This window comes from Sorex fumeus, unplaced genomic scaffold (genome assembly GCF_029834395.1).
Source record: "Sorex fumeus unplaced genomic scaffold, SorFum_2.1 ptg000044l, whole genome shotgun sequence".
Lineage (NCBI taxonomy): Eukaryota > Metazoa > Chordata > Mammalia > Eulipotyphla > Soricidae > Sorex > Sorex fumeus.
In genome coordinates, this window is record NW_026606101.1 from 5,513,880 (window position 1) to 5,658,058 (window position 144,179).

At 41.9% G+C, this 144,179-nt stretch overlaps 1 protein-coding gene and 2 non-coding genes across 3 annotated transcripts; all 3 read right to left on the reverse strand.

The window, feature by feature from the left end:
- Positions 1-666: 666 nt before the first annotated feature.
- TOP1 (DNA topoisomerase I) lies at positions 667-103,977 on the reverse strand. Its single transcript, XM_056121434.1, has 21 exons — positions 103,701-103,977; positions 103,170-103,194; positions 66,615-66,717; positions 55,731-55,854; positions 53,662-53,717; positions 47,922-48,017; positions 46,169-46,244; positions 40,500-40,618; positions 31,751-31,866; positions 27,945-28,066; positions 26,712-26,834; positions 24,229-24,416; positions 23,781-23,925; positions 14,643-14,786; positions 13,262-13,447; positions 12,423-12,491; positions 11,812-11,926; positions 10,344-10,471; positions 4,554-4,648; positions 4,013-4,162; positions 667-1,951 (listed from the first exon to the last, which is right to left on the reverse strand). Exons 1-21 carry the CDS (start codon positions 103,731-103,733, stop codon positions 1,849-1,851), a joined length of 2,316 nt encoding a protein of 771 aa, XP_055977409.1. The 5' UTR covers positions 103,734-103,977; the 3' UTR covers positions 667-1,848.
- On the reverse strand, positions 82,351-82,457 carry LOC130030947 (U6 spliceosomal RNA). Its single transcript, XR_008793592.1, has one exon. It is a non-coding gene; the product is annotated as a U6 spliceosomal RNA (small nuclear RNA).
- A 35,316-nt stretch (positions 103,978-139,293) lies between the features above and the next one.
- LOC130030820 (U6 spliceosomal RNA) lies at positions 139,294-139,400 on the reverse strand. Its single transcript, XR_008793501.1, has one exon. It is a non-coding gene; the product is annotated as a U6 spliceosomal RNA (small nuclear RNA).
- Positions 139,401-144,179: the final 4,779 nt, after the last annotated feature.

Sequence of the window (144,179 nt, forward strand, 5' to 3'; positions counted from 1 at the left end):
AGCCCGTGCCCTCCTTCAAACATAGGGAGACGTCTGTATTCCAGTTAAGATAAGACTCGTGGGAATTAGTGTTCTGATAGCTCAATGTTCATCATACTTGCCATCCTGACTGTAAACTCAGTCACATAAGCAAATACTAATAAGCTGCTTTCTGCTTTTAGCCAGTATCAGATCAAGCACTTGAAAAGATCTGTCCCCCAAACACCTGGCTTCACCTTGCTCAGAAAAATATTACCCATGTTAGCTTCTAATACAGTTCGTGAATCAAGATGTTTTGTAGATTTTTTGTACCCTCCCTAATTTCTTGGGCATGCCTCTATCTAAGAATGTAGACTTTGCTCTCTGGCACACACCTACAAAAGCTGAACAGATAAAGTCTCACCCAGTCCCAGCTCCTTTTTTTTCTTCTTTTTTTGGGGGGGTTGGGGGGAGTCACACCCAGCAATGCTCAGGGGTTACTCCTGGCAGTTCTTGGGGGACCATATGGGATCCTGGGAATTGAACGCCCTATACGCTGTGCTATCGCTCTGGCCTCAAGTCCCAGCTCCTTGAGAGGGAACCGCGCTTATTTCACCTGAACAGTCAGACCACATCCATGAAGTGCCAATCCCAAATCCCCACTCTGACCTGCGGCTCTGTAACAAAAAGGCAGAGACTAAATTTCCGTTAAGTTGTAGGAATTTATTTTAAATAACCTACAGTTGATTAAAAGGGAATTCATGATAAAAATAGAAGATACTTGAGGAAAGATGTGGGAAATGGACTCTGCACACACACTAAACTAACAATGCCTCTAAACTAATGATTATAGCAAAAAATGTTTTCACATTAAAATTCTGCTTTTTTATGTTTTTTTCCCCCATTTTTTACACAATTACAAAAGAAAAAAATAAAAGCCCTAAAATCTTGATTATTTTTTTTCCTTTTTGGGACCAAATACTCATTTTCCTCTAGATTTATTGACCTGTGGAACTTTTTATACATCTTTCAAGTGAAAGACTGGGGTTTGAAACAAAAAGATGAATATCTGAAAGGGTACATAGAATGCTCAGAACAAAGAATGATGGGAAAATGGTTTCAGTCACTGATTATTTCATTATCCTTATACTCACTCACCCGTCATCCCTCCCCAACCCCAATCTACACGATCTTTAAGATCAAGAAAAAGGTTTAAATATTTTAAAATAATTAAAAAGAAATAAAAATTCACATTTAAAAAGGAACACTCAAGTCAGGAAATATTTTCCCATCATGCTTTTCTGTGAATAGGTGTCTGAACCAAAACACTGCCGATGTCACAACTGCTTCAAGTTTAATGAAAATTGATTCCCATGACAATAGATAGTGACCACTCTAACAGGTGCGCTGGGTTTTTGTTCTACTTAATTTTAAATTCCTGAAATGGGGAAGGAAGGGGAGTTTAGGAATTCATTTCTATTAAAATATAGAAGTTATTGCAAAACCCTAACTGTAAAAACGCACCAATATAATCGGACTTTGTATACAGTAGCTAAGAGAATTCCAATGCTTCAGTGAAACAATGAATTTGCCTGGCAGAACACTTGACAAATTCCCATCCACTTGCCCTCCTGAAAAACAAAAAAAAATTCAAAACAAATCATACAGCTAGAATTTTGATATTTGAAATATTTTTAAATAAGTTGTCCATAGGACAACTGGCTCAGCTCTCCCTTATAATATCTCCAGGTTTATCTTTTCGTAAAGATGTTGGTTTGTTAAGACTTGCTGCCTCTCTCCCTCAGGTCTGAGGGCAAGTGAGGCTCACAGTTTATCCATCTCCCCAAACCACACTGTTCCTTTCCACAGAACCCTGCCCCTCAAGACTGGCTAGAACTCGTAGTCCTCATCGGCCATGTCAATAGCCCAGGCAAACTTCTCCCGCTGGGTTTTGTTGTAAATTTTCTCAATTGGAATTCCCCACTTCTTGCACCTATGAACAAGAGAAATAAAGGAAAATTAATACGATTTAGGGAACAAAGGTTAAGTTTGGAACTTAGGTGGAACTAAGGGTGCACAGATGGGCTGCCTTCTTCAAATGGATCTGTTCCAGACATTGTTTTAACATTGTTAAACTAATTAACATTGTTTCAGACCATGTCCTCAGAGTTTGTGTTCAACCCATTTAAAGTATGTTTTTTATTAGAGATGTACAGATTAAAAAGTGAAGGCAGAGGTCAGCAAAATGATACAAGAGAAGCTCTTACCTTATATATAACCAAAGCCCAGTAAGGTCCTCGGTACCATTAGGGATCACTCCTAAGAGCTAGGAGTATCTCCTGAGCTCACTCTCCCACCCAAAACCCCAAAGGCAGAGATTTCACTAGCAAGTAAGCGTAAGCATGAAAGCAGAACCCTAATAGTCTGGCTCCATACTTTAAACCTCTTCACAATACTGCTGCTCAAGCTAACAAAACCTCTTCAAGACCAAAAGGAACCCCTGGTGTACAGATGCCACAGGAGTGGATTCCAAAGCCCACATCATAATAATAAACATCTTTTCCCAAGAGTCACTTGCTCTGGATTTTGCCTCTGACTCTGTGAGTTAGAGTGCAGGAAGGGAAGAGAGAGAAAACTGCAGAACCTATACGCCTCTACATGTGAACTGTTTAGCTCCAGTTCTCATTTTTTCTTTCTTTCTTTTTTTTTTGCCTTTTGGGTCATACCCGGTGATGCACAGGGGTTACTCCTGGCTCATACACTCAGGAATTGCTCCTGGTGGTGCTTAGGGGACCATATGGGATGCTGGGAATTGAACCTAGGTCGGCTGCGTGCAAGACAGCCCTACGTTTTTTATTTCTTTAACAAAATTTCCTTATAAAATTCTTTTAAAGAGTTAGATAGTAGGAAAACATGTCAGAACTCTCCATGATACTGAATCTACAGGAATTTCAGACAAAAATTAAAAAATGGGACTATATCAAATTAAGAAGATACCCCACAGGGGCTGGAGTGATAGCACAGCGGGCAGGGCATTTGCCTTGCACTAGTCAACCCAGGTTCGATTCCCAGCATCCCATAAGGTCCCCCGAGCACCGCCAGGAGTAATTTCTGAGTGTAGAGCCAGGAGTAACTCCTGTGCATCACCAGGTGTGACCCAAAAAGCAAAAAATTTAAAAAAAAATCTAAAAAAAAATCTGTTTAAGAAGACACCCCACAGACTGGGAGAAAATATCTGCCCACCATTCACCTAACAACAGGTTAACAGTCAAGATATATAAAGCACTTATAAATCTTTTTTTTCTCTTTTTGGGTCACACCCGGCGATGCACAGGTGTTACTCCTGGCTCTGCACTCAGGAATTACGCCTGGCAATGTTCAGGGGACCATATGGGATGCTGGGAATCGAACCCTGGCTGCGTGCATGGGAAATGCCCTACCGGCTATCGCTCCAGCCCCAAGCACTTATAAATCTTAAAAAAAAATAAAACTCATCCAAAAAACGAAGAAAAGAGATGAACTGACACTTCCTTAAAGAAGACCTAGATGGCCAAAAGACATGTGAAAAAATATGCTCCATCACTTATCAAGGAAATGCAAATTGAAATAACACCTCATACCAGTGAGATTTGTCGACACACATGAGAAAGAACAGAAACCATCGTTGTTGGCATGGATGTGGAAGGAAAAGAACCATTATCCACTGCTGGTGGGAATGTCAAATGTGAAGAACAATACACATATTTATTGAAAAAGTGCTTGCTAAGTTCTTTTACATATTCCCCTCAGCAAGCACTAAAAGTATATATTCTTAGCCTAGAGTTCCACAAATAAGATAGAGCCATTACACTGAACTTTACCTTTTAAAAGTAAGGCACACACGCTCAAGACAGATTTAACAAGACTGGAATATAGGAATACCCCAATAGTTCACTGCACGTGCACTGTGCACAGTGTGCTATGGTTAGGAACATGAAGGTTGATGTGATATAATCTCAAGTCTCCCATCAAGTTTCTCACACCAGCAGCCAAAGTCTGGGAGCTCTATCCTTACCAAGCCACTGAGATCCTAGGGTCCAGATAATTGAGTTTGGAGGTCCCCAAGGCAATCTGTTTATTTTCTTCTCGGTCTGTGGCCTGAACTTCAAGCTTCATTAACTGTTCCTCCAATCTCTGCACAGCTTTCTTCTTTGATTCTACCACCCTGGAAGAATGACAGTCATCAGAACTAGGCTAGCTCTCGGCAAATGAGTGCTTGCAACCCCACCTACCACTTTGGGCAGAAGTGGCATAAAAAGCCCCAAGTACAGGAGCCAGAGCAATAGTACAGTAGGTGGGGCAGCTTGCCTTGCACATACTGAGCCCAGGTTTAATCCCTGGCACCCAATATGGTCCCCCAAGTCTGCCAGAGTGATCCCTCAGCTCAAAGCCAGGAGTAACCCCTGAGCACTGCCATGTGTGGCCGAAAACAAAAGCAACAAGTAAAAAAATTTTCCAAAGAAACTCTAGAATAGCAAAGCCCCTCTGGCTAGTTAACAGACCCATTTTATTCTCATCACCACCTCCCAGAGCATTATTTAGCGTCAGACACATACTTCTTAGTCTTTGCATCCTTCATGACCTTGGCATCAGCCTTAGCACTCTTCAGATCTCTCCGGGCATCTGCGAGCTGTTCCTTTTTAGCATCAATCTGAATGAGAAGAACAAAAGAAACAATGGGCTGGGGATATTTGCTCTCTCGTGTTCCGAAGCCCTAGGTTTTATCCCTGTCCTCCTCCTGCTCCCCAAAAGGACAGAAACCAAGTAAGTACAGAAACCAAAAAAAAAAAAAAGTGGGTGACTAATAGATCACTTGCATGAGACTCTGGGTTCGATTCCCAGCACCCCCCAAAGGGGGGGGTGCCTTGAGGTTTAAAATATATGTAGGGGGTTGAAGAGATAGCACAGTGAGTAGGCGTTTGCCTTACATGCAGCCAACCCACGTTCGATTCCCAGCATTCTATATGGTCCCTGGAGCACCGCCAGGAGTAATTCTTGAGTGCACGAGCCAGGAGTAACCCCTGTGCATCACTGGGCATGACCCAAAAAGGAAAAAAAAAAAAAAGACTCCAAAAGAATATGCCAAGGGTGGTGAGGTATTGGTTGGTGGTTGTCAATGACAGAGTGAACAAGACAGAGACAAGTGAAAGGCTCCATCAGAGAAATGAACCTTGAAATGTCTCTACCAAACTAATTTAGCTCTCTAGTTTGCCATTAAAATACCTAGGGAAAGCTAGGGAGATAGTTCAAATGACTGGAGCATAAGCTTTACATGCAGAAGGCTTAAGTTTGAGCCCCAGTATCCCAAGCACCAACTGGAAGCAGCACGTAAGCAATGATGAATATAGTCCCAAACAAGAAAAAAAACCAACCCCCGAGTGGTGGCTTCATAAAATGTTCAGGAACTACTTTTGCACAACTGAATAAAACTATTTGTCCATTCATGCCCCTCAGCAACTCTTCAAGGAATAAAAGTTACTGCAAGGGCAGTAATTAAAAATAAGAGTTACTTCCAGTGTCCTCATTAATTAGGAAACTCTAGAAAAAAGGACTTGGAATCAGAGTACTAGATTGAGTACTCTGGCTTTAGACACCTGACGGTTTTAGACGATAAAAACTGTTTACAATTCCAAGAACAGGACAAGAAATGATCTCTATGAAACCGACAAAGTTACTAAGCAAGACTAGCTAATTCTTCAGACTTGATCAGCACTTCAGGAAGGAGCTGCCAACTTCTCAAGAAAAACAGAATGGTGCTGGGGATATGGCTCAGCAGGAGAGCACTTGCCTTCCAAGAGTAAAGCCTTGAGTTTGATTTCTGTCACACACTCCCCCACCCACTGGGGAAAAAAAAAGCCTTGAAGAGAATATTTAAGCAACTAAATAATAGCCAGGAAGTCAATTGATCTACTCCAGACCAATTCTTAGCATGGCCTGGTTTTGGCATTCTGAGACAGGAAGGAAATTACAGTAGTTTTCACTCAAAAACAAAAGATTGCTAATATTTTTAGCCACGAAGCATTTTTTCCAAATGAAATCTTAGGGAGTCCCAGCCTACAAAAAGAAAGGACAAGGGTAAGCTGGCTTTATTATTTTTCCCACCCTCTGCTCGACAGAACCATGGAAGGGCTCTGGAAGACTTAATAATTAGTTCCTGTTAATAGCATGGGCAACAACATGAAATCACTGCCCAAGTCTGCTACTCACATGGCAAAGGACGGACAGTGGAAGCCCAGACCTGCTGACCCGTGAGGACAAGGAAACCTCCATAGAGCAAATATATGCCTGACTCACCCACTTTGCGCTGTTGCTTTGTGACTAGCATTGTCTTGTTGGACAAATACAAAGCTCAGGATTGGAAACAGAGGCCATCATTGTGAAAAAATCATAAAATGCGGCTTGCTATGAATGGCTTATTTCCAATACCTATATTCTAAGTCAAAACGTAAGAAACATTCTACACACAAAAGCATCAAGATTTCACTAGCCAGTTTCTTCTTAAACTACAAATACAACGCCACAGTCCTTTAACCATTTCTGTAAATGCTAAATTGGTAGGCTATGTAAGTTCTCAAGGCATCAAAGACTCCATTGATTCACTCAGCAAACAGGGGCGTGTGTTTACTTTGTGGAAACACAGAAAAAGGTTCCCGGGTTTGGAGGGCTCGACTGGCAGGCAGCCTAAGCTGCCCAAACAGTGGTTCCAGAGTGAGATAGACCAAAAAAAAAAAAAAAAAAAATTTCTACTCATGCTTCAGGGAGGAGTCTCTTGGAATAGATAAACAAGCTAAATATCTATGCTTTTATGGGTTGGAATCAGACAAGAACAAATGATACCAAATGATTTACCGCATGTTTTAACAGAATGGTTAAGATTGTCGCTCCTAGTGGGTATTCTTTAGGGTTCTTTGCCTGCCAAGTGTACAGTCAGCATACAGCATCACTATATTTGATAGGTTCATGGACATATTTACTATGGACACATCCCTTCAAGAAAAACTAAATGGCACATGAAGTATGAATTATTGGTTGTGTGTCTTATGACCCAGATGTACTACCCCTGTGTATTCTTGGGAAATTTTAACAGAAGGAAAATACTCTGGACCTTAGAACAGTTGTCTCATGGGACTAAAACTATAGTACAAATGTGTAGGGTGCCTATCTCATATTCAGTGATCACATATAAACCATTCCTGAGTAGAGAGTAAGGAGTAAGCCCTAAGCACTGTTGGCAATGGCCCAAAAATCAAAATCAAACCCAAAAACCCCAGTTGTCTTACTTGACAGTGACAGTTTTTGTTTATTCATTTATTTTTGCTTTTTGGGTCACACCCAGCAATGCACAGGGGTTACTCCTGACTCTGTACTCAGGAGTTACTCCTGGCGGTGCTCAGGGGACCATATGGGATGCTGGGGATCGAACCTGGGTTGGCCGTGTACAAGGCAAATGCCCTACCCACTGTGCTATCAGTCCAGCCCCAACAGTGATAGTTTTTGAACTCTAGTTGCCCAGCTATAGAAATGCGGACAGGGGAGACACTGGACACGGACAGAGGGGACAGCGACACCCACACACAAGCATACCTGCTGTGCTCATCAGGGCTTACTCCTGTGGCTGGGGGGAGGGGGGGCGCGGGGAGGGGGAAAAAGAGTGGGACAGATGGGATGGTGGGGATCAAACCCAGACCAGGTGAGTGCCAGGCAAACAACCTAACCACTGTACTATCTCTTTGGCCAAGCTATATAATTCTGAGAACTTGTGATTTATGTCATTTCACTAACCTAGCTGAAATTCATCATTAACTGTTCAATAATCAATATAGGCAACAAAACTTATCAATATTATTTATGAATTTACTGATTAAACAGTATTACAGGACATGTCCTGGGTATGGGCTGGAACGATAGCACAGCGGGTAAGGCGTGTGCCTTGCAAGCAGCCAACATGGCCAACTCAAGTTCGATTCCACCCAAGTTCGATTCCACCGCCCCTCTCGGAGAGCCCGGCAAGCTACTGAGAGTCTCTCGCCCACACGGCAAAGCCTGGCAAGCTCCCCGTGACGTATTCGATATGCCAAACACAGTAACAATTGTCACAATGGAGACGTTACTGGGCCCGCTCGAGCAAATCGATCAACAACGGGAGAACAGTGACAGTGACAGTCCTGGATATGGCACAAAGGGCTGCAATAAATGCTTTGAAGATGAGAGGCCTGGTAAATGGCTCCCAAGCACAGTGCAAGAAACTGCCGAGCACCACCTGGTATGCTTTTCCAATAATAATATGTATTACAACATACTGTAGCCTAGGCCACATTAATACTATGTTAGCATGAGGTTTCATTTCCTTACATAGGAAGGGTCTGGACTGTTGTCAATAGGAAGAAGTTATAGAAGACAAACCTTCACCTATGTACCCCTTAAAGATTTAAGGAGGTGAAATCTCTTAGGGTAGAGGGGGTAGGAGGTAGCTTTTACAGGTAGAGATGTGGTACTGCCATGTGTGGGCTGTTAATGAGCTTTTGTGAACCAAGACATCAAACCAGAGAAGGGTGGACCCTCTCGAAGGAAAAATTATAAGAAAATCTAAAGGTCATGATAATTTGAAAGAAATCATCGAGTCCAAGGGTTCCCTGTGACAAAGCCCAGATTAACTTTTATGTATGCAGAAAACGCCAGGCCAAGACAATTTGGAGAAACTATAACCTCCAGTAGCTACTCTAGGCTCTTTCCTCTGTCAAGCCCAAGTTTTTTTTCTTTCTCTCTCTACCCCCCCATATTTCTCTGAACTTCTTTCAATATAAAACTATTTTGCTTAACTAATATTAGTATTTTCGTATCACCAGTTGCAGAAATCTTTCAGTATCATTTAGTCATTACTACTGTGAAATTCATAATAGTCAATGTACCTACCTTAAGATCTTAATAAATTAATAAAGAAGCACATTACTGTGTCACAGACTTTAATATACATTTTTAGATATATTTTAGTATAATTGATTTCCATTATAACCCTATGTGCTAGAGAAAGGAATATCTGAATTTTATCATGAATAAATGCATTCAAGGGTGGAGCGATATAGCACAGCAGGTAAGACATTTGCCTTGCACGGGGCCGACCTGGGTTCGATTGCTTTGTCCCTCTCGAAGAGCCTGGAAGCTACCCAAGGCATATTTGATATGCCAAAAACAGTAACAACAGTCTCACAATGGAGACGTTACTGGTATCCGCTCAAGCAAATCGATGAACAACGGGAGGACAGTGCTACAGTGCTACAAACACATTCAAATGTGCTGATTATATAGCCAGTGCTAACACAGAAATGTCCATCTTATCAAATCCCAAATGTATTGCAGCTTAAAATCTATTGTCAAGCAGAAAGAGGGCTATGGAAGAGAATCATCTACTTCTTTCCAAGTCTTCCTCTAGACTTTGGCATACAGTCAAGAGTCAACAGATGTTTAACAATGAGTTATATAAAAAATGATTCATGTGGAACATGTTAGAATAAAAACAACTGTGTTGGGATTGAGGGAAATTAAATAATGTTTCATCATCTCAATTTGAAACCATCTAATTTGGAAATAGTTGTATTTGAGAGCTGTGGTATGAAAATTCTATGAAAACTGTCTTTGTAGTCATTATCCTTAGATAGAACAGTAATTTGGGAGCTGAAGCAATAGTACAGTGGGGAAGGCATATGCCTTGCATACGATGGACCTGTGTTTGATCCCTAGCGTCCCATTTGGTCCCCTGAGCACTGCCAGGAATAATTCCTGAGTGCAGAGCCAGGAGTGACCCCTGAGCATCGTTGGGTGTGACCCAAAAAGAAAACAAACAAACAAAAAACCACAACCAAGATCGAACAGTGATCAATACTATTTTAAAGAGGGTGTGTCAAAGTTTGCTTTGCAAAACCATTTAGGTGGCTAATGTAAAACTTAAAAGGGTTTCTTGAACAATGAGTTCCGTATAGTTAATATTTTGATCAGAGGTAATTATCATATTCCTATTTGTTTACATTTAGGATGGACTTTTTTTCCAGAACAGACCCAAACCTAGGCCCCCAAATTGAAATCCTTAAGACTAGATTATTGTTGTCTTTTGTTTCTGATTAGCTACCCACAGCAGACATGGTTCCCTTCACTTTGCTACCTCACCGTGTAGATCCCAAACTTATTTGGCCTACCACCAAATAGGGGAACAATATTTGCTCTCTGCACCCCTGCATATCTACCTTCTACAAGTGAAGAACAAAAAGCACCCTCCCCTGCTGTGCCTCCCAACCTCCTCAGGGTGTGCAAAGAGCTCCACTTTGGAAACAATCATCGAAGAGTCAAGATACCTTAGATTGTAAATTCATCATGGACTTCTCAAAAGTTTTAGGTGGTGCCCTCTGATGGTTACAGAGAATTGCAACAGCTCGATTGGCTCGGTTGTAAGAAAGAATCTTTGCTGGGATGTTCTCATCCGCTGTAAAGAAAGTGAAGTTAGTTTAAAACCAACAGAATTTATGCAACATGCCTTTCTCATTCTTCATAATCCTAGTTTTATAGATCTGTATCTAATTCAGACTGAAGGCCCCCTCAGTCAGAATCTGAGAGTCAACAATTATTGCCTCGGTATCTACCCCTCCACCCAATACAGCCAGAAACTGGAATTGGAACAAAATAGTCTGAAAAGAGGGTAAAGTAAAAGGAAATTTTAAAATTTAAAATCATAAGACATGGGCCAGAGTGATATTACAGGGTAAGTCACTTGCCTTGCATGTGGCAATCCAGGATTCAATTCCCGGCACAACATATGGTACCGAGCACCACCAGGAATGATACCTGAGCACAGAGACAGGACTAAGTCCTGAGCATAACCCCCGCCCCATGGGGGGTGGGGGGTGAGGGGTGGGGGGCGGGGGTGGGCTGAAAATAACACAAATGTAAATATGAAACAAAACCATAAAGTATGCTTTCTTTAAAATTTTTCATCTTAATCATCTTTTTTTCAATTTAGGATCAATGCTTTTCAACTACAAATCTATGGCTGGCTGTTTCATGAGTTACTGTATCTCATACGTAATTTATATAATACCACGTGGTAAACAGACACTGGTAACTCTCTGCAGACTGGCATGAGTCAGTGGATCTGAAAATAATTAACCTAAGAAAAGTTTTCCTGGTACCATGTAATTCTTAATCCCTCTCTAAAATACTGACCCCTCAAACATACTCAGGATAGAGGAAATTTACAGTGATGGAGCTCTGGAAAGAAAAAAAAAATTATGCCTCTTGTAGATATACCGTCTTTTACTCTATTGAGAATACCACCTATCTTGCTGCTTTGTCTTAAGGACAGATCCAGCTTGGTATGTGGGGTATCACGCCAGGATCAAACCTGGAGGTTCCTGAATGCAAAATGTGCCTATCTTCCAGCCCTCTGGCCCATTCTTAAGGGAAATTAGAAATGGTGTCAACATCAAGGAAAGGATTTGCTCCTATTTTGTACCAACAAGCATGATCAAACTTTCCAGTTTAACAGAACAGCACAGCAGTTGTCTTTACCCTTTGAAATTATATACAAAACACAAAATATGGGCATTTTCAGAGCAAACTCCCTTCAATACTCAACAGAATTTTTCTAGAAGTTAAGGTGGAAATAAAACTGACCTGATCTTTATACAACTACGCTATAGCTCTCTTTGAGAGGCTATGTTTTAATGTGAATCACAGCATTAATGAGGGAAGTGGAAGTTACAACACAGGTCATACATAATAAGGTATCATCAGTGAGTGTGGGCGCTATCTGACAGTAGTACTTACGAGCTGTAAGTTCTTTAAGCTGCTGCTGTAGCGTGATGGAGGCATTGTATGTACGGAACACCTTGGCTGTTAAGCCTTCCATGAGATCTTGAAGATGCTTATTTAAAATACCAGTCTAAAGGAGACAAAGGAAGAGAGGATTTAGGTGAAAGGCATACCAGCAAGAGAGAATGTTGGAATTTAGGTAGAAGCCATACACCCTGCTGTTCCTTGCGAATTCTGTAACATGGGAGTGCAATCAAAAGCCATTGCAAGCTTATTGTTGCCCTGCCAGAAGGTACTTGAGAAAATCCCCAAATACAAAACTGTACAGTAATTTTAAGCAAGTCGGTAAAACAAATTTGTCTTTCCCCATTAAAATCTTCCCTAGTAACCACCACAGTTCTCCAGCAGCAGAGTGGCTTGGCATCTAGACAAAGGAAAGCTCTGGAAGAGCTAATGGAGGATAAGCTTTGGCCATGGATTCAGTTTGTGATCCCAGGGAGAAAGCGTGTACAGGATGCCACAGGACAAGCTAAAGGGAGAACCCAAGTCACCCCAGGCAAACGTTCTCTTTAGGAATTTGCAAGGCTCTGGACCCTTTTTGAACCCATTGCACTATGTCCACTCACATTGAGTCTATCAAAAAGATCATCCTCAGGCTGTTTGTTCTCCATAAATAGTTGTAAGTTTTTAAAAACCTGTAAGAAAGGAGAATCTAAATGTTAAAAAAAAATTGCAAATGCAAATAAACAATAGCACGAGAAATACTCATCACCTTTACCTAGACTGAGATAAAATTTTATCTCAGTCACCACTTATACACTGTGTACTCTGCTCACTCATTCTATGTAGATATGTAGATTTTAGGGGTACTTATTTTGTGCCCTTTTATCCTTAAATATTTCAGTGTATTTCCTGAGGCTAAATCTTCTTTTAAGAGAATAAGTTTGATAAATTTACATCATTTTATTTTGCTGCCCATACTCCAAATTTGTCAGTTAACTGAATATACTTTTCTTGCCCAGCATGCTCTACTAAAGTCAATTACATTTAATTGTCAAGTTGTTTCAGTCATAGATACAGCTAGCTTACTTTTTCACTCCAAAAGACATTGCAGAAGTTGAACAAAACTTCCAAAGTGACAATGTGTAACATGATCTGGGGCTACTGAAATTTGGTTAAATCATTAAACAACTGAGTGGTTTAGATCTTATGGTGAGTTGATCTGTTCTGAAGGCCAACTCTCTAGAGCATGCTTCACAGGAGATGGCTCCTCATTCCCGCAAAGGAAGAATGGGATAGGGGACTAAGGTGCATGGACTAAAAGAAGTATCTGTAGGACACCAAATACCTTCCTCTTCTTTCTCTTTAAAGTCATTTTTCCAGGTGAAGACCATGAAGGAAGGTAGGAGACAAGAGAAGAAGGAAAAATCCAGGCAAGTGAGAAGCACAAGCAATATCAACTTACTCTTTTCTCAACAGGGACCTTGTTATAGTATCTGATTGAGTCCTTCCCAAGGAAGTCAAATTCTACCACATATTCCTGACCATCCAACTCTGGGTGCAGATTGATGTGTTCTACACGAAGTGAGCAGCAACCCACAGTGTCCGCTGTTTCTCCTTCCTCCTTCTCATTACCTGCTCTCAGAGCCAGCTATCCAGAGATGGGAACAAAGGAAGGAATTAAAAAAAAAATGAATAAAGAAATTTGAATCTCAAAGGATCTCTGGGAAATGAAACCAGAAGCCCCCTTATTTTCCTTGGGGCAATAGCACTGGCCTACAAGACCTGGCAATGGTGGCGTCTAGAGTATAAAGAGTCATAAAACATTTATCTTCCTTAGAAATCTACTTTTTAAACTTTTCCCTCTCAAATGAGGGTAAAGGAAAGGGACATTTTTTTAAAAGCAAAAGGACATATCCTCCCCTCTTTTAGCCCTGGGTTCAATGCATGGCACCATATGCACATATTAAGGGGAAAAAATACAACCCCAAACTTGGCAGTGCTCAGTGTTTACTCCTGGTTGGTTCAGGGAACCATATGGGGTACCAGAAATTGAACCTGGCTTGGCATGTGTAAAGCAAGCACGCTACTCTTGTACTATTGCTCGAGCCCCTGCACACACAAATTTAAGAAATAAAATACATATCCCAATGTAGCACTGTCCTCCCGTTGTTCATCGATTTGCTCAAGAGGTCACCAGTAACGTCTCCGTTGTGAGACTTGTTGTTACTGTTTTTGGCATATTGAATACGTCACGGGGAGCTTGCCAGGCTCTGCTGTACGGGCGGGATGCTCTTGGTAGCTTGTCGGGCTCTCTGAGAGAAAAAGAGGAATCGAACCCAGGTCGGCCACGTGCAAGGCAAATGCCCTACCTGCTGTGCTACTTTTGGGCCACACACATCCCAATGCATGCAAAAAAGAAGCATTTGATGAAATGAAACATTTGTTCATAATGAAAAGTGAATGAATTTGAAGACAAATTCAGCAAGTTAAAAGGTAGCTATCAACAAAGCATGTTCCTATTCTGGGCATTTAAAAAAAAAACATTATGTGTGTGTTGTGTTTTATATATTTGTGAAACAAGAGGGGACTGCTTAATGAATTTTCAGGCTTATACCCATTCAACTCAAAAATACCCTCCAAAAGATCCCAATTCACTACCCATAGAAACCTTTGAAGAGTATGTGGTTCCTGAAAATAATATGCACACACGTGCACACTCTCGCTCTCATCTTCATACAAGTCTCTCTCTCTCTCTCTCTCTCTCTCTCTCTCTCTCTCTCTCTCTCTCTCTCACACACACACACACACACACACACACACACACACACACACACCCTTCTCACCTTGTCAATAAAGTATAAGGCTACAGCTCTCTGCCGGACTTTCATCTCTTTGGACTTCCAGTCTTCTCGATACTGGTTCCGGATTTTGTCCACACACTTCTTCAGCCGACGAGCAGTCTCATATTTCTGCCAATCTTTCTCACCCTGCAAAGACCCAAGAATCCCAAATGCAGAATACTCAGGGATTGACAGCATAGGAATTCTGAAATTCTAAGTTCAGAAGTCTGAATAAACAAAAAGGGTATTTAACCTGATGCAAGTTCTTACTTCCCCATTTCACTGTCAGACACAAATGGATCCTGTCTAACTGCTCCGAAAGTCTCGGCAAAATATTTATGCTCATGGATAAAGTCCACATGGCATATCCCTGAAATTCATTTCTGTCAACACCAAGGTATACACATGCCCACTGCATACAAGGATTGCAGCTTTACTGTTGAGTCTGTAATCCAACAGCAAATGCAGCTAGGACTGAACTTCATTAAATTCAAGAAAATCATTCAAGGAAACAGAACCAAAGATTACAAGATGTAATCACTCAGAAACACTAAGGAACTTCCAGGAACAGCTACAATTATTCACCATTTTCTAACTTTTGCATTTAAAAGTATTCTGATTAGACTGAGGTAAACAATGTTAATGGGAATAAAGCTTTTGATCAAAGGTTTAAAAATCGATTCTAAAAGAAATGAAAGGTTTTTAAAAGGTTATGAAAAAGACAATCAACGGCTATAAGAAAAACTTTGCTGTAACCATTTACAAAAGAAACAGATTTTTAAACAAGCACCAAAATCAAAAGAAATGAAATTAAAAAGTACCCTAACGAACACAAAAGAGTAGAGAGTATTACATGGGTTAAAACAGACTATAATGGGAGCCTAGATAGTACTAAGAGTGGGGTGCTTGCCTTGCATGCAGCTGACCAGAGTCTGATCCTCTGCATCCTGTATGGGAGTAAACCCTGAGCATAGGTGTGTGTGGCTCAACCCGCGACCCCAGTCCCCATCCCAAAAGACTGTAGTGATATAAACACAAAAATAGAAGAATCTTTGCTCTTAATTTGTACCCACCTATGCCTGGTTCTCACCAATCACATAGCCACGGGTCCTATAGTAAAGGAAAATGGCAAGAACGTGTGTGTGTGTGTGTGTGTGTGTGGGGGGGGGGGGGGGTGGAGATCCACAGAGCAAGAAATAGGTAGAAAGTGACTTCTAGCTCCTGACAAATAATCAAAAAATAAAATCTTACCCAAATATGCCAAGGTCCCTTTCTCACAACCATGTGTGGACTAGTACTATCTACTTATTTGGCTATTAACAAGGGATTTAGTATTACTTGATATGAGGGCATCCTCTCCCAAAGAGGAATCGAAAGAGCTATGCTTGGAGTTCCAACCTCCATCGGCAATCAAGAATCAGGGACACTGTCTCGTTTGCCAAGGTGTCGAAAATTAGATGGGCTGGACATGTAATGTGATTTGGAGACACCTGCTGGACTAGAGCCGTTACTGACTAGATTCCATGGAACATCAAAAGATCGCGTGGCCGCCCACCTATGAGATAGTCAGACCTCTTCGTCAAGACCCTCAACGATCGGTTTGACGCTCCTCATGTTCCTGGAGCAAGGAGACACCACTGGGTTACTCTAGCACACGACAGGGACGAATGGAGACGTTACTGGCGCCCACTCGAGCAACTCGATGAGTAAAAGAATGTCAAGTGATCAAGTGATATGAGGGATGATTTCATGATTAGTCATACAAAGAAATAGATCTAAATTCTATTTCTTAGCCTTGGAAAGTTTAAGTTTTGTAAGTATTTTCTGACATTTAGGAAAGCAAGTAACAAAAGGTTATAATCACATAAATAATAACATGGCTTGGGTTTTTCTTAAGCCATACTCGGCAATACTTGGGGGAGGATGGTGCTTATGGCTACTGCTGGCTTGGATGTGTAGTGTGAAGGTTCCTAGTGGTACAGGAGTGGGGTAAGCTGCATGCAAGGAAAGCACCTTCACCCCTGTATTTTAACATTTTGGCTCTTTTTAAACCTTTTCCTGAAGAGCTTCAGAGGAATATTTCTAAGTATGAAAAGAAAAAGATGTAATAGTCACTTAAAAAGGAAAATAAAGTGTAAAACAAAACATGACTAGAATACATTAAAAATTTGAAATAAATTTTATATGGCATAAACTTCAGATAGATATAATCAAAAAGAGGAATTGTGAACTGAAAGTGTGTCCCACTTACAAGATGACTTTTTAGGCAGAAAAAGACAACTCTAGTGGTGTGGAGAGAATACACTATAAGTGATGGGAAAGAGAGAGATAATCACATCAGAAATGCTAGCTAGTGGTTTTTGCTCCTTGTTCACAGGTACAAAAGTGTGGCGTAGCAGCTGAAGTCAGGAGGAGCCTCACATCTCACTCCACCAACTCCACCCGGCGCCACTGGGTGTGGTCTCTATTAAAAATGTAAAAGACTGAAAGCTACTGTCTTCATGGAGGACTTCTATCTATACAAAAACCACAAATGAACACAAAACATAGTTAAGCAACCACATGTAAGCCGGGAAGATGGTTCAAGGGTTGGAGTACAAGGAACCCACGGCTCAGTCCCCAAGGACCGCTACAGTGGAGTGTTCCCGGAACACTGCCAGGTACAGTACCCAAATTTTTTTTATTTTTTAAAAAGATAGCAAGAAAACATATGGATGGAGAAGCTCCAGTATTCCTTTAAAATGCTCTAAAGGAAATTTCATGTAAAGGGGAATATGTCATCTAAAGATCCTCAAAGTATTGGGTATACTTGCAGAAAAACCCTGAGGGTAGGTGGCAAGCATAGAAATTAATCAAGTATCTGATTGTGATAACTATTAACTGAGTCTAGATTCTGTGGCTGGAATTTTTTTTGATAAGTAAAACTGGGTCTGGGAAAATGGTTCAAAGAGCTGGAGTGCAGGCTTTATGTGTGGGTATCCTGGGCTCAGTACTGTATGGTCCTCTCAAATCAATTAGAGAAGTGACCCTTGCATCCTAGATCATCTCATGGTGTGACCCCAAAAAAAATAAAAAACTAAAGACATAGAAATATAAACTATAAGAAATGAAAGTAAAGAATTAAAAGTAATCTAAAGGTAATTATCTGGTTAAAAAAAAAAAAACAACCCTGCATAATTATTTTGGGATCACACCCAGCGATGCTCAGGTCTTAGTCCTGGTTCTGCACTCAGGAATAACTCCTGGTAGTGCTTGGGGCCCAGCAAAATACCAAGAGTATCCCGCCCACAAGGCAAAGCCTGGCAAGCTACCCGTGACATATTCAATATGCCAAAAACAGTAACAAGTCTCACAATGAAGACGTAACTGGTGACCGCTTGAGCAAATCGATGAATAACAGGAGGAGAGTACTACAGTGCAGTGCTACAGTGCTTGGGGGATGATACAGGATACTGGAGATTGAAACCAGGTCAGCTGCAGGAAAGGCAAGTGCCCTTCCTGTTGTGCTATCTCTCCAGCCCTACACTTTACTTTTGGAATGTGTTCAAGTAAGGCTGCTCAATAGAAAAATCAATACTATTATCACTTCAGTAATAACCAACAGAAACGTAGCAAGAAAACAATCTCATTCACAACATTAAAATCAATAGGAACTCTTAGGAAAAAAAAATCAGAAAGCCAAGAAGAGTCAAGAAAATTTTGAAGCCACCCCAGGGGGGAAAGGGTGCTGTCCCTCCGCCTGCCCCCCCCCCCCCCAGGACTTGGTGGCTGCCATCCACCAGAGGCCACTGGACAGTCAGGATTGGGCCTGCAGTGACAAAACACGTGGGGCCTCACGGGATGGGGGCAGAGCCCACCTTTTCCTCCCCATCCCAATGAGACCCCGAGTTGCCGCCCATGAATGGCCTCTCTGGCTCCTAATCAAGCTGCTTAATGGCCATGATCCCAGAGACTCAGAAACAAATCTTGGAACCCAGCAGGTTTTGGCAGAAATCCCTCCAGATTTAATTGTTAAAATTTCGGAAATATGTTATTCATAACCAGCAATAGAAAACAAATTGTCTGCTGTTGCCTTTTCGGATCTGAGCATTGGGGTAAAATCCCAGATAATAATGGTGGGTCTGGTGTCAAAATATTGAATGTAATCAAAGTAGAGAGAGAGTAATGTGAAAATCATCTGCCCCACAGGTAGGGAGAGGGTGTGGCATGGGGTATGTTGGGGTTTTTGGTGGTAGAGAATGGGCACTGGTGAAGGGATGGGTATTTCATTGTATGACTGACCAAGACTTAAACCTGAAAGCTTTGTAACTGCTCTCATGGTGATTAAATAAATAGATTTTTTTAAAAAAGGTGGAGTTTATGCCCAATTCAATCAGCCTAATCTGTGGCTGAATAAATAGCAGTACTCCTACATAAAAAAGAAAAAAAAAGAAAAAATTTTGAAAATGAGATAAAGGAAATTTGTCTTTTTAAATTATAAAATTTCTGCATAACATTAAGCTAGCTACAAGTAGTAGACCAACTATGCAGTCAATATAAAAAATAGAATGACAAATAAACTATACGCAAGAATATTTTTCAGGGTCCAGGGACATAGTTCAAAGGGCTGGAGCATACGCCCTGCTGTGTAATGCCCAGATTATTTTTTAATTTTTTTAAAGAGTTTATTTTAATGAATCACCATTGAGATGCAGTTACAGACTTACAAACTTACATGATTACGTTTTGGTCATACAATGTTGAGTATTCACCCCTCCACCCATGCCCATTCTCCACCACCAATGTTTCCAGTATCCCTTCTGCCATTGCGCCCTCCCCCCCCCCGCCGTCTCTGTGGCAGGCACATTCCCTCTTTCTCTCTCTCTCTCCTTCAATGCCCAGATTTTAATCCCTGTGACCTCAAGGCCTACAAGGTATAGCCCCAACCTACGCATGGGCAGCACTGTTTCACATCACGGCACTGTACCATTCTGCATATTTGGCAAGTACCACTGGGAGTGACCCTGGGGCTCCCTAGACATTGTTCACACTACCCACCACAAACAAAACAAAACAAGACATTCTAGTGAATCGAAGATGGAAATACATAAGGCGAAACCTAGGAAATCTTCCCAAGAAAATGAGAAATAGAAAAAATGCACACATGGCTGGGATGGGCAGGTGGTATTGGTGTAAACTGGTTCAAATAATTTAAAACCAATTTGAAAATACCAGGGGACTAGAAAGATAGTACAGGCGTACAGTACAGGACCCCCCCCCCCCCCCCGAACTGGATATGGCACTTCAAACCCAAGCACCACAGGGTGGTCCAGGTAACAGATGACAATGCAGAGGCCAAGAAGCAATGGATTCTCTAGTGCTCACATTGAACCACCAGCCAGACTAGTAAAAGGGGAAAAAAAAAAAAATCACAGAAGGACTTCTCAATAACCCATCACCCCAAAACAAACAAAACAAATTGGAAATGTTTTTAAATAATAAGTGATATTTCTAAGTCCAGAGGAATAGCATAGTGACTTAAAGCACAGGCCCTGCAAGCAAATGGTCTGTCATAAGGCCAAATCACCAGTGTCACTACAAGTCCCATGTATAATTCTGGCAGCTCTGCTGTCTACAATCCCTGATGACAGAAGTGATTTCCAGCCATACCAGTCAGAAGTGTGTTAGTACCACAACTGAAAGGAGAACACACTTTGAGGAGTAGAACCAGATGTGTGTGTAAATCCTGGTTATCTAGTAACATCAACAATGGGAAGGGGAGGGGAGAAGGAATATAAAGTTAGAATTATGGGAGAAAAAAAAAGGGCAAACCTTTCAGAGGTTAGCTCTATTCATCTATTTGTGTCTAAGTGTTAACATCTCTTTAAAAAAATAGAAAGAAAGATAAAAGATCTCTCCCATATGTGGGATAAAAAGAAACAACATAAGGGAAAAAGAATGCCAAAGTCATGAGAACTATAGAATTGAGTTTATATCTGAATGTGTAGGATGTTCCCAGGGATACTGGTGTAGTGGGTTCTCTGATGATGGCATAATCTTAAAATGACATATGCATAAAAAGTATAATAGTATTCTAAATACCAGTACTTCATTAAAAATGGCTTTACAAAAAAAAAAGATGAGAAAAAAGTAATTCATTCCATGTAACATTAATTTATCCCAGTATTGGTTATAAGAATAAGAGACTGAAACAACCTAAATATCAGTAATTAGCACATGACAGAATACTATGTATCAAATATAAAGAATTAAAGGTGTAACATCAAAAAAAAATTCTCAAAACCAAAGCTGAGTGAAGTTTCAGAATTTCAGTAATACACCTAATTCATAATAACACCTTTAAAACAACACTATTTTATATACATGCAAATATATATACTGTAAGTAAAAACACGAACATAGAAGGATCAAACCCATTAATTACTAATCTCTAGGGAGAGATGAATGGCACACCAGTGCTTTAGTGTGTTTCTCATAACACTCGTCATGAAATGAAGTAACCGAATAATACTAAAGACTGATACAAGCCAGATTGTGGGTTTGAGATTGCTCACTACATTATCTATTCTTTTTCTCTTTTTAATAAGGTGTACTCCCTGCAGTTGCTCAAGGGATGATATGTACCAGAAACTGATCTTGGGCCACACTTGAGCCATCTTCCACGCAGCCTTCCCTTTGTCCTACCAGGGGAATGTATACACTTGACTGGTGCAGAGAAATCACACAGTTACTGGCACTGGGGATCCTAGGAGGCAGCTGCCACAGCCAGACAGGTGCTATACCACTGAGGGCACCACAACGCTCCGTATCAATTCTTTAAGATAAGTGATTAAATATTTTTTATAAAGAATAAAACTTTATTTATTAATTTATTAATTTATTTATTTGCTTTTTGGGTCAAACCCGGCGATGCTCAGGGGTTACTCCTGCTCTGCAATCAGGAATTACTCCTGGCAGTGCTCAGGGGACCATATGGGATGCTGGGACTCGAACCCGGGTGAGCCACGTGCAAGGCAAACGCCCTACCTGCTATGCTATCACTCCAGCCCCAAGATAACTCATTAAATATTTTTAAAGTATCATTACAAATCTCAGGGCTGGGGAGGGAACTTGTCAGGGGTGTTGCCTTGGATGCAGAGACCCTGTGCTGGATCCCCAGTACTCCACAGGCCCCGACTCTGCTGCTTTCCAGCAACACTGCATGGCTGGGCACTAGTATTAAACCATCTGGCCCTGTTGGCCGAGCATCACCTGAAGTGGCCACAGTTTGTACACTGTTGGGGAACTTAAAAAAAATAATTATAATAAAAGCTCCAAAGCTACATCTAACTTAAGCTAAAAAGAATGCCTGTCCAAGTGCTGTCAAAGCCTGGCCTTTGAGCATTATCTCACTATTCTAAGTAGAAAAAAGGAAGAAAAAAAAACAGTGAAAAATGGCAGAAAACTGTAGAAATCAACTTTAATCCGCTATCCCCCCATCCCCCGCCCTGTACCAGTTGCCAAGCTTTAACCATCAGCATGGTCCTTAGCATCTCTAAACCCATAACTATAGTCTAGTACTCTGTGCTGGTTTCATTAGTACTTTTCATACCTGTCTTAGGATACTTTCCTTCATAAAGTTGTTCCTGATCTTTCCTAGAAATAACTGCTTTGTTTACCTAAAGCATTTAACATTTACATTCAGATAACAACTGAATTCTTACCCAGTCTTCTCCAGACAAATTTGTGAGAACTGAAACCACTGCTTACACACTATTGCAGATCTACAACTCAGCACTATCAGATGAAGAATGCAAAATGCTTCTTTAAACTGCTTGACTTTTGCCAACCAAGAGGATGACTTTTATACCTAATGATTTTTTACTTAGTTTCTGATTCTATATTTACTCTAGTTGAGAAAGCTTTTTTCCAAATTAACTGAAGGAAACACACAGGTGATATTTTTCTTTAGAACGCAGGATGATAAAAGCTAAAAAAGGTAGTTTGCTTTAGACACGACAGAGCCTTTTAAACTACGGTTTTTTATATCTTTATAGTTGTTTTAAAACCTACATCAAGATTAAGTTTATTTTGTTTTGCTTTAATTTTGGCAGTGCTCAGGGCTTATTCCTGACTCTGTGATCAGGGTTCAGTCCTGTTGGAGCTTGGGGAAACATCTGCGGTATGGGGACTCAAAGCTGAGTTTGACCACATGCAAGGCAAGTAGTTCGGCCCACTGTAATAACTCTCTGTCTCAAGACTAAAATCTTTGGTTCTAGTCCCTTGCATGGCAATAGTTACAGTCTAAACAGAACTAGCTCTTCTCACTATTTTGTGGGATCATTTCTCTTTTGGGTAAGGTCACATTTCTAGAGTATGTCTGAGGAAATTCCTAAGACTCTCCCAAGCAGGATATGCCTATCAAGAAAACTCAAACTTTCTCTCTTTTCAATTAGCATTACCAAGTAACCAAAATAGGCATAAAATAGTTTATGGTGCTACAGCATACATTAACCCAACGGTCCTGGTAGAAATCTATCAAGAGGAAACCTTAGGAAGCTGGAAGTTATGTTAAGACACTAGATACCAAAATTTCTTTCAGGAAACTGAATGTATACATTTATCACATTCTGGTCACAGATAGCTATCAATGTGAAGATAGGGAATACACCTACCTTGTTACAAAGACTAATTCTTAGAACCATGAAAACACAGTACCAGGCACATGTTGGAATTTTAGGAAATACCTGAATTAATAAACAAGGATTCATTCTTATACAGAAAACACATGCAGTCTTAGAGGTGTCAGCAGAAAATGCAAACCACTAAACATATCCGTCTTTTCTTCTTCTTCTTCTTCTTTTTTTGCTTTTTGCTTCTGGGGTCACACCTGGTGATGCTCAGGGGTTACTCCTGGCTTTGCACTCAGGAATCACTCCTGGCAGTACTCAGGGGACCATATGGAATGCTGGGAATCGAACCTGGGTTGGCCGCGCACAAGGCAAACGCCCTACCCGCTGTGCTATCATTCCAGCCCCATCTTTTCTTTTTGAGGGGAGGGTTTTAACTTGTCAAAGTGATTCTAGAGACCAAAAACCATCATATTTCAACAAAATGACAAGAGATTTTTTCACACTGACACAGCTCTCTGCAGTCTCTTACCTTGATTCGAGAGCTGGGGTTCAGCATGATGTATTTAATGGAACCTTGGATATTCTCTGTCCAGGAGACCAGCCAAGTAACCTTGTTATCATGTCGAACCTCTTTCCATTTATGTCCTGGAGGAGGAGAAGGAACCTTGGCATCTCTGTGGAAATAACAAGCAGGAGGTATGAAATAAAGAGAACAATATGACTATTAATGACCTGAAGTGGGTAAGTCTCCTAAGCCTACATTTCCAAGATTCCTAACCAGTGATGAGTATCTAAAAAACCACGTGGGTGGGGGAGGGGGGGTGGAGGAGTGGGGGGGGTGTTATACATTGAAATAATGATGGTCTGCAAACAATTTTCTGTAATGTGGGTAAACATTCCCACATTAATGCTATTCCCATCAGTAACAAAGAAAACCCTCCATTTTATCTTTGGCCCAAAGGATGAATTGTGCTTACTTGCTACAGTTGATGATTATATCTTCAGGCATAATTCGTCTCTTCAGCATGCCCATCTTCGGATGGTTGCCACGACCACGGAAAAGCCCAGGAGGTTCTATCTTGAAGTTGGCAATCCTCTCTCTGTGATTATCCATAATACAGAAGCCATATTCTTTCAGTAATTTTTCATTCTCCTCTTTGATTTTCTGTAAGACAGCAACGTTCTCAAAATAGATTCAAAGTGCTCTTTTCTATTCATATGTTCTTATCGTTTAGGAGAACTGGTCAAGATAGGGGAGAAAAAATATCTAAAAACAACCCAAAAAACCACTTACTTCAAACAAGAGGTCTTTTTATTTATTTGCTTTTCCCTTTCTTTCTGGCTTTTTGGATAACACAGGAGATGCTCAGAGGTTACTCCTGACTCTGCACTCAGGGGATTACTCAGTGCTCGGGGGACCATATGGGATACAGGGGATTGAACCCAGGTCAGTTACTTGCAAGACAAACATCCTACCCCTATAACTGCAAAATAAAAATTGTGTTAAATGATACATGTGTTTAAGAATGTTACTAAAATAGTTCTAAATATAATTCTATTTCATTTATTCTGGTAGGGGAGAGTGACAGTCCAAGGGTATTAGGCCACACCCAGCAATGCTCAGGCGTCACTCACAGCAGTGCTCAGGAACCATGAAAGGTAAGCATCTTACCCACTGTTCCATTGTACTATTTCTCCAATCTTTAAATGCAATTTCAAAAGTATGATTTTGTAGGCCTGGAGGTATAGTACAGCTAGTAGAGCATTACCCTTACACAAAGAAACGAGTTCAAACTCCATCATCCCATAGGGTCCTTCAATCCACCTAAGCATCACCAGGAATAACTCCTGAGCATCACCCCGCGTGGCTCAGAAACAAAACAAAAAAATACTGCTTTGTCTATTACAGTAAAATTAAGAGTTAAAATGCAAGATAAAAAGAGTCTCTGATTAGGTCTCAGGAAGAACTTTTCATGAAGAACATCTCGATGTGTTCTAATAGATTCTAGAGCCCTTTGGTATAGGGCACTGCACATGGGTTTGCAGGCTTCAACAAATCTGTCATGAATGCTTAGTACATGAGTACCGTGGTACATGAGTACATGTTGTCCACGTTGCACAAAAAGGGTATGATTTTAACACTTCATTAACATCATCTACTTAGGGACAAATTACAATTTAAGTCCTGTTGCTTTGTAGAGTCAAAACTTGTTAAGTCACAAGTGTCCTTGGCAAGTGTTGTGAAAAGGTAGTATTTAACTTTGTATCACTAATTCAAAAAGTACCAAAGGATTCTTAAATTAAACAAATTTCTAAAACAAATGAAGAGACAGCTCAAGTATCAGGTCCACACTACAAGCACTGCTGGCAGTAGCCCCAATACATATTTAAAAACAACAAATAGCATTTAAGAGGATTTGTTCAGTTCAAATCTGTGTTCTTCCATGGTCAACTGTCTTCTTGGCTTTAAGTATGTTACAACTACTCTACTTAGCTAGTGTTATAAGACAGCAGCCACAGATAGTGTGTTTAAATATGTGTTAAGTCTCTCTTTTGGGACCACACCCAGTGGTGCACAGGGCTTACTTCTAGCTCTGTGCTCAGGCAACACTCCTGGCTCTCTGTGCTCAGGAATCACTCCTGGTGGGGCTTGGAGAACCATATGGAGTGCCAAGAATTGAACTGAAACTAGCTACGTCCAAAGCAAGCATTCTACCCATTCTACTATCTTTCAGCCTTTGGGTTAAAAGTTTTGAACAAAACAGACCGTCTATGGCTGGAGATAGTACAATGGGTACGGTGCTTGCCTTACATGTGGCTGACCAGGCTTCGATAACCAGCATCCCCTAGAGTCCCCTGCGCTCACCAGGAATAATTCTAATTCCTGAGCACAGAGCGAGGTGTAACCCCAGTGCTGGGTGTAGCCCAAAAATAAATAAATAAATAAAACAGAAAAACAGGCAGTCTAGGTTGCCTATAGAAAATATCCCAAGTGGAAACTAACAGGATTATTTAGACGTGAAAATGCCCAAGGATACTTCTATCCTTCTATCCAGAAACAGATGAAGATGGTTTGATTCTAGAATAAAGCAAAGAACAAGTAAGTAGATGGTCAGGATTATTTTATCTGCATTAAATTTCTAATTCTCAAAGGCGCACTGTGGGAGCAGGCCTGCCCATCCTTAGAATTAATAGAATTATATTACTGCAGTTACTGACTGGGTTCAAGTGGGTGGAATTAATCCCAAGGTTTGTAAAATGAGCTACTAACAAAGTAGTTATTCGCAATTTTCAGTCTATATAAAATCCGTAGAAAAACTTTACTAGGCTGAGAACCCTAAATCTTAATATAGTGTCATATGAAATCACTGAAGTTGTATTGAAAGAGTCAGGAAGAAGAAAATAAGTGAACTAGTCACTATTCCAACACTCTACAAAGGTTAAGGAAATTCTGTAATACCTGTTTTTCTTCCTTGCTCATCTGCTTCCGAGCCTCAGACTGAGCTTTGAAATATTGGCTCATCTGGTTAAAATCACATTTGCTTAAGTTGGTGATAATATTCTTCTCTTCATTAGTCATTTCCTAGTTAAAAGGGGAGATAGAAGAAAGTAATTACAGTTATAAACTCCTGAATTTTCCTGAGATTATGCAAAGCACTGTATTTTTCAAAGGTGTCTGAAGAGAAGACCAATCTAAAATTTGTCTTTGGAAAAAAAAACTGTTCTATTACTCATTCTATATAAAATATGCAATAGGAAAATGTTAAAATGACTACTTTAAACACAACTCTAATAATGTGGTTTCTTGAGTTCCTTGGCACACTGCCATAATCTCCTAGGCCCAGGAGTCTCACAGGTAGAGAAACATGTTTACATCACATTTAATAATGAAAATATATTTCCATACTTGTTTTCTCAGAAATATTATCCTCTTCTATTCATCTATTCCTATTTCCAGAGCTATTCAGGAGGCAAACTGCAAACCAGGCTGTCCATATCATTCAAACTGAGAATAATAAAAGACTGTTTATCACCTAGGTAGGGCCAGGGATAAAGCTCTGCAGTAAAGCACTGCATGTGTGAAGCCCTGGCACCGAAGGGTTTTTTTTTTAAAAAAATGGTACAGGCAATACTGGCTCTGTGGTTTCAAGAACAGTGAGTATCTAAAGCAAATAAGCAAGAGTCAGAGAGAATGAGACATTATAACATCTCTCTTGCTAACAGCAGACAGAAAAAGTCCTTCAGGGGTAAAACTTCTTTTTACTTCACTGGGAGTTAAGGTTTTCTGTTTGATCTATCTGAGAAACTCTCTTCTGCAGCCAAGAGAGCTGGCAAAAGAAAGTAAGTATTCTTGTTGGATAAAAACCAAGTAAACAAAAGTCCCATAATTTTCAACACAATAAAACACAAACTTTTTATCAGGGAATATTTTTTTTTGTTTCTTTCTTTTTTTTTTACAGTTGTAGATTTACAATTTTTTGTGCTTGGGTTTCGATTATACAATGATCAGATACCCATCCCTCCACCAGTGTCCATTTTCCACCACCATGGATAATATCCCCCCACCCCCATCCCCCCCCATCCCCCCCGCCTCTGTGGCAGGGCAATCCTATCAGGGAATATTTTTATAAAATTACTTAATTACTTAGTAGCTGATTAATATTTGCAAGGTGCAATACATGAACTACAATACCTTTCTCCAGTCTTTAAAGAAATTTTTTCTAAATATTTCCTTAGTAGTATATTCATGGTCGAGCATTTTTGCAAAGAACGTAGCTACTTCTTCTGCTTTGGGGCTCAGCTTCATGACTTTACCTAGAGGGAAAAGTGGTACCAAAGAGTGAGGCGTAGTATTGATGTTCTCAGTATAAACACTGAGCTTTGGATACCTCTTCCATAATAATGTTTTCGCTTCTTCCCAAGGTCTGGTAATATATGATAATACAACAAAAACAACATAGTGCTTTTTAGTCTATTTGTCCAAATTCTTGTTCTCATTACCTTGATCTCTCTCTCTGGAGTCTATGACAGTAAATTTTTCCCAAGTGTCTGCTCAAGATCAGTGGGGGAGTGTGAATATGTGTGTGTGGGGGGGGAGGGTGAGGGGGACAGGGGGTGGTAGGAATGCTCAGCAGTCACGTTCTTTTTTCCTTCAACACAGTTTTATTAATAACTCCAATAGTTTTTGGAAAGCAAATTCTCAGAGCCTACTATTGCTGTAACAGCCTCTTTTCTTTTTTCTTTTTAGATTTTGATTAATGAAACACCATGAGGTACAGTTGTAGATATACAAATTTTTGTGCTTGAGTTTCAGATACACAATGATCAAATACCCATCCCTCCACCAGTACCCATTCTCCACAACCCTGATCCCAGTATCCCTCCCACCCCCCCACCCCCCGTGCTCCCCATCCCACCCTGCCTCTGTGGTAGGGGGCAGGGCATTCCCCTTTGTATAACAGCCTCTTTTTCAAGAGGAGGAATAGGGCCAGAAGTAGAAGAAAGAAATTGCGGGTTAAAGAAATAGGCATCATTCTTTTTTAATGCCAGGTGGGTGGAATATCAATATCAAATATACTTATATCAGACAAATTCCAGATATTGCAAACGAAAGTTTAAATGAGGCTTTTCTCTAGAACCATGTGACTCAAAGTGTGGTCCACAGATAGTGATTAACAGCACCACAAACACGTTTCTCAGAAAAGGATAACCTCAGGACCCACTCCAAACCCACCAAATCAGTAACTGTATTCTTTAGGAGCCAGGTGGCTTGTCTGTACACGACCATTTAAGATATACTGCTCTGAAACACTGGCACTAAGAGGAGGCCTCTTTCAGGAAAAAAGATGCATCCAAGAGCACTGAGGTTCCTGACATTCTTTGCTGTGTTTAATAAAGCCTACTTAGTCTAAAGAAATCCTGAGCTTACATAATGCTAACTGGTAAAGAAAATCTAAATGGGTTTTGTGTACCTTAATTAGTTAATAAAGCATAAATGAAAAGTAGTTAGAAATGTAATCTACTTTTCAAATAGAGTCGTTTTAATAATGCTCTTATGGCTAATTTCCAGTTTTTCTTGAAAATGATGGCGTTTCCAACACCATCTGGAACTTAATCATAGCACAGTAACAGCTTTTAGCTTATATGAAGTGAGGTTAAATACTATTCCACTGCCTTACTATTACACAGGTATTAGTAATTCACCTAGGGTTTTCAAAGGCATAGAAACGCGAAACATGTGGAGTTCATGCCCAATTCAATCAGCCTAATCAATGGCTGAATAAATAGCAATATTTCTACATTAAAATAAAAAAAATTTAAGAAATAATAGAAAAGCGAAACATGCATTTCAAAATTCAAAATATCTTACAATAGTTGGGAAGTTAACTGTTCTCACTACAGAGACATAAGGAATTATAGTTGCACAAAACTCAAATTGTCAAGACTGATAAAACAAATGGCTTGGAACTCATAATAACAACAGGTGGCGCTACTTCACTCTATTAACCCAGCAAACTACTTCCAGTCTGAAAGTCACTGAACAGGCTTCCCAGGGTTTCATAATTCTCCCACAAAGGCATGACCCAGAGTTACCAGTAAAGTTATAACATGCTTTGAATACAGAAGAAAAATACTGTGTTGCTAAGAATAAAATGCAAGAATGTAAATATCAAGAGAATTTGAAGGAGAAAAAAAAAAGACAAAAGACTGAGTAACCTGACTGAGAGCTGTCCCAAAAGACTATATTTTGATGATTATTTTAAATGCGCTGTCATAAGACAAAATGACAATTCCCAGCAGCCGTGCTGTGGGAGGATGACTTGAAGGTTCCTGGCAATGGTAGTAGCACTTTGTGGAAAATGACAGAGCACCAGAAGAGGAAGCTAAGCCAGATCTGAAAACTGAAGCAAGGAAGCAATTCACCGATTTAGTCAGCCTGTGCCTTCTCCCCTGACCAGCAGGTAGTCTGCAGGGCAACTTAATGTATTTACTTAGAATAAGAAGTCAAATATGCCATTTATATTGTACAGCAGGAGTTTACATAAAGGGAAGAAATCCCAGAGGAAAGAACAACAGGAAAAGTGCTAGAGGTTCTGGGGTTGTAATTCCTGTAATACAGGACTATGAAAGAAAAGGAAGAGACCCTGGCAACTGGTCATGAACAGCTTGGGCCCCAACTTCCCATCTTGTGAAGAAAAATTCAAAGGCTGGGTTGTCTTGCATTTCTACGAATCACTTTGAACCTGGAATTAAGGTTTTACCAGAGAAGTTCCTGTTAAACTCAGACTGGGGCTAAGACTTCACTTTTACAACTGTCTTCCTTCTTCCAAGGTTCTAGGCTCTTTCTCTACATTAAAGTTTTGACTTCTGAATCCTACTGGTAATCTCCAGGAATGACTCACTGAAATGATAAATGCTATAACCCTGTTCTGAAGTGACAGGCAACATAGATCAGAATGCTTTTCTGATACTAGTACTTGTCATTCAGACTATGGGGTCCTCCTAGTCTGAATACAGGCATACTGAAAAGTTTTAATAAACAAAATTTAACTTGCCTAGTTTGACATGTTCCTCATTGTGTGTGTATACGTATGTGTATATATATACACACATACATATACACACACACATATATACACACACACACACAGGACCTATCTTTTCCATATAAACTACTATCTTTATATACAATCATGGTTCTGAAACCTCTGTTCACTACTAACACTTTTCAGTTTTCCTACTCTTTCTCAAAGTTGTTCAACCACTTGGTTCAAAAGTATCCAATACCACTCTGTAACTATTAAGTGAGTCCAAGACTTACTCTTGTGAACCTTAAGCACAAAAGAGTCTGAGGAACAAAACTGTAATCATTTCTGGATAGCCTCTTGGACTGTGGGAGATCAGCTGAGCATTAACAGTCTGCTACATTGCCAGTAGGAGGAATGTTAACGACATTCAAACCCTTCAATCCAAGGATAGAAGTACCAATGACAGTAATTTTGAGGATTCTAAGAAAATTAGCCAGAACCTTTCTTAAAAGTAGTTCTTAGAAGCTGGTGGCAAACTCTTCAATACTCAGATACTAGTACTATTTCGAGTGATGGGCAGCTTATCAACTTTCAGTCTATCATTAAAATAAAATACTATAATTTTAAGTAAACTTTGCTATTAACTCCCAGAGAGTAATTCCCAGAAATGCAATTCAGGTAAGAATGTTTAGCTGTGTTACATGTGTAAACAATATATTTACACATATGTTCTAAGTCATGTAAAATATGACTTCTTTGGAGACTATGCAGATACAAGACATTAAAAGCACGTTTCACACAGTGCTTTTTCACCTTTCAAGCAGGGCCTTTAAGAGCTGAATAAATACCTAATGACCTTTTCCCAAAACCATACAATGGCAATGAAATAAAGTGGATTATATAGCACCAGAATCTTCTACATTTTCTATTCCTAAGTTGCCATAAACTGGACAACTCTGGAACAACTCACCATCATAGTAAAACTTGACACTCTCTGGAAGAGGCTCATATGGTGGAGCAAAAACAGGACCTTTATGCTCTAGGAATTTCCACTTGATGCCTTCAGGATAGCGCTCCTCCTCCCACCTTCAAAAGACAAGGTTCAACCTCATTTAGTGACACTTCATTCACCTAATGTAGCGAATACCACCTATTAAATGCCAAAATAATTGTGCACTCTACTGGTTAGTGCTCTAGAATGACACTAGCCTCAGAACTGAGGCCTGATGAAAATAATTAGCATCCTTTCTTTTAAAAAAAAAGTCAAGAGACTTTTTGACTTTTGTATTAGTGAATTACTAAATATATCAGATTGATAATTATAATATTATACAGTTATATGTAATGTAATAATTTTATCTTACTAGGTGTAATGCTCATAAGAGGAAAATGTATTTCAACAGTTTAGAGAATGAGTGATCAACAGATGAGGTTTATGGAAACAGAAACATGTTCTGCCAAAATGGGATAGTAGCAAACCACAACGGTGTACACGAAAAGAGGTATTATTTGTATTATTAGTACATATGATTAGGTCTCCTGGAAGTAAAAACATAAAGTAAAGGTACAGAAGGAAATAACCTTATGAAAAGAGTGAACAAAAAATAGTCAATAGTTCACTGGGGGATCTATTAAGTTTATGGTATTTATAATGTTTCTAGAGCAGGCCACCTTTAAAACTATTTTTTACTCACAACCTTGAGGGGGAAATAAAATCTGGGTTTTTTTCTTTTGCCTAAAACATGTTTACATAATACCAGGCATACAGACATATAAATTAAATATACTAATCAAAATTTACTGATAATGAATCATTAAGAAATTTCTTCTTAAATATTTTCAGATTTTAAGACTCTATTCAATAATGAGACCCCATATGATGCTGCAATCCATAACTAGGCTTCAATCTAAAAACTCAGCAGCAGCAATTTTATTGTTAAAGCCACACACACTCATGATGAAACCTCATACACACAAGACAATGTGTGCTCTACTATAGTCCCCACTCTCAGCAGAAATAGCTTTTTAGATGTATTTTAGATGTATTAGCCAAAAATATTTGGCTTATAAACAAGACATACAGAAAAACAAAACACAATGAAAAACCATATGTCCATCACTTAAGATGCATCCACTAATGTCATTTTTATGCCGAGTCAGTTCAAAGTAAACTGCATATTTATGACATTTCACCATTAAATATTTCCACAACTATTTCTATAAAATAAATTTTAATCTCATATAGTTATCACAGAGGTAGGGCGTTCGCCTTACAAGCAGCCAACATGGCCGACCCGAGTTCGATTCCTCCGCCCCTCTCGGAGAGCCCGGCAAGCTACCGAAAGTATTAGATATGCCAAAACACAGTAACAACAAAATCTCCAATGGAGACGTTACTAGGCCCGCTCGAGCAAAGACGATCAACGGGAGGGCCTTTACCTTTACCTTTACAATTATCAATCTAATATATTTAGTAATTCACTAATACAAAGACACAAATCTCCCTGATTACATACAAAATATACTTCAGGATAAGATTCACTGAGTTCAACACAATGCAACTGGTAGTGTCTTCTACTTAATACAAGGAGGGTTCTGGAATTACAAAAGTGACCTCTCCATCCTCTTCATACAGATAGAATATTCAATACTTCATGTATTTTAACTTTCACCACTCCCACCTTAAAATCTAAGGCCCATCATGCAATATTCTATTTTCTATCATTTCGCAAATCCAGTATTTTACATCAAGTTCAAAACAGTTAAGTATTACATAAAACACACAGTGCTCACTATAAAACCAAAACCACATATGGTCCAATGATTTCTTGCTGAGTGTCATAGTCATTAAATGAAGAAAGGATAATCTTTTCAAAAAACAATGCTGTGAGGCAGGAGCAGCAGGTAGGGTGCTTGCCTTGCACTTAGCCAACCTAGGTTCAATCCCTGGCATACCATATGGTGCGAAGCCCTGCCAGGAGTGATTCCTGAATGCATAGCCAGTAAGTAGTAAACCATAAGCACCCCTGGGTGTGCCTATCCCCCCCCCAACCCCCCAAAGTAAAACAGTGATGGGAAAACTGTGCAAAAGACTGAAAATGCCTCATTACTCTGTATTAAAAAATAAACTCAAAATAAATCAAAGAGCTGAAACTATGAAACTCTTTAAAGAAAAAACACAGTAAAACGTTCATGACACTGGATTTAGCAGTAACTTTTCAGAGATGATAATACAACCACAAAAGAAACATTAAATTCGACAACAAAATAACTGTTCTTTGTTTGAAGAGCAATCCAGACTAAAAAGGGAACCCACAAAATATCTGCAAAAATATCTCAGTATTTCCCAGAGGTTGGGAAACAGTCTCTAGAATTGGGGGAGAAAGCGGGTGTGTTTTCTGTTTGCTTAAAGACAGTAGACTGGGAGAACAGGAAGACATGCTGAGTTGTTCTGCTTCTTTTTCTGAAAAGGAGGCAGTAGGTGAAGTAAGTATGGGAACCTCCAATCTGCCCAATAAGGGGTTAATATCCAGAAACCATAAGGAATGACAATTCAGTAATAATAACAACCCAATTAAAAGACAGGCAAAGTACAAGAATATACATTTCTTGCTGCCCAAGATCTATAAGCAGCCAATAAGCCCATTAGAAAAGATGTTCACTAATCATTAAGATAATTTAAATAGTCATCTTAAATAAATTTATCATGATAAATTTATCACATCTCTTAAATTCTGAGATATCACTTCCACCCATATACATGGATGGCTTTTTTAGGCCAAAAAGAGAAAATTTATAAAACAGAGTGGCTAAATGAGACTACAAATAAACTTCAATTTTTGGACCCTCCTCATAGGACACTGCTGAATTCATTATTCAGTACATACACTGATGCAAATAGTATGTTAAGTTCTTCAAAAGCAAGCACAGGGGGCTGGAGCAATAGCACAGCAGGTAGGGCGTTTGCCTTGCACACGGCCGACCCGGGTTCGATTCTCAGCGTCCCATATGGTCCCCTGAGCAACGCCAGGCGTAATTCCTGAGTGCAGAGCCAGGAGTAACCCCCTGAGCATAGCCGGGTGTGACCCAAAAAGGGAAAAAAAAAAAAAAAAAAAAAAGCAAGCACAGAATTTTCATGTAATCCAGCAATTTCAATTCTAGAAATATTCCCCCTCAAACTTTAAGCAAGTATTCAAAATCTTTCTTACATTCAAACACTCAATTCACACTAGCAAAAAAGAGAATTAAGAATCTATTAACAGATGAATCGACAAAATGTGGTCCCGCATAGAATGGAATATTCTTCAGTCTTAAAAATGAATAAATTCTAGAATTTGGATCAGTGCTGGATTAATCCCCAGCTCTGCATAATCCCTGAACCTTACCACCAGAGTCCCTGGTACCACAAACAACAATAGGAAAATTCTGACACATGCTACAATATGGATAATCCTTTAGAAAGTCTTCGTTAAACCAATCACTAAATGATATATGTGGCATTTTATAAAGGCACAAAAAAATGGTAGTTGCCAATGGCTAGAAGAGATGAGAGAAAAGAGTATCAGTTTTATAAAATGAAGAGTTTGAGTGCTCATTTACAATGGTCACACAATAAAGTTAAAGTTACCACTACATGATAGTATCACTTAACCATGCTAAGAGTTGGTAAAGTTTTAATGCATTTTACCACAAAATAATGTTTTTATACCTTAGATTCAATCAAATCTTTACATGAAAACAGTAAAAGTCTATAGCTAGCCTCCTTCATTGCTATCAAACTGGTAGAACTGGGGTTGAAGAGAGAATTCAAAGGGTTGAGCACATGCTTAAGCAGCAAGAGACCCCTATTTGACTCCCAGGACCACATAAGGTCCAATGAATACCACCCCAGGAGTAACTCCCAAGCAGGAGTAAGAGTAGACAGAACTTGAGCGCAGCTGGGTGTGGGTCAAAAACAAAACTGCCAACACCTCCAACCCAGATCGAAAGGTCTACATGCAGGAAATCACCCAAAGCCCAATTACCCTTTAAACAGAACTGAGAGAGATACATAGGTAAACTATGCAGGCATTCACGTACACGTGATATATTAACTTTATCTGTGGCAGAGTGACTGCAAAGGAGTTAGAATGTCATACTTTCCCTTATCCTGGGACTTTATTCCACTCCTCTCTTATCATCTTTAGCATTTTAAAAATTCGTTTTTCTGGTTTTCTGCCACACCCAGCAGTGGGTATTCAGGACTTATTCTTGGCTCTGTATTCAGGGTTCACTCCTGATGAGCTTGGGAGATCGGGGGTGCTGGGAATCGAACCCAAGCTGGCTGCATGCAAGTTAAGTTGTTCAGCATTTTTAAATTAAGAACTCAAACTTGTTTTATTTCCCCCTGTTTCTAGTTCCCGAAAACGTACAGGAACTTTTTTACCACTTAAATTAAGAGGGCTTGGAGAGCTAGTTCAGGAGGTAAGGTGCTTTCCATGTAGCTGACCCAGCCTGTGGCACTGCATATGGTACCCCAAGTATTGTCAAGTGTCAATTCAGAGGGCAGAGTCAGGAATGGCCCTACGCACTACTGGGTGTGGATTGAAAACAACCCCCTGCCCCCACCAAGCCCTCCAAATGAACAAATTAGAGATCTACTAAACTGTGAATCATTTGATAATAAATCTTAAACAGAAAAATAGATAATATAATCAAATCAATAACAATTATTGTAAAAATATAAACAGTATTACTGGTCATTTAGGCCTCATTTAGGCTTCCATAATAACTTTCAAGTACTGTCAAGTGTCAATTCAGAAGGCAGAGTCAGGAATGGCCTTACGCACCACTGGGTGTGGATCGAAAACAACCCCCTGTCCCCATCAAGCCCTCCAAATGAACAAATAAGAGATCTACTAAACTGTGAATCATTTGATAATAAATCTTAAACAGAAAAATAGATGATATAACCGAATCAATAACAATTACTGTAAAAATAGAAACAGTAATACTGGTCATTTAGGCCTCCATAATAACTTTCAAACGAAACTTAGAAAACCAAGCAGGCACTGTCAGTTTGATTACAAAATCTTCAGAGGGGGCAGTGAGAGACGAACAAGACTGTTCAAGTGGGAAAGTAAACATCATGTTATCAAGCTGCCTTATAGCTGACAAGCACTGTACACTACAAGGTAAAATACATTACTTTCTGGAATCAAAGTATGTATTAACTTTCTGAAATAATGTCTAAAATCAAGGACGATTTCTTTGGATTGAGGATTACATCAATCTGTATTACTCAAATTTCTTATCACTGTTACTATTCCACAAATTTCTTATTACTATTACTAATTGTATTCATAAACATTGGATTTCCAACACTAATTCTATACATTACTGTTACCCATGTTTTCCTTTGCTTAAAAAAACTCAAAACTACTTTAAAGTCACACCTATGATTGTTTGATAATGCAATCCCAACACTCCATATAGACCCCAAAGATGGCCAAGTTATCACTCCTGAGCACAGAATCAGAAATAGTTATTGGCCACCACAAGGTATGCCCCCAGACCCAATATTATTTAAAAAATAAAGCCCCGTCTAACATCAGGAGTCTCCCAGATACATATGTAAGTTTAGAATAAATAGGAAACCTCTACCCTAATAATTGAATACAGCACAAAGCATAGCTGAAGCCCCATAAAAATTTTCAGCATCTAGACCATCACTACTTATAACATTGATACTATAAAGAAAATCTGATTGAATAAAGAAACCCTTACAAAGAAATCTTGACTTTTTCCATCCCTACAATCACCAAAGCGGACAATAAATATCAAAGTGCAAAGTGGTATAGAAGGGCAGGACAAACAATTCTGCAAGTGTGTGTGTGTGTGTGTGTGTGTGTGTGTGTGTGTGTGTGTTGGGGGTGGGTGAGGTCTGGTAATGGGGGTAAGTGAATAGTAAAACAACCTATACATTTGCCATGCTGATAGCGTATGTGATTAAAAAAGTGGAAGTACTTGCAATTTAGTTCCCTGATGAGTCACTGAGGATTTTCCCACTGACTTCAGAAGGTAACAGGCAGAACCGAGAGAAAAAAAAACTAAGGTATCCACTGGGACCATGACTATTTTTTATTTTAAAAAGTAGAAGTGGGGCTGGAGTGATAGCACAGTGGGCAGGGTGTTTGTCTTGCATGCAGCCGACCCAGGTTCAATTCCCAGCATTCCATATGGTCCCCTGAGCATGGCCAGGAGCAACTCCTGTATATCGCCTGGTGTGACCCATAAAGGAAAAAAAAAGTATACCATCATCAGAACTGTGCTTAAAAAATATACAAAGTGGGCTGGGGCACTAACTCAAAGGGCCAGGCATGCATAGGACCCTAAATTCAATGCCCATCATGACCTTCTTGAAAAGTACCAGGTGAAGGTATAGTGGTCCCCACTACTACTTGAAGAAGTTCTCATCAAAACTTATATTCTTAATGTTTATTAATCAGAATTAACAGAAGCATGTACTGGAAGCTGATTATTCACCTACAAGTGGCAACACTGATGGAAGCAAAAGTGGGCTATTAGACCTAATTTTACACCCAAAGCCAGACCAGAATATTCTGAACCAGAATAAAAATAAATTGCTTCAGGACTTAATAAAAGCAAAGGTTCCAAAGGTGGGAAAACATCAGGGAGTCACTAATGACAAGGAAGCAAACTTTTTCATGTAACATTTACTGAGCACCCACCACAGAACCCCAAGAATCCTACGAGACTGGTGCATTATTAACTCATCATTTTCCTGACTACCGTTACAATCCCAAAACCTTTATACAAATTAGTTTCAAAGAAAAGAATGACATAAAAATGAGGCAAGTAAAGACAAGTTTTTTGTTTCCTGACTCTAATCTCTTGAAAGGCCCATAACTCCTTTCACTGATTTTCTGTTTCTACACTTTCCTCCTAACCCCACATGTTCTCAATAATATCAGGTGATAACTGTGCTGGCATCTCTGCCACTGAGCTCTGCTCCTCTCCAGAATCTCCCAAGTCTTAAACCTTTCCCCTTTCTCAAAGGTGCCGGGGACATAATAGCTCACAGCTACAAAAGTCACAGATACAAGTCTATGCTTCTATATATCCAACTACACAGAATAGTTACCTCAAAGCTGCAAAAGGAAAAAGGAATAAAGAGCCAAAAGAATTTGTCATATTTTCTGATTCAGAACTCAGGATTATTTCCTTTCCAACATAAATAAAAATCATATTGATGAAAATTTTAAAGACTATATTAAATATGCTTATTTCAAATTTCAAAACAAAGCTTAAATTAAACCATATTAAATATGGTTTAATATTTAAACCACAGTGTGAACCTCTAGCAGTATGTGAGGGAAACAATGTGTTAAAAAAAAAAATCTTCTACCTAAACACACTTCTCAAAAAGCAATCCCTGGAGCAACAGAACCTGAGAATTGGTCTACGGAACTGAGTTTACCAGGGTGGATGGTGTTTGAAATCGAGAGGTCCATGGAGGAAGTTGATATTAAGGGGTGTGTGTGGGTGTTGAAGCAATAGGTATATAAACTCTATCATTGACATATCACTAACAGTATTGTAAATCATGAACTGATGTCCAGTAAAAACTTCATAGAGAAGGGGAAAAAGTAACCTTTGGGGGCAGCTAGTGTGCATGTCTGTCACTCCCCCTTGCCCTCACACCAGTCCACAACACAAACCTCTGTCCTCCCCAAACCTTTACTAAATATCTTTGCTCCCATAACGAACAATATTGTATGATGTTCTAAATTACAGATATTCTGACATTAGTTTTTCCCAATCTGAAACATTAAAAGAAAATGAGAAGATCCTTTCTTTTTAAACCTCTTTGCATGCTTGACTAGTTATGAAGGTGACCTTATTTTCTTTAATGAACTATTCCTTAATTACTAAACCAGTGTTCTTCAACTTTTCTACACCTATAGACTAACAACTATCTGTACACTGGTCCAAAGATGAGAAATTATAACCTTTGCAACATGTCACTGTTTTTCAAACTTTCTACAACTGCAGATTGTACTGATCCATAGACTGGTTGAAGACTGTTTTTTCCTATTTGTTTTACAAGACGTTTTCTTTTCTGTATTAGGATACTTAGCCCTTTGTACTACAAATTTTTTCCAGAGACTTTTCATTCAAAGGGCCTGAGTTTGTTTAGCATATAAAAGATTTGACTTTGAAGTACAAAACTATAAATATTTTTCTTACAGGTTTGAATATTTACATCTAGTTTCAGAAGGTTCTCACTGTCTTGTAATCATTACAAAATAACCAACCAGTTTTCCTTATAGAAGTCAATTTAAAAAAACTTAGGCAAGGTTTCCACAAACAATTTTTAGTATAATCCATGTTCTTCCTATTTTTTTCAAATATTTTCTTCACTGCTAAACTCTCACATATATTTCATAAACTCTCACATATTTCATAGGTCTATTCATACAGTTCCTTTTAAAACAGATGGTACCTAGTCCTGAGATCTAATAAAGTTGAAACTAGTCTGTTTTCACTACTTTACCTATCACTTAAAAAAACAAAAAATCAAAGTTATTATTCTAGAGATTCTTTTAAATACTAACAACCCTCCCAAATATCAGACTATTAATTACATAATTCAATGCTCTTGCCTAAAATGATTATCGAATAACAGCTGACATTTTAACCCAGTGTTGAGATGTTACCATTTCCATTTCTGCTCCTCTTCTTTCTTCGGCTTCTTTTTCTTGCTATCTGGCTCAGGAACTTTTTTATCTTTATCTTTATCTTTATCTTTATTCTTGGGTTTTTTCAACTTAACGTCCTATAAAGAAACATGGTAAGAAAACACTTAAATAAAAATCAATCACATTTCTAGAATGGGAGGCGCCTCTTGAAAGAAAAACTGTGATCTCAGAACAAGAAAGGAAATCATCTCAATTTCACAAATACATACATTTACTGGTGCTTTAACAGTAGTAGTTTTCACCCAGGCTCCCTGACAAATTATCAGAGAAAGAAGTTAAAACACTTGTGCAGCAATAGCCAAAATTTGGAAAAAACCCGAGTGCCTGAGAACAGATGACTGGTTAAAGAAACTTTGGTACATCTATTCGATGGAATACTACGTGGCTGTTACAAAATATGAAGTCACGAAATTTACATACAAGTGGTTCTACATGGAAAATATCATGGTAAGTAAAATGAGCCAGAAAGAGAGGGGCAGACATAGAAAGACTGCACTCATCTGGAGAATATAAAGTAACAGGATGGGAGTTGAACACCCAAGAATAATTGAGATAAGTACCAGGAGGTCTTCTCCATGGCTTGGAAGCCGGCAGCACATGCTGGGGGAAAAGGCAGCTCAGACAGAGAAGGGAACACTAAAAGGAAGTTTGAAGGACTCGCTCAGGATGCAAGATGTGCACTGAAAGTAGACTATAGACTGAACATGATGGCCACTCAAAACCTCTATTGCAAACTATAACACCCTAAAGGCAAGAGTGAGTAAAAGGGAATGCCCTGCCACAGAGGCAGGGTGGGGTGGGGAGAGGCGTGGGGGGGAGGGCTAGTAGGCTCATTGGTAGTGGAGAATGGGCACTGGTGGAGGGATTGGTACTCAATCATTGTATAACTGAAACCCAAGCATGAAAGTTTGTAAGTATACAACTGTACCTCATGGTGTTTCACTAAATAAATAAATAAACACTCTTGCAGAATAGCACAGGGTTACTTAAAACACCTGCCTAGCAACTGAATGATAATTAAGTTCAAGAAGCCAGGATCCCAAATGTATAAAAGCACAATATGGGCAGCAATATGACTTGACCCTGGAAACTCTGCTGTTTTTGATCTCTGGTGTTGTAAATAATTTCTACTCTGATGTTGTAAATAAATTCATACTGCAGGAAGTTGGTTGTCATCACCAAAAGTGCTGTGACCGCCAGCAAGCACTATAATGTAATATATTCATACCATAACCAAGAAGTGCAAGCTGAGGCTAGTGAACATGTTAGCACTGCAACAGGAAAAAAAAAAAGGGGGGGGGCTGTGGAGATCCTAGACTACATGGTCCCTGGAATATTACTAGATATGGTCCTAGAGGTTCCAAGCACAGCCAAATTCAAGCAGCACTGCATCCTTGGACCCTAATATTCAACTGTCTGGCCTGGTTAACTGAGATTAATTTAAGTGTCTCCTATAGTACTGAGCACCACTTTGGGAGGACCCCAATAAGAGAGAGAGGAAAAGGAAGAGAGAGGGGGAGGGAAAGAGAGAGAGAGAGAGAGAGAGAGAGAGAGAGAGAGAACGTGTGTGTGTGTGTAAAGTGCAGTGAGCCAAGTGGACAAGCACTACAGCTAAAATAAGCCCAGTGGGTATCTTTAGTACACCTAACACTGAGAAATTCGAAGTATCACAAGTTATCCCAACTCTTAATGGTACATACATCCTTAGAGGTCCCTAAGCATCACTGCGTATGGCCCTGGAGGCCCCCAGCACCACCAGGGTAGCCAGATATTTTCAACACCACCGGGCCAGAGCAGCACAGCATCCTCAGGTCTTTGCATTGAGCTGCTGGTCTGTTTTCCCAAAAATCTCTGGAAGATTACCCCACAAGCTTCCTGAGCACCACTTGGGAGATACCCCCCCAAGCCTTCCAAAACAAGCCAAACAAATTCACTCTGTAGTAGAAGACCCTGGGAAATTTCACTCAAGAAATTTTCACATGTATATAGGTATATAAAGTAAGTATTCATATCAAACATTTACTGATAACAAATTTTTTTTAAAAACCCTTATTTTTAAATGACCCCTAAATTCATTTATGTGGTTATCCTCACTTGTTTTTAATTATTTCCATTTTAAATCTTTTTGAATATTTTCATAAATAACGGGGATAGGAGGCTTTCAATTATATGCTTTATACACAATTTGAAAGGAAATTCCTATCTATTACGTTCTCTATTACTGCTATTTGCATAAGAAGTCATGAAGAAACAAGCATTTGGAAGGTTCTAAAATGACTACCAGTACCTACAGTACCAACACTCTTCTTTGAACTGCAACTCTAAATTGAACTGCACATAATAAGCAAAGGAAAAGAACATCAATTCCAAACTTGTCAGGGTGTACAAAGGATGTAGCCCTGGAGATCTCCAAGCACAGGGAGTAAGTAGCACTGCATCATTAGGCCTGGTCAGCCCCAATTGCTAAGAATCACCACCAAAGACACACACACACACACACACATACACACACACACACACACACACACACACACACACACACAACTGCCAGTCCCAACTGCTAAGAATCACCACCAAACGAAAGACACACGCACATGCATGCAAATGCGCATGCACTTGTGCATGCGCGCACGCACACACACACACACACACAAACAAATGTGGGCTGGACAGACTACAGCAGGTAGGTGTGCTTACTTGCACATAGCAAAACTGCTTTGATTCCCCAAGCACCTCCAGGATGATCCCCGAGCACAGACCCAGAAGAAAAGCCATATATTCCTGGGCATGACTCCAAAACAAAACAAGTATAATTCACCAATACAGGAGCTAAATCTTAAAGTGTATAAACATCAACACAAAAACTACTGGGGCCAAAGTGATACTAAAGCAGGTAGGGAGTTTGCTTTGCACACAGCTGACCCAGGTTCAATTCCAGCATCCCATATGGTGCCTCAAGCACCGCCAGGAGAAATTCCTGAGTGCAGAGCCACAAGTAAAGCCTGAGCACTGCTGGGTATTACTAACAAAAGCCCCCCCCCCCCAAAAAAAAAACCAAAAAAGCACTATTTAAACAAGTGGAAGCCCCATTCAACAGAATCTAAACTCTTTGTTACTATGATCTTCATTCCCTAACTATTCAAGGAAATATTTAGCAATTTATATATAGCTAGCTATTTAAAGCTATTTTTTGAGTCACTTTTAAACTGGTTAAGGAATGGCAGGATGTGAAAGAATTTTATAGACAATTTGGTATGACCTCTTCCAGTTACAGTCCAGGAAAGTATGAAACAGGTTTTATTGCTAGCTCCAGATCACAGAGCTGCTATTGACTATTATGATAACCCAGATTACCAAACACCAAAACAGAATATGAGTCAGGAATAACTACAACAGATAAACATTCTAGGTCATGATAGGTTGACGATCAAAATAGTGTGAAAAGAAAAAAAAGAACAGTGTGAATAAACTCAAGGTCTTTAAATAAAAGACATTTGGGCTAGAAGATGAAAAACTAGCAGCAGTGGTTGGGCACTGCCTTGTGAGCTACTGACCAGGGTTACGTATGATACTTTGAGCACCATCAGCAGTAGCACAGCTGGGTTTACCCCTGCACACAAACCAAAAAGATGAAAAACTTTAATACCATACATATGTCAAACTAGTAATGAAGAATACAAATGAGTCAACATGGTTTAGAAGAAAGTATTAGACTAGCACATTAATTCAAATGTTTACTATTTAGACTGTAAAAGACCACAGGAAAGGGAAATGTTTTCCAGTCATAACCTCTCTGAACAACTTCTGAATAGGTATGCAGATGGTCTTCCTATCAGGAAACTACTGGCTACACTGCATGCCCGAAAACCTCAATATGGAATAATCAGTCACTGAGAAATTTCAGAACAATTCCCAGAAATGAAAACCACAGCCAGCAAGTTAAGTTTCATGACCTATTCTGCCATCTGGAGTCCCTGTAACAATGAAACTTGTCTACTGAAATTCAGACTGTCAGTCTGTGTTTTTTTTTTTAAGTCCCCGTGCACTCAGAGGGTTCTTAGAGATAAACAAGAGATATTTTAAAAATAAAACAAACAAACAAAAAACAACCATTCTACTTCCGAGTGATTTGGCAGTTACTACTTCCAAACCGAGAAAAAAGGTATTATTCCATATAAATACAAGAAATAAAGATATAAAAAGCATGTGAAGTTTGTATTTCCCTATTAACTCATATATACTAAACTAAACTGAGTGGAGTGACTACCATAATCACAATGCAATAATACTATGACCAATACTACAATGGTGTAAACAAGTGATAATTTTTCTCCATTCTTTCAAGTGTTAAATAATACATAAAGCATTACAAAATACCACCAGACATACAATAAGTACCTACTCTTTTAATGGTAATTATTATTATTATTATTCACATTGCTACTAGAATAAAGTACTCTTGTAAGACTACTAATTCTGTACTGTCATTACCACTGTAACTTCAAGCTATAGGTTTTACACTTTGAAATTCTTTTTGCCCGGACAGGAGCTAATATCAAATGTAGCATCAGCTAAAACTCAATCATACCTTCACTTAGGAGGTGAAAAATTAAAACCCCAATGAAGCTGACATTCTCTTTTTATCAGTAAAAACTGCTTTGTACAATAGAAAGCTCCCAAACTTATAATTATATTACATTTTAAATCTACCACAAACATCCAATAAAATCATTCCTCAGCACAACAGAAAGTTCTAAAAGATAATTATATTTTAAATATACCACAAGCATCAAATAAAGCCCTTAGAAAAGCACCTGAATTGAACTGAGATTTGAAGGATGGTTAAAGCCAGGAGAAGGGAAAAAGAGCATGTGTTCCAAACACAGGGAACAGCATGTGTCACAGAAAGTATGAAAGAATCTTGTGCTGAAAAGAAACAAAGGAGGTCAGTGTGTGCCAGAACCAGGTAAATTAGAAGAAGCAAACTGGGGAGGAGAGTTCAGATTGGGAGTAGTAGTTGTGGTAAACAGTCAAGATTTCATCGTATGTCCAATGACACCCATGAAAGGACTCTTGGTATAATCGGGATGGCTGCCCAAAGTGACAAGCAAGTTTTGTTAGATATGAAAGAGCACTGACATACATCCTTAGATGTTAAAATATAATTTGTTAATGGTTCCTCTTAAATGCGTGAAAACAATGCAGTTTCTCCAAGAACATCAAGTTGGCAGGATAACTATGGGCAGATACACAGAAAGAGAAACATTCTTAAAATTAGCCAGGGCTGGAAAGATAGTCCATCGAGTAAAGAGTTTAATTTGCATGAGATTACTGGAGTTCAATTCCTGGCACCACAAAGGTCCCCAAAACCCCACCAGGGATTCCTGAACACAGAGCCAGGAATAAACCGAGAATCATCAGTATGGCCCTAAAAGTAAAATAAAAACTAAAAAGACTATAGCCAATGTAACATGTTTCTAAGTGTTTATTTTCTCACCCCACCTCACCTCCAGTATTTCCTCTACAACAAAAAAATAAATTCCTTAAACCAGTTTGTCTTTACCAGCCATTTTACAGGAAATTTTATCCAATCTCAAGCCCAACAGATGTGAAATATTCTTACTAACCTCTTCTTCCTCTAATTTCCGTTTCTTTTCCTTCTTGATATCTTCTGTTTTAATTTTCTTAGGTTTATAATCAGCACTAGAAAGGGAAATATGAATATGCAGATTAAAACAGCTGAGACTTAACAGTGGAGGGAACTGAATCAGTGGTAAAGGATTGGTGCAGCACTCTGCTACTCACTTCTAAACTGCAATACCTCTATTAAAAAAAATAGGTCTGGAAATATAGTACAAGGATTAAGGTGCTTGACTTGCATTATGTCCAACTCCCGGTTCACTACCTAGCACCGCATATGATCCCCCCAGCACCAGTAGGAATGATATGAGTACTCCTACATAAAAAAAGGGAAAAAAAAGGGATAAAAAGGAATGATTGTGGAGCCAGGTGTGATAAAAAAAAAAAAAAAAAAAACTAAACCAAGGGTTGGAGAGATAGAACAGCGGGTAGGGCATTTGCCTTGCACGCAGCCGACCTGGGTTCGATTCCCAGCATCCCATATGGTCCCCTGAGCACCGCCAGATATAATTCCTGAGTGCAAAGCCGGGAGTAACCCCGGTGTAACACCAGGTGTGACCCAAAAAGAAAAAAAAAGCCTAAACCAAAACAAAGCAACAATAAAAAGATAGATGTGACTCAGTAATTCTTATTACGATTTTAAGACCTCCAGCTTGAGGCCTAGTTAGAGCTCACCAAATACCTGCTTTATAATCTTGAGACTGATGGGTCTGAGAGAAATAATTCAGCACTTAGGGTTCTTGTCTTGCACATGGCCAGCCTGCGTTAGATCCCAGGTACCACAGATGGTTTCCTGAGTCCGGCCAGGAGTGATCCCTAAATGGAGCCAGGAATAAACCCTGAGCACAGTGGACTGTGGAGCTACTTACCCTCTCTCCCAACAACAACTAAAGACTGATCCCTAGCTAAGTCCCACATACACAAGTGAGACTCAAGAAGCTCATCTGTTTGGGTTCCACAAAAAAGCTCCACAATCAAGTATGTAATCACTGGTCAACCCAAAAATACCAACAACAAAAAAGAATAGAACAATTTTTTCACTTAAGAAACAAAACAAAAACCCTAATTCTTAGATGCTTCCAAAGTAGGCATAACTGTTTTCTTAACCGGGAACTTCATAGTCAAGGTGAACAGAGAAAATAACAAAGATCATTTCAGGGACTAACAAATACAGCCGCACATAAAACAATGTTAAACAAGATGCAGGTCTGGAAGTGAAAGGAAGTGGATGATACCTACAAAAAGACAGATACCCCTGTAAGATGGAAATCTGGAACCCATAAGCATAGGTCAATAATGGTTAACACAAAGTAACTGACCTCTGAGCACAGAGCCAGAAGGAAACCCTGAGCACAGTTGAGAATGCCCCTTCCCTCCAAGCCAAAACAAATATATGTGTGTGTAGGCATAAAATAATGAACAGAATTTAACAACTTTGCTGAACAAGTCTGCAGAAGAGGTATAGGTACATTTCAAATAACCATTTGAACTAAAAGCAGTTTTTATTCTATAAACTGTATGCATTACTTTTCCAATAAATAGTATATAGAAATATATTCTCTACTTATTTCTCAAATATTGAGGAGAATTTATTGGCTTAGCACTCATCATTCAAAGAGAAAATATTTCCAAGTCCTTTAATCACAAATTCAAAACAAGCAAATTAACCAGTTTCTGTGTACTGTACACACATATATTTATTCTATACACAACTTTTATTTTTACAAATCAGATACTCACTCATCCTCATCTCGTGGTCTCTTTAATGGCTTTATATCCTCTTTGGGAGGAACAAAATAGTTATCGTCCTCAGGTTCATCTTTAATTCGTGGTGGACTTAGAAGGAAAAAAAATGCTAGTTACTAAGTTTTCAGATATCTACATTAAGTATGCACACTAAATAAGTAAAGATAGATTTATCATTGAGAATAAGTGTATTAAATAAGATACATTAATCACTAGGGCTGGAGCGATAGCACAGCGGGTAGGGCGTTCGCCTTACAAGCGGCCAACATGGCCGACCCGAGTTCGATTCCTCCGCCCCTCTCGGAGAGCCCGGCAAGCTACCGAGAGTATTCGATATGCCAGACACAGTAACAACAAAGTCTCCAATGGAGACGTTACTGGGCCCGCTCGAGCAAATCGACGATCAACGGGAGGGCCTTTACCTTTACCTTTTTTACATTAATCACTAGAAGCAGTCAGTATAAAATAACAAAACATTTGTACATATATATAGCAAAAGGTTTTCCATGAGCACTTTCCTCTTATTTCTTACAACTGTGTGAAATACAGACAGTGAACAGGGAATATCAAGAAGTCTAAAATCAGGATTCCTTATTTGCAATCAGTATTTTTTTCCTATACTTCAGTTGCCTCTGCCAGCACTAAACCACAATATGATCAAACTAACATGCTTCTTCATTTTTATGAGAGTTCTACTACGTAACTGACTTTACACTACTATTCAAATGTTCTAAGAGCTCCACAAGAAAAAAAATTATTTTCTAAATTTGGTACTTTAAGCTTCTAAAAGAGAGCATTTTCTAATTCTAAGAGGCCCAGAGCAAACCAAAATCATTCTAACTCAAACCTACTATTTAATTTTCTAATCTTAAACACAGAAAAGTGCTTTGCCACTATTTTTGTTCAGGGTTTTTACTTCACTGCAGCCACAAAAATTTTACGGAAGAGTTAAGTTCTTGCCTTGAATGCCACTGACCTCAGTATGCTCCCTAGTACCAATATGGTCCCCCAGGCACTGCCAGGTGTGGCCCCCCAAAAAAATTATGAGTAAGATTTTTTTACTTTGGCAAGAGGGTGATGAAGGCAAAAAAAAAAAAATTCCTGATTTCTGGAAGATGATTCTGTTAGACAACTTCGTAAACCTAAGAAGATCAAGTAAAATCAGTAAATCAGTTTTGGGATATTCCCTGACATGGAACCTCTCATCAGAACTGGCTGTTCACTACTTGAAGCAACCTAAAACAAACTATAAACTCAGTATAGGGAATGGTCTTTCAATATAAACGGCTCTCTGAAAGGATAGATACAAGATTAAACATTCAGACTAAGCTACAAAGTCAAGTCAGAATATTTACAGGGTTTCAAGAGTAAATAATAATGCTACTCTTGCTCCTTCCTCAAAGCACCCTTGTTTTCAAAAGAAATCAAGGAAGAGTTTCTGCCTTTATTATTTCTGTGATTTCTCCTAAATGCCAATCTCTGCAGCTCTTTCTCCTTACGACAGAAATCACTGACACAGGATCCATTTTATTTATAGAAAGAAAGAAATCACCATTTACCCAATTCTTTATATAAATTCTTTACTGTCATGGGTAAAGCGAGAAAGAAGGCCTGAGGAGAAATGATCTAAAACAATTTAGGGGGGGACAAAGGACTAGCTCAATAGGCTGACTATATCCTGGGCATGGGGGAGACCAGGTTTAATCTTGCTACCACATGGCACCTTAGACACCTTCGACCCACCAACACAGAGCCAGAAGTAGCTCCCCAGTTGCCACCTGGCACAACGCGGTAAAATTTTAACATAAAAAGAAAAAAATTGATTCAATTTTGGACAGGAAATGAGTGTTGAAAGTGAAGGGATATATACTGATAACCTTTCAGTATCTGTACTGCAAACCATAAAGCCCAAAAGGGGGGGTGGGGGGGTGGGGGGGTGGGGAGGTAGCAGGAAGCAGGCAGGGAGGGAGGGAGAGGGGGAGAGGTAGGGGGGAGTGAAGGAAGAGAGAGAGAGAGAGAGAGAGAAAAGTGGCTACCATGGGGGGGGGGCAGGAGGGAAAGTGGGGGGTGTACACTGGTGAAGGACAGGTACTGGGATATTTTATGACTGAAACCCAATCATGAACAACTTTGTAACTGTGTACCTCATTGTGATTCAATTAAAAACTAATTTTAAAAAAACCTGTATTCTTTTTATATATATATATAAGTGAGCCATGTAGACCAGCAAAATGAATAGAGATCCTTGTCTTAGAATGTGTTCCTTATCTTCTAAAATAGAAGAACTGGGAATTATCCACCTAGTTCAGAGTCTATTCATATCAATTAATTTAATAAAGGTACTAGTTGATCTCTTCGCAGAAAATAGTTTTCCTGGGCTCAGTTACTTTGTCTAAGAAATCAGAATTGTCCAGGATAGCTTTCAGTTCTAATGCTTTTTGAAATTCATTTTGCATTCTGAATGCAAAACATGCCTGAAGAGGGCACTAGCAGCTTCCTGTCTGTATGACCTATAATGCCCACAAGATTTTTCAAAATGGACTCTGAAGTACAATAGACAGAGATTTACCTTGCATGTACGCTGACCTGGATTCAATCCTCAGCACCCCCATATGGTCCCAAGCCCGCCAAAAGTGATCCCTGAACACAGAGCCAGGAACAGGCCCTGAGCACTGCCAGGTATGGTCCAAAAACAAAACAAAATTTTCAAAACTGTTCTCTGCTATTAGAAATGAAATTATGCGATTTTCTGCAATGTGTATGGAACTAGGTATGATGCTGAATGAAATTAGAGAAAGGGACAAATACAAAATGAGTTATTTCATGTGTGGAACATAAAAGGAAAAACTAAGTAACAGTTAGCCAATGGCAACAGATTCCCAGAGAAGTTTTATAGAACTGAGTTTCCCAAGATGAATGAGGAAAAGGAAGAAAATTATGACAATGGTGGAGGAAACATGACACTCTGGGGGTGGGTATTCCAACATTGTAGACCTGAAACTTTATTATTAAGAGTACTATAAATCACAGTACTAAATAAAAATCAGATATAAACACAAGGTAAGCACATCTTAAAAATGTTTCAAGCAAACTGAACTGCAAAAAAAAAACAAAACAAAAAAAATCATTTGTAAGGGCTAGAGGAATAGGAAGAGGTGAGGTGCTTGCCTCGCAATCTCAGCGTGATGCCCAGCACTGCATGATCCCCAAGCACTACTAGGAGTGATCCCTCAGCACAGAGCCAGGAGTTAGTCCTGAGCACTATCAGTTGTGGCCCAAATATCAAAAAAAAAAAAAAAAAAAAAAAAACCCCTTTTATAAAGTTCCATTTAAACCAATTTATCGTTTTATCTGATTTTTTTCTTTTTTCTTATTTTATTTTATTGAATCACCGTGACATAGTTACAAGCTTTCATGTGTGGGTTACAATCACACAATGATCAAACACCCATCCCTCCACCAGTGCACATTCCCCACCACCATATCTGATTTTTGTGTTTGGGGGGCATATCCATGGCAGTGCTCAGGCTTACTCCTGGCACTGTGCTCAGGAATCACTCCTGGTGTGGCTCAGGGGACTTAATGGGGTTCCTGGGATCGAGTCCAGGTTGGCTGCATGCAAAGCAAGCACCTTACTTGCTGTACTATCTCTCTGGCCGAACAGTACATGTTTTTTATTGCAATTACTAACTGCTCTGGTTTTCAGCCGGGCGAACTCCTACCTCCCTGTGACAGCCCTGTGAGAAGAAATGAAATATCCCGCTCGGGGAACACTCAATAAATGCTAATTCCTTTCCAAAAAAAAAAAAATGTTTCAAGCAAACTGAAAGCAAAGTTTCAAGGGAGCAACACTTTCAAAACACTTTGTCCTGTCAATAATGAAAACACTTCTAACATTTGAAAAATCCATCTTGAGGCAGGATTGGTGCTGGTATGTCTAAAACCCAAATATGAGCAACCTTGTAACTTATGGTGCTTTACCAAAACCTGTTGCTCCAGCCTCCAAATCTTAGTTTATTTTTTAAACTGGAAGGAACTTCTTCAAGCAGGCTTAGAGAGCTGAGGGTGATGAAGAAACTACAGTGCACTGTAACACTGTTGTCCCATTGTTCATCAATTTGCTCCAGCGGGCATCAGTAACATCTCCATTCATCCCTGTTCCGTGCTAGTGTAGCCCAATGGCATCTGCTCACTCCACAAACACGAAGTGAGACTTCTTGTTACTGTTTTTGGCATTTCGAATACACCATGGGTAGCTTGCTAGGCTCTCCAAGAGGGACAGAGGAATCGAACCCGGGTTGGCTGCGTGCAAGGCAAATGCCCTACATGCTGTGCTATTGCTCCAAACATTATCAAAATTACAATTCAACATAAATAGTTGCCTTAAGACTATGCATTTTCTTTCTTCTTAAAAAAGAGAGGACATACTTCCACTCAATCCCTTCACAGATCCCTAAAATACAAATCCAAGTATGTGCGAGCCTCAGAATATTACTTAGGATAAATTCAGAGTAGGGTTGTTGTTTTCCCCAAGAAACTCCATGATTACTACTGACTGATAAGGTGAGAAATGTTCTGAGATTAGTGGGGTAGGAGAGATTATCTTACAGTTTTTAAATGATGAAATTCAATAAGCTCCTTCTCTGCATAAGAGTGATAGCTTATGTTAAGCAAATTCCACCCTCCTTCCCCCAGGCCCCCAAGTCAGAAAGTTTCACTGAGATATTGGTTTTCAGCATTACATACTTTCAGGATTTTGAACTTCCTACTTCTATCTATATGTAGCTGTCAGTACTCCTACCCCCCAAAGTTTCAGTGCTAACCCACCACCAAGACTCTTACCATTTTGTTCTCCTCACTTTCCCCTCCCCCTTAGGTAATCATCGCCACAGTTACCACTTAGTCTAAAGTTAGTTTTGTTAGGGGGAGATACCTAGATCACCCTAGACCCCGTGTTTAAAGGAAAAAGACGGGGGTGGAGAGAATGGGAAGTGATAGGTGAACAGGTATCAATCAGGGCGTCACTTACACGAGTGATATGGTAGAGTGGTACAGCCATATATCCAAAACACATACTCAACAAAACTGAAAACATGAGATCTAAGCTGTAACCATTGAAACGCTGTAAAGTGCTTGTTGAATTGACAGGCAGGGAGAGGGTGGGGTATGGGGTGGGGAGGGAACATGGGAACGCTGGTGGAGGAAAGATGACACTGAGAGTGAAGTACTATTGAAATAAATAACAAATTCAACTACGATTAACTTTGTAAGTCAGTTCTTAATTTAAAAAATTGAAAAAAGTAACTTGCTAGTGCCTTTTGCTTGATTCATATTCCACAACAGTATAAAACTATCTGATAATTTTTTCACTCTCTTATTTCGCTTGGCGTAATCACTTCAACTTTTGAGCCTTTAGTCCCAAAAGCACAATTTTATCACTCTTAATGATACATTACATTGTGTATATATAATATGTAAACTGTACTACAACTTTTAAAAGTTCTTGCTAACAATAATCTCCTTTCAAAATAACCTTCTGGAAAAGGTGCTGGTCAAGATAATAGCACTCTAAAAATGATCATGGTGCTTACACCAAAACCCCTTGCTGCCAACTCCTTTGGAAACAAGAAGGTAAGACCATGTCCGTGAATTTTAGATGAACTCCAACAAAACTACATACAAGGGCAGCAGGTCTGCTCTAGGTAACCTCAGAGAAACAGAAGTAGAATCTTACCTAGAAAAGCCATTCTCCTTCTCCTTCTTTATTTTTGCATCCCCAGAGGCTCTAATCTGAAAGGAAAATAGTAACTGATTAGTAGTTGCAGAGGATTAAATTTGAAGAATCCTCCCTTATTTGAAAGTACTTGGTCTGAACTCTTAGGGCATCTTGATCCCAGATGGCCTCATGTTGATAGCAAAACTGGGAAAGTGAACTAAAGGTCCTTCCTTTTTTTTTTCCAGACTCATTTTTTATACAAGTTTTCAGAGTAAATTGTCCTATTTATACTGAGAAATGTTTCCTTTCAAAATGGCTTCAAGAGCTTGCTGAAGTGATAGAGCATGCCCACCATGTATCAAGATGTGAACTTAGTCACTGGCACTTAAGGACCCTTAAACACTGTTAGGAGTGGTCCCTATTTTTAAAAGGGGGGAAGCAGAGGGCACAGTCCCCTCCCATATACCTCTGAATGATTTGCTTATGGCAGTATAGGAAGGAAAAATGAGAGAGGAATAAAATTTCCTGCCTTCTTCAATTTAGACAAATTCATATTCATACGCAATGACCCCACCCGCCGGAAGAACGGGAATACCCAGAGGGGTGGGGGTATAAGCCCATAACCTGTGGTGCTGTGATCTATTTACTCCTGGTAATGCTTAGGTGACCACGTGGTGAGTAGGACTGAAGCTGGGTTGGCCACATGCAAGGCAAGAGTCAGCAATGGTCACATAGATCCCCCCCTTCTTTTTAAACTCCCATTTTCTAGACATGTCATAGACTGCAGGTTTTTCTTTGGTTTTGGTTTGGGGGCCACACCTGCCCGTGCTCAGGGCTTACTCCTGACTCTGAGCTCAGGAATCCCTCCTGGTGGGGCTCAAAGGACCATATAGGGTGCCAGGGATTGAACCCAGGTTGGCCATGTGCAAGGCAAGCACCCTACCCATTGTGCTATCTCTCCAGTCCAAGAGACTCCAGGTCCTTAGGAAATCTTCAGACATACAAGAAACACAAACTCAGAGTATCTCTGGTAGAGTACAAGAAATAGTATAGCAGTTGCTTCTGGAAAGGGAAAAATGGAAGCAGTCAGGAAGACTTAAAAAAAAAAAAAAACAATATTCCCTGTTTCATTCATATTGTCTGAATTTACCAAATACTAATATTATTTTTACAAAACAAGTAATTTTTCAGTCTGCATACTCATTTGCAATCACATGAACTTGGAAGGTTTGAGGTTTACACTAATTATGTTGGGACCCAGGTTATAAAGGGTACCAGCATCACCAGATTGTCACTCAATAACTGCCATTATAGAAAGGACCAATATATCTTCAGGTCTTCTTCCAAATACAGAATTAATTTTCCCCATTAAAGAAAACTCTGACTTGGGCTGGGGTTATAGTACAGTGGGTAGGACAATTATCTTGCACACAGCCGACCTGGGTTCAATCCCCATAATCCCATATAGTCCCCCTGAGCTGTGCCAGGAGTAATTCCTAAATGCAGAGCTAAGAGTAACCCCTGACCATTACTGGTGTGGCCAAAAAACAATTAAAAAAAAAAAAGGTAACAAAAACTTTGTTTAAACATAAAACTGTGACTTCCACAAATATTAAATTCTTAATTTACCCATTTGTCGTATAAAGTAAGATGATAATGGATGGATCTGGTTTTGAAAAACACAGCATATTTCTCAATACAATGAGAAAAACAGCACAGAAACAAGGCTTTGCGGCCAGAGTAGAAGCAAAGCAGGTAGAACGCTTCCTTGCATGCAGCTGACCTGGATTCAACTGCCGACGGCAACACATATGGTTCCCTGAGCCTGCCAGGAGTGATCCCTGAGTGCCAGGAGTACACCCTGAATACTGCTGGGTGTGGCCCAAAAACAAAAAGAACCAAAAGTTTTCTGGTTTCTATCATTTGACTATGTGTGACTCTTAAGTCTCCTGACAGATACCATTTCACTCCAAGGCCAAGAGTTTTTATATTAAGCAATAAAGGCACTTCCAATACTACTTTTAATATGTAATGTAAACAAAACAGTTACCCTAAGTCTCTTCCTTCCCCACTGTAAAGTTCTGTACCTTTTCCTCCTTTCGTTTTTCCTTATCTCTGTCTTTGTGTTTGTCCTTATGCTTTTCTGAACTTCCGTCTTTGTGTTTGGTTTTCTCCTTTTCTTTGTGTTTCTTTTCAGAATCTTTATGTTCACTGTGAAAAATAAGACACAGCATTAGCCCAGAGTAGGGACCACAAGGATTCATTTCACAAGATCAACTCACAAGATACTCTGAGATAACATGAACCATGGAAACTTACAATGCCTTAAATAGTTCAGGCAGAAGGTTCAAGCAGAAGATCTCAGCCACACTGAACTTTCTTGATCTTGTTTGATGTTTTTGTTTTTGCAAGGGAACAATGGAACCGAATATAGACACAATCATTCTGAACCTACAGGATATTCTTTTTGAATGGCTAAGATTACAGAAGCAAGCTTACTCTCTCTGCACAACACTTTACCAGCGGAAAACAAGACTAAAAGCTCTAACGTGAGCATTCACATCAGATGTGAGGGATAAAAACAATTGACCAAACAGACTTGAGACATCAAACATGCAGCCTAGGATATGTGTGGGGTGCTGGACACAACACAGAAGATCTCTCCTGCTAGCTTTAACTTTAAAAAAAAAAAAAAAAAAAGCTAGTCATGCATCCAGATGGGGCTTATAAATCCAAGTCTGAGTTGATCCTTTCCTCTCAAGAAAAGACAACCTAGAAGCCAGAGTAACAGTAAAGAGATTAAGGAACATGTCTCACATGTTGCCAACCCACTTCATCCAACTGTGTATAGTGTCCCTAAACCCAATTCAGCATCAACGGTGTAACCTTGGGAAGCCAGAGTACTGCAGTGGGGGTAATCTTTAATACCACAGGGCACAAGCAGCACCACGTCCTTGAGTCTCACAATAAACTAATAGTCCAGTTGGCTGAGAATTACTAAAAGGGGTCTGCTTGGGAGACCCTATGCCCAAACCAGCCCAAATAAGATCCCGTCTAAAAGCAAACGTGTGTTCTGTACTAAATCTTTCAAAGTATTGCAGGGGCTTCTGTAACTTATTGGTACCACTATAAAACGAACTATTCCTCTTGAAACTAAAACATGACATTAACAAAACAAGAGCCATTAAAATGTCCGTACCCTGAGATCTAGCTCCTAGAAATTTCTCTTTGAGAACATGGAAATGTTTACTGATGGGTCACCTAGATATGGACACAACCTTAATAAAAAGAAAACTATAATGTACCTGTTATATAAATAAATACATGAAACATTTATACTGCAAATGGAAAAAAAGGAATATACTTTAAATGACTACAAGAGCTTTGGAATGTGGTTTAAACGGTCGAGTCCAGGTATTATAAAGTCTTGGGTTTAAACTCCTTGGCACTGAGGGGTCCCAACACCATCAGATCTCCAATACAACCATATTTTTTAAGGCATTTTTGGGGGCTGGAGAGATAGCGCAGAAGGTAATCTTGCACAGTCAATACATATATGCTCTACATATGGTCCCTGAACCCCACACCAAGAGTGATCCTGAGCACAGAATCAGAAATAAGCCCTGAACTGTGCCAGGTGCGGCCCCAAGAAAATACAGACAGACAAAAAGCACCCAAGAATATTTTTTCAATGCAGTAAGCAAAAATTGCCAGTTAGTGCAAGGTGATAGAACACCTAGAATGTTTTGGTTTTTTTTTCCCCCAGTGTACTAGGAAGGTGGAATAGCAATGTTACTCACTGTACCCAATCAAAGTATTCCACACAAAAACAAAAGGGGGTCAGTCTGGGGCCGGAGAGATAGTACAGCACATAAGGCACTTGCCCCGCATGCAGCCAACCTGAGTTCAATCCCTGTCATCCCATATAGTTTCCGGATCTCACCAGGAGTGATTCCTGAGTGCAGAGCCAGGAGTAACCCCAGAGCACAGCCAGGTGTGGCCCCAAAACAAAACACACACCAAAAAAGTCAGAGAGGATTCAAATTTAAATATTATGGGGACTGGGGTGATGGCTCAGCAGTCAAGGGTACATGCCTGGTATGCACATGAGCCAAGTTTAAACCCCAGCACATGCCAAGTACAGTCCTCCAGCCCCCCAGCACTGCCAGGTCCAATTCACGCTGTATTGTCAGGCCCAGCAGTGAACCATCTGGCCCAATTGACCAAGTATAACCAGCAGTGGCCCAGGCTCCCTTAGCACACTTGGAAGGTCCAACACAGATGCAAGACAGCTCTCAGCACTGTAGTTGGAAAAACAATACCCCCTAGTTTATGAACTTGTGCATGTTGCTCTCTTTTGGAGGAACACAGCCAAGTGTTCCCAACACGGTTTTTCTTCTCAGCATTAGTCTGATGTCATCCTACTCACTCTGTTCTCCTAATGTGTTTTTACCATGTGTTGTTTGTTTTTTGGCTATAGAGGACACACAGAGCAATGCTCCAGGGTCACCAGCTACACATGGTGATGCTGGGGAGGAACTATGCTAAGAGGGAACAAACTCAGGGTTCTGCACATGCTGGGCATATGGTCTATCACTAGCACCGTAACCCTTCCCCCAAAAGAAATGTTTTATAAAATAATTTATTTTTTATTTTGTACAAAATGACTCCCTTCACATTAACAATCCCGCTTCCAGTTATCATTAATTCCCTCAGCTTTGAAGTGACTAGTAAAATAGCAAACTTGCTGAGTCTACAAAGATTCTTTGGCGGTTTACAAATGTGAAATATGCATATGCTTTTGAAATTGAAAGAAAAATGTTTCAGAAAATGTTTAGTTGCATACCATGTAACTAAAAACTAGAGTTACAATATAGCGGGTACAGCGGGTAGGGCGTTTGCCTTGCAAGCGGCCAACCTGGGTTTGATTCACAGCATTCCATATGGTCCCCCGAGCACCACCAGGAATAATTCCTGAGTGAAGAGCCAGGAGGAACCCCCTGTGCATGGCCGGGTGTGATCCAAAAAGAAAAAAAAATTTTCAGCTTACTATCCATTATGAAGCATTATACCTTTATTCTTTAAACACACACACACACACACACACACACACACACACACACACACACACATAAATAAATAACTACATGGGCCAGAAGGATATCTCAGACTTGTAGAACATGATTAATGTGCAGGAGCACAGGCTGGATCTTGGCACTGCCTGGTTCCTGAAGCATAGCCTAGAGCATGGAGGCAGGAGTAGCCTGTGTAGACCATTTTACTGCAAGCAAAAATTTTCTGGAATAAAAAAAGCTTTGTTAAATGATAAAGTACTGGGAAAGCTACCTCGCATGGTGTTTTCCATTAAACTTTATATGACAGATTTAGTAATCTCAATTAAGGTATGCTCTAGAGTTGAATTGAATCAGAAATGTTTTCATCCTTTGAAGGCCATAAAGAATAAAGGCATATGTCTGAAGATGCCAAAAACTATTAATAGTGTGAACTTCTATCCTTTCCTTATTTAAATTCCCGATCTCCATTAATAGGGTAAACAGGTATCTAGTTATCCAAGTCAAATTTCTTTATCTTAAGACTACTCATTCTCATTTATTGTTCAAATCTCTGTCTCAACCATTTCCAATGACTTCTTTTGTGTTTTTGTTTGCTTGTTTTGCTATGGTTTGGGGGCCATACCAAGCCAGTGCTCGGTGCTTATTCCTGGCTCTACACTCAGGGATTACTCCTGGGCAGGCTCAGGGATCAAACCCAGATTGACCCTGCTGCACTAATTCTCCAACCCCTTCACTTCTTGTTCCCTTCATAATGAAGTCCCAATTTCTCTATTAAATGGTTTTGCCTCAAGCCACTTATTTTGGCCTCATTCTCTACTAATCTATCTTTGTTAACCTAGGAATTCACTTAACTGGATTCTTCACAGAGAAAAATACATCACAGTACTTCTGTGGTTTATGCTCTTCTACTTGTCTGGAATGCTCTTCTTTCTAGCTGTCACCTTCTCTTGTCAAGCTCTTAAGCATCTTTCAGTGGCTAATACAAGTGCTACCTCCAATGACAAAATAAGTGAAAATCAATTATAGTTTATTATATTAGAACATGTAACTAAAAACTAGAGTTACAAACAGGATGCTTTATAACAGTTAAATTATATTCAAGTATCAAAATTAACAGCTCTAATCGCAATATCTGAATGATATTCAACCAGGCTTTGGGGGTCATAATCATAGCTACCAGCATCATCTTAATTATTATTATTAGTTTCCAAAAAGCTATCATCTGCATAACTGTACTGAACTTGATGTGACCAGTACTGCTATTAAAACTTGAACAAATGGAAAACAAGACCAAAGTAAAGATGATTTTCTCAATTCTAATTCAGGTAGGATTGTGAACTGAAGGAAAAGCATAAACCAAAAGCATACTCATTCTCAGATGCTTCTCACACTGTCTAGATAAGCGCTATACAAGATGGCTGGAAAAGTACTTCCCTTAACATTTTACAGCAGTAATGTTCTGTGTTCCCTGACCTCCCACAAATTTGCCACTCCAGTCTGAGTGCCAGGTTTAAAATTAGCAAAAGATGCACATGGAAAAAACTAGCATACAAATCTTGTTTTTCACATGTAATCAATTCTTTGTTCTCACCCATGGATTTATAAATACTGTTCATGTGAGAAGTCTAGATTAATATAAAATCTATGGTAATAATGTGAGTTAACTATCTGGCAAAATCCAACAGTCAGTGATTCTGTACCATCTAATTGAGTTCCATATATATATGTATGTCTATGTCTTAGAGGGAGGTCAGGGAAGACAGAAACCAAAGGTTTCTCTGGTTTTGGTTTTCTGTTTGGAGTCCACAAATGGTAATGTTCAGGGTTTACTCCTGGAAGGGTTCAGGAGACCATACTGGTTGCCAGGAAACAATCTCAGGTAGCCCACGTGCAAGGAAAAGTCTAACCTTCTGATCTCTCTGGTCCAGTCTCATTTAAAAAAAAAAAAATTTTAGGTGCTAGAGAGATAGCAGGTGCATAACTTATTCTCATTCAATTACGCCTGAAACTGAGAAGGATAAGAAAACAGGTTGGAGAGATAGTTCAGCAAGTAAGGCACTTACTTTGTACATGTACACCCTGGGTATGATCCCCAGCACCCTATATGGTCCCCAATCTGGCCAGTGATCTCTGAGTGCAGAAGTCAGGAGTAAGCCCTGAGCACAGGCAGGTGTGGAAAACAAAACAAAACCCTGAACTGAGGATAAACTGGTAGCCTAGTCAAGATCACATGAGTCCTAATGGACTCTGAAGCAATGGAAGCTAAAGAATTCTTCTCCTCCTCCAAGACTTCCTCCTTGACTTCTTAGATAGAGGTTACTAAAATGGCTTGACTGACACCCTACCATACAATAAATTATGTCAAATGAACAAACATTTGACAGAAAAGATCACTTTGTCTTTGAAAGCTCATATTCATATAACCCCTATCTCTCTAAAGTGGATTTTTTTTTTGTTTTATTTGGGTAGCACAGCGGTAGGGCGTTCGCCTTACAAGCGGCCAACATGGCTGACCCGAGTTCGATTCCTCCGCCCCTCTCGGAGAGCCCGGCAAGCTACCGAGAGTATCTCGCCCACACGGCAGAGCCTGGCAAGCTCCCCGTGACGTACTCGATATGCCAAACACAGTAACAACAAAGTCTCCAATGGAGACGTTCCTGGGCCCACTCGAGCAAATCGACGATCAACGGGAGGGCCTTTACCTTACCTTTTTGCTTTTTGGGTCACACCTGGTGATGCTCAGGGCTTACTCCTGGCTCTACACTCAGAAATTACTCCTGTTGGTGCTAGAGGGATCATATGAGATGCTGGGAATTGAACCCAGGCCGGCCGTGTGCAAGGCAAACACCCTACACGCTGTGCTATCGCTCCAGCCCCTCTTCTAAAGTATTTTGAAGAGATTTTTAGTAACATGAAAATAAGTATTTTGGGGATAGAGCGATACTACAGTGGGTAGGGTGTTTGCTTTGCAAACCCGGGTTTGATCCCCCACATTCCATATGGTACCCCCAGCAATGCCAGGAGTAATTCCTGAGTGCAGAGCTAGGAGTAAGAGCTGAGCATCAATGGGTGTGACCCAGAAAGCAAAATCAACAAACAAAAATCTTTTTTTTTTCCCCCTTTATTTTATTTTATTTTTTTTAAAGTTGTAGATTTACAATTTTTTGTGCTTTGGTTTCAATTATACAATGATCAGATACCCATCCCTCCACCAGTGCCCATTTTCCACCACCATGGATAATATCCCTCCCACCCCCATCCCCCCATCCCCCCGTCTCTGTGGCAGGGCAATCCCCTGTGTTCTCTCTCTCCTTTTGGGTGTTGTGGTCTGCAAAAGAGGCATTGAGTGGCAAACATGTTCAGTCCATAGTCTACTTTCGACATGCATCTCCCCTCCTGGGAGGATCCTCCAAACATCCTTTATTTGGTGCTCCCTTCTCTATCTGAATAGCCCTTTCCTCTAGGATACCCGGCTGGCCTCTAAGTTATGGAGTAATCCTCCTGGTGCTGATCTCAGCTATTCTTGGGTATTAATCTCATACTTTGTTACTTTATATCCCCCAGATGAATGCAATCTTTCTATGTCTATCCCTCTCTTTCTGACTCATTTCGCTTAGCATGATACTTTCCATATTGTACCACTTGTATGTAAATTTCATGACTTCATCTTTTCTAAGAGCTACATAGTACTCCATTGTGTAGATGTACCAAAGTTTCTTTAACCAGTCATCTGTTCTTGGGCATTCAGGTTTCTTCCAGTTTCTGGCTATTGTAAAGAGGGCTGCAATGAACAAACAAGTGCAGATGTCACTTCGACTATACATTTTTGCCTCTCTGGGATATATTCCCAGGAGTGGTATTGCTGGGTCAAATGGGAGCTCAATTTCTAATTTTTTGAGAATCGTCCATACTGAACAAACAAAAATCTTTTATCTGATCTACAAGCATTATTAGATGATTGTAATTCTTGGTACTTCTTAATACCTAGTACAGCAGTACATGGCAGACAGAGTAACTTGCTAGACTTGATCCTGCAATTGTACTTCTAAATATTAAATCCTAAAGAATGAAAGAGAAGGGACCCAAACAAATGCTTGTATCTCAGGCACTTAGTATTATTCACAAAAGTCAAATGTTAGAACATCCCAAGTATCCAAAACGGATTATTTTTAAAAGGTGGTACAGACATACGATTATGTATTAATGAGCTATATAAACAGAAATGAAATTTTGTTATATGACAGTATAGAAGAACCTTGAAAAGACTATACTAAGAGGAATATACCAGATACAAAAAAGAACTAATAGGAGGAGAGATGGTACATTGGCTAAGGTACCTGTCTTGCACGTGGCTGACCCAGGTTCAATCCCTAGTGCCCCAAATGGTCCCCCAAGCCCACCAGGAATGACCCCTGAGCAGAGCCAGATGTAAGCCCAGGGCACAAATGGGTAGGGACCAAGCCGCTCACTCCTAAAACAAGAACAAAATTGTTTCTACGATTCCACTTACATGTAATACTTAGAATAAAAAGAATAAAAGCTACCAGGGATGACAGGAATAAAGAATAGGGAGTTGTTGAACAGGCTCAGAGATAATTTAGAATGATGAAAAAATGCAGAAGGGATGAAGAGATAGTACAGCAGGTAGGGTACTTGACTTTCACATGTGGCAGACCCAGGTTCAATCCCAAGCATCCCATACGGTTCCCTGGAGTGCTGGAAGTAATCTCTGAATGCAGAGCCAAGAATAAGTCATGAGCACCACTGAACACCACCGGGGAGAAAAGAAGTTGGGTGGTGGGGAGAGGGAATTCTGGAGATGAATACTGGTAATGGTTAAATACTGTGAACATAAAGAATATCACATAAAAGTTACAGTATTTTACCACAGGGGCTTGTGAAAAAGTACAGAGTACCATGCTTTGTGAGTTGGGTTTAATCCGCATACACCATATAGTCCCTCAAGCACCACCAAGAATGATCCCTGAGCACAGTGCCAGCAGTAAGTCATGAGCACCACTGGATGTGGCCCAAAAGCCCTATTTCACCACAAACAATAACTTGTCTGAAAAATGGGATCAAAGGAACTATGAGAATATATAAAGATGAGAGAAGATTACGGTGTACCTCTGGATATCTATTCTGATTAACAATTGTGATATAATAAATGGTACATACACTATAAATATTATATATACTATAAAACACACTATACACTGTAAATATGTGTCAACAATCAGTCAGGTACTACGTACTACAGCCATGAAGATGTAAAATAATACAAATAAACCCAAAATGTACTCACAGGGAATACTTTGAAAGACTATAGAAGAAAGTGAAAAGACAGGAAAAAAAGTAAAAAGACAATAACAACATCAATACAACTTAGTAATTACCATGGTAAAGATATACTCAAGGACTTAAGAGAGGACACAGAATGTCCCTTTCCTGCACATGGGCAGAAAAATACCTATAAATAAAACCTAGAGTGCAACTAAAAGAGTGTATATTACAGAATCAGTAACAGCATGTTTTAAGGCCTAGAAAGTAACATAAAATATGGTTTTGAGACCTGAAAATGATGTTCAAACTGGACAGATACAGAACATGAGAAAAATAAATGGCAAAACAGCAGTGGAAGAGTACCAAAAATGCTTAGAAAACTACTCTGAGCAATAGAAGAAATCAAAAGATGAAAAATGATGGAGGTATCAAAGCCAAGGAGAAATTGGTTATTAGAAACTCCTCTGGGACCAGAATATGGCTTCTCTTAGGATTTTTTAAAAGTTGGTTGATTGTATACAGATCCTTTAAAACAATGATTTTCCTCTGCTATATTATCAGTTAAAAGGCAGGCAGCAAAATCTGTTATTATGAATTGTCTATTTCTCTGTGCAGTTGTTTCAGTTTTTAATTCATGCATTTTGATACTGTGGTTTTAGGGATACAAGTACTGTGACAATGTCTTGCTTAACGGTCCTCACTCCTTTTGTACCATTACATAACCACCTTCTTCAGCAATATTCTTTGCTTTCAAATCAACTTTGGCAGAGGGGCTGGAGTAAAAGCACAGCGGGGAGCATTTGCCTTGGATGCAGCCATCCGGTTTCGATTCCAGGCATCCCACATGGTCCTCTGATTACCACCAATAATTCCTGAGTGCAGAACCAGGAGTAATCCCTAAGCACTGCCACGTGTGGCCCCAAAACAAAAATCAAAATGAAATGAAAAAATCAACTTTGGTACCTATTAGTGGGATTGGACACTTACAAAGTGGAGAAGAAATGAGTCATATGAACTGGGACTTATTTCAACTATTAAAGATTAAATTCAGTAGAAAACTCAAAATGGAAACTGAATGACCAAATGATTAGAAATGAGCAGAGGGAGCTGGAGCAATAGCACAGCGGGTAGGGTGTTTGCCTTGCACGCGGCCGATCGAGGTTCGATTCCCAGCATCCCATATGGTCCCCTGAGCACCGCCAGAGGTAATTCCTGAGTACAGAGCCAGGAGTAACCCCTGTGCATTGCTGGTGTGACCCAAAAAGCAAAAAAAAAAAAAAAAAAAAAAAAAAAAAAGAACAGACAATGTAGAAAGGAAAAAACTTTTGATGGCATGGATCTCTAAGGACAATACTGTTGAGTTTTGTTTATACTGATGGTCATTGGCTTTGATAAGAGCTGAGCCCCCCTGAAAACCTGCTGAAAGCTAGGAACAATCACATCAAGAAAATCTCAATATACCCAAACCTTTGCATCTACCTTACAAGAACATGAAATCCCTAGTAAGAATTCTTGAGTGCTGGGGCTGGTGTACAGTGGGTGAGACACTTGCCTTGCATGCAGCCAACCCAGGTCTGATCCCCAGTATACCATATTATCTCCTGATCACCATCAGGAGTGATCCCTGAGCACAGAACCAGGAGTAAGCCTTGGGCACCTCCGGGTGTACACTAAAACAAACAAAAACTGGAGGTTCAGGGAGGTGAGCTATCAAATGATTGGAATGAATATTTTACATGCAGGAGCCACAATTTAGACAGCCGGCAGCACAGAGTCCTGAGCTCTAAGGTAGAAGCAGCTACAAATATCACCCACTGTGGCCACAAAACATTCTTTTTTTTCTTTGTTGGTCACACCCAGCGATGCACAGGGATTACTCCTGGTTCAGGCACTCAGGAATTACTTCTGGTCATGCTCAGGGGACCATATGGAATGTTGGGAATCGAACCTGGGTCGGCCGCATACAAGGCAAACGCCCTACCCGCTGTGCTATCACTCCAGCCCCCACAAAACATTCTTTAGTTTTTTTCTCTTTTTTCTGGTGGTGGTGGAATAGGAGGTTACTTCCAGAGGTGCTCAGTGTTTACTCCTTGTTCTGTGTTCAGGGTCACTTCCAGCGGTTCCCAGGGGACTATATGTGAAGCCAGAAATGAATCAGGGTCTGGCCAAAAGCAAGACAAATATTTAATTAACTTCTCCTACCCAAAACTTTTAATTATACCTTTTACAGTACATGAAAAAGAAAAATATTATCAAGTTTCCAATTCAATCACCTTTTATCTTTCCATCTTTTTTACAGTCTTATCAAGGTAAGCTCTATGTACACTTAAATATCTTGTTTTATAAAGAACCATAACCTAATTAAAATTATACTTTTAATGAGGTATGAGATAATAATGAAAGAAAAATGTCTATATTTGCTCTGTACAATCTGATGTAAACACGGCATCTCCAATAAGACCATTCTCCTGTCAATTCTAGCCTCCAAAAATGCTCTTCTCCTTTGCTACTCATACTGTTTAAGACTCAGGTGAGGCCTATTCCAGTGAGACAATCTATAGATAGCCCATTGTCAAATGAGGGAGACGTGCTGATTCGTGATTCAACCTTTACCTGTTGCTATGCTTGGATTTTTCTCGGTCCTTTTCTTTGTCCTTTTTGTGCTCTTTGTGCCGATGTTCTCGATCTTTGTGTTTATCTTTGTGTTTATGAGAATCTGCAACCAGAAAAGATGAGTCAGTTAAAAGGAATCTTGAGTTATCTCCTGCCTACTTACCTTAACATGCTGGTCCAGAGGTACAATGACAGGTTTCAAATGGCATTACAGCCATAACAGCCATAACAGCACATTCCATTAGGAGAGTTCACAAAGTACCAAGAGAACACATTATGCTACTCTACCGGTATGCTACAACAAAGAAATAGTAAGGGGAAGGGAACCAATTCAACTGTTATATCATATAAAAAGATAGACTTATTTCTATAAGATGTTTAATATACCAGGAATATGGCTCAATGGTAAAGGAATGCACTGACTGCATAAAACCAAGATTCAGTATGCAGCCTCACAAGCTGGGAAGAAAAATCAAATTGTTATCTACAAAAGTTCTGGAACAATCTAGCCTTCAAATATTGCTTTAAAATCAACTAATGGGTGGGTGAGACCCTTCCCGGCCCCAAGGGACCCAGCTCCGGCAGCTGAAAACCTCCAGAACACAAACGCCACCCCGCTCTCCATGTGCTTGGGTCGAGACTCCCCCATGAGTGAACCCCCAGAAAATCTAGGTATGTGGGACTTTGTGACTGAGAACTCTGGGTTCAACAGGACCGGGAACAGAGATCCTCTGATATTCCCAAACCTCCCACACCGTCCACGGTGACTCAGCACTTGCAGCCACCCAATACTTCATAGGACACATCCTACCCATAGTCGAAGAGTACCGCACTACATTTGATGGGATTCAAATGTAGTAGGAGGCAACCAAACTTAGAGGAAAAAATTGTATTATCTCAGTTCTGCTTAGGAGCAGGGCTTGGGGTTCGGGATGAAAACACCCAAAATATGGTGGTGGGGTTGGTGTTTGAATATTGGATGTTATCCAATATTTTGAACTATTTTATAAAATTAAAAAAATTTTAAAGATAAACGGATACAATTCCTACATACTAGAAAAAACATTTCAAAGATACAGCCATAGTAATACTAACAAATGTGCAAATTATCCAACTGCAATTAAATTTAAGATTATTCCATCACCCACGAAGTTTCCCTTGCAATTATTTCTTCTAATCAATCCCTCCTCCTCATCTATCACTCATAACAATAGGACTATTGATCAAGTATCATTATAGATGAGATTTCTCTAGACTGCTAGTTTCAAATCAATGAAATTAGAGAATTTACACCTTACAAATTAAATCAGAGAATTTGCTCTTTTTAATTTCTTTCATTCAGCGTATGTTTATGTTTATCCATATCCATGCTGCTCAATATATCAACTGGTTACACTATATTTGCTGCATGATGTTTCACTGTATGCTGTCTCTGCCCTCCTGTTGTTCATCGATTGCTCGAGAGGGCCCAGTAACGTCTCCATTGTGAGACTTGTTGTTACTATGTTTGGCATATTGAACACGTCACAGGGAGCTTGCCAGGCTTTGCTGTGTGGGCAAGATACTCTCAGTAGCTTGCCAGGCTCTCCGAGAGGGGCAGAGGAATCGAACCTGGGTCGCCCCAGTTGGCCACGTGCAAGGCAAATGTCCTACCTGCTGTGCTATCGCTCCAGCCCAAGAAAAGTTGTACATGATAAAATTCAGTAGACATATTTACAAAAATTCTGTGTATATGTATACAACTTATAAGTATGTATACTACTTATATGTATACTTATATGTATATAAGTATAGGTGTATAAGTATACTTATATGTATACTTATATGTATACTACTTATAAGAATATGTATACTACTTATAAGAACTATACAAGTAGATGAATATGTATACTACTTATAAGAACTATACAAATAAATGAAAGAGAGAGAGAGCAAAAAGAAACATTATAATTTGCCCAATGCTGCCTAGTGTTCCTATGCCGTGACAAAATTCACTATTTCTAAGTATGTACTAAGAACACCACTTTCTGAAATTTAAAATTAAAGTCAAATGATTCTGTTTTTCCCTAAACTCTTCCTGAGGCTTCAAATTACCAATCAAGTCCTTCACTTCATTATGTAATTTTCCTTTCCACTTTGAGTGAAGAAGATTCAGTTTGTCCCGATCTTAAAAGCTATTCTTAAGGTGGAGAAGAGACAATGGGACATTGTTGGAGAATTTTTTATTCTTTAGGGATGGGAATGGTATAGAATCACTGCTGGTAGAAAATAATAATATGGGAAATGTTGCAGACCACATTATCTCAATTAAAGTAGGAGGACATTTTCTACTATTGGAATTCATACTTTAAAAGGAAAAAAGTGTGTTTTTGTTATTATATACAGCTGTTGATTTATAACCATTACACATAATGCTGCAATGTAATGTTATCTCAGTACAAATTAAAAAAAAAAAAAGAATGCGGGGCTGGAGCAATAGGACAGCAGTAAGGCATTTGCCTTGCATGTGGCAGACCCGGGTTTGATTCCCAGCATCCCATACATCTAAGCTGTTACCAGACATTTAACGTTCTCACCAACAACCCCACTGGATCGTTTTAATTGCTTAAATCTCACTAATACTTGCTATTATCAGTCTTGAATTTTAATTTTAATTTTTTTGAGGGGTTAAATCCAGTAGTGCTCAAGGTTACTCCCAGATCAGTATTTGGTGGCAACTCCTGGCATTGTTCAGGAGAACTAGGCAGTGCTAGAAAGCAAAATAGGCTTTGACTGGGGCTGATAAGATAGTATTAACAGGTAGGGGGCTCACCTTGCACGTGGCCAACCCTGATTTGATCCTGGGATCCCATATGGTCTCCTGACCACTGCCAGGACTGATTCCTGAGTGCAGAGCTAGAAGTAACCCCTGAGCATCACTGGGTATGGCCCAAATCCAAAAAACAGAAAGCTCCCCATCAAAAATATAACCCCCAAAAATTCCTTACATATTCTGAATGCACTGTGAAATTGTCTTTTTTATAATTTCAACTGTTGTTAAAATTTTGACTGCTCTTTTGTTAAAATGAATGTTCTAAGTTTTGATGAAGTATATTTTGCCACTTTTTTGGAAAAATGGTTTGTGGGGCCAGAGAGCTAGTACAGGAAGTAAAGTACTTAGCTTTGCATGTGACTGCTTCAGCCACAGCCTTGGTTTCAAATCCCCAACACCATAAATCATCTTATGAGCATTGCCATAGATCACTCAACACAAAGCCAGGAATAGCCTCTGAGCACTGTCAATGTAGTCCTGAAACCTAAAATTTAAATAATGAAAAATGGTTTACATTTTTCAGAAATCTTTGCTGGACAATGAAGGTGTCTCACTAGTAGAATTTAAGATTTGCATATGTGAAGCTCTCGTGTGATCTCTAACATTGCAAAAATGATAGTAATGATAATTAAAAAGAAACCTCTGCCAACCCAGGGATCACAGGCATTTTCCCCCTTACATTGGTAAGGTAATAGATGGACTGGGTCCAAAAACCATATCTAAATCTATAAAAATGTCCAGTTGTACTAGCCCCATTTTTGGAAAAGACAGTCCTTTCCCACACTGAACTGTCTGAGCCTCTGTATTTTCTATCCTTAACATAAATACTCCCTTGTTACTACTACAGCTAGCTTCACAGTAGTAAGGCTTTTATCACACTACAGTCTGAATCTGTTTGAAATGAAGTACTTTAGCTTTGTTCCTTTTCAAAATTATTTTGGCTTTTCTATGTCTTTCAGATTTCTATGTAAGTTTTAGAATCAGTTTGTCAGTTTCTTATAAAAACTCAGTTGGAGTTTGCACATATGAGATAACAGGAGAAAAGTACTATCAAAATATTGTCTTTTGGACGGGGAGTGGGAGGGATACTGGGATCAGTGGTGGTGGAGAATGGGCACTGGTGGAGTGATGGGTATTTGATCATTGTATGACTGAAACCCAAGCACAAAAAATTGTAAATCTACAACTGTACCTCATGGCATTTGACTAATAAAAATCTAATAAATAAATAAATAAAAATTATACATATTGTCTTTTCAACCATAAATATTGTTTGTACCTCTCTCCACTTATTTGGGTTTGACTTTTTTTTCTGGGGGTTACGCCCAGCGATGTTGAGGACTTACTCCTGGATCTGAACTCAGGCATTACTCCGTGGTGCTTGGGGGACCATATGGGATTGAACCCTGGTTGATCGTGTGTAAGGCAAATGCCCTACCTGCTGTATTATCACTCTAGTCCCTTGACTCAAATTTTAATGTATGTCCAAATTAACCCAAAAGCCTATTTTAAAAACAGCAATTCTTGGGGCTAGAGTGATAGTTCAACAGATAGGTGCTTGCCTTGCAAGCAGCTGACCCAGATTCCATTCCAGCATCCCATATGGTCCTCTAAGCACCACCAGAAGTAATTCCTGAGCACAGATTCAGGTATGGCCCAAAAACAAAGGAAGAAATGCAGTTCAGTCAGAGCTGTAATTCCACATACAGCACTTGTCTTGCATGCACAAATCCCTGTGCATTCAATCCCTGACACCACTAACAACAATAAAAATGAGACATGCTAAGGTCAAGTCACCCCACTATTAAATATTGATCAACTGAAATTACTTGGAATCAACTGAAAGGTTTATGTTAACAAACATATATATATTTTTTTTTAATTTTTCTTGGGCTGGAGCGATAGCACAGTGGGTAGGGCGTTTGCCTTGCACGGGGCCGACATGGCCAACCCGAGTTCAATTCCTCCACCCCTCTCAGAGAGCCCAGCAAGCTACTAAATGTATTCCACCCATACGGCAAAGCCTGGCAAGCTACCCATGACGTATTCAATAAGCCAAACACAGTAACAAGTCTCACAATGTTACTGGGCCCGCTCGAGCAAATCGATGAATAATGGGAGGACAATGACAGTGAAATTTTTATTAGTGAAAACACCATGAGGTATAGTTGTAGACTTACAAATTTTTGTGCTTGGGTTTCAGTTATACAATGATCGAGTACCCATCCCTCCACCAGTACCCATTCTCCATCACCAATGAAACCAGTATCCCTCCCAACACCCCATCCCCCCACCCCCCACGTCTCTGTGTCAGGGCATTCCCTTTTATTCTCTCTCTCCTTTAACAAACATAGTTTTTAAGTTTTGCTTTTGTGTCAGTTTACACAGCAAAAACTAGTCTTAGAAAAAAAATGAACTTGTCTTATCTAAAAAGTAAAGTAAAAGATAAATGGAAAGTAATTTAAGGTAGACTTCAGATAAACTAGTCTGCTAATAACATCTAAGTTACAAAACTTCAAAACTGATTTTAAGCCTAAATCCCCAAGTCGTATAAACTGTTTTATCTAATAAATGCCCCCGACCCAAACACAGTGTGTGAATAAACAGCCATAAATTCAGTAATTCCACTGATATATGTAATTAAGACCCAGGTCAAAAGTCTGAACTACAAGTGTCCCTAATTTAAAATATAAGCTATTTCATGTACACTACATACTCACTGTGCTAAATGTGCTATGTCAGGTAACAAAAAAGGTATGATATTTCTCCAAATATATGAACGGTTACAAGAAAACTGTTTAGAGGACCTTTCTAGGCAAACTGATATTAAATAATCTCTAAAGATGCATATATCCAGATAAACAATATCTGACATTTGCTTTTAAATACATTCAAAATACCGAGGAATACAGGATTAGATCAAATAATATTGGCAAAATGTTAATGACTTTATGTTGGGTGATAAGATACATGGGCTGGAGCAATAGCACAGCGGGTAGGGCGTTTGCCTTGCACGCAGCCAACATGGCAGACCTGAGTTTGATTCCTCAGACCCCTCTCGGAGAGCCCGGCAAGCTACCGAGAGTATCTCGCCCTCTCCGCGGAGCCTGGCAAGCTCCCCGTGACGTATTCAGTATGCTAAACACAGTAACAAGTCTCACAATGTTACTGTGCCCGCTCAAGTAAATCGATGAACAACGGGAGGTCCATGACCGTGAATGTGATAAGATACATGAGTTTATTTCTATTGTGTATATACTTTAAACTTTTCATAATAAAGTCATACACTATCTAAATTTCTTCCCCTTTAATTCTTTAGTGTATTTCTTTTTCATTAAGTAAGGGTACATACAGCAAGGAGATCATAGGTCCAAGACAGAACTTTCATAAAGGAACAGTAAGAGATAATGTTTGACAGATGAATCAAGTCAAGGTGTTCTCCCAAGAAGGGTTTGGAATTTTTGGTGTTAAGTTTTTTGTGCCACACCTTAATCCCACCCTCACCCCTTAAATAGAAACAGTGGAAATTAACTGAAATCATATTGTACTTAAGGTAACAGTGGACAACTAACAATGAAAATATGTTTGTCAATAATAAAGTAAGCATAGGGCATACTGATTTACAGTCTTCATGGTGAAGTTATTTGCAGAAGGCAGTCTAATGGCCTTAAAGATTACTTTTAGAACATACCCTTTCCTTCTGACTGGAAGTCATCTAAAAATAGTTACTGTTAAAATGTTTTGGAAGAAAATTCTTGCCACTCCAAGCATCTATTAAGTGCAAAAAGAACTACTGAGCTCAAAAGATACACCTGCAGCAAACAACTACAGAGCAAATCACTAGAAAACTTCATTTGTTCTGAATTCAGTTTTCCTGATAATGATTCCAGGTTCAATTCCTAACATCCCAAAACTCAGATATGCAGTCTTGGATTTAATAATGCAGTCTTGAATGACAGAAAACAACTCCTTTCACTGTTACTTACTTTAATTACTAAGTAATTTTTTAAAATTAAAGAATTGTGATATACAAAGTTATTAATAGAGTTTTAGGGGCTGGAGAGATAGCACAGCGGGTAGGGCGTTTGTCTTGCACGCCGCTGACCTGGGTTTGATTCCCAGCTTCCCATATGGTCCCCCGAGCACCGCCAGGAGTAACTCCTGAGTGCAGAGCCAGGAGTAACCCCTGTGCATTGCCAGGTGTGACCCAAAAAGCAAAAAAATTAAAAAGTTGAGTTTTAGACATATATTTTAACACCAACCTCACCACCAGTGTCAATTTCCCTCCACCAATTTTCCCATATTCCCTCACCACCCCACCCCATCCTTGCCTGACAACTTGACAGGAGCATACAAAGTGCCCGTGGTTGCAGCTCATGGTTTCAAATCACTGAGTGTGTCTTGGGTATGTAACTACACCATTCACCCATATCTCCAGTATAACTGAAGCTCTGATGCCTGTTTTATACTTACTTCTCATTCTCTTCTTTCCCCCTTCATTTCTTTCCTTCTTCATCCTCCTCTCTATACACTGACATCAAGGGTGATTTAGATATGCCCCTTTCCTACATTCCTGACCCAGTATTCTATATCCCACAGGTTAAGTGAGATCATCCTGTGTTTGTCCTTCCTCTGGCTTACTTCACTCAACATGGTATCTTTCAGTTCTAACCAGGTCGCAGCAAACTACATAATTTCATTATTCCTTGTAGCTGTACAGTGTTCCATTGTATAAATATATACCATTATCTTCATAATGCATTCATTTGTCATTCGACACCTAGGTTGATTCTGTATCTTACTACTGTAGGGAATGCAGCAATGAATATGCGTCCTTGTGAGGGTTTTATGTCCTGAGGGTTGATGCCCAAAAGCAGAATTACTGTTATTTAACTAGGTGTGGAAAGGTAAATAAATAGGATAGAGTAAGAATCAGTATCTTTTGTTAACTGTTATCTAATGTGTTCCTTGAGTTTAAAGTCAGGTATGGAAATTTCCAAGTAACAAGAGGGGCCAGGGCTACAGTACAGTGAGTAGGGCACTTGCTGTGCACACTGGTGACCAGGGTTCAACCCCATGTACCTCATACTGTCCCCTGGGCCCACTTAAGCTCTGAGCACAACTGGGTGTGGTCAAAACAAAAAACCACCAAATACCAAAACAGGGAACAATTATTGGCTGGTATTACCCAAAGACTACAGGCTAATAGGAAGGAAAACAAAGAAAAAGAAAAGAAACTCTTAGAATTGAATTATTCTATAACCATTAAACTTGCTCTCTAAATCAAAAGAACCCAGCTAAAGATCAAATAAGGACTCTGCCCTCAGGGAGTTTACAATCCAGTAATTAAGATAGGAACTTAAACAGCTAAACCCAAGAGAAAAGTGTACTAATACAAGTGCCACAATGATGCTAGAGTACTTTACAAACATCCCCTCACCCCATTTTCTTACCACTTTTATAATAACATCCCAATTTTATAAAAAAATAACTATTATCCTTTTTAAGCATGCATTCTATGCAGTTAATAGGCTTCACTATCACCTCTAGGCAATACTGATTTCACCTAATCTAAAATGCTTTTTTCTTAATGTGTACCAGGAATGGAACTTAAGGCCTCACAAATGCAAGGTAAATCCTCTGCTGCAGTCACAACCTGCCCCCCTTTTGGAGGAAAGGGTGTTTTTATCCAACTCACCAATTCTATAGTGCAGATATTTAGTCTGAAGACAGACCTCCAGGGCAAACCATTTATGCTAGTTTATTTATTTATATACTTGAAGAGAAAACTAAGGCAAGGATTTTTTTTTTTTAAGACTTGCTGAAATGAATTCAAGTTTCCTTCCCTAACCCCCAAATCTCAAATGACTGACAAGTAATGGGAGTGTTTTTGTAGATTTTTTTTTATTCTTGGTTTCGGGCCACCCTGGTGGGGTTTAATCCTGGTGGGCTTAGGGGACCAAATGGAATGTCAGGAATCAAAACCAAGTCAGCCTAGTGAAAGGCAAGCACCACTATACCTCTCTAGCCACACAAGTAATGTTGTTTTTATTGCATCATAATGCTCCTATATTTAGGAACTGAAAACTTGTTTGGTGCCACACTGCCATACATACTGGCAGGGCAGTGCTGGGACAGGAAGAGCACTACTCTACTTCTGTGCTCAGGGTTTCTTCCTAGCAATGCTGGGGGAACCATGCATTGGCAAAACCAGTGTGGGTTCCCTGCCCACTGCAGATCCCCAGTTCCTGTCTTCCCGCCACACACACACACACACACACACACACACACACACACACACACACACACACAGAATGCATTCAGTCCTTTGGTTTATCTCTCTGGCCCCTATGAAAACTTTTTAAAAATATCCACACATGAAAACGTGGCTGTCATTATCTCCATCTCTTGAAAGATGGCAGAATTTTCTAATTTACCCTGCTTTTTGGAACTACAGTAACCCAATAAAATTTAGACATTAAAAATCTATAGTAATAATGAACCACCTACTGAAACTCCTTCTCTCAAGTTAAAAGTATGGTAAGAAAACTGTCCAACTCCACAGAGAAGAAATAAAGAACCTGGATTCAAAATGAGCAGTGTGGCTTAGGGGTCTTCTCAAGAAAAGCTTTCTGGGGGCTGGAGCGATAGCTCAGTGGGTAGGGCGTTTGCCTTGCATGCGGCCAACCTGGGTTTGATTCCCAGCATCCAATATGGTCCCCTGAGCACTGCCAGGAGTAATTCCTGAGTGCAGAGCCAGGAGTAAACCCTGTGCATTGCTGGGTGTGACCCAAAAAGCAGAAGAAAAAAAAACTTTCTGGGGCTCCTATCTGTACTATCTTATTAAAGACTTAAGGGAGTTAGCAAAAGAGAAAGGAGAAAGGTCATTCTTGGCAGAGGAGTAGCACAAAAGTTAACTACTATTACTCTTCTTAAATTACAGATGAGAAACTAATCTCATGACTGAGCAAAATTAAGATATACTTCCTGCTAACTGGGAAACAGCATAAAATGGTTCTTGTAAAGAGCTCATTAAAAACATAAAATTCCTAGGGCCAGTGATAGGGCTCAGTGGTATAGCACATACTCTTATTCTCATTGCTGAAAGTACATAAGGCCCTGTTTTGTCTCTTCTGCCTGCCTGCCTGCCTATCTCTTACACACACACACACACACACACACAAAAAAAAAAAACTCTCACACACACGAGTTAAATGTTTAAGGAGGAGGGAGTAATGAGGAGGATCATGAAAGAAGAGGTGGAGGAAGAAAGGAGGAGGAAGAAGAGCAGGAGGAAGAGGGCTGGAGTGCAGTACAGCGGGTAAGGCATTTGCCTGTCCCCAGGGCATGCCAGATGTGATCTCTGAGAACAACTAGAAGTAAGCTCAGAGCACAGCCAGATGTGTACTGCCCAAAAACAAATTAACAACAAGAAGAACAAAAAATTTAGAGGCCAAATATATAGTACAGGAGTTGAGGCACTGTATGCAGCTGACCCCATAATGAGCTCCCGCAACACATGGTCCCAAGTATTGTCAGAGGCAGCCCTGGAGACCCCTACCACCACTAGAGTAATAGGGATAATCCCTGGCACCACAGGGTTCAGAGTACCACTGCATACCCAGAGCTTTGCATTGAATGATCAGTCAGCTTGGCCAAGGACAAAGAGCCTCCAGATCTCAAGAACTGCTTAGGAGACCCCCCCCCAAATTGGGGGTGGGGACACACATCCAGCTGTGCTCAGGGCTTATTACTCACTGTGTGCAGGGATAATACCTGCCAATACCTAGGGACCACATGGGGTACCAGAGACTGAACAGTGAGTAAACTACACACAAGGAAATTGCCAAACTTTGTACTATCTCTCTAACCTCTCTACCAAAACTTTTTAATTCTTGTGAAAGACTCTTAATGATTGGGCCTATAAAAACACAGCACATATTAGTGATTAAGAATGTCTGACCTATTTATCATTTGACTTGATACCTGTGAGCTTGGTAATAATGTATTCTATAGATGAAGAAACTAGGCTGGAGAGATACTACAGCAGGTAAGTCTTGCACACAACCAAGCTTGGTTTTATCCCTAGCATCACATATGGTCCACCAACCCATGCCAGGAGTGATCTGTGAACACACATATTCAAGAGTAATCACTAAGCACAGCCAGATGTACCCCAAGACAAAAAAAAAACTAAGGAAAATGACAATTAGGCCTGAATCCTCACTGCCAATGTGAGAACAATGTTTTGAGCCCTCAAAATGGTGACCTAACTACTTTGCAGAAAGCCTGGGAGGTATGATCTCCCATTGCTTTCCTTTTACACCCAAGGTTTGGGCCAGGGATATGGCTCAGTGGTAGAGCACTTACCATGCATGTGTGAGGAGTGGGTTTGATTCACTGGCAGCATGAGAAGCTGGTGAATTAATTTTATTTCAAAAATAAGTAACATTCTTTGAGTATGGTTCTATACAATTCCTGGCTAATCTTTATGAAAATTACAAATATGTTGACAATTTAAATACTATCAACTAAGATATAACTATCAGGGGCTGTAAAGACAGTATAGTGGGTAAGGTGCTTGTCTTGCACATACCAGACCTGGGCTCAATCCTCGGCATCTCCTGAGCACTGTTAAGAGTAATTCCTGAGTGCAGAACCAAGGCTGACCTCTGAGCATCACTGCCTATAACCCAAAAACTAAACAAACAACAACAAAAGAAACAAAAGCACTTTAAGTGAGCCTGCTTCATGATTAATTTATGTAACTAAATTGAGCCTACCCAATAATTTCAAATAACTTAGATCAGGTTCTATAATGTATGTGTAAAGGAGCAACTATACCCATTCTTCCTGTTAGGCCATCTGAGACAAATCAAAGGCCTGGGTGAAAAAGGATTTATGAAGAATAAAGTACAACTTGGCCTGCTCCAATAATCCAATGCCTAGGGCTTCCTTAAAATATCTACATTTTAAAAGAATGTATTAATATAATACTAGTTAACCCCCATACTCTTTCCCACTCTCATTAATTTAAAATGTAATAAGTGACTAGAAGGGTAGCCAAACATTTTTCACCTAGGTCTCAAACACAATCACAGTTTAGGGTCTGGTCAAGAACAATGGGACCAGAGCAACAGTACAGCTTATAGGGTTTGCACACAGCTGACTGAGGTTCAATCCCTAGCATCCCATATGGTCCCCAGAGCACCACCAGGAGTGATTCCTGCACAGTGATTCCTAGATGCAGAGCCAGGAGTAACCCTTGTGCATTGCTGGGTGTGGTAGTGCTCCAGCCTCCCCTGCCAAAAAAAAAAAAAACACTGATGAATTTCCGCCCCAGTATTCCATGATCTTAAATCACCTTGCCACCCTGCCAGTTTTCTAACTATGAAAGGTAATGAGTTTTGAGTAAGAGAAGAATCCTTTGCTTCTTACAAAGGCAGAAATTTTTCTAGTATAAAGGGCTTTCCTTTGCCATCTTTTGAGCAAGAGGCCTTTTCAATGACATCTGCTGATAGGTTCAGAAACTTCAATCAACTGTTTGAAGAGTTCCTCCCTAAGAAACTGGAGCAGCATACGAAAATTCAAACGGGCCAGAGAGTACAGCAGTACTGCATTTGCCCTGCGTGTAGTGGACCTAGGTTTGATCCTCTGCATCCCAGATGGTCCCCCATGCTACCAGGAGTGCAGAGCCAGGAGAAAACCCTGAGCATTACCAGGTGTGATGCAAAAACAAAGCCAAAAGAAAAAAAAAATCAAACAAAAGTCACCTTCCTCCAAAAATTCAAACAAGTCACCTTCCTTGAAGAGGCACTCAAAATACAACTTTGTTAAAGATGACCTGACCTCATATTTTGACTACAAAGGCACCACACCAAGGAAAAAGATACACTGAGGCAAATTCAGGGAAAACACAGGCTGAAAAAAATTAACCCTCCAGAAAAGATTCTTTATCATGTACTCGTTCATTAAATTTCTTCTTCTGGGATAAATAGATCCTTGAAACATCTTCTTCCTTGACCTTCAAAGCCCATGGATAACATGCCCAGGGGCTAGAATTTAAGAAAAAAAAAATCAACACTTTTACTTAACAGCCTATATTTAGTATGGTCTAACATTTGAAGATTTGGGAATGGGGTGAGGGGAGAAATAATGCAGCAAGTAAAATGCTTGCTTTGCACTCGGCCAACCCAGCACCACTATGGTACTTCTGGCACTGCTGAGAGTAAGCCCTAAGCAGAACTGGGTGTGATATCCCCTCCCCTCCCCAGGAAAATAACAAGCTGGTTTCAGAGATAAAGACTGGCATGTAGGAGTGTTTGCCATTATCAGGAGTGTGTGAATCTCTCTCCCCAAAATTTTAATGCCAAACTAAATAAAAGCAACAAGGAAGGACCCAATACAGCAAGTAGGTTGCTTGCCCTGCACAGAACCTCCCAGGAGCAAGCCTAAGCAGACTCAGGAGCAAGATCAGAGCATCAATGGAAGTGGCCCAAACCCACCCACTCCCAAAATAGAAATAACAGGAAGCAAGAAATCGCTCACTAGAGGGACAATGGGTAAGGGGATGATAACCTTTCCCTCTTCCCCTACTTCCCCACTCCTAAGTGTTTAAATTCTCTTTACCAATGCTAGCTCATTATCAACACAGGGAAGTCAGTCTATACTCCAACCTAACAGTGGCTGATTTCAATTTATAGCCCACACAAGAAGTCTTATCACTATTTTACAGCCCTTCTCAATGAGGGCATTTTCCAAATTACAGAGCATAGTCTTCTGACAAATAGGAGAGAGACCGAATACTCAAAAGAAAAGAATTTAAAAGAAAAAGGTCGAGTAGATTCAACTGTAAAGAAAAACTCAAAAATAAGAGGGATTAGTAGTATTTCCAAATTTCTGAGAAGTTGTGGGGACAATCCAGGGCCTCAAATACTTTCAATTTTTAAAATTATAGTATCATCATCTGTTTTCCCAAAATGTATACTATACATGACATTTTCTTATTGAACAAATTAAAGAAACTATAGTACATGTACACAATAGAATACTATGCAGCCATTAGGAAAAATAAAGTCATGAAATTTGCTTATAAACGGATGGACATGGAGAGTATCATGCTGAATAAAATAAATAAGGAGAGGGACAGATAGAGAATTACTGCATTCATTCGTGGGATATAAACACAGATATACATGTATACATGAGTCAAATATCCCAGACCAGGAAAAATGGGGGCCAGGAGGACTGGTCAATGGTTGGATGCTTGCCACAAGAGTGTCGGGCGGGGGGAGGGGGCGAAGGATAGATAGGATAGAGAAGGGACCAGTATAAAAATAATAGTTGGAAATGATCATTTTGGACAGGAACCGAGTGTTGAAAGGATATACCTGATAACCTTTCAGTATCTGTATTGCAAACCAAAAGGCCAAAGGGGAGAGAGGGGAGAGGGAGAGAAGGGGAGGACGGGAGGGAGCGAGAGCGAGAGCGAGCAGTCCTTGCTACAGAAGCACATAGAAACAGATGGGAATGGGAAGGGTGGGATGGAAACTGGGGGCATTGGTCTGGAAAATGTACACTGGTGAAGGGACAGGTGTTGGAATATTCTATGAAACTCAATCATGAACAACTTTGCAACTGCACATCCTGTGATTCAATTAAAAGAAATAAACATTAATCTTTTTTTTAAAGACATTTTCTCATAGAATTTATTTGAAAGTAGAGGAATTCTCCATTAGAGAACCTAGTGCTATCAAGATAACAAAAAAAAAACACCATTCCCATTTAAAAGATGCGAGATGAAAGCTTAAATATTTCTTCTGCTTAAGGATGTGAGGTCCACAATATTCATTCAAATATTTACTGAGTGCCGACTATGTAAGGAATTATTCTAGGTGCGGAATACAGCAGGAAACAATACCAAATATTTGCCCTCTTAAGATTCACAGTAAGCAATTAATATCCACCAAATCCTTCCCAATATTTGAATGAATGGGAGGAGGGCAAATGTGTACAGAACTGTGGAAGTTTCTCTGGACTTGATCCCATTAAGGTTCTGAATCAGATTATCTGCTGTTAAAGACTTTCACAAGACATTGTAAAGGCCAAGCAAACAAGGGTAAAACTGCACATTATTTTCTTCATAAAAACAAGGTGTAAAGTGGCTAAGTTTTCTTTGTCAAGAGAAAATAAGTGGCAAAACCTTATTCCCAGAAACTTTGAAATACACTTCAATAGAAGAGCAATTGGGGGCCAGAGAGAGAGTACAGTAGGTAAAGAAGGCACTTGCCTTGCACATGGCTGACCTAGGTTCATACCAGGAACCCCGTATAGTACCCCAAGCACAGTGCAGGAGTGCTGGGTGTGGCCTGCACCACCCACAAAAAAGAGAGCTACTCAAAGATAGAAGACTAACATGTTCAATTTTGTTTTAATCAGCTCTGCAACACAACTTCAATTTCTACATTCTGCCCCAACATTCCCAAGTGTCCACATGTTCAGAAGAAATGCCACAAATTGGCAAAAAAATACTTGAGAATTCACCTCAATTCTTAATTATAAACAATTCTGTAAAACTAGTAACCAGATGTCCTTAAAGGTTTGGATGAGAAAAAACAACACTAAATAGTCTGTTGCTTTGCTTTAGACTTCAGTTTCACATCTTTAAAAAAGGTTAAATGGCCAAAGGATGTTTCCTCTTCAATCCACTTCTGTTTTTTGACTTTTATGCTTTTACAATACTAAATTTTCCTTAATCTGTCATCTGAGTACCTTCCTATCTATGAATCCCATTTTTTAAATATTTATATTATTTTAAAAATTAGAACTTTATTAACAAATGTCTTCTCAGTTTGCATAGCGGAACATTCTTTGATGAACTGAATAATGAAGATTATAATTAGATGTGATATTTCATTATTTATACTAAAATTGGAACGCTTCACGAATTTGCGTGTCATCCTTGCGCAGGGGCCATGCTAATCTTCTCTGTATCGTTCCAATTTTAGTATATGTGCTGCCGAAGCGAGCACTGAATCCCATTTTTAACTTATTTACAACCTTCTCTCCCATCCTCACCTTTCCACTAATGTCCCTAAAATTCATCTTCCTTAATTTCTCATTCCAGGGACCAATTTTTAAAGTAAGCATTACTGAATTAATAACAAGGTCATTTAAACTGGCATTTATAGGAATAGAAGGGTCAGAATAAGCCGTTCACACTTAATAGGCAAACTACATACATTACATTTTGGGGAGGGGGGGTCCTCACCAGCACTGCTCAGCCCTATAGGGCAGATCTGAGAGTTGAGTGCTTGGGCTCTGCAATGAAGACCATCTGGGCCACAGCCATACACCCTAGCCCAACAGGAGGCCATGTGGTGCCAGGATGGAACTCAAGGCCTGGAGAATGCAAGGTATAAGCTCCAGTCCTTTGGGTTATCTTCCTAACCTTTAAATTACATATTAAAAATCTATTCTTTCTAACAATATAAAAACATCCTTAGAGCAACTTATAATCTTTAATGCAACACGCTGCTGGGTCCTATATAATCTGCATTTCTCTGGTCTATTTTTAAATCTGTAAGATGATTTCTACCGACCCCTTACACATTCAGTTACAAGAATTCTATGATCAGGCTCATGGATGAGGCTCAGTTGCAAATCACTAACCTTGCAGGTATGAAGTCCAGAGCTCAATCCACCACAAGCCCACACAATAAATATTATCCTGACAGTACTGCTTTTGGAAATGTGTGTGAGCACCAAAACCACCCACAGTTATCACAAGAAAGAGAAAGGAACAAGAGAATTCTCCGTCTTTATATACTGTTCTGACGCAAATGAATTAAGGTAGCACTGTCCTCCCACTGTTCATTGATTTCCTCGAGCGGGCCCAGTAACATCTCCACCGTGAGTCTTGTTATTACTGTGTTCGGCATATTGAATACATCACAGGTAGCTTGCCAGGCTTTGCCGTGCAGGTGAGATACTCTTGGTAGCTTGCTGGGCTCTCTAAGAGGGGCGGAGGAATCGAACCCAGCTCAGCCAGGCCGGCTGCATGCAAGGCAAATGCCCTACCACTGTGCTATCCCGCCAGCCCGAATTAAGGTAAAAAGAAACTTTATAATATCTGAAGACATTGGTTCTCCAACTTGTGTATGAGACCTGAAACTTACCCATCTTTTCCATGTGGGGGATTGAATCGAGAGCATTAAATACACAAGGCACGCATTATTCTATTATTTTAATATGTTTTCTAGTTGACAAGACATATTATAGAAAGCTTATTTTAAAGACTGCTTATTACTTGTTGGTCCTCTGAACAATAGTACCAAATATGAATCACCTACAATGGCCAGGCTACTAATTTGTTTCTATTTTAATAGGGTCTCTGTTCCTTTAAAAAGGCATGCACTATAAGGTGGTGAGTCAGCCACTTGGGAATTTTTTTTCTTTTAACTTAGAGCTGACAATACTGAATCTGCAAAATCGAGGAAGAAAGACAATGTATTCACCAGTCACCCTCCAGCATTTATTTAAAAGAAAGAAGACTGAGACACACAACAGTTACACTGTATAATCAGGCTTTTTAAAAACTTTGGTTGCTGTTTACTTTAGTGATGAGTTATACTTAGAGAAAAATAGATAACTGGTAAAAGGGCCTTAACTGAGAAAACAAATACACGGGACAAGGATGCATTAGTAAGACTTAAGATGCAAACTCATAGCAAACTTAGAATTTGGCTTCAGAAAAAGAGGCCTCTAAATAACATTAAGAGTTCTGTGAGGAGGCTGGAGTGACAGCACAGCGGGTAGGGTGTTTGCCTTGCACACGGCCAACCCAGGTTCAATTCCCAGGATCCCATATCCCATATCCCATATCCCCAGCACCACCAGGAGTAATTCCCGAGTGCAGAGCCAGGAGTAACCCCTTTACATCGCTGGGTATGACTCAAAAAGCCAAAAAAAAAAAAATTTTTTTTTTGTGAACTTCATCCTACATAGAATTATCAGTCAGGTAAGCAAGCTGGCACTACTCACGATTCTAGGGGTCAGTAAACATTCCTGTATAACAATACCCCCACCATCAACATTAAAAAATAACAACTACTATTCTCAGCTCTTGTGCCAGGCCAAAGAGACCAAAGAGATGTGGCAGGCAAAACCTTTCCTTAACAGTGACTAGAAATTCGCAAAACCCTATCCTATGAGTTGCCCTTCAAGCTCATGTCAAAGTCAAGATTATCCCTTGCTTAACCTAACACTCTAAATGCTAAACTTTCTCCTAAACAATATCCATTCTGAGTCAGAGTACAGCAAGTAAGGTGCTCGCCTTGCATGTGGTTGACCCATTTGTGATCTTCAGCACCATATACAGCCCTTCAAACACAGCCAGGAATGATCCTTGAGCACTGCCAGCCCCCCCCCCCCATAACAAAAGGTACACACACAAAGGTAAAGGTAAAGGTAAAGGCCCTCCCGTTGATCGTCAATTTGCTCGAGCGGGCCCAGTAACGTATCCATTGGAGACTTTGTTGTTACTGTGTCTGGCATATCCAATACTCTCGGTAGCTTGCCGGGCTCTCCGAGAGGGGCAGAGGAATCGAACTTGGGTCGGCCATGTTGGCCGCTTGTAAGGCGTACGCCCTACCTGCTGTGCTATCGCTCCAGCCCAAAAAATATTAATAACCATGCTAGCCTGACTCAACTCTCTTTTAAACAGCCCACAAATGGCCATTATCAATATGTCATGAATGTTACTAAAATCTGCCCCTGTTCTGCAAACTAGACTAAATCACATGAATAAGGACTCTAACTGGAAGACTAATGCCTAGTCCACTACAAATTCTAAAGCTGTAAGATAGGTCTCTTTGCATTTTCCACTCTGGAGAAGTTCGTGTTCTCTCTTGAACATATTACTTCCTCACTTTCTCTCCCCTCACATCTAAGTTAAATTTCTATAAAAACCTTGCTTTAGAGGCTTGAGCCTCTAACTAAATAGTACAGTGGGGAGGGCATGTGCCTGGCACAGGGTTGAGCCGGGCTTTGATCCCTTGCATCCTGTATTGTGCCCTGAGCACTGTCAGGAGTGATTCTTCTAGAGCCAGAAGTTAGCCCCTGAACACCACTGAGTATGGCCTGAAAAATCAAAAATAACTACCTTGTTTTACCCCCCCCCAAAAGAAAGGCTGCAAGGTAGTTGTTTGTTATTCCTCTCAAAGTAGAAACAACAACATACTTATTAAGACTGCAGTTTAGATTCAGTGGAAGTCCTTAAAAAAATAGCAGACTTCAGAGATCCTTCTAAAATTAAGAGGTCCAAGTTAAATCCTAGGTTAACAAAAGATCCTTTTTCTTTAATAGGTAAAGGTTTCACAAATTCTAGAAAACTAGATCTAAGAAGAAGACACTAAAAATATGAATTACCCAGAGGTCTTGCTGAATAGACAGGTTTTCTTTAACAGGGAAAGGTTATTACAGTACAGCACAGCCAACTACTTGCTGCTTTTAGTCTGCCAGGGATCCGCTGGAAATGTAGGCAAGTGCTCTAAAATATGAGAGCCCTGAATCTGTCTGATACTATATGAATAGCTCCACCCAAATCCAAAATTCCCAGGAGGAAATGAATAGTCAGCCAGGCTATCTTTTTACCTTGTCCTGCGTCACACAGTTAAGAATTAAGACAGAAAAAAAAATCTAGACATTATTCACTACACTGGGTGCCAGAGCCACAGCACAGCAGGCAGGGTACTCACCTTGCACACCATCAACATGCACTCGATCCCCAGCAACACATAGGGTTCGCTAAGAGTGGCCAGGAGTGATCCCTGAGTGCAAAACCAGGAGTAAGCCCTGAGCACTGCAGGGTGTGGCCCAAAACAAAAACAACAAAGAATTCACTATGCTATTAAGGAGTCCCTCAAGGCCAGTCACAAGTTTGCCTAGTTAAACTGGTCATCTTGAAAACTGGCCACTTATGCACAATCTCTACAGAATTGTAGTTTCTTCCTTCTATTTTTGCTTTTCAGACCATACTCAGTTGTGCTCAGAACTTACTCCTGGCTCTTCGCTTAGGGATCACTCCTGGTGCATAGGGGACAAAATGAAAGAGCTTGAACCTGGGTAGGCCCACAGGTAAAGTAAGCTCCTTTATTATCTCTTCAGCCGTTGAAGAACTGAAGTTCTGATGAGTGCTGCCCAGAACATTTCAAAGGGTCAGTTCACAGAGTTTTAAGTCAAACCTAAGTAGAGCAATAATTTTTAAACTTCAGGGATAATCTAATTTTATGGGTTCATCTTTGTTCTACATAAATGTAAGACAAAGTTGAAATTTTTACTCTTGCCTCCAAAAGCAATTAATATAAAACCCTTAAGATGAGTATTTGCATTCCTTATACTATTCTGGTTCCCCCCCGCCACCCGCACAGCAAAGCCTGGCAAGCTACCCGTGACATATTCGATATACCAAACACAGTAACAAGTCTCACAAAGTTATTGGGCCCGCTCGAGCAAATCAATGAACAATGGGAGGACTGTGACAGTGACAGTGATAACTATTCTGCAGTGAGTAACGCTGTCACAAGGACATCCCTGCAATGAAAATGTTTCCTCCTTCCCAGGAGGCAGAACTGAAAAAGGAAAAGACCCGTCTAACCTGAAAATATACCTTCTCAGGCCGCTCATTTAGGGCAGTGCCATTCCTGCAGGTTTCTCCTTTGTTTCTATGAAATGAGCCTTTAATGTCTGCTAAGTAGTGAAAGTGATTACAAATTTCTGGCCTATGCAATATGCAGGAATCCAGAACTCAACCCAAGCTATATGTTATTTCCAACAGGCTAAGGCCTCAAAATGCCCACGTCCACAACTTGTATCTGATCACAGGGTGTCAAATCTGTTGACAGCGTTGCTTCATGTACCATATTACTAACTGTACAATAGGGACTATTACTATTGACTGTGCTTAAAATGCACGGTTAATTTTCTAGGTGACTAGCTATAGAAAGAGTAAGCCTTCACGAATCTCTCCTACCAAGTTAAATGTATTTTTAGAAGCCTTTCTGATGCTAATCAAATAACTGACTCCTTGACATGGTTTATGCTCCTCCCACTATAAATTACCTCAGTCTAAAGTATAGCTATATTAATTGTACAAGTATGGAGGCCTAGCCATGTGAACTATCTTAAGGAGTTTTCTTAAGTACACCACTTAATATGCTAAATTAAGGGCCAGAGACATAGTACAGGAGGTAAGGTGCTTGCCTACCAAGAGTGATCCCTTAATGCAAAGCCAGGAGTTAAGTCCTGAGCACCACCAGGTGTGGCTGCACCACCGAAAAAGATCCTGAATTACTCCAAAACTTATTTTAGGTTTTCTATGTTGTCAGTATAAAGAAATAAACAGAAGTTACCTTAATCAATTTCACTTATTTTGTGAATTATTTGAGTTTGGGAATATAGTGATACCAGGGAACTATTAGGTACTCTTTTTTTACAATTCTGAAAAGATAAGAGGAAACTAGGAACATAGTTGTTACTTGCTGTAGTCAATTCCATTAACAAGAACTCAAACCAAGTTTATCCAGCTGCAAAAACCGTTTTCAGTACGGAAGTTGTAGGCTTTGTCAACTGCCTTTCATTTCTCCTAAAAAATGTGTAATTCAAACAGAAGGTGAATTTCAACTTACTCTATAATTCACTGGTTTAAAATTTTTAGTATCCATTAAATCACCTGGTTGTTAAAAAACCTAGTAGCTGTGTTCATAGCAACAACAGAGATACAGGAAGGAGTTGCAGAGGAAGAAAAAGTTAAAAATACAAGTGACTGAGCCCCCACCAGGGTTGCTCAAGATGAGGCCAAGAATTTGAGGCTCAGATGATGCTCAGTTTCTGAGACAATGCTGATGTACAGGAAACCCCTATTCAAATCCTCTCTATTCCAACCACTGCCTTCGGTATCTCAAGACAAAAAGTGATCTTCACATATTGGCTCTTCAATTGCACTAATCTATGCTGGTATGTCCCCATTTATCTTCTAAAGTTCTTCTTTAATCATCTTAAAATAATAGTATAAAAACCTTTCATTTCATTCTTTGCACTTAGCTTAACTATCCAATCCTCACAGATGACATCAATAACAAACACTGCCTTCGTAAACATGGAAATTGAGAAAATGATAAAGATGCTGATGAAACATACAATAAAACAACTACAAAGGCAGTTGCTGATCCCTGCCATTCAGGTAAAGCCCCCTGAAAGGTCGAAGATAGGGCCAGAAAGTATACAGCAGGTAAGGCACCTGGGTTCAATCCCAGGCACCACCAAGTATCTCCAGAAATAATCCCTGAACATAGAGCCAGAGGCAAACACGGAGCACAGTTGGGTATGGCCTCTTTCCCCACACAACCTCCCAAAAGACAGAAAAAAAGATATCTATTTAGAGTAAGGTATGTCAGAAAACACTTCTGGTTCTTTTCTAAAAAATCTTACAAGTCTCACAGTTCAATCGACATTAAATAAAGCAAAGCACACATCTGTGCCAAATAAGATGATAAAGCATAACTAGATCAATTTTTCCAAAGGTGATTTATGGCCACCTGCACTAATCACAATCATCTGGAGATTTGGGGGAGCGTGCACATCTCAGGGCTTACTCCTGGCTCTGTTCTGCACTCAAGGTATCACTCCTGGTGGGGCTCAGGGAACTATATGAATTGCTGGGGATCAAATCCAGGTCAGCCACATGCAAGGCAAACACCCTTCCCATTCTACCATCACTCTAGCCCAAGAGATTAAAAGAATAAATAAAATCAAACCCAGGCTCATATACTTGCAAATGAGGCATTTGTTCTTCTGCTGAGTCTTATCCCCAGCCTGTGGGATTGTTAAAAAGACACTAAGAATGCAGATTTCTGGGCCAAGGATGGCACAGTGGCTAAAAATGTCCACCTTACAAGTGTGAAACCATCAGTTCATCCGTGGTGCCACCCACATACTCAGAGTGTGGTCCCTGAAACTCTTCCCAGTGCACAGTCAGATGTATGTAACCCCCAACAAACATGTGAGTACTATGACCAAAATATGCACGAACAACTAAATGATTTTAACCCCTGTGAGTCTTGTGGGCAAGAGTGGAAATGCTACAACCACATATGCAACCCCTGGTCATTATAATAACAGAGGTAATGGGGGAAAACTGGGGAAGAGAGAATTTTTCAGCATTATACACTAAGGAAAATTCCTTAGTGCATAGGACTCAAAAATATACTCTTTGCCAACCACTTGCTGGTGATTCATATACACATATAGCTTGAGAGGAATAAAGGAAACTTTGATATTCAACCAGCTGGAGAGCACTAGAAAATCCCATTTCTCAACTTAAAATGTACTGAAAGCATCACATTGACCACACAGAAGATAGTGTTCTTGCCCCTGTAAATCTCTCCAGCTGAGAATAAAAAATTGGTAAAGTACAACAAAGGCTCAGTGAAATCCAGAAGAAAACAGTACTTCTGGTTTGGGATTAAATGAAGATTCAGGCAGACTTCAGTAGAAAAGAAACAGTTATGTAGGACTATGACATTTCAAGAACAAAACTGGCTTTGAAATGTTCTAATTTTCAAGGAGTTTACGAAAAACTCAGTGCCTTCCTAAAAACAGAGTACACTAAAAATTGAGTTAGCTAAATGATTCCAATTTCTAAAGATTGGGAGGCATTCCAGGGTAAAAAAGAATACTGATCCGAATAAAACATGATTGTTGAGTTGTGGGAGAATAGGCACTAAACTTTTATTCCATGAAACGGGTCTGCTGCAAAAGGATTTTTTTTTAAAAAATCAAATTTCCAATAAATGTACTTAGCAAAATGATCACTTTCACATTTTTGTACAATAACATCTGTTAACAAATATACCAGTTCAGGCAACTGGTATGGCTTCTACTTATATCTACAATTCACTTCTGTAAATACTTTGCTATGCTTTCACTTATAGGCATATTTCATCATACTGCACTAATTATAAACTATTCCTCTTAAATTTTTGAGCTCAACACAAACTATCTGACATCTTAATTCTAGAGATTAGCTCCAGTTCTAAAAATATTCTCTAGCATTTTCAGGACTATAAAGAAAAAATAAATACTAACTTCCTGTTTGTCCAACTGGAATTCATCTGGGCAGAGGAAAGCAGTGTACTTCTAATACAATTTTCCTAACAACATTCTGAGACAAGGAGGGGGGAACGAAGACTCTAATCTCTATTTTATTTCTTATATCACACTATTTGCTCGAGGTAAAAGGTAAAGGCCCTCCCGTTGATCGTCGATTTGCTCGAGCGGGCCCAGTAACGTCTCCATTGGAGACTTTGTTGTTACTGTGTCTGGCATATCGAATACTCTCGGTAGCTTGCCGGGCTCTCCGAGAGGGGTGGAGGAATCGAACTCGGGTCGGCCATGTTGGCCGCTTGTAAGGCGAACGCCCTACCCGCTGTGCTATCGCTCCGGCCCATATCACACTATAGACAAAGGAAAAAGTGATTTTAAAGCGGTAAATTCATCACCAGCTGAACCTGCACTAAACTTACTCCTGTCACAAACTTCTATTTTTCTATTATGAAGAAGCGATCTAGGAGACTTGAGAGTTAAGCATTTTATCTTTGGTGAGCTTTGTGTTCTTCATCTTGTTTTCTTACCAGAACCATGGAAACGTAAAAATATAGTGGCTGGGGGCTGAAATGATAGTATATCGAGTAGGGTATTTGCCTTGAACACGGCCGATTGGAGTTCCATCCCCAGCATCCCATACGGTCCCTCAAGCACCACCAGGAGTAATTCCTGAGTGCAGAACCAGGAGTAACCCCTGAGCATCGCTGGATGTGGCCCAAAAATCAAACACACATATATATATATGTGTGTGCACACAAATACTGAATATCGAATACGTCACGGGTAGCTTGCCAGGCTCTGCCGTGCGGGTGAGATACTATTCGATATGCCAAACACAGTAACAAGTCTCATGATGGAGACGTTACTGGGCCTGCTCGAGCAAATCGATGAACAACGGGAGGACCGTGACACGGGACCATGTTGTGTGTACACACACACACACACACACACACACACACACACACACACACACACAGGGTCTAGAGAAATACTTGCCTTGCATTCCACTGATCCATACTGACTTGAATTCCCACTAACACATACGTTCCCTGAGCATGGACAGGGATTATACCTGAGCACAGAGCCAGGAATATTCCCTGAGCAGTGCAGGGAGTGGCTCCAAAACAACCAACCAAAGAAAACCTTAAGAAACATACACTGAAATATGCTCAATAAGCCCCATTCAATCCCAAGGCTTAGGGCTTACTTCTTCATTCCAGGTGTCGCATAAAAACTACTGAAATTGTACCCGTTCTTCTGAACACCCTAATTTGAAGAATGCGTAGTATGTCTAAACTTCTATAAAGTCCTGATTGGATTATTCGCATGCAGATTATTTTAAATACCACCATTGTGTATTCTATGTACTTTCCTCTAAGGAATTTAACAGCTGAAGTTGTATTGTCCATGTCAAGATACCTCATGGATTAGGAAATTTTGAACTTTCTTCCTCAGAACTTAATCTGTAAAATTTTAGTTTTTCAGGGGGTATGGTGCCACTAGCAGGTCAATTTGTACCTGTAAGGCGAGTGCATCAGCAGCCTGATGGCACCGTCAGGCTTCCAGATACCCCAAAATTGCTGCTGTGCCTTTGGCCAGACCCCAAAAACTTGGGGCAAAGTTTACCAAGAAAGCAAACGGCCAAAAGTTAGGTATGTGGGAGACACACCCACAAATCACCTCCAGCTCAGCTATATAATTGGAGGCATGGCCTCTCTGGTTCCTGATTGAACGGCTTAATGGCCATGATCCCAGAGACTCAGAACCCAAAGGCTTTGGGCAGAAATGCGTCCTGTTCCTGCAGTAGGTTACTGGCGCTGGGTCAATCCAGGTGGGAATAGGTTTCATGCCTTGGCCTGTTCCCCCTGGTGGCCCGGTGACCACCATCCTCCAGAGGCCACAGGACAGTCAGATTTGGGCCTGCAGTGACGAGACACGTGGGGCCTCACCAGATGGGGGTGGAACTGGCCCTTTCCTCCCCATCCCAATGAGACCCCGAGTCGCCACCTACAAACAGCATCTCTGGATCCTGATCAAGCAGATTAACGGCCGTGTTCCCAGAGACTCAGAAACAAATCTCAAAACCCAGCGGCTTTTGGCAGAAATGTATCTGGACCGCATACAAGGTGACCGCAGCCTCAGAGCTTCTTGGAAAGCCAGGTATGAGCCGGCAGTGATGGGGCAACTGCAGACTCATGAGAAGGGGGGTGGTACTGGCTCGTCCTTCACACCCTATCGAGGTCACAAGTTGCCCCCCATAAGCGGCTGTCCAGCACAGCCATGGCTCCAGAGGCAAAAGGACTTAATCCAGAGCCCGGCAGCTTGCAGCTTGCGGCAGAAAAGTGAATGGACCAAGAGTTAAACTACGGTGCCATGCCTCCGGGAGGGAAAGAGTTTTGCTCCCTTCCGCCTTTTCCACCCCCCAGCAGCAACGTGGCCGCCGCCTCAGAACTTATAAGAAAGCAGGTATGAGCCGATGCTGATGGGGCAACTGCAGTCTCATGGGAAGGGTGGCCGGAACCGGCTAGTCCTTCACGCCCTACCAAGGTCATGAGTTGCCCCCCACGAGCGGCTCTCCAGCACAGCCATAACACCAGACACTCAAAAACCAATCTCATAAATATATGGCTCTTTACAGAAATCCAAAATCATTATATGGCATTATATGATTCTCATACCAGCTATAGAAAACAAAGTATTTCACAATGCCTTTTCAGCAATTCTGATTGTTGGGGGGGGGGGGGGGGAATTCTAAACAATAACGGTGCATCTTTTTTTGAAATAATGAATGTAATCAGTGTAGAGAATAAAGGTAAAAAGGCCCTCCCGTTGATCGTCGATTTGCTCGAGCGGGCCCAGTAGAGAATAGTTAAGTGGAAATCATCTGCCTCACAGGCATTGGGAGGGGTGGGAGGGGAGTATATTGGGGTTCTTGGTGGTGAAAAATGAGTACTGGTGAAGGGAGAGGTGTTTGATCACTGTGTGACTGAGACTTAAACCTGAAAGCTTTGTAACTTTTCCCACAGTAATTCAATAAATAAATATAAGAAAAAAATAGTAAAATTATGAAAAAAAAAAGATGGAGTTCATGCCCAATTCAATCAGCTAATCAGTGGCTGAATAAATAGCAGTCTCCAACATAAAAAAAATAAATAAAATTTTAGTTTTTCAAATCTATGACAATAGTGGACTGGAGAGAAGGTATCACAGGTAATATACCAGTGAAACTGTACACAGACAACCCAGGTTCAAACCCCTTATCACATATGGAATCCTGGGCACTGCCAGTGTGACCTGAGCATAGAGCCTAAAGAATGTCCTGCGCATCGCCAGGTGTGGCCAAGAAATAAAAAAATAAAAAAAGATGGTGTTTCCATAGTTTCAAGTAATTTAGTTCAAGAATGTAAACTATTTCAAATACTTGAATTAGCTATTATGACATGGATCTCTCACAGAGAGTGTGAACATTTTTAGTCAATAATAAATCTGGCTATTTAAGAAAATTACTTTTCAAATATATGCGCAGTACAGTACAGATGTATGATATAAAAATGAGAAAAATGTTTGAGCTTAGATATCTTTTTAAAAAATTCTGGGGCAATTCAGAATCTTTGAAAGTGTAAAGTCTAAGTTTCCAATTTCATTAAGAAGAAAACAACACCTTAGAATTGGGAACAAACAGACATCACTTATACACTAAAGCATTTACTGTCAGAAAGTACCTTCCATTCCCATTCATGCTGTTATATGATAAAAGCTTTTGTTCTTAAGTCCAATTAAAAACACAGAATCTCAGGTCTGGAGCGATAGCACAGCGGGTAGGGCGTTTGCCTTGCGTGCAGCCAACCCAGGGTTCGATTCCCAGCGTCACATGTGATCCCCTGAGCACCACCAGAAGTAATTCCTTAGTGCAAACCCAGGAGTAACCCCTGTGCATTGCCAGGTGTGACCAAAAAAAGAAAAAAACTTACGGAATCTCAATAATATAAAAAAGACCAGCAGTGCAGTAATTTTATGAGTTTATCTTGTTCATCACTGCCTAGTCATTACTAGAATTAACTTCCTGGATGGCAACTTGAAATTTTATTTACAATTAAACCTGTCATTTTTAGTTTCCTAAGTATAGCTCTAGATCTTTCACATTCTCAAGTGCAAAGGTACAATTCCAATGTGTGTGTTCCCTCCCAAAGATTCTTACAAGTGTAACTCTCAACTTATGAGAAACAAACTGGTTTATACTTACCAGCTTGTGCTGTCACTAAATATTGGGCAGCAGAAACTGCCACTTCATTACCCTCCTTAGTCTCAGATTCACTCCCTCTTGAGAATACTATCTCAGAATACTCAAATTTAAAGAAATTAAAGATACTCCTGTTGTAGAAAAGATAACTGAAGCAATGTCTAGAAAATGGGTCTGGGTTTTTGTTTTGTGCTTTAAGGTTTGGGAGAAATTATAAAAACTATTTACAAAGTTTTCATCTTTCTGGGCCAGGGATATAGTACAGTGGTACAGCACTTAGCACTTGACTGGCATTCAGTCCACAAGAGCAAACAAAAAGTCTTTAACATCATGACTGCCTGATTTGGGAGGTGGGGGAAGGACAATTCTCCCCTTTACAAAAGAATATCCACATTCTAAATCAGGAGGAAATTCCATGAAGGAAGATAGTTACTCCCGGATGATTTAAATCCAATTGTTGTGTACACTCTCATACACTAAGAGCAACATAACCCTGCAGCATTAATATTCACTTTCCCAGTTTTTTCATATACTTAAATAGACAAATGTTTCTAAAATGTTTCTTTTGACGATTTTAATCTTTGGAACTCCTCAAAATTAGACCCTATTCTGGAAATTTCCATCCCATAAAATTACTTTCTCTGACCTATTCTTAATGGAATTTGATTTCGAAGTCATCGCTGTTGATTTTTTAATAATATCCTGGTTGAACAATAGATCTGGGGGCAGGATGCATAGCTTATTGGTACAGTAGCTAGTTGCCTTGTATGTGTGAAGCCAGGGGTTCAATTCCTGGAAAACACACACACACACACACACACACACACACGCACTTGAATGAAGATCTATTTAGCTTAATCTAATGGCTATTATTAGCAAACACATCCAGTAACTGATTTTGGTCTATTTTAAGCAGCATTTCTAAAACAAATTTAAGCCAATTTAGCATTAGACTTACAAGGCATTAATAAAATTTGATTTGATAAATATTTTCATAAACTTTCCCGACTTTATATACATTTGTTAATGTCATTTGTTACTAAATACGCATGCCTAGATTTCATTACTTAAGATATTCTTGTTTCAAAGAATTAGTATTTCAGTAAGAAGTTATTAGTCACTTTGATTATCTGAATAAGTGAAAAATTAAAGTAACTCAGGTACTTTCAGTTTTCTGCTTAAAAATGTTTTGCTGGGGCCAGAGACAGTCCAGAAATTAAGGCATGCTTTACATATAGCTGGCTGATTAAAGCCCCAACATCACAAGATTCTCCAACCTCCTCAGAGGCTATACCTGGCACCAAAGAGGTTGGAGCAATTCTCAACACAAGGTCAAGACAGCACCACAGAAGGGAGGGGTGTTGGAACATTGTATGACAGAAACCCAATCATTAACAACTTTGTAACTATGTATCTCATGATGATTCAATAAAACAAATTAAGAAGGGGGAGGTAGGTGAAGCACCAAATTCTAGGACCCTCACATTGGATCACTGGCCGAGGAGGCCAAGAGATGCTAGGAAGGTCCCTGGTGCCCCCGAGCATAGTTTGGGTTGGGAGGTTTCCCCGGGGAGCGGGAGAGGGGAATGTTTTGTGCAATCATGATGGCAGTGCAGTAGTAGTGTGCATTCAAATGTGTGAAATCTTCGATTTGACCCCTGAGACAAATATATTCACATTAAGGGCAGATAAAGCGTTAGCTTTGTATGAAGCCAACCAGGTCCTCCCTGACACCCAATATGGTCCTCCAAGCACACTAGGACTATCCCCTAAGGACGAGGCCAGGAGTCAGCACTGTACACAACTGATACGGCCTAAAATATAAAATAGTAATAATAATAATAAATATACTGACACAGATATTCTGTGGTTTTAAAAAAAATGACAAATAATGTACTTGGCATTTCACTACATCACCTCTGGGAGCATCCTTAATATAAAATTCAGTTTTACAAAAAGTCAAGAAATTAATATTAGTTCCTTCATTTCTAAATTCATCTTCTCTACTGCAAGAGGAAATTTATATAGCAATGAGCACTGTGCCTTCAATTATTTCTTAGAAAAGTAGGAACCAGATATAAATTGACTGACTCCCATTTAGCGCTAACCTAGATTTAGATACATCACCTTTTATTAACATTGATTGCTTAATAGTCAGAAGAGATCAGTGTGTAGAGTATGTAGTTCAATCAGGAACTCAACCAATGCTAAGTCATATACATTCACTGTGTAAATGTCAGGAAGACTTAAAATGCTAACAATTTTAAATACCAGAGCATACCAGTGAAGAAAGGAACCACCGCTGTTAATACAAACCTAACATTCAAAATTAAAATCCATTCCAGAATAGAAGCTGACCCAAGTTTAAATTTTAAAATGTAAACAGAGGCATCTTCACAGACATTAATTTTCAACAGCTTGTGTAATATAAAAATATCACCTGTTTATTTGAGAAAACTATGATGTTGAAGGCAAGTTTCATAGAACAGTGACTTACCAAGACTTTTCTGATTTTCACTTCAATTTTCTATTTTACCACTGCTGCTCAAGAACATATAAATCAATTCAGTGACATTTTAGAAATCTACTTTCTTTCCCAAAGTGGGCGATACTGCCCCCCTGTGGGGCAGTGGAACCATCCAGGGGTCAGTTGTAGCCTACAGTACAATTTGTGGGAGTAAGGGGGTACTTTTCTTGGTTCACTTAAAAGGTCAATTTCCAAAGTGTCACTGAGTGGTTTTTCTTTTTCTTTCATTTTTCCCTACCTGAAAAGGTGATAGCAGGCCAAGTAAGTCTGGGAGTCTCTTGGTTTGAGAGATGCTCTAGAGATGGTATGGTTTGGGGGCCAGAACAACAATACAGTGGGTAGGGCACTTGCCTTGCAAGAGGCCATTCCCCGGTATCCAACATGGTCCCTCTGACCCACCAAGAGTAATTTCTGAGCACAGAGCCAGGAGTTATGTTCTGAGCACCAGAGTGTGACCCAGACACCAGAAGGAGAAATAAAGAGAAAAATGGTAAGGATAGACCAGACTAACACAAAGCTAGGAAAGAGGGAGACTTGTGGTGGGGGAAGGTAATGTCAGGCAGCTTCTATTCTGGAATGGATTTTTTTATTTTGAATGTTAGGTTTGAATTAATAATATCGGTGACTCTTTTCTTCTCTGGTACTCTCTGGTATTTAAAATTGTTAACGCTTTAAATCTTTCTGACATTTACACAGTGAACAGTTAATATATGACTTAGAAGTAGTTGAGTATGTCTATGTCTGACTTAACTACGTACCTTACACACTGATCTCTTCCAACTATTAAGCAATCACCGTTAAACTAAATGCATAATTATATTTGAGTCCATTTTTCTAAATCAACCATAATTTTACTGGAGTTCAACAGTTTCATATGGGAAGGACGAAATTCTTCCAAAATACACTTTCAAGGAAATAAAAACTACATTTAAAGAAAATCAGTCTTACTTTTCACTGTAAATACAGTGAAAATTGTTAAGTATCTGCAAAATATATATCTATAGCCTATAGTCACACCCAAATAATATAGAATAGGCACAATAACACTATAATATGAAGTTTCCTGAAGTGATACTTAGCAAAAAATATAATAGAACCCCTTTCAATCATTTTATAACAGGATAACTGTTACTATAATATACAACACAAAGCTTTTTCTGACATATTTACAGAACCAAGACACATTTTGCGCACTCCTCACACAATATGCTAAAAAAAAACCAACAGCCTAATTTTTTTATATATGCTATACAATACTCTAAGAATCCTTTGCACTTACAGAAATGGCTAATAATTCACTAATACCCAAAGAAAAATTAATGAATTTTTCTCAAGCACTCACAATTCCACATTTCTATGTGACTATTAAACAGAAAAGTTAGATTCAATGCTTTTTGTTATTACTATTCACTAGGTCTGTCTTAGATTCTTACTTTCCTAAGAAAAATAGGAGCTAACAACAAATAATAACATCAATTCACCTTCAATTCAGGAAGTATTTCCGATTCAACTCTGGATTTTATCAGGAACACTGGAATTTAAAATTTGCTAGTTCTGGTATGCTGGTAATGTAGACAAGCAACTTTGTTTCATGTCTAAGTACAATATACTCTTATTTCTGTAAAGGTGTTCCAAGGAGTCTGGCTGCTTAAAGAAAGAACACTCGAGCCCAATACTTAAGTGCTTCCGGACAGAGTAGAAAGATGTGCCAAATTTCATTTGAAGGTGCCATCAGTTCGCAATTTTTCAAATGTGATGGGAATTTTCTGATAGCTGTATCATAGTCTTCGCATCTCTCACCCCAACCTGTATCCAACAGCTATAGGTACAACCATTTGCATAACTTAGACTTGATTCCCCCATTCAATTTGAACCCATTAAGCTAAACAAAATCAACACTAGATGATATAAGACTATGAACTCATATTTCTTAAGACTAATCATTGATGGATCTAGCAATTAGTCCTCACACACTCTTCTTACAACTCCAGGGTTCTTGAAAAGACCAAGATCAGAAAACCCAACTTGTTTTACCACCAAACTCTACAGATACCTAGTAGCCTGCACTGTACTATAACAATAATGATTCAGACAGATTACAGCTAGTTCTACTTATACTTAGGAAGTCCTTTCACTTAAGTAAAAGAGTCTTGGTTTCTGCTAGAGATACCTTGTTCATTATCAGTATTTCAAATACTAACAAATAAAAGATTTTCCCAGCAACTGAGTAGAGACTAGAATGCTATAAATTCTACATAAAGAGCAACAGTTTTAACTATTGTAAAGAATGAATTCCAAAGGTCTATACATTTTTTTATTTTCTAGGGGATGAGGGCAGGCAAATAAGCAATATTTGTTTTAATAAATGAACCTGCACAGCAGATCTGTAAGATGGGTTAGATCTACTTAAAAAAAAAAAATCAAGCCTAAGCAAATTCTTAATACAAAGATCAATAATGACATGTCTAAGCATAATTAAACATTGATTTTAATTTTTTAAACTGTCTCCCTGTTACATCAGTCAATCACTAGTTACCAGTGTATTAACACAAGTACATACATACAGAGTAACACTAGAAACTTTCTCTAGACCAGAGGTTCCCAAACTTACTTGGCCTATCTCCCTTTTCAGGGAGAAAAAATATATATTACTCAACAGCCCTCTGAAAAATTTACCTTCTTTCAGGGAACAAACAGCCCAGCTCAGAGAGAAGGCGCATGTCAACTTTAGGAAATAGCACTGTAGAACTGTCCTCCCGTTTTTCATCAATTTGCTCAAGCAGGCACCCGTAACATCTCACAACAAATTGTGACACTTGTTACTGTTTTTGAAATATCAAATAAATAGCACTATGGTAACTACTCCAGCATCAGACTGTTAGGATGGTGGGGAGGCAGTTAAAACACATTCTCTTTAAAGATGATCAGGTTTACAAAAAATGAAAGCAAATGACAAATGTTTAAATCCTTCCCTATTGTCTCTCTGTGAGAAAGTAAAAATATGCAGCTTTCAAAATCTTATCAGAATCATATAAATAGTGGTTAAACTCAACTCACTGCCCTTGAAGAAGCTATTACGCACACTCGGTTTTCCTCATCTGTAAAATGGAGATATAATAGTACCTATTCACAAAGGTCCTTCTGAAAAATAAAGATATGATCCATGGGGAAAATGAGGTTCAAACCCAGTACATGATAAGCAGTCAATAAAAAATAGGCAATTATTGCTATCACACATGAATAAACTCCGAAAATCAGTAACAGTTTAATCTACAAATCCATCATTCACATATTCATTAGTTTTTTTTAATTTTTAGTTAAAAACCATATCATTAATTTTCTGAGGACTCAACTTTCATTACTACATAATACAACATCTATTCAACCAGTCTGGAAAGTCCAAGAACACTTTTTTTTCTTAATAGTAAGATACCATCATGGGGTGGAGGGGGGTAGGGGTGAGGGGTGGCAGGGTGCCAAAGAGATAAAGGGTGGGGCATTTGCCTTGCACGCAGCCAACCTAGGTTCAATCTCCAGTACCCTTGCCAGGTTGGGAGTACTCTCTTAGTGCAAGTCAGGAATAAGCCCTGAGCACTGGCAGGTGTGGTCCCAAATCAAACAAAAATCCCCACCTTGCTCCCAAGAGATCAAATGGGCTTCCCACAATGCCACATCTTCTTGTCTCCCACATTCCCAAATAGATGGGTTTTTTTTCCCTGAAGGGGCCTCAGTTGATTTGAATGGGTTAAGAAATACTCCAACTCCTGACTCTAAGCACCTAGTCTTGCACAACACCCAAGCTCAGAAGTCACCTCCTTTAAGAAACTTCCCCACCTCCAGACAAAATTAAGTCCTATAGTTTCCCAAAGCATTTTGGGTATACATATGCCCCAACCTTATAATTAACCAATTATGTCTCCCCAATAGACTGGGTTGAGGGCAACAGAACTGTTTGTGGGAAAAGTTCCACTCTGATACTAAGCACAGCTGGGGGGACACAATACGAAACATACTAGAAAGCTCAAGAAATACTAATCTTGTAACTAGATTCTCTCCTCACCCGGTACTACCTCTTGCCTTCAAAACTTGAACATAAGCAAACTCTCAATAGAGCATGCTAGAATGATGGGCTGTGGATCAGAAAACCTAATCAGTTTCTCCCATTGGAGAAGGCTGTGAAAACCCATCCTCTATAGAACAGGATATTATGTAGCATCACAATCAGTGCGAATTCCCCTGCAAGCCACAGAGTGTATCTTCTTCATCTGGATTGTCCAAAGAGCCCAAGGGTTTTAACTTTTTTACTGGGGGTATCTCCAGAGAAAACAAGTGGAAATAGTGTAAGAATAAATTACTTGATGTGGCTGAAAAAGGTGAAAAAACAGAAAAATCTGGGAAAAGCAAACCAGCTCTCCATTCCTTTAAAAAAAAAAAAAAAGCTGCTTCTGAAAAAGAATGAACAGGAAGCAGGGGTGGACCTGGCCACTCTTTTGTTTCAGTAAGTAAAATGTTCCTCCTAACCCCCACCAGTCCAAAAGACAAGGCCAGTAACAACAGGTCCAGGTCCATAGGCGATGCTCAATTACCTTTCCTGACAAGTACACTATACCCCGCTTAAAAAAAAAAAAAAAAAAAAGCACAACCCACTAACTTAGGAACGTCAGCAACAATGAAAACTACTCACTAAATACTTGAAATTTTTTTTTAATCAGGATGCCCGCGTCCAACATTTACACAGGACGGCCCACAGAGAACTTGCAAACTCTTTGAGGGAGAGAGCACTTCTGAACCTTTCAGAAAAAAACAACTCGAGGGAAACAATCTCCAAATAGAATAAACTCCACAAAGGGAGGCTTTTCGTTTTACAGCTGTAATTCCCCTCATCAGCGATCTTGCTGTCCTCTCCCCCCCCACCACACACACACACACACACACACACCCGCACCTAGAATTATTTTCGATTCAAAAATACTAAGAAGAATCACCACCACCACCTTCCCCCGCCCCGACCCTACAAAAAAAAAAAAAAATCCCCCTCCCCAACCCAAAAGCAAACCAACAAACAAAATAATAATAATAAAAAAAAAACCCAAACGCTGTCCAAGGAGCTCTTTCATTCTGCAAGCAGCCAAGGAAATACACAAGCAGCAGAAAAAGGGAAATAATAAAACCCCCACCTCCCGCCCACCGCCCCTCCCCACCAAGAGAAAAAAAAAATTTTTTTTGGAAAGTTCTCTTTGGGATAAAAAAAAAAAAAATTAAAAAAAAAAAAAAGGGTCCCGATTGGGCCTGGCGGCCGTCGCGGCGGGGAGGGCCGTGGGGGCGCCGGGGGCCGGCGCGGCGGCGAGCCCTCGGCCGGCAGCTCCCGGCAGGAGCCGAGGGAGGGAGAGCGGAGCCGCGGCGCCGGGAGGAGCGAGCGAGAGAAAAAAGAAAATGGCGCAGAGACTAAGTCCCGACCGTCGACAAGGCCACTTTCCCGGCCGGAATCCGGGCCGGGAAGGGGAGCGAGCGGGCCGGCGACGGGTCCCGCCGCGTCTCCGGGGCCGCCTCTGGGGCGGGCGGCGGGCCGGGGGCGCCGGGCGGCCCGGGGAGGGGGCCCAGGGGCGGCCCGAGGGGAACAATGGGGCCGGTGAGCGCGGAGCCGGGACTTAGTCTCTGGGACGCCATGTCTGTCCTCCCGGGCCGAGGCGGGCCGGCGCGGGATAGGCGGCGGCGGCGGCGGCGGCGGGGGGCTTGGTGGGGGGGGGCGATCCGGGGGTTTGGGGGGGCTCTCGGGGGGTGGGACGGGATGGTGGGGGGGGGGGCCACACTCACCATTCAATCGGAAATCCGCCTCGATCTGCGGGGAGAGAAAGGAGGCAGCGTGAGACCCCGGGCACGTGAAGAAGCCCCGCGGGGAGCGCGCGCGCGCGGCCGGGGGGCCTAGCCCACCCTGCGCCCCTCAAGGATGTGGGCGCCCCCCCCAACACACACACACATACACCTTTCCAAGGATGGCCTCGCGAGGCAGCCAGGCGCCCCCTCCCCACACAACACACACACACACACACACACACACACACCCCGCTCCAGACTGCAACTTGGCGGCTGGCGCCCGCGGCCTGGCGTGCCCATCTCCTGCCACCGCGCGAGCCTGGCAGGGGGGCTCCGGCCTGTCAAAGGCGCCGGGCCCGGCCCCGGTGGGGGTGGCGGTGGCGGTGGCGGTGGGGGCGGGGGCGGGAGCCCGGGCCTGCCGGCGCCGGGTGCGGGAGCGCAGAGCCCGGGGCTGGCGCGGAGGGGGGCGCGGGGGGTCGCCGCGGGGTGGCCCTCCCCCCCCCCCCGGAGCGAGCGCCGGCCGGCGCGTACCTGGGAATCGTTGTGGAGATGGTCCCCACTCATGACGACCCGAGCGGCGAGCGCGGCGGGCGGAGAGAGGCGCCGAGGCAGACGCGGACGGTCGGCCAGAAGGGGTGGGGGCGGGAGGGTGCACGGCGAGGGCGCCCGGAGATGTCCGGAGGCGGCGGAGAGCGGGCGGCGGCGGGCCCGGGGACTCCCGGAACCGCGGCGGCGGCAGCGGCGGAGACAGCGACGGCGACGCTGACGGGCTGCCGGGCCGGCGGCGAGAGCAAAGCCCAGCAGTTGTGTAACAGCCTAAGTTCGCATTTCGGCCCACTGCGCCTGCGCGGCCTCTTTTAAAGCGGGACGTCGGCGACGTCAGGGACTCGTGAAAAGAGGCCGAGGCGGGCGGCCCCGCCCCCTCACGCTTCCCCTCCGGCAGCAGGGCCTGGGCGGCGCGGGCCCCGCCCCCCTACAGCCTCCCGCTCCGCTGCGATTTGCATAAGCGGCCGGCTCCGCCCCCCCCACTCCCCCCATCCCCGGCCGCCCACCCGAAGCGGCTTTCCTTTACCCTCGCGACGCCCTTTCTCGGAACCCGGGCCCCGCTTCTAGCATGCACCACGCAGGCGCAGCTCGGGACACCGCCTCCGGACCGGGGCTAGTAGCGCAGCCACGTGGTGGGCCTTTAAAGGCCGCGGCGGGACCGAACCTAGCCTGGACCTAATTGATAGCCCCTTTCGGCCTTTTCCTGCCGCTGTAAGATAAAGTACCTCGGCGACTAGAGCCCCAGAGCTCCCATCAGCTCCGCGGTCTCTAACTGGACCCCAGAGGTTGCTGTGGTGGAGAAGGCCACCCTCCACCCCCGCCCCCCCCCCACCCCCGCAGCCTTTGTCCAGGCCCTTGCAACTTTTCATGCCCACTTCTTACTATTTTAATTTTTTATTCAGATTTTCAGGTTAGCCCCAGATTTTAGCTGAGTACGCGTAGGCCCCCAGGTGGTGTCTTTATTCTACATTTATTGAGCATCTATTGTGAGTCCTGGATTGTCAGAGGAAGGGGGTGATGCAGTGGGCCAAAGGGAACAGGACTTGGGGTAAATAAAACCCGGATCTCTCCACCAGTGTATCTCCAGCACGTTGTGAGGCAGACTGGGAATGAATTGGGAAAAGAACTGCCTTTTTTGATGTGTTTTTGGTGTACTTCTCAGAAGTCATATAGCAGTTCTGGGAAGTGGCCTATTTTTTTCTAAAAAACTGTACAGAGACAAGTGACCCACCTGACATCGATGTGTGGATACGTGGATACCTCACAAGCATCTCCCTTACCATTGTCCTCTGTCCAGCTAGAAATTCTGGCCACCTCCCTCTGCCTCATTTCTTATTTAGTGCATCTGATCTCATCTCTTCAGTCTGTCTACTTCTCCCATGCCCACACACCTGTGGAACTCTTATCTCTTGCTTCCACTACTAAAATAACACTCCCGATGGGGATCACCACTTCCTTTCAACATGGATTATTCCTTCCCACACTTCCCATCACGTTTTAAGTTTTTAATCTTGTTGGAAGAGGGGCTGGAGCTATAGTCCAGTGGATAGGGCGTTTGATCCCCAGCATCCCATATGGTCTCCCTTAAGCGCCAGGAGTAATTCTTGAGTGCAAAGCCAGAAGTAACCCCTGTGCATCGCTGGGTGTGACCCAAAAGAGAAAAAAAATATATTGTTGGAAGAGCCCACCCTGCAGTGCTTGGGGAGCACATCTGGCTCAGTGCTTAGGGTTGTTACTGGAGATGGTCAAGGAACCTTGCAATACTAGAGATAGAATCCTGGGCTCCCACATTCAGCCCACTGAGCTATAAGCCTGCTACCACTACTCCATTGCCATCTGCCAATGCCCAAGGAAGAGATACATTTGCTTTCCAGGACCCTCCAAAGAAGATCTAGGTAATCACAAAAATATGTAAGAGGGAGACACAGATGGGAAGAGGCAACTCCCTGGTGGAGGATGTAGCATTGGTAGTTTTATCCATGAAACGCTTTTATTAACAATGTTACGAATCATAGTGCCTAAAGTTTTTTTTTTTTTAATTTAGAACTTAGTCCTATACTAAGTTCCTACCTGACTGGGGAATTTCTTTCTCTTTTCCTACTACTTTCCAATAAACCTTTTAATTTCCAACTCTGAGACTGAATATTTCCCTTTTACTCAATATTTTCATTCTTAAAAATATTGAAGAATCTGGGAACTGTGGTTTACAGGCACCCCCCCCCCCCCCATCACTACTCCTTCATTAACACTGAAGTCCTATACTTCACTCCTCCTGGTATGGACATTAAATTCCTATGCTTCATCCAGGTTTTGCAGCTTATGGTGTACGAGAATCACTTTTGGTGGTGATCAGGAACCACATGTGGTACTGGGGACCAAATCCTGGTCAACTGCATGCAATGCATGTACGGTGCTAACTTTCCAGTCCCTTGAATCACTTTTTAACACAGAATTTAAATCCCATATTTTGTCATAGCTTTTATTTTAAAGAATAGAGTTAATTTACTTCATTAGACCAAAATATCACTCCAGGGGCCAGAGAGATAGTACAGCAAATAGGGCTATTTCCTTGCATGCCACTGACCTGGTTCCATCCCTGGCAACCCAGAGCACCTTCAGGAGTAATTTCTGAGTACAGAGCCAAGAGTAACTCCTGAGCATCACCAGGTGTGACCAAAAAATAAATAAATAAAGCCACTTCGGTATTTAGCCAATATTGGAGAACCAATATAATTTTATTTTTAACAATACCCATGATCCAACGCTGTGCTGTAGTGCCACATTATATTCCCCAGCCATAAAACATTCTTAAATATTTTATTTTATGTCAACTGAAATAAAATACTACTTCTGCATAGCTACCATGTGGCCAACTGCTACTAAATAAAAAAAAATTTTTTTAAATCACACACCAAAATGGCAACTCAGGCATGGTCCCCTGGGCATAAACATGAAAGCATCAAGCATCCCTACACAGGCTTAACTTCAGCTTGTGTGGCTGACAATAATCAGAAGTTGATGGACTTACCTGAACCTACATGGACACACTCTAACTCCTGACACTTCAACCAGTATCCTACAGTACTGATTACCCATAGTGCTGGAAGATAACTAACTCGGCAGACAAACTTTTTAAAATTGTTGTCTGTTTCCAGTATATCATATATCTTTTCTTTTAAAAAATTTTTTAATTGGGGACTGGAGCAATAGCACAGCAGGTAGGGCATTTGCCTTGCAAATGGCCAACTCGGGTTCGATTCCCAGCATCCCATAGGGTCCCCCAAGCACCTCTCCCCCCAGGAGTAATTCCTGAGTGCAGAGCCAGGAGTAACCCTCTTTATTGCCAGGTATGACCCAAAAAGCTTACAATTTTTTAAAAAAAAATTTAATTGAATTACCTTGTGATAATGGTAGGCCAGAGAATGAAGAGGGAGAGAGAAAGAGAGAGAGAGAGAGAGAGAGAGAGAGAGAGAGAGAGAGAGAGAGAGAGAGAAGCAGGAGGGGAATCAGAGGAGAATGGAGAGAAGATTGGAATAAACTGCAATTGATACCAACCAGCCTGACCCTCGTTCCTTCTTTCAAGCTGCCCATCACCATCGATCCTCCCCGGGATGGGGAAAGCGGAGACCACTGAACGCAAGTGGCAGGAGAAATAAGAAATAGAGCACCTTGGCCCTTACGTAAATACACACTAAGTGATGCAATGAATATAGATATGTGTATATATCATTTAAAGTTAATTTTGTTGAGTTTGGGGGATAGATAATATGAAATGGTATCACTGGATCATGCGGTAGTTCTATTTCTATTTTTTATGTCTATTTCCTCTATATTACTTTCCATAGGGCTGGAGCGATAGCACAGTGGGTAGGGCGTTTGCCTTGCACGAGGCTGACTGGGGTTTAATTCCTCCGCCCCTCTCAGAGAGCCTAGCAAGCTACGGAGAGTATCTCGCCCACATGGCAAAGCCTGGCAGGCTACCTGTGACATATCCGATATGCCAAAAAACAGTAACAACAAGTCTCACAATTTGTTGTGAGACATTACTGGTGCCTGCTCGAGCAAATCGATGAACAACGAAAGGACATTGCTACAGTGCTACTATGAGATAAAGAGCTTAAAAGTTGTTATAATTGAGTTTCAGCCAGACATTATTCTAACACCCATCCCTTCACACTATACATAAAATATACATATTTAACCACAGCATTGAATTCATGACTGTTTGGATATGACTGCTTAGAATGAGACTTAAAAATAGTGGGTTGAAGGAGCCTTGGGCCCATTCAGTTCAATGGCCAAAATTGTCTGCCGTACAAGTATGAGGTCATGACTTCAATCCCTGGTGCTGCCTATATGCTCCAGGAACACAGTCTCTGCAACTCTGCTGTTTAGAATTCCAGATGCCATTACAAAAAGTGTCATCTCCAGCACATGAAGCCAGATCTATCTATGCAAGCACCACACCTATACGGTGTTGTGAGCACATTTGCAACCATAACTAAAGTATGCAGTACCCAACAAGCACTATAACCTCAGCTCAAGAGTGTGACCCCCAGCAAGCAGGTGTACAAGCATTGCAACAAAAAAATGTTAGACCACAGGCAAGTATCCAATGCCAAGTGTGCAAGAACCACAACCAATTGTGTGTGCATGTCATGGTCATTGTAATAACAGGGGCAAAATTTGGAAAGGGTGGGGGATTTTTTTTAAAGTTGATTTATTTGAATTTAAAATGAAAAAAAGTTATCAAGGAATAGTGCAAGGAGACAGATAAGATAAACTTCAGGAAGGTCAAAGGCAAATAAATGAAACTTGAGAAACAACTGCTTTAAATCAAAGGTTCTCAGTCAGGGACCATCCCAGTCCCATAAAATAACTCACAGATGACAGCTGATGTAAGTTCTGGTTCCCAAACATGCACTGTAAAAGGTGGATAATTTATGAATATTTCATGAAAAGAAGAGATTCATACACAAATGCCTACATTGTTATGATTTAGTTAGGTCTTTTTCCCATAAGCCTTCTCAGAGTCTTCAATATGCTAACATATATGCCATTTTTTTAATGATAGGGGCCTACTTTATGATGCTTGGGGACCAGGGGGCCATCCTGACAATATTTGACTTGGTGGTGCCACCCAGCTGCAGTGCTCAGGGACCAGCAAGGTTATACCCAGAGGGAGCCATCTGGGACCAGGGATTGAACTCTGGCCTCACACATGGAAGGCATGCTATTTCATACCTTGGCAGTCTTTAAGCTCTCTCCTCAGAACCCATAAATGAATCTTAAGAAGAGGAACATGATTTTAAGTGTTTTAATATATCTAGTCCAAAAACCCTTTTCCAAGACTTTTTAGAATCTTTGGAATGACTGGACGTTAGGCTACCCAATCCAGATGATGTCACCAAAGAGATGGCCTCATTCTTTGAGACTGGTTCTGGTCAACTTGACCTGGAGTCCTGTCCTGCATAATGTACACTAATGTGCAAATAGGCTCCTCACCTTCTGACTATAGTTGCTTGACCCAAGCTGGGTCACTTGGATCAACTTCCTTGAGATTTTGTTTTGGTTTTGGAGACATGCTCAGTAGTGCTTGAGAGACACTCGTGGCTCTGTCCTCCAGGAGGTTGTTTCTAGAAGGGTATCATGCAGTGGCAGGGACTGAACCTGGGCTGCCGGCCTATAAGCAAGTACTCAGTTCATTGAGCTAGCTCTCATTCCCCTTGAGATTTGAATCGGGAAGTTGAGAGTCATTTGGTCTCTCTTCTTGTGGACAGATCTATGGAATATAAATCAGTAGTTTGGGGATGATGTTCAGCAGGAGAGCACATGCTTGACAAGTGTAGGCCCTGCGTTCAACCTCCAGTACTAGAAAAGAGAGATAGAAAGAGATTATAGTATGTAAATTATGGAGCTGCTACAATGATATTTTCTGCCTAGAGGACCAGAGAAAACTCAGGGGAAGGGGAAGAGAAGAAAATAGAAGATATCTGTAGATATAGTTCTGATGGAGTTCAGAACACTAGTTCCCACTATCTCTTAAGATTCTTATTTCATGTTCTTGGATCTATTAGTAAGGGCCTCTATTCAATTAACTAATGGGTTATTTAAGATCAGGCATTCTGGGCCTGGAGCGATAACACAGCAGTTAAGGTGTTTGCCTTGCATGCAGCCGACCCGGGTTCTATTCCCAGCATTCTATATGGTCTCCTGAGCATCCCCAGGAGTTATTCCTGAGTGCAGAGCCAGAAGTAACCCCTGTGCATCACCATTGTGACCCCCCAAAAAAAGAAAAGATCTGGCACTCTAAATCTTACTCCTAACCTGACTTTGATTCCTGGGCACTTACAAAAATCTGTCATTCCTTTAGTTTGTCTCTGGACACCTCTCCTGGCATTTTTGTGAGCTTTGGTTTTGGGTTCACACTCGCAGTCTTAGGGCTTACTTCAAACTCTGGTCTCAGGGATCACTTCTAGTGGTGCTTTGGGGGACTATATGCTGAGGATCAGAATCAAGGTCAGCCACGGGCAAGTCTAGCACCTTACCCTATACTAACCCTCCTCCTGACCTTGAATGCACAGTCTCAACTTTGGGCTTCAGTGTCTGTGACAGCTCTCCCTACCTGTGTTGCCTTGCTTAAGGACTCTGTTGCTCTTTCAAGATTTGGACACCCTAATAATCTACTAGACACCCCAGAAAGGACATTCAGGCTGGCAATCCCAGTAACAACCAGAAACACGTGGTGTTGGCTGGTAATCAAACAGCAAACAAAGACTGAAATTAATGGAATAAAAAGAAGAGAACCAACTGAAAAAAACATCAACTCTTCAATCAAGAGAGCAGAAAGCCTAGATAGTGGTTTCTGGGCATGTGACTCAAATGAGGAGGGGTGTCTACTTAATTAGTTCCTCCTTTGCCTTTCTACCAGAGAACCTTCACTTATTCGATCACTATTCCCAGAGGGAGAAGGGAATGGGGACTCTAAGACAGAAACATTCTATGCTCAGTCCTAAGGATACAGATATTAGTGAGGCCTGATCCTCATTTTGGAAGAGTTCCTAACAAGACAGACTTATCTCCCCACCCCCACTTACCATAACATGCAAAGAATCCAAGAATGAGGTGGCCAGCTACCAGTTGCTATAGGAACGTTGAAGGGGGAGGCCCATTTCACTCACTAGTGGTGGTGGCGGTGGCAGTGGTAGGTAGGGCTTCCAGTTGGATGGCATTCTTATCAGATAAGGAAGTGGGACTGGAGATATAGTACAGTAGTCAGGGAGCTTGCCTTGTACATGGCTGACCTGGGCTCAATCCCCAGCACCCTAATGATACTCCAAGCCCTGTCAGGAGTGATCCCTGAGTGCAGAGCCAGGAGTAAGCCCTGAGCACAGAGCCCAGAGAGTAAATCCTGAGCACCACTGGGTATGAATCCTCCTAATTTAAAAAGTGAAATAAATAAAAGACAGGAAAAAGTTGGCCTATGCCTGGGCAACATAGGCCCAGACAGAGAATCATGGACATGAATCACTGTGGTGGGGATGGAACTGAGGGTGAATGAGAAGATAAACCTGGACATAAGACCAAGAAGGTGGAAAGCCTTCCTCCAATGATAGCAGAGCTCCTGCAAAATTAACTGTGACCAGGGTTTGAGTAAATTTGAGAACTACAATAAAGGAGCAACTGCTGGGATGAACTCACCCTGGAGCAGGTTTTGCAGGAGCCCTATGGAGATATCGCTAATGTTCCAGAAGCACCGTTCACCATGGCAGGTCAGTTGGAACCACTGTGTTGGTGGAGACTATGAAAGGGACAGCAGGTTATTGGCCTATGTCCAGGGCAGAGCTCTAGGAGAAGGCTATGGCAGCAGCTCTCCCTGAAACTTCCTCTTACAGTATCAGCTGCTGGAGACCTGCTGCTGCTCAGGATGACAGCCTCCAGCTGGAGAAACAGCGGGCAGGGGGAGGCAAGAAGGTTAAAATGGACTCTGGAAAATTCTGGAACATTCTGAGAGGAGAGAAAGACTAAGTTAACATTCTCAAAGAAAATAGAACAAAAGTGGCAGCTTCTCTCAATAACCAGCACGTGAACACTTAGCCAAGATCTGCCTTTGTAGATTCAGCAGCTTCTTCTGCCTCAAACAAGCACTCAATCTCCTCCACCTGCCCAAAGCCTGGCCCACTCTAGCATCTTTTCTGCAAGGCAGCCTCTCCACTTACTCCCCTCTCTCAGTTTTCCCCCATGACCTGGTGAAAAACAGTATCTCATATTAACTGATTACTTATCAAGTGCCCTTACCTGTGTTGTGTTTCACATGCACTATCTCATTTAATCCTACTAATAATCATCTGAAGCTTGTCAGCCACTGAGCTGGGCTACATCCAAGAAGTCTGACTATGAAGTCTGGTTTCTAGATCCCTGTACAGAATACCTTTTATTCTTAAGTCAAACTCACCTTGCTTGTAAGTATTTGAAAAGGACAGATCAGGATTGCTGCCTTTTCTGATTTATTTACTACCTCTTAAATACCTCATTCTACTTCCATTCTAATCAGAGACTTGCTAGTTTCCAAATTAAGTAGCATTCTCCCTTCACCATCCTGCAGCACAAGTTGATGGGATTATTATTTGGCCCCTTTCCATTAAGTTCTAATAACCATTAAATAATCTTGATTTTCCTCCTTTCCCTGGAAAGGCCATTTTCCCTCCTTTTCTCCTACTGTGACCAAGGTTTCCCAAAGTTTCTGCCATCAACCTTCTCTTCTCTTCATACGTACTCCTCTGGAAGCTTTATGTATTCAGTATTGATTTCTGTACATAACTTCTCAAATAAATGTCTCTGGCCTTGTTCTTTTTTTTTTTTTGAGTTCTATAAACATTTACCTATCTGCATGTCTAGTTAATGGCCTCTGCAGTCTTTGGTCAAGTTTGACTCTTCCCTGAACCTATCTTTCCCATCTATGGTTCTTGCTTGGCGAAGAGCTTTACCTTTTCCCGGTCATGCAGACTTGGCATGTCTTGAGTTGATCCTGTCCTTCACGTCCCATTAGTAGCTACACCCTCAGTAAACTTGGCCAAGACCTGCTTCTGTAATTATCTATATCCCTCCTTGTCCAAGGTTCTCATTTCATCTGCTCTTTAACACACACACACACACACACACACACACCCCTTAATCATGAGCAAGGTACCATGTCTGGTGCTAATATATTCAACCATAAATTAGACAGATGAGGTCCCTGCCCTCAAGGAGGTCAGTGCTAGTGGGTGGATCATACCAGGGAATAAGCAATTGCCACTAACTGGGATAGGTGCTTTGGGGATCAAGTATAGTGTGTTTGTTATATTAGCATCTTTTAGAAGAACTGATATCTCAGAACTGAGTAGTCGGGCAAAACTTCCCAAAGGAAACAAGGTTAAAACTGAGGCCTTTTTTTTTTTTATGACATCTTATTGTCTCGTTCCTACTTTGGACAAACTTGCAGGCTATCGCATGTAGCCTGCCCACAGGGCAGAGTCTGGCAAACTCCCCGTGGCGTACCAAATATGCCAAATACCAGTAACAATGATGGGTCTCATTTTCCTAAAGAGCCTTGAATATAATCTCAGGGTTAGGATGAAAGAGACGTTACTGGGGCCTGCTCGAGGCAATCGACGAATAACAGGATGATGAAATGAAATGAAATGAAGGTGAGAACATAAGCCAACCAATGAAAGTCAGGGAAACTAAGGAAAGCAAGTAAGAGAGAGGATAGCTAGAAACCAAGAGAAAATGGCTTAGAAATGGGACAGAGTATCATCACTGGGAAAACTACTGACAATTAATTATGGCTGAGAGGTTAGAATATGAAGAGAGGAAGTGAGAGATGAAGCTGGAGGGGATAAGGAAGGTTCAATTTAGATAGGGTCTTTGTGTTGGTTAAAGACTATGAATTTATTATAAAGCAGTGTGGAGTCACTGATGATTGTTTTTGTTTGTTTGGGGGCCACACCCAAACTCAGGGTTACTCCTGGCTCTGCACTTAGGAATCATTCCTGGCAGGCTCAGGGAGCCATAAGGGGATACTAGGGATTAAATCCAGATTGGCCACGTGCAAGGAAAGTGCCCTACCCACTGTACTATCAATTCCAGCCCCTCACTGATAGGTTTTAAGCTATGGAGGAACATAATACTAATTTCAGTAAGTAGTATATGTATGGGCTGGAGCAATAGCACAGCGGTAGGGCATTTGCCTTGCATGCAGCTGGTCCGGCCAAGCTGGGTTCAATTCCTCTGCCCCTCTCAGAGAGCCTGGCAAGCTACCCAGAGTATCTCGCCCGCACGGAAAAGCCTGGCAAGCTACCCATGATGTATTCGATATGCCAAACACAGTAGCAACAAGTCTCACAATGGAGATGCTACTGGGCCCACTTGAGCAAATCGATGAACAATGCGAGGATAGTGCTACCGTATAATCACTTCACTTAATCACTTAACTTCCCGTTAGTCGTCGATTTGCTCGAGCGGGCGCCAGTAACGTCTCCATTTGTCCCTGTCGCGTGCTAGTGTAGCCCAATGGCATCTCTTCGCTCCGGGAACATGGAGGGCCTCAAACCGATCGTTCATGATCTTGACAAAGAAGTCTGACCATCTGGTAGGTGGGCGGCCACGCGGTCTCTTGACATCCCGTGGAATCCAATCAGTAACAGCTCTAGTCCAACGGTCGTCTTTAAATCTCATTACGTGACCAGCCCATCTGATTTTCGACACCTTGGCATATGAGACAGCGTCCCTGATCCTTGATCGTCGACGGATGTCAGAACTCCGGATTCGTTCTCTCATTTGAGTGAAACGTGTTATTCCAAGCATAGCTCTTTCTATTCTTCTTTGGGAGACCTGAATGGCGTTCTCATCTTGTTTGCGTAGGGCCCAGGTCTCTGAGGCATATGTTAATGCAGGAAGAACAGTGGAATCAAAGAGATGTGCCCGGAGCCGGAGGTTCTTCGTCCTCTTAGCTATTTCTTCGACGTTCTTGAAGGCGTTCCAAGCCGCTCTCTTCCTCCTGCGCAGCTCGGGTGCCAGGTCATTTGTCATGTTGACCTCTCGACCTAGGTAGACATAGCTGTTGCATTCGGAGATGGTCGTTCCATTGAGAGCGAATGGGGCGTCAGGAACAAGGCTGTTTCTCATAAACATTGTCTTCGTAAGATTCAGCTGTAGTCCTACCTTTCCACACTCACGGTCAAAATCGGCCAGCATTTGTGCCGCTTGGCTGATGTTTGGTGTTATTAAAACAATGTCATCAGCAAAGCGGAGGTGGTGTAGTTGCCGACCATCTATCTTCACTCCCATTCCTTCCCATTCCAGTCGTCGCATGATGTTCTCGAGGGTGGCACTGAAGAGTTTCGGTGAAATGGTATCACCCTGCCGCACCCCTCTCTTGACATCAACGATCACTTCTTTGTAGAATGGTGAGATCCTGGTAGTGAATCCGCAATACAGCTCACGGAGGATCCTGATGTATTGGGCTTGAATGCCCTGATTGGCTAGGGCTTCAATGACCGCTTCCGTCTCAACAGAATCAAAGGCCTTCTTTAAATCAATGAACGTTAAGCAGAGCGGCATCTTGAACTCCCGAGAAACCTCAATGAGCTTGGTTACCGTGTGGATATGGTCGATGGTGCTGAATCCTTTGCGGAACCCTGCTTGCTCGCATGGTTGTCCTTCATCTAGTGTTCTGCCAATCCTATTCAGGATGACTCGAGTGAACAGCTTGTAGATGACAGACAATAGGCAGCCTGGCAAGCTATCCGCTGTGTATTCGATATGCCAAAACCAGTAACTACAACTGGTCTCATTCACCTGACCCTGAAGGCTTCACCGACATGGCAGCACTGAGAAGGATGAGAAAGGAGAGGCCGACAAAATCTCAAGGCCGACCTAGGCTGCCACAACGAAGGAAGACAAAAATGATCGTCTGTACTTTCAATGCACGTACGCTAGCATCAGATGCATCCATCGAGGACCTGATGGTACAAGTGCTACCGTATATGTATAACAAACACAACATATCCAAATATGTAGACTGGAGCATGGAAAATGAATTTGAAATAGTCATGACTGGAGGCTTGTTAGACCACAGTTATGAATGTTGGGCAACAAAGATAGAGGTAGGGCTGTAGTTCAATGGTAGCATGCATGCCTCATAAGCAAGGCCCTAGTTTTGATATCTGGCACCACATAAATACATTTTTAAAAAATTTAGGGTCAAATAAATAGAGAGGAAAAGACACTTGTCTTGCAAGGAGATGACCCTCATTCAATCCCTGGCACCACATGGCATCCGCCAAGCACCATCAGAAGTGAACCCAAGCACAGAGATGTAAGTAGTACCCAAGCAGCACAGGGTGACACAACATGCCTCTCCATTTTTTTAGGGATGAGAAGATAGCACAGGGAGATGCACTCAAACATAGTTCTGTCCAACAAGATTTGGCCTCCAAACACTGTCAGGTATAGCCCTGGTGACCCTGGAGATCCCTGACAACACAAGGCTGAGCAGCAACACATCTGCATTGAACCATATAGCTTGGTTGGATGAGTATTGCAGGAAGTAGTCCCCAGTTCCCTTGAGTACTGCTTGAAAGGTAACCCCCTCCCCATTTCTTTTCACTAATGGTGGTCCTGATCTCAAAAAGTCATGACATGGAAAGAATACATTTAAAAGATATTTTGGAAAGAGTATGAATGTATCAGGGATTGATTATATGCATCTGAAAATGAAAAAGAGGGGCCAGAGCAATACTACAGAAGGTAGGGTGCTTGCCTTGTACTCAAATGACATGGGTTCAATCCTTGGCCCCCAAGTCTAGCAGGACTAAACCCTGAGCTTAGAGCCAAGAGTAAGCCCTGAGAACAGTCAAGTGTAGCACTAGGGGGTATGGTGCCGCCAGCAGGTCAATCTGTACCTGTGAGGCAAGTGCATCAGCAGCCTGATGGCACCATCAGACTATCAGATACCCTCAAATTGCTGCTGTACCTTTGGCCAGACACCAAAACCTTGGGGCAAAGTTTACCAAGAAAGTAAATGGCCAAAAGTTAGGTATGTGGGAGACACACCCACAAACCACCTCCGGCTCAGCTATATAAGTGGAGGCATGGCCTCTCTGGTTCCTGATCAAACTGCTTAATGGCCATGATCCCAGAGACTCAGAAATGAATCTCGGAACCCAAAGGCTTTTGGCAGAAATGCGTCCTGTTCCTGCAGTAGGTTACTGGCACTGGGCCACTCCAGGTGGGAACAGGTTTCGTGCCTTGGCCTGTTCCCCTTGGCGGCCCAGTGACCGCCATCCTCCAGAGGCCACAGTCAGGTTTGGACCTGCAGTGACGAGACACGTGGGGCCTCACAGATGGGGGTGGAACTGGCCCTTTCCTCCCCATCCCAATGCGACCCCGAGTCGCCGCCTACAAACGGCCTCTCTGGCTCCTGATCAAGCAGATTAACGGCCGTGTTCCCAGAGACTCAGAAACAAATCTCGAAACCCAGCAGCTTTTGGCAGAAATGCATCTGGGCCTTATAAAAGGTGGCCGCCACCTCAGAGCTTCTTGGAAAGCCATATATGAGCCGGCGTTGACGGGGCAACTGCAGTCTCATGGGAAGGAGGGTGGTACAGGCTCGTCCTTCATGCCCAACTGAAGTCACAAGTTGCCCCCCACAAGCGGCTCTCCAGCATGGCCATGGCTCCAGAGGCAAAAGGACTTAGTCCAGAGCCCAACAGCTTGCAGCAGAAAAGTGAATGCACCATGTGTCCAACTACGGCGTCATGCTTCCTCGGGAGGAAAAAGGTGCTGCTCCCTTCTGCCTTTCCCCTCCCCCCCTCCCCCTGCAGCAAGGTGGGCACCGCCTCAGAACTTATAGGAAAGCCAAGTATGAGCCGGCGGTGACGGGGCAACCGCAGTCTCATGGGAAGGGGGGTGGTACCGGCTCGTCCTTCATGCCCTACCGAGGTCATGAGTTGCCCCCCACGAGTGGCTCTTCGGCACAGCCATAACACCAGACACACAGAAACCAATCTTGTAACGATCTGGCTCTTTGTAGAAATCCAAAATCATTATATGACATTATATGATTCTCATACCAACTATAGAAAACAAAGTATTTCACAATGCCTTTTCAGCAATTCTGATTGTTGGGGGGGAAATTTTAAACAATAAAAATAGTGCATCTTTTGTCAAAATAATGAATGCAATCAATGTAGAGAAGAGTTAAGTAGAAATCATCTGCCTCACAGGCATTGGGACAGATGGGAGGGAGGTATATTGGGGTTCTTGGTGGTGAAAAATGAGTACTGGGAAAAATGAGTCAAGGGAACATAATAAGACTTGTATCAAATAAGAGGGTTTTCTGACTGAAGGGAAAGGTGTTTGATCATTGTATGACTGAGACTTAAACCTGAAAGCTTTGTAACTTTTCCCACAGTGATTCAATAAATAAATATAAGAAGAAAAATAAATAAATAAAAATCACGATCACGACCACGACCACCCTGTTGTTCGTCGATTGCCTCGAGCAGGTGCCAGTAACGTCTTCTTCGTCCTAGCCCTGAGATTTTTTTTTTTTAAAGTGCCATATTCAAGGCTTTTTCAGGGTTAGGAGAATGAGACCCATCATTGTTACTGGTATTTGGCATATTGGGTATACCACGGGGAGTTTGCCAGACTCTGCCGTGTGGGCATGTTACATTTGGTAGCCTGCCAGTTTGACCAAATTAGGAATGAGATGATAAGATGTCGCGCGGCCGCGAATGCGGCCGCGTGCTTCTGGGAGCTGAGTGTGATAATCTCTGGATCCTGGCCGTTGTTGGAGTTACACGGCAGTTGGTGGGTGTAACTGTCTAGTTACTGGCAGGTCCAGTCCCAAACTGTGCAGGCTTGGAGATCTCAGCCCCGGGTCCCACACACCTGGGTTCCTCTGTCAGTTCTTTTATGCGTGAGGCTCATCCAAGTGTGTGGAGAGTGGTCTCAGTATGGCCTTGGCTGGGCCTCGGTGGTCTTCAGCTGTTGGGCCCTGGTGGAGACAGTCAGGCATAGGGTAGGAGACTCTGCCTTGTTCTCTCCCAGGAGCTGAGTGTGATGATCTCTGGATCCTGGCCGTTGTTGGAGTTACATGGCAGTTGGTGGGTGTAACTGTCTAGTTACTGGCAGGTCCAGTCCCAAACTGTGCAGGCTTGGAGATCTCAGCCCCGGGTCCCACACACCTGGGTTCCTCTGTCAGTTCTTTTATGCGTGAGGCTCATCCAAGTGTGTGGAGAGTGGTCTCAGCATGGCCTTGGCTGGGCCTCGGTGGTCTTCGGCTGTTGGGCCCTGGTGGAGACAGTCAGGCATAGGGTAGGAGACTCTGGCTTGTTCTCTCCCAGGAGCTGAGTGTAAAATAAAAATATGAAGAAAAAAAGTAAGGTGGAGTTCATGCCCAATTCAATCAGCTAATCAGTGGCTGAATAAATAGCAGTACTCCTACATAAAAAAAAAGTGTAGCACTAAAACCTGTAAGAAGAAGTAAAAAAGAAAAGAAAAAAGAATAATGGAAGAGGGGAAGAATCAAGGTTGATGTATGGAGAGGATACACACAAAGCAGAAAACACTTGGGGAGAACATGGCTGGGGAAAAGATGATGATTTCTGTTCTACACATTTGCATCTGAAGTATCTGTGGGTTAACCAGGCAAAGATGTCTAGTAGGCAGTTGTATATATGGGTATGAAACTCAGGAGAGGAACTGGAAATTGTCAGCATCAAGGTGGTACTTGAAATAATTAGTCTAGATGAGGTCATTTGGGAGGGCCTGAAAGGAAAGCCTTATTTTAAAGGAAGGGCCAGGTTTAGGAAGTGAATAGAAAGTGAAGAAGTGGAGGATTGCAAGTTTAGACAAGTTGTTTCAAAGGTTCAGCTTTAAACAGTCAAGGGAACATAATGCAATAGCTGGAGTAACATGAGGTAAAGAGGGCTTTTGTTCACTGGTTTTATGATGACAAGTCAGACTTGTATCAAATAAGAGGGTTTTTTGACTTCTAGTTGAGGGCCTTTGGAATTAGCCTAGCCCATTTGACAAAGCATTAGCATAACTGGACAGATATGGCAGAATTCAGGATTCCACAGTGGGCAAATCCCTTTGGGGGAGAAACCCCTCCTTGCCACCTTGTTTTGAAGTTCTGGACCCTTTCCCACCGGAAGTCAGAACTTGCTGGGGCCTTGACTCAGAGAACTTGTTTTTCAGGATGGTTACTCCAAGGCCCTAAGGATATTCTCCTGCCAAAGAGTAGACTAGCCCTACAGGATCAATGTCGACTTTTCCAGGATCCAGCTGCATGTGCCATGAAAGGACTGTGGTAGGACAGACACGGACTTTGGCAGAGGGGCTGTGGAGAGAACCAGGACGTGGAGATGGATGTACTTCCTCAGGGTCCACCACAGTCAAGGTAGCAAATGTGTCCTGATGACTGTTTGGTATGCAGGGCCCAGGGGAGTTGTCCTGTGATGAACTAAGTGGTTCTTATCCAGAGGAACTTGTCTATAGAGACAGACAAGCAAACCATCAATTAGCAGACAGTGTTCTGGAGCCTTTGGAGAGAGCCCTTGGGCTGAGAAGCCAGAAAGACTCTTCCTCAGAAGCCCAGCCCCTGGGTTGATGATGGAAAGGCTGAAGATTCCAACTTCTCCTACAAACCCAGAGCTTGGCTGACCTGTGCTTTTTGGGGAAAAAGACAACACACTATTTTAAATGGACCATTTTTCTCTGTGGACTTTTCCTTTCCTGGTGAACATGCCTATTGAGAGTTGGCAGGCAGAACACTGGGGAAACATTTGCAAAAAAGACCTTACAGAGTGTTCCATTCTAAGTTTGGAACCCCCAAATTAAAAGCTATGGCTGAGGATTGGAGCCATAGTACAGCGGGTAGGGCGTTTGCTTTTGCACATGGCCGACCCAGGTTTGATCCCAGGCATCCAATATGGTCTCCCAAGCACTGCCAGGAGTAATTCCTGAGTTCAGAGCTAAGAGTAACCTCTAAGCCTCCCTGGGTGTGGCCCCAAAACGACGACAACAACAACAATAATAAAAGCTATTTCTGAGAGGCTGGAGTAATAGAACAGCAGATAAGCACTTATCTTGCACATGGCTGACTCAGGTTCGATTCCTGGCATCCCATATGGTCTTCGAAACACTGCCAGGAGTGATATCTGAGCAGAGAGCAAGAATAAGTCCTGAGCACCATCAGGCACGCCCCACCACCACCAAAAAAAGTAACTAACTAAATAAATTTTATTGCTGTAAGTTGGAGAGATACCTTAGGCTTAGTCAGTCCTTCATCCTCAGACCTCTTCTCTTCATTTTCTTTATTCACTGAGTCCATTCTTGTGGCTTTAAGATTCAAAATGAAATTTCAACAGGCTGAGTAAGTGCTTTGCATGCCAGAGACCTGGGTTTTAATCTGGTACCATGTGGTCCCCTGAGCAACATTATAAGAAGTAATTCCTGAACTATGTGGCCAAGAATAAAAAAAAAGAATAAATAAATTCTATTTCCAATTTCATACTAAGATATTCTTTCCTTTTTTCTACCTTTCCTTGTATTTGTTTGAGTTTTGGATCATATCTGGCTTTACTCAGGGCTCAGTCCTGGCTCTGTGCTCAAGAATCACTCCTGGCAGGGCTCAAGGGACCATATGGAGTGCTGGTTGGTGATCAAAGCCAGGTCACCCATGTGAAAGAAAAGCACCCTACCTACTATATTTTTTCTCTGCTTCCACCCTTTTTTAAAAACCAAACATTGATTGACAGTACTGAATATGTGTTTTGGGGGAAAATATTCACACTTCAAGTGTACGTTACCACACCACACCCCCTTTTGAACCCCCATTCTCATTGGTAACCTCAGTTCTGTCATCAGAATCCAAAAGCTTGTTTTGCTTTCTTTTGCCGTTCATTTGGTCTGTTTCTTTAAGTTCCATGTGTGAGTGAAATCATCTGGTATTTTTGTTTTTGCAGCCTGAGAAGTCTTAAATTCCTATCTATAATCAGGGCCTTGCCCTGAGGCCTCAGACTTGTCTATTTATTTGCCCACCCCTCATCCCTATCAGAAATGCCAAACATAATCCTCAAAGCCAGCTTCTAGCTTCCTTCCCAATTCTTTGTCTCCCCCCCCCACCCCCCCATCTTTCCCAGCACAATTATGGGCTCAGGTCTAATCCAGAGTCATCCAAGGCCTCTTCTCCCACCCCCGTGCCCCCATTTCTACAGACAATCCCACGGACACCACTTCCCAGTTTCCAGAGACTAACTTCTCTCCAGCCCTTTTGCCTCTGCTGTAGCCCAGATCTCTGCTTCTCAGCGGTTCAACGCAAGAGCCTTCCATGAGGCCAGTCTGGATGCTTGTCTTCCCTGGAAAAGTCTCAGAACTCGGGATGTTTTGAAAAACTGATCCTTTTATAATCTGTGAGTCTGTGAGTCCTCTCTCTGTACCTCTCCCTTGGCTCCCCCCTTTCAGGGTAGAAATCAAAGCCCTTTTAATGTCCCCTGAGCTGTCCCCTCTCCCGGATATCTCCTCACTTCTCTCAGATCCTAACTGAAATATCTCCCTTTCCTAAGACTTTATTTAAAATGACACCCCACTCCTCCTCTCTCCCTAATTTTACTTACCTCCAAGGCACCTATCACCATATAACCTACATTTTACTCTTTTGTTTACATACATCATGGATATAGGCTCAGTGAGAGCAGGAATTTCCACCTGTTTGGTTGTAAGTTTAACATTTGCAGCAGTACCTAGCATACAAGAGATGCTCAGTTCATATTCCTTTGTAAATTCACCCATCAGGGGCTGCCATGAGCTCCTGACATATATCAAACAGGGGCCGGATTGAGCCGGAAATTCCTTGCAGGGAGTTACACAATTCCCATTTTGCAGATAAGAAAGCTGAAACTTGGAGAAGAAGGAGTGTCCTGTCTCCCCGTCCCCACAGCAACCGACGTTTTACACTGCCATTGCTCATGTCTCCAGCTACATGTAAAGCTTTGGAGTTCAAAAACCATCTCTTGCTCATTGCGACATCTCCAAGCACTTAGCAGGAAGCTGGGCCCAGAGTAAGTGCTTAAATATTTGGGGCAGGAATGAAGGTGACGGAAACAGGGTCTGAACCCACATGTATTCCAGAGCTCAATCTCTGCACTACCCCCTCCACCTCGGCGCTCAACTCCTAAGGACAGTTCCAGAGGCAACAGTTAAGAATCCCTGTCCCTGGCACAGTGTCCTTCCTCCCCCACCCCCCACCCACAGAGTCAGAGGTATTTCGGACAGAGAATGCATACAGCGACAGCCAGTTTTCCCCATCACTGCAGGCAAATGGAAAGAATTTCCTCACTGCATGATTCTCTGGGCACACAGTCACGGTTTCTCTCACTCCTCCCCCTCCTGATCTGCAGTCTACCCCACGAGTCTCCCAGAGCTTCAGCGGCAGGCTTGGGCTGCCTGCCCATCCATCCACTCACGTGAGCCTTTAGCCAATGGCCTCTGTGAACCTTCTCTGGCCCACAGTGAATACCAAGCTGACCTCTCTGCTGCCCTCACCCCATCCTCACGGCAAGTTGGCTTGATTCTCTGCCTTCATTCCAACACACCCTCTTTCCTTGGCTTTTTTTCTCCCCCCACTCTCAGGCTCGTGAAGATGGCTCACCCCATCCCTGGATGACAGCGGGCCTCTTGATTTATCTGCTTCCCTCCCTCGGGCCTTTGTTTGACTAGATCAATAATTATTAGGCAAAGGGGAAGGAGTAATAGACCCCCGAGAGAAACTGATGTGGGTTATGAGCTCTCTCTCCAAAAAAATCACACGAACTCTTAAATATAGCAATTTGTGCCCTGAGTAAGAAGTCCTCCTGGGTAAGTGGGTCTCTTCCTCTCTCTTCACCCCTTCAAGTTTCTGGTTGTTGGTGGCTCCCAATTTAGCCTACTTGATCTTGTCATGGAAGCATAAACATCTCTCTACCACACTATCACTAATACCGTTATTATTATCATTATTATTATTATTAGCAGCTAAAAGAGTTATACTACGTCTTTCACGCTTCAACTAATCCCATTCTTTCAACAACCCCGAGCGGAAGGAAGTATTACTGTCCCCCGTTTAAAGAAGAGAGAACAATGCGGTTGTTGGTTTCGCCAATACCACACAGTGTTATTTGCTGAGTCTGTCTACTCCACACCTTGAGGGGCTGCCATCAGAATTTGCTATTTCCTTTGACCTTTTTCCATCTCCCTGGTGATACCTGCTACCTCCACCCCCTGGTGTGGTGCCTGTTACCATTCAAACAGAAACAGGGCTGAGTTCACTTTGAAGTCTCCCTTATTCTGAAGCTCCTTCTTTCTCCTCACTCTACATCTTTAGCTGACCACAGGTGGCTTCTTTGCACTTGCCTGAACACATGAGAGCCAAGCAAAGCTTTCATTTCCTCTTCTCCCCCAGCCCAGCTGTGCCAGCTCCTTGCTAACTCTAAAAGCGGATACTTCAGGCCTTTATAAGTGGCAAGATCTCGACACTTCTGGGACTGTCACACCTGAAATCAGAATAAGAAGGGAGGGAATATCTAGTTGAGCACCTACTATGCAGGGTTTGGAATGGGGACAAAGGTTCCAACTTTAAAGGACCCAACTTCCAAGTAGGTCCATGGATTCAACTGATGGACACAGTGATTGGTCTGAATCCATCTACTGGCATCTGCAACTCGTAGGGGCTCTCTGCAGCCTGACTAACCTTTAGTGGTCCCCTGAGCCAGCATAAATGCTTCTCAGTACCTCCAGGAGAAACACCTGGCTGTTGGTTAACCTCTTCCTCCTTAGCTCAAATCTCAGACCAACCGGGCCATTTGTTAGGTTAAGCCTTACTTATTTTTTTTTCTTCTTTCATGTGATAAGGTCATTACGAGAGTTATTTTTAAATCAGTTTAGCAAAGTACAATAGACAGAAAGTGCACCTGTCCAAAGGATGCCCCATGATGAATACTGACAGACTGAACACATCTGTGAGACCTGCACTTATTCAAGGACAAGCTCTTGCCAGGCCCACAAACCCTCTCCCTGGCGCTTCCTTCCTGTCATTGTTCCCAAGGTACCTACTATCTTGATAACTTCTAGCAGCTCAGATTGATTTTCCTGACTTTGTCCCACAGAAACAATCCTAAATTTGGTCTAGGGAGAGTCCAGGGGTTAGGGTACATGCCTGGTCTCTGGTACATTGTCTGGTCTCTGGTACATTGCCAAGTATAGCCTTGGAGGACCCCAGCATCACCAGGTGTGGACCTAGAAGCACCTGATCACCACATGGGTGGCACTGGTGGTCCCCAGCACCGCAGGGACAGAGCAGCACTGCCCCTCAGGCAGTTTACCCTGAAACCTAGGCCTGGTTGGCTAAGTAGCACTGAGAGGGGTCCTTCCCTACCCATGCCAACACTGATTTGTAACCCCCCCCACCCAATTTTTTTAATTTAAATTTTTGTCTACTTCAGACACTTTAGCAGTGGGGGGAGGCGGGGGCACCTCCAGTAGTGTTCATGGCTTACTCCTGGCTCTGCACTCAGGAATTACTCCTGGTGGTGCTCAGGAGACCATATGGGATGCCAAGATCAAACTTGGGTCATTTGCATGCAAGGCAAATACCCTACTCACTGTACTATCTCTCTGGTCCCAACCCCAGCCATATTTTGACTGATTGATTTGATTGATCATTGATCAGAGGTTGACTGAATATGAAATGGTTCAAAAGTCTTCTGAATTGGGTGCCCAAAGAGAGAGTACAGAGGATAGGGTGTTTGCATTGCACATAGCCAACCTGGGTTCAATTCCTAGCATCTTATCTGGTTCCCCGAGCATCAACAGAAGTAATTTTTGAGTGCAGAGGCAGGAGAAACCCCTGAACATTGCTGGGTGTAACCCCAAAACAAACAAAAATCTTCTGAATTGGGGGCTGGAGCTTTAGCTCAGTGGAAAGCTCTTGCCTTGTAGGTTCACACCTGGGTTTGATTTCTGGCCCCATAAATTTCTTTTTTTTAATTTAATGGAACCCAGGACCCATAGTCTCAATGGGGCTTTGTATACTGGCCCCCCTCTCTCCTCCCCACTTTCTCCCCCATTGGCTCCATGTCTGTGTTTGGTTATTAGGCCACGTTTGGCTGTATTTAGGGATCACTCTTGGCTCTGCAGTCTCCAAAAAGCAATTACTTTAATAATTAGGGTTTTGGTGCTTTCTCTGTGCCAGGCTCACAGGAGATCATATGTGTTGCCAACCAAGCACCTTAACTCCTGTATTATCTCCCCGGCCCTGCATCTGTATCTTAGCCCTTTCCTTAGACGAGGGTCTTCATTCTCACCATCAAGGCCACTTCTGTTCTTTTTCCCCTCTCTAGTGATGAGAGGGAAAGAGCACCCCCTCGCAGAGTTCCATGCCTGATCAATCATATTTGGTGGAGAAATCATCTCAGATAGGGCCCTAGTCCAGACCAATGTGGTCAAGGTCTTGAAGATAATACAGTGGGTGGGGTGTTTGCCTTGCACAAGGCTGACCCAGGTTCAATCCAAGCACAGTCAGGAGTGATCCCTGAGCACAGATCCAGGAGTAAATCCTAAACATAGCCGGTATGGCACAAAATTAACAAACAAAAAACAGACTGATGTGGCCAGTTAGCTTTAAATTGTTTAAACACTGCCCCACACCCCCTCCCCCAAATTTCTTGTTTGATCCTTAAAAATATAGTGTACTTTTTTTTCTCCTTTGGATTGTGGGTCACACGCAGTGGTGCTCAGGACCTATTCATGGCTTGGCACTCAGGATCAGTCCTGGTGGAGCTCAGGGAACCATATAGGATGCCAGAGATTAAACCCAGGTCAGTTTCATGCAAGGCAAATATCCTACCCTCTCCACTAATGTTCCAGCCCTATATTGTCCCTTTTGCTAAGCAGCCTCCAAAAAGCAATCATTTTAATAATCCAGGATTTAGTGCTTTCTCTAAAAGGGGCCAGGTTCATAGCCCAAGAGGTAGGTTACCAGAAAACCGAAGCTTTTCCCACAGGATTGACTGAGTCAAGAATGTGGCTAGATCACCATTTATCAAAAAATATTCCACAGGATGCTAATCCCCAGAAATGCTTTATGAAAATAGAGCTCTGGGCTCAGAAGAGTTGGGCAAATATTACACATTTTCTGGTCTCTTTTGGGTCAGCCCAGAGTCTCTGGGTGGCCCTGAAGCATACACTTTATCAGTATTTCCAAGATGCATTTGACTGCAAATCCTTCCCCTCAACTCCCCTACTGAGTGCCTATGAAGAATTTCTCAGAATTTGTGTCCCCCCCAGAAGAAGTCACAGTCCAGTGAGTTTTAAGAAAACTGCCCTGAGCCCAGGCAAGTTCAGCAGCAGAGCTCCTGCATGCTGTACAAGGATGCCATTTGCATCACCAGCACCACCCTCCTGCAGAGAGTAATCCTGATGGCACTACCATTTGCCATGGGGGAGGGGGGCCGCACCACAAAGTGTGTAATCGCTCATTTCCAGCACAATGCAACCAAGCACATGAGTATCACAACCACACATGAGATTGCTGGTTGGTTATTGCAACAGCTAGTCACTGCCACAAAGAGAAGAAAAGGGAGGAAGAGCATTGATCAGGGTCTGCAGAGATAGTTCAAAGGACTAGAACACATGCTTTGCAATGGTGTCCTGAGAGAAGTCTTAGACCCTGCACAGGTCCCCCACATACTGCCTGGTGTGGGCCCTGAGCCCCTCTGGGTGTGGCCCAAAATATCAAAAGCCAACAATTGCACCATGCAGTCAGTTTCAACACACTTGAAATGTGGCTAGTCCCAGCTATGTGCTATGAGAGTAGTCAGTACATATCAGATTTCAGAGTTTTATTTTTTATTTAACTTTATACTTCATGAGTTTTTTTTTTTTTTTTGCAGTGCCAGGAATTAAACCCAGAATCTCACACACACACATGCAAGGCCAGTGAGTTAGACACTTCAGTGTAGGGTTTGAAGCACTGTTTAGTATAAAAAAAATGAATAAGTTTTAGATTGATTATATGTTTAAAAAAGTATTATTTTGACAAGCTGGGTGAACATATTATTAAAATCAGTTTTATCTGCTGCTTTTCCCTTTTCAAAATGTGGCTACTAACACTTTCTCATCTTGAAGAGTTGTGGCACTCACAGTATCTGCTGGCTCTGATGGGCTTTAACATGGAGGGGGGGAGGGGAAGTGGCTGGGAGAGAGTGGGGGTGGGTGGCCCCGGTCAGGAAGTACTGGGGAACTGTAGGAATGGGGGCGGGGAATAGCTCATGTAGCTTGAGCGAGTGTAGTCAGGAAGTGGTGACTCAGCTGAGACCTGCACGATGAGAGGGAGTTTGCAGGGGAGGGCAGAGAAAAGAACCTGTGCCAAGACCTTGAAGGGAAAGAGGAACTGGGTGTATTCCAGAAAGAGTCGGGGGTGGGGTGGAGGTTGAGGGTAGGTAGTGGCCCAATCTGAGACCAGAGAGGTTAGCAAGGGTCAAGACCTGGAGAGCTTGGTAAACCCTGGTTTTTACCGGAGGCGTTGAGAAACCACTGAAGAGTTTGCCGTTGGATGAAACCAGGCAGATTTGCATGTGTGACATTACCCTGACGTGCTGGCGGGTCAGAGACAGGTGTGGAGGCAGAAGCTGCTGGAGCCACCTAGGAGTGTGGTGATTAAAGTCTGGACTGTGCTAAATCTAAACAGCAAAATAAAACAAAATATGCTTGCTTAAGGAATTATCCCCTCCCTGGGAATAAGAGATTCCAGAATTCAGGAATAAGGAACCCTGGTCCATGTGTCTCCTTGGAGATATAAGCCAGGTGGGGTAGAGTCAAGGCTGAAATCTGGCTATCTGACTTCTCTTTCCTTCCTTCCTTCCTTCCTTCCTTCCTTCCTTCCTTCCTTCCTTCCTCCTTCCTTTCTTTCTCCTTCCTTTCTTTCTCCTTCCTTCCTTCCTTCCTTCCTTCCTTCCTTCCTTCCTTTCTCCTTCCTTTCTTTTTCCTTCCTTCCTTCCTTCCTTCCTTCCTTCCTTCCTTCCTTCCTTCCTTCCTTTCTCCTTCCTTTCTTTCTCCTTCCTTCCTTCCTTCCTTCCTTTCTCCTTCCTTTCTCCTTCCTTCCTTCCTTCCTTCCTTCCTTCCTTCCTTCCTTCCTTCCTTCCTTCCTTCCTTTCTCCTTCCTTTCTTCTTCCTTCCTTCCTTCCTTCCTTCCTTCCTTCCTTCCTTCCTTCCCTCCCTCCCTCCCTCCCTCCCTCCCTCCCTCTTTCTCTCTCTGTGAATTACAAAGTTATTTATGATTGAGTTTTAGGTGTATAATGTTCCAACCCCAATCCCTTCACCAATACCCACTTCCCTCCACTAATGTCCCCAGTTTCCCTCCCACCCCACTGTCTGCCTCTGTGATAAGCATATTGCCCTGTCCTCCCCTCCACCCCTTTCCCAACCCTCCCCTCCCCTCCTCTCTTCTCTCTTTGTTCTCTTTTCTCTCCTCTCCTCCCCTTCCCTCTCCTCCCCTTCCCTCTCCTCCCTGCCTCTCTCTTTTTCTTTGCAGCTCTGGGTTTACAATACTCTAGAGTATCATGCATATCACTTGAGTGTTCCCTTCCCTGTCCTGTCCAACATGCCCCCTTACTCCGCCCCCACCACTGAGTAGTGAGGCCTTGAAGGGAAAAGCAAAGTCTGTGGGAAGAAAAGGTAACGAGTGAAGGATCATTCAAGTTCAGTCAGAGAATTGAGTAGGGCAACGTGGGGAAACTTTTCTTTGTCAGCAGCCATGTGGCTATTTATAGCATCATTCCTGAGCCATGCAATACAGGCGGAGAGGCCGCAGGCAGCCAACCAGAGGCATGTGCGTCTGTCCAGCATATACCAGGGCCTGACCACAGGATTCTAAGGGCCTTATACTGCCTGTGGGCCAAACGTTCCCCAGCCCTGATGTAGAGTCAGGCATGGGGGGAATACCAATATGGACTGCTATCCGGGTCTGCAGCCAAGGCCAAGGGTTTGGGGCCGGAAATAAAGCTGGCAAGAAACATCTCCCCTAGGAGTCTCATGTTCCTTTTCTGCAAGATGGTGTGTGACCTACTTCCCAAGTTAGCCTCACACGTAGAGGAGATGCCATGTGGAATGAGCCTGGCACCACACAGGCACGGGGTAGGTGTTTGGGGCATGTTAGTTCCTTGTTTCAGAGGATCTATCACCCCTATTCCCCACATGGTTAAACCCACTCAGATCTTTGCAATTCCCAGGACCCAAGAGACCCACATCTGTGTTTCTGAACTACCTAGTGCAGTGATGGGGAGACACTGCTGGGAAAGGCCAGGGAAGTTTGTGGGTGACCCTAGGAAAGCGTCTACTAAGGAGCATTGTCATCAGCTACCCCCCAGACCCTGCCACAAACCAACCAGTGAAGCTTACACTCTCAGCCTCAGTTTCTCCACTGGGTAAGGGGGGGGGGGGGCAACCTTGGTTCTGTCCCTGCGTTCTTTTTGCTCCCACAAAGCCCCTTTCCTTCTCTTGGACCCACAAAAGGCATCGCTTCCTTGAAGTTTTGGCTCACTCTGGGCCTCCTGGCGGCTCTGTCCTGGGGCAGAGGGCCAAAATCCTGACAAGATTAAGAAGAGGCTTTGGGTCTGGACAAGGCTGGGAAAACAGGAAAGATGACGAACCAAACTCCCCTCCTCCTGGGGGTTGTTTATTCCAGTTTTCCCTCAGCTGAGTTTTCTGGGCACACAATAACCCTTGACTCCTCACCCTCTGCCCCGCCTCTGGCCTCAAAGCACCTAAGGCCTCCCCCAGTCAGAGAACTCTCTGGATCTGCTTCCTTTGTCCAGCGTCCTGTCCCGCTGGCCAGCTTTACAGCACTCCTGGAAAGCAGGAATCACACAGATAGGCGTTCCCAGAGTGCCAGCCGCGGCTCCAGGCAGGGGAACTGTCCTCTCCCATCAACCTCCACACCTCCCGGGGTGAAGCAATACCTTCCTCAGCTCCAGCCGTGGAAACTGAGGCCCCAGGAGGTGTCCCCTCAGCAAGCTGGCACAGGACCCAGAGTGGGGGCAGGAGGAGAAGGGAGTAGTCGGTCTTATCAGTTCAAAGCACATTCTCTGCAGTGACAGCCCGTGCTCCGTTGGAGTTCTGACTCTGCCACTTCCTGCCTCTGGAATTCGGGCAAGTTCCTAGGGGGAGGCGTTGGGGGGTAGCAGTTAAAAGCACAGGCGCTGGTCTCCGATGTCAGTTCCACCATCTGCTCGAATGTGACCTTGGGCAACTTTCTTCGCCTGTCTGCTCTTCCATCTCCACAGCTGTAACGCAGGACAATAATAGCTCCGACCATACCCATACCGGCCTGTGGTGCGGATTAGACGTGATAATCCATGTGGAACACTTAGCACAGTAGCTGGCCCTCAGGGCCAGCTCCTTCCCTGTCAGCGGGCGGTATGAATACAGCTGCCACCTGTTGCCCTGCCTGTCACCCGGCTCCCTAGTGGCTCACGCAGCCCTTGGCGTGGGGTAGGAGCTCCCGGCTGGCTGGCTGAAGGAGTGGTTGGGAATTGACTCAGAGTTTCTGAAAACAGGCTTCTGACAACGTGTGGGAGGAGGATTCTGAAGGAAGCTGATTTTCAGGAGTTTCCCAACTAACCAGGAAGTGTTGGCTCTTGCACGCGAGTATGAACTTTGAAATATTTCCAGGCGGGCTTTTTTTTTTCTCCTTCGTCTTTCTCTCCCAGAGCACAGACAAGGGATGTTCCTTGTGAGCAAGGCAACCTAAAGATCTACAGCAGAGTTCAAGTCCTTGGTTAGCTTGCTTTGAAAGAGAAACACACCCGCTCCTCCACAGTGGATCTGAGGCAAATCCTTCCAGACCTTTTTCTCTGCCTATGCCTAGTCTGTGAGTAATAGGGGGGTGGGTTGCGGGGGTGGGTATTCTGGGTGAGATTCTCCAGGGCCCGGCAGAAATAGAGAAGACTGTTTGTACCTTAGGGGCGGGCACAGTTGGGGTGGGACGAAGAATTTCACGGAACACTTAATCAGTAATTAAACCACCATAGTACAGATGACTCATTCCATCGGCACAGGCACACAATTAACCAGCGGGGCCCTGGGACTGAGAAATGTCCATGGTCTCCTTACCTTGGAGGGAGCCCTGTGGTTGAATCTTGAGGCAAGGACTCAACTGAAGCAAGGAGACCCTCTGGGAGAGGACTGAAGAGCAATGCGGCCCCTCTGAGGGAAGAGTATTTTCCTATTCATTCACTGTGGAAAGGGAACTGGCCCCAAGGAGCCCGACAGACTCAACTTGCCACAGGTAGTTTCTGTGACCTTGGGCGAGTCACTTCCCTTCTCTAGGTCTCAGGTTCCCTGTTTGTGGAGAGAGGAAAATCTCCCTGTCAGGAGAAGCATATTCCCTCACCCACGCACTCATGCATTTATTTATGAAAGTTGGTATTTCCTCAGAGCGTGGGGAGATCACTCAGTAAACATGGCCATCTAGGAAAAAAAAAGAGTCAGGTCCTGTGGCAGATTGTTTTATTGTTCAGCAAATATTTACTTCCCCCAGCCCTCCTCACAGTGAGAGGAATATACTTCCTCACTCTGTTGATGTTGGATTAGACACACAAGCCTTGCTTTCGCCAAAAGTATATGTGTGGGAGACATAGGGCCATGATTGCTTCCACTCACTGGTCTTTTATTTTTAAGATTTTAAAATTGCTTTTGTTCTTGTGCCACACCCGACAGTGCTCAGGGCTTACTTGTGGCTCTGTGCTCAGAGATCTCTCCTGGTGGTACGGGGGATCAAACCCCTGTTGGTCGTGTACATGTGCAAGGAGAGAACCCTCCCTGCCTGCTGTACTATCTCTCTGGTCCTTGTCTTCATTTTTTAATTTTATGTAGGAGTACTGCTATTTATTCAGCCACTGATTAGCTGATTGAATTGTGCATGAACTCCACTTTACTTTTTTTTTCATTTTTTATAATTTTATTTATTGAATCACCATGAGAGCAGTTACAAAGCTTTTGGGTTTAAGTCTCGGTCATACAATGAAACACTCGTACCTTCACCAGTGCCCATTCTCCACCCTCAAAAACCCTAGTGTACCCCCATCCCACACCCTCCCCCTGCCTGTGGGGCAGATGATTTCCACATTACTCTCCCTCTACTTTGATTACATTCAATATTTTGATAACAGACCCACCATTATTATTTGGGATTTTACTCCAAAACTCAGATCTGCTGAAAAGGCAACAGTAGACAATTTGTTTTCTATTGCTGATTATGAATAACATATGATGTTGCGTGGCTGCAGTAGTGGCTGCGCGATTTTGGAATTCCTAAGTTTTAACACTTAAATCTGGAGGGATTTCTGCCAAAACCTGCTGGGTTCCAAGATTTGTTCCTGAGTCTCTGGGATCATGGCCATTAAGCAGCTTGATCAGGAGCCAGAAAGGCCGTTCATGGGCGGCGACTCAGAGTCTCATTGGTATGGGGAGGAGGGGGCCGGCTCCACCCCCATCCCATGAGGCCCCACGTGTCTCGTCACTGAAGGCCCAAACCTGACTGCCCGATGGCCTCTGGCAGATGGCAGCCACTGAGCCGCCAAGGGGAAGCAGGCAGAGGGACGGCACCCTTTCCCCGCTGGGGTGGCCCGGTGACAGTAACCTACTGTGCGGCCCGGACACATTTCTGCCAAAAGTCGCTGGGTTTCAAGATTTATTTCTGAGTCTCTGGGATCATGGCCGTTAAGCAGTTCGATCAGGAACCAAAGAGGCCTTGCCTCCAATTATATAGCTGAGCCGGAGATGGTTTGTGAGTGTGTCTCTCACATACCTAACTTTTGGCCCTTTACTTTCTTGGTAAACTTTGTCCCAAGTTGTTGGGGTCTGGCCAAAGGCATAGCAGCAATTTTGGGGTATCTGGAAGTGAAGGCGCTATCAGGCTGCTGATGCACTCGTGTCTTCCATCTTCTTTTAAAGTTTTGTGTAAGTATTAATTATTGTAAACTCCAGTGTAATGCATCCACATGACATTTGAGAGGAAATATGTCTTGGTTAAGTGGAAAATCCTATGGAGGTCTTGTGGAAGACCTTATGTCAACTAGTTTCATAGTGAAACATTTCTTTTTTTAAATTCTTTTTAATTTTAATTTTATTTATTTTATTGAATCACTGTGATATATAGTTACAAGCTTTCATGTTTGAATTACAATAACACAATGATCAAACACTCATCCCTCCACCAGTGCACATTCCCCACCACCAATATCCCCAATATACCCCCCTTTCCCACCCTCGCCCTGCCTCCATGGCAAACAGTATTCCCCATACTCTCTCTCTACACAGTGAAACATTTCATTGTGGAGTTTGTCCCTTCTTTCTTGAGTTTGCCTTGATATGAAGCCTCTGCAAAGACCTTGTAACCAAGTGGGCTGCAGGATGTATACAGCTCTACGCCAGGACCTCCGGCTCCAATAAAGATGGAGAAGGGGACTAAGTTTGGATGCTTCTGACGCCTGGTTCTGTGGTCTGCTGGGGGGAGTATGCAGAGGCCTGGAGGTGGGAAAGATTTTATTCCCTTTTTGGGCAAATTGGAGAAGCCAGGGTGAAGTATCTCTCTCCGTTTACCGTGTTGAACAACTGTCCTTGGTTATGGGAATCCTGAGTTCCACACATTGGGGGTTCTTGCAGCATGGTCTGAGTGCAAAGGCAGGAGTCAGCTCTGAATCCGGTTTGGGGCCTGGCCCACTGGAGCTCCAATGAGCCCCACTTCCTTGAGTGAGAGCTGAATGTTTACTGTTGCAAGCACTGGGTTTAGAAGTTGCTCTTTATGCTTCCTTGTTGCAACAAAATATGACCCAAGTAGATTTTGTCTGACTCACTCCTTGTGCTTGTGCTTAGTTTAGCTTGGGTCTGTCTGTAGGAGAACTTTCTGAAATGATGGCCTTTGTTCTTGTTTTGGGTCTACATCTGGTGGTGCTTGAGGGCTACTGCTGGCTCATCGCTGAGAGCTCTGTTGTCAGGAGATTCTCAGGGGATCATACCGTGCTGGAGATAAAACATCTTGGCTTTGGGGGCCGGAGCTATATAGCACAGCAGGTAAGGAGTTTGTTTGCCTTGCCCGCAGCTAACCTGGGTTAGATCCCCAACATCCCATATGGTCACCTGAGCACCATCAGGAGTAATTCCTGAGTGCAGAGTTGGGAGTAAGCCCTGAGCATCGCAGGATGTGACCGCCCCCCTACAAGGGGAAGAAACAAAAACCATCTTGGTCTTCGTTCAAAGCATGCAAACCAGGCCTTTGCTCTATCTCCCCATCTACTAAGGTGATATTTGACACTAGATATGCTGTCAAATGCTCTGCCAATGAGCTATAACCTTCTTTTTTTTTGGGGGGAGGGGTGGAGAAGTGGGTCTCATCCCACAGTGCTGAGTGGCTATTCCTGGTTCTGTGCTCAGCAGTAACCCCTGGACTAAATGTGGTGCTAGACTAAATATGGTGATGGGGATCTCACCAAGGCAACCACCTTAACACTTGTACTATCTCTCCAGTCCTGACCCTAGATTTGAATGTTAGGTGACTATGTGCAGGAAATGATTTGGGCAAAGAGAATAGCAATCCTGAGTGAGGCTGGAGGAAACTTATCTTGTTGAGAAACAAAGGTAAGGCCTGTCTACTGGTGCTATGGTACAGTCAGGAAGGTTTGTGCTCTAGGATTGTATATTCCATGGGTCTCTTCGCATTTCTACTTAGCCCCCTCCAAGACACTTCAACTTCAAACATAAGAATCAAACCCAAATGTGTGGTCTTCTCCCAAATCTGCTCTTCCTCATCATTGCCCCATCTCAATGACACACCACTGACTAACACAGTTATCCTAATGAGATAATCCTTAACTCCTGCCTTTCCCTCCACATCGAAGTCCTCTCCATTCTACTCTGCTCATCCTCTCATATTTGTCTACTTCTCTCCCTTTTCACTGCCCTAGTTGAAACCACTACCATTACTTGCTTGGTCAACAGTAGCATTTGTCTGGCTTTCCTACCATCATGCTTAGTACTCCTGCAACTTCCTCTCTACACGGAGCTGGTGGTCTTATTTGAAAATAAGTCATTACTCAACAATAAGTTAATGAAAACAAACTGTGCTACATCCATACAATGGACTATTATTCAGTGATAAAGAGGAATGAGCTAAGCTCTGAAGATGGATGATACTGCATGCAATGGAAATATATTTAAGTCCACTGACTTGTACACTTAGAGAAGGTGACCTGGTTGTGCTGGAGTGATAGTACAGTGGGTAGGGTGCTTGTCCTGTGTGCAGCTGACCAGGGTTCAATCCCTGGCATCCCACATAGTACTCTGAGCCACACTAGTAGTGAGCCCTTAGTGCATAACCAGGAGTAAGCCTGAGCTCTGCAAGATGTGACCCCCTCAAAAAAAAATTAAAAAGAAAAAGGAAAGGTGACTGGTAAATTTTATGTCAGGTATGAATCAACAAACAGTGAACCATCAAGGTAGGAAAAAACGTGGAAGAAACTTAAATGCATATTTCTAAGTGGAAAAATAAAACAGTATAAAGAGGCCATCTATTATATGATTTTTCCTATATGACTTTCTGGAAAAGGAAGAACTGTAACAGACAAGAAGGCAGGACTAAGATGGCCTTATCAGAGCCTGTGTTTACCTCTTCTTGCAATCATAGCAAATCTCCACCAAAAGTTGCATTAGTTTACACAGAAACTCAGCTAAACTCCTGACTAACAAAGTTTCTACAGGCCAGGAGAAAAATGACAGGATGCAGAGAGATTGGAAACGAAGAGGTGCCATCACTTAGGAAAGAACATTCACCACAGAGCAACAGGCTTTAACCGCGAAGAGATTTCTAAGGTGTGGAACTTTGCTCCAGGGAGCTGGGGGAAAATTGTGCTGAACACCCTGTTCCCTGGTCCTGCATTTAAAACACTGTAATGGGAGGCAAGAAACAAGAGGGTACTATCACTGGGTAGGTGCTGCGGGCAGGTGCCACTTGGCCACCTCCGGAAACCCTGCTCCAGGATGCCATCTTGATGTCAATTCCCATAGTTATGGAGTCTCCCTGAGGGAGAGCTCCACCCACCCCCAGCAAAGAACCACACTAGCCTAGGGCTGAGAGATAATTATCTAGAATGTTCTTTCCTGGCAGACAAACAGACTCTGCTTCTGCCAGTCCTTACTGGACTGCTAGCAAGCACATCACACCCTCTAGAGGAGAGCAGCCCAGGGACTTCTTCAAGTATAGTGAGTTAGCCAGTAGGACCACTGTCTGCTGAGCTTCCTGCTCAGTCCACAGTCAGACTCTGTTTCCACACGCATGTACTCTGCTGCCCATGGGAAATGAGATGCCCAGACTCCACTCTGAGCCACAGAGTATGGGCTCCTGCCTCACTGCCCAAGTCTGTGTGACCATAGTGGGTGCCAGACACTGGCAACCTTGAAGCCCTGATTGCTTTCCCTGCCCTCTTGAACTTGGCACACAGGTGATCCTGAGTATTCACTATTTCAAACTCCTGGTTACCACTCAGGCCAGTTTGAACATAGACTTCTGGCTCTGATCGAAGCCCACATGGGGCACCAGGCAAAATGGGAAGGGGAGAAACTCACCCATACAACAGGTCTGGAAAGAGCTCTTAACACAATAGAGTTATGCAAGCTACCTGAAGAAGACTTCAAAACAATAGTGCTGTGATAGTTATAAAATGATCACTCTGGACAAGAACTGAGTGCTTAAAGTAGGTAAAGGAATATACATGATGATCTCTTAGTACCTGTACTGCAAACCATAATACCCCAAAGGAAAGAAAGAGAGAGAAACAGAGAGAGAGAGAGAGAGAGAGAGAGAGAGAGAGAGAGAGAGAGAGAGAGAGAAATGTCTGCCGTAGAGGCAGGCTGTTGTTGGGGGAGAGGGTAAGGGAAACTGGGGACATTGGTGGTGGGAAATATACACTGGTGAAGGGATGTTAGAACACTGTATGATTGAAACCTAACAACTTTGTAATTGTGTGTCTCATGGTGATCAAAAAAAAAAAAAGAGAGAGAGAAACCAGTCTTGATGTTGCTTACTAATATGAGGTGATCAACTAAAAAGGACTTGACAAGTATGATGGAGTAAGATAAAGATAAGTCTTAGAACAGAAACAGTAATACTGCATAAAACAGGGCTGGAGTGATACTACAGCGGGGTCGGGTGCTTGCCTTACAGGCGTCTGACCTGGGTTTGATCCCTAGCATCCTATATGGTCCCCTGAATATGTTAGGAGTGATCCCTGAGCGCAGAGCCAGAAGTAACCCCTGAGCGCGGCCAAATGTTCCCCCCCCCAAAAATAAAACTAAACCCCAAAAAAAACAAACAAAAAATTCCTGGGTAAAACACCAACTGAACTATAATAAAGACCTCAAGAACAGAAAGGAAAAAGTCAAAGTTCAAATCAGAGAGCTTAAATGTAAAATGGTGGAGTCCAAAATATTTGGCAAGAGAAGAGAGGAATAAAAACAATGAATACAACACAAAAAGTAAAAACAATGAAAATAACATGGGACAGCATCAAGACAAGCAACAGTCACTCCAAGGGGATTCCGAAAGGAGAAGACCTAGAGTTTCCCCCAATCAAACTAAGGGATTAGATATCAGATTCAGAAAAGCTAAAGAATTCCAAACAGAAATCTAATCACATTAAGATACATTACAGTTAAAATTGCAAAAATCAAAGATGAGAGAATCCTAAAAGCAAAAAGGAAAAAAAAGCAAAGAGTAATACACAAGGGCAGGGTGTTAGTAGATTTCTCACCAGAAAGTATATAGGCCAAAGAGAGTGGCTTAATATATACCAAGTGCGGAAAGGATGAGACCTCAAACAAGAACACTCTACCCCATTAAGTTGCTTCTCAGATTTGAAGGAGACTTAAAGGGCTTATCCTACTAACAACAGCTAGAGGAATTCAGTGCCATTAGACCAATCCTCTAAGAAATATTTAATTCTATAAAAGGGGGTGGGGAGAGAAAGCCACTTAGAAGTAATAGGATGCCTAGAAAATATACAATGTGGGGCTGGAGCAATAGCACCGCGGGTAGGGCGTTTGCCTTGTACGCTGCTGACCCGGATTTGATTCTCAGCATCCCACATCAACCCCTGAGCACTGCCAGGGGTAATTCCTGAGTGTAGAGCCAGGTGTAATCCCTGTGCATCACCGGGTGTGAACCCCAAAGCAATAAATAAATAAATATAAATAAATAAATAAACTCAGGTCCCTAACCACAGGAACCAGAGAGAACAGTTTAAAAACAAAACAAGACAAACAAAAAGCACAATGTGAGAGAGAAGGATAATAATAATAATGAAAACTCTTTAATTTTTTTTAATATTAATGAATCACTGTGCGATGCAGTTACAAACTTACAAACTTTCATGATTGCATTCCAGTCAAACAATGTTCAAGTACCCATTCCTCTACCAGTTCCCATTCTCCACCACCAACAAATATGGAACACTTCACAAATTTGCATGTTATTCTTATGCAGGAGCCATGCTAAACTTCTCTGTATCATTCGAGTTTTAGTATATGTGCTGCTGAAGTGAGCACAATAATGAAAACTCTTTATGTTTAGGTCACACTCATCAGGTCTGCTCCTGGATCAGTGCTCAGATGATGCTCAGGGAACCATGCAGTGCCAGGGATTGAACCCAGGATTCCTGCATGCAAAGCATGTGCTCCAGCTCTATGTCCTCAAGGCTTTTTAGTTATTTTCAGATTTAATAATTCTTTCCTTATTATCAACATTATGTTAAGTTTAGAGAACTTTAAATTTCAAAATTTATATTTAATTCTTTTAAAATCAATCTTATTCCTCTGTTGGGATTTTATATATATTCATTTATTATTGGCATATTTTCCATTCCATCACTGAGATGATAGATATTTGACATTACTTTTGCTCAATTTAAATGGACTCATTAGTTTAGCCTGTAATGATATTCTTTTCCTTTTTGAACAGGCACATTGTCCTAATTCTTTTCTTAAATAATTTTTGTGTCCAAGATATAGTATATATTCTATTCTAGGCCTCTGGAGTCTATTTTATTCTCAGAAGAGGTTGCTTTTTTTGGTTTGTTTTTTGGGCCACACTTAGTGGTGCTCAAGAATTATTTCTGGCTCTGTGTTCAGAAGTCACTCCTAGCATGCTTAATGAACTATATGGGATGCCGGGGGTTGAACCCAGGTCAACTGCTTGGAAGGCAAGCAAGCGCCTTACTCACTGTACTATTGCTCCAGCCCAGAGGTTACTTTTTTTTTTAATCTTATTTTCAGAACTTTTACTCAGTTGGACTCTATAAATATCTATCTCTTAGTGCTCTGATTTCTGCACAGTTCTTTAATCCCTGATTAGGATGCTTTATCCCTATCTGATCGTGTATAATTTAGGATCAGAAAGACATTTTAAGTTTTTTTTTTCCTTTTTTGGGTCACACCTGGAGATGCACAGGGGTTACTCCTGGCTCTGCAATCAGGAATTACTCCTGGCAGTGCTCAGGGGACCCTATTGGATGCTGGGAATCGAACCCGGGTCGGCCATGTGCAAGGCAAAAGCCCTACCCGCTGTGCTATCACTCCAGCCCCCAGAAAGACATTTTCAAACAGTTTTTACACAAAAATTGTTATGCCTTTTCAGTACTCTGCCCTTCTAGGTATTTATTTACTTATTTATTTTGCCATACACATCCAGAAGTGCTCAGGGTTATTCCTGGCTCTGCACCAGAAATCACTCCTAGCAGTGTTCAGGGGATGGAACCCAGGCTGGACTCCTGCAAGGCAAGTGCTTAACCCACTGTACTATCTTTCTTGCCCTCTACCAGAGTTGTTTTTTTTTTTCTTTTTGGGTCACACCTGGCAATGCTCAGGGGTTACTCCTGGCTCTACGCTTAGGAATTACTCCTGGTGACATATTCAGGGTACCATATGGGATGTTGGGGATCGAACCTAGGTTGGCCGTGTGCAAGGCAAATGCCCTACCCCCTGTACTATCACTTCGGCCCACTCTTAGGTTCTTAGTTACTGAAGTTAGTTACTTAGTTTAAGGTTACTTAGTTACCTTAAATTTTTAGATGCTCTAGTGGGCCTGCTCGAGCAAATCGATGAACAACGGGAGGACAGTGACAGTGACAGTTGTCTCAAAATATCTTCTCATTTTCAAAATATCTTCTCATTTTCAAAGATCAGTCTTTTTAGGGGTTTGAGACTTGAGCCAACCAGAGGTGCTCAGGGATTACTCCTGACTCTGTGCTCAGAGATCACTCTTTGTGGTGCTTGGGGAACCAGATGCAGTGTCACGGATCAAACTAGGATTGATCACATGCAGGGCAAGTGCCTTATTGGTTGTACTATCTCTCCAACACTTTATTTTTTATTTTGTAATTTTTTAACCTTGAGATGCATAGTTACAAAGTTGCTCAGGATTGGGTTTCAGTCATTCAATATGCCAACACCCTTTTCTTCACCAGTGTACATTTCCACCACTAATGTCCTCAGTTTCCTCCAGCCACCCCTCATCCCCAGCCACCCTTCATCCCCAGCCTCCCTCTATGACAGACACTTTTCTCCTTCTCCCCATCCGATGCCCTCTCCTTTTGGGCATTATGGTTTGCAATACAGGTACTGAAGGAAAGGCCTTTCAACTGGAGTTTTTAACTGCTTCTGTGCATCAGGTTAGAAACTATAAAATGGAAAGCCCACCTGTACCACTTTCAGTTCTAAGTCTGGCATCCTTCCAAAATCTGGCTGCACACCTGCACTCCAATGACTTCAGAGAGTTGTAGTAGTAATTTTTAATTTGTATTTTGTGCCATTTATAATTTTTCTGCAAGAGTGCTAAGGCATTATGAGCTTATTTCATCATAGAAGTAGCACTCTCAATTAAATTACATTCTCTTATAATAATGCATAAGAACTATCAGGATCTGATTTCTCTCTCTCTCTCTCTCTCTCTCTCTCTCTCTTCTGTGTCTATTTTGTTCCATTTGATTCAGACTTACCAACCACACTGGCCTTCCGGAAACATTCTCTACTAGTTTTTTCTTTACAATCATTTTTCTTTTTCTTTTTCTGCCTGATAGTTCTGATCCCAGTTCTTCATTTACATATTTGTTTTCATTGCATCAACATTATTGTTTTTAAAAATTTCTTTAAGGTTGGGGCTGGAGAGATAGCACAGCGGGTAGCGCGTTAGCCTTGCACGTGGCCGACCCGGGTTCGATTCCCAGCATCCCATATGGTTCCTTGAGCACCGCCAGGAGTAACTCCTGAGCGCAGAGCCAGGAGTAACCCCTGTGCATCGCCGGATGTGACCCAAAAAAGCAAAAAAAAAAAAATTCTTTAAGGTTGGGGAGATGCTTTGCATGCAGGGTCCTTGGGTTGAATTGCCTGCAATACATGACCCCGGTGAACCACCAGGAGTGACCCCTGAGCATTGAGCTATAATTCCCAAGTAACACTGGTCCCCAAAAACAAAATAGGTAAAAAATGGTTTTAAACTATATGTGACCAGGATGTGTGAGACCCAGCATTCAATCCCAGGCAACTCTCTCTCTCTCTCTCTCTCTCTCTCTCTCTCTCTCTCTCCCTCTCTTTGTCTTTCTCTCTCCCTGCCCTCATGCACAATCTATTAGTGACAACAAAAATATCAGTGGTTGCCAGCAGAGAAGGGGGATTAGAGATGGGTGAATAGGATAAGCAAAGGGTATTTTATGAAACTGTCATGCACTCATGCCATTATCTAATTTTCAAATCCCAATGATCTTTACTACAAAAAGAATGAACATTAATGTAAACTATAGACTTTGGTCAATAAAAATCCTGACAAAACCAAACCAAAAGCAGTCAAGTTTCATGATTCCTTTGATTAGAACTTCCCGACTCTATCCACCCCCACCCAACCATGGGAAGATTCTCCCCCTTGCTGTTAACCCTCTGGTCGTTCCTCAGAGCTCAGCTTCAATGTCCTGTCTTCCAAGACAACTTCGCTTGTTCTCCAAACCAGATCAGCACACTCCACCCTCCTTCCCCCCCCTCCCCCGCCAGGTTCCCTTCCCCATAGATTCTGTGTTTCGGCTCTGCAGCATTTGTAATTACAGAGCTAATTGTTTCTGCTTATTTTCATAATGGCAGTCTCTGTAATCCCCACAAAGGCAGGGACTACATCTGTCTTCTTCTTTTCTGTATCTTTTCTTTAGCACACAGCTTGTGCCTGGTACATCACCGAGCTCGGGAAATGTGCAGTTGGCCAAGAAAAAGGTCACGTGTTGTGTGATTCTATTTACTTGGGGGGAAAAAGAAAATCCAGAATAGGTGAATAAATCCATCAGACGGAGAGCAGAGTGGTGGTTGCCTGTGGGTGGGGAGAACAGAATTTCCTTCATGAAAATGTTTGGGACGTATTTTTTGGGAGAAGGAGGGACACTGCACCCTATGCAGGAGTTCTGGAATCCTGCTCAGTGATTTTTGGATGACACAAAACTAGTGGGACCCTGCAGTGCTGGGGATTACCCTGGTCACCTGAGCAGTGCTTGGAACTCCCAGAGCCATAGAAGGTGATGGGGGATGGTACTCCAGGTCTGAACCCTGCCATGCTGGGGGGAGGGACACATTGCCAGAGATCAAACCTGGGTCAGCGGCATGCCAGGCCTGGTTCTAAACCCTGTACTACTTCTCCTGCCAGTGTTTTGGATCTTGATGAGGTGGTAACTGTGCAACATTGTATATTAAACGTCCCTGAATTGTGTACTTTAAAACATTTTATCTGTTGGGAGTTTCACCTCCATCTGAAACAAAGGCTTGAAGTATAAACAAATGTATTTGTTTTTTGGTACAGTCTGTTTTTCCATCATCTCCCTCGGTTCAGCCTTGAATCTTTGACTTCAGAGTTGATGACCCAGGATTGGGGAGGGGATGGGGGCTAGCAAACATGGCTCAGGGTGTCCTACAGCCACTCCTCGGGATTCTCAGCCCACCTGTGTGGGCCTGATTATTCAATACTTAGGCACAGTGGCTCTGCTGGTCACCACTGGCCGACACAAGTGATGCTAAGGAGGCCATGGGATGCTGGGAATTGGACTGGGAGCGCATAGCGAGCAAACTCTCCAGCCCTTTGAGCTGTCTTCCTGGCTCACAGACCTAATTTTTATGGAGGACACCTCCAGGATGTGTTCATCTGGTGGCGGGGTTGGCACCCCTGGGGATGCTCACCCTAAGGTGTGTGGGCCAGTGGTGCTGGTCAAGAGTGCAGGCTTGCCTGAAGGTTTAGTGATTCCACCCAGCCATGTTCAGGGGCCATCAGTGGTACTCTGGGAACATCGCAGTGCAGGATTG

Bases quoted from the DNA above. Each gene is read 5' to 3' on its own strand.
- TOP1 (XM_056121434.1), bottom strand. From the start codon at position 103,733: ATGAGTGGGGACCATCTCCACAACGATTCCCAG. The intron at 46,245-47,921 runs GTGAGTATCTGA...TTCCCTTTCTAG, and splicing joins AGACCACGAGATGAGGATGA to TGCTGATTATAAACCTAAGA. The intron at 10,472-11,811 runs GTAAGTACTACT...CTTTCTTTACAG, and splicing joins GCTTAAAGAACTTACAGCTC to CGGATGAGAACATCCCAGCA.